Consider the following 144179-nt stretch of genomic DNA (forward strand, 5'->3'; position numbering starts at 1 on the left):
AAATATTTGGAGAACTTTTTAATGCACTTTTTTTGCCCTCGCCAATATTATTAATGATCAGTATAACTATAAGAGGAGTATATACTGTGATCAGCTCGTATTATCGGCGGGCCTTGTAACATCGCGGATTAATATCAATTTTATTTCGAAAATTGTCTTGTGGCATCTCGCCACAGTATCACAAACTATTAATTCAGACCCAAACACGCACTACACCAGACAGGTCAGCTGTTGTTGAATTCGTATTTACCTGCCGTAACCATTGGTAACAAACGAATTCGATATTCGTGAATGCGAATTTGGAATCGATTTCAGTCGACGTAGTGTAAACACCCACCAAACGAATTAATCTGCTGTCGTAATTCAAAATACAGCTTACGTCGATTACGACTGTTGCCCAATGTAAACGGGGTATTAACTTGTGTCTACTTTTCGGCGCAGTGGTAAAAGCGTAACAATTCCCACCGATTACGAGCTGATCAAACTATAGTGTGGACGTAAACATTAACGCCAAATGTAACACGTCAATGTTACGGCCACATTTTTTCAATCTCACTATTCGCCGTAGAAGTGATGGTGTAACAGGATTAGCTACCATAGCAATATGTTAAAACAATTTTTGAATATATCGCACTGCACTAGTACGTTTACGTGGTACCTCTGCATTGAACCATAGATGTCAAAAAACAGGTATAAAGATAGAATATTCATATCATGTTGATCATTCGCACCTGTAAGATTAGTATATTTGAAAACCGGTATTGTATTATTTTAATCAATGATTACAGACACAGGTGCTTGTAGTGTAGGGCGATGTATTCAAAAAATGTTTTAACCTATTGCTATGGTAGTTAATCCTGTTATATTACCACTTCTACGGCGAATATCTGCGTAAGTCTCATATCAGAAGTGGCATCAATTTGATGTCATACAATAAGCCCAATCGCCATTCTAACTTCCGGTTTTTGAGAGCAGTTTAGGACACTTTGACCTCTGACATATCGGGAAAATTGACGTAATTATTATTAATTTCTTATCATTGTCATAATAATTGATCATTTCAAATACTAAATAATTAATTTATTAAATACTAATATTTTTTATATTTGTTTTAATTATTGTAAAACATTAAACATTATATTTTGTACGTACAAAAACCCAATATTTCTGAATTTTCTGAAAGGTCAAAGGACAAAGTGTCCTAAAACTGCAAAAACTGTCCTACAATGCATTGCAAACTTCCGATGCCGATTAGGCTTAATATTAGGCAAACAAGATGTTGTATTGGAGTAACCCGCCCTACCCTAATATTGGGACCGACTTTTCAAAAACAAAACAAAACAAAAAAATAATAATAATAAAGGAAAAACCGCTATGCGGTGGTCGCTCTTCAAGTACATGTATATTATTATATTCAATGTATAGTACAGGAATCGAAACCCGTGTCCCCTCCCTCCCAGTTCACCCCGGTATGTGTCGGTGGCGGGGTGTGTGGTTACAATTGCAAGTGGCAAGTTATTTCTTCTTCAACTCGAAGTCAAAGGTCAATCCAGTGTCCTTGAAGGTTTCAGCCAATTTGTCATCAAATATTTTATTCTGCTCCTCTGATAGTCGTTCTTTCCATCCTCCTACGTGACCTGAAAGACAAAACAATGAAAATGAATGGTGACTATTCGCCGTAGAAGTGACATAATTAATCGGATTAACTACCATAGCAATAGATTAATACAATTTTGAATATATCGCCCTGCACTACAACGTTCACGCGGCACACCATCATCATCCCTATATCTTCGTCTTAAAAATTGCCGTGGTAGTACGATAAATCCTCACGTTTTTCAACAACTACGCATGGTGATTTTGAGCTATTTTGTTCGAGATAGGCCGTGCGACTCAGGCTATGCATACAATTTGAGATTTTGAGAGCCGGCCACACTGTTTCTATTCTATGTTTTACGATTTTCGCATGATCAGTATATGGCTGGCCGTAACCGCCACAACGTGGAGCTGCTACGCGCGTAGCTTACTTTTCGCTTCGCGGAGCTAAATTGACCAATCATGTTAGATCTTTTCATTACGCGGAGCCAGTTGATGCATCATCGTTCCAGAGAGAGAAAACTCTTGCCAAAATTAATGTTTACTATGTGGATTTTAAATGAATCGAATGTAAATAAACCACAAACAGTTGTACAGGATCAATACCATTGTTTGATTAGTGTATAGTCAATGTTATCTTGCATGCATGTGCCATGTGTGTTGCGTGTTTGTTTGTTTGTCTACTGTGTCAGGCCAGGATCACTGACACCCACGGTACTGATACTGTCATACTATCACGGTGATCATATTGTTGAATGTTGTTGACTTTAAAATAATCATGATGCAGTCATGTCTACAGTAGAATTCACCACGACCTTTGAAGGACTTAAACCACATTAAAAGCTATTAAACCAAGATAACACTCAATGAAAACAGCTCAACTATGTTACATCAGATCTTCTCTGGTTAAATACACACTGCACTGTGTCTGTTTTACCAGTGCAATGAACAATGAGCTGGTATTATAGTTTCAGTTGGGTGAATGATTATAAAGCGAACGCAAGGTAACAATACTGTCTGGGCTTTTGTTTACGAAATGAGACAATAGTCTGCTTATTGTTAACCAGCGTTCTTGAAAATGAGAAGCATAATGGTTTGCAGACTTAACACAGTTTAGAAATAATTTGTTCATATTTTTTGGTGTTATCTGTCGTTTACATATCCTTCCTAAAACACAAAAGTACCAATATTTCCAAACACCTAAATTAGCTAAAATTTAGGAAATGTTACAAAACTATATTTTCTAGAATTTCAGAGAATACTTTAAATATTGACTGGTTATTTTTTACACAGTGACGTCATATAGGCAATGGCATAAAACCTTCTAACATACACTAGGTCACGCGTCAATGGTGAGCGCACTGAGTATTGTGTATAGGAAAACGGGCAGTACCGTAACTACAGTATGTATGGCCTACTACTAGTATATAAAGTAAATCCGAACTGGTTTGCTGAAGGTCGAATTCCGCAGGCCACGCCGCGCAAGATGTACAAATCAGCTCCCGGCGATACACTGCAGATCGCAGAATTGTGTGCATGGTTTACCACCACTCTGCCTAGCTATATAGTTGTGTACAATACTGTATGAGTTTCTTGTGAGTGCATGTCCATCTTAATAATAAGTCGGTTCGTACTTTTCATAAATTACTTTTTGAATCATAACTATCGTGACCGAGGATATCTTGCAACTACGTGAAGCTCGTCTGGCAAATTCTTAATGACTAAATTCGCTTCACGTAATGAGTAAGTCGTACTTGATTGGTCAGTTTTACCTCCGAGTAATGAAAAACTCTAACATGATTGGTCAATTTGGCTCCACGGAACAAAAAGTCAGCTACGCGTAGCATCTCCACGTTGTGGCGGTTGCGGCCTACCATATCAGTATCCCATATGATATTTCTATTGTAAGAAAATTTTATTTGTTGTCACGTAAATCACAGGTTTCGTTTAAATGTACTAACTGGATATTAAATGTACTAATTGGTGAGGACCGGTATTTTGCTGTGGATATGTTTAACTGCAATTTTGATGTAAAACATTTGAAATCCGCTGTAAAAATTTTGATAATATTCAACTCTTTGAGAAAATTATTTTATAAAGGAATGCTGGTAAAACCAGGTGCAATACAATGTACATTATTGACACACTATCACGCTCTTTATCTTCGTCAATAATAGAATAATCGATTTCAATCGAATTGAATGCATGAGTTTGTAGTTGACTACTGAGCGACCTAAGCGATCGATTGCTAGCCAATCAGATAGAACTCCTTTTCTTGCGTTCAGTGAAATACCACTCGCCTGTCGCTCACTACCACTCGCCCGTCGCTCACCAACGGAGTATTAAATTTATATTTATCGTATAGGACGTCGACCGTGTGCGCGGTACCTATGCATTGTACCATAGATGTCAAAGAAAGGCTGATCACTCGCACCTTTAAGATAAGTATCTTTGAAAAGAGCGCTATTGTATTCAATCTATGTTTGCTGACATACACAGGTGATTAGTGCAATCTGCTTGTAGTGCAGGGCGATCTATTCAAAAATTGTATGCATCTACTGCTATTGTAGTTAATCCGATTATAACGTCACTTCTACGGCGAATTTCAGTGACTTATTGCTTCCTTCAGCGTTTTGACATACCTATGTGCCATTTTAGCCAGACCCAGACAGGGTCTAATTCTGCATAAAACCGGGCAACGTTATTTCTATAGATCTGCTGCGCATTCAAATTGCATTGTATTGCATCGTAATTTCATTTGTGTCTATGCTAATTATGTTTACACAACATGAACTCACATGTTTTTAAGCAAATTCGCCGATAATAGGTGATCAAAAGCGATCGGAATGGTACAAAAGTACAGATCGCATTCAGCTTACTTCATATGAGATGATCTTTGGAAAAATACGGCATAATTTGTCTTGGTGTTTGCGGAATGCCATGCAGTAAAATATTAATACGTTGCGGCAATTCATGATTGACAACTAACAATCGGCGTGTCCTTCGTATCCTCCACTGTCAATTTCTTATCCACTCAGTAATCCTCACAAAAGCTTTGTGTTGATTACGTAATGTGTGGAGGCAAATTGCAATCAGTACAATGAAATAATGAGTAGGGCGGGCTCCGAGGCGGGTTTCTTCTTCATCTTACGTAACAGTATTGTTCTCCAAAAAAACCCGGAAGCTTGTCGTTTGGAGCTCTAGCTGAAATACAGCAAGATAATGTAAGATAGTAAATGTAAACCTGTATTTTAGCTAGAGTATCTCGAGCTAGCCAGACCCAACTAAGAAATAATAGTAACGTCTCAACACAGGTGATATAGTTATTTACCTTTGTTCAGGTATGGTAGTATCCCAAAAGTCTTAGTACGCCTATTACCAGGGAATTTACTATGATATTGGGAATTGCCTGTCACACTTGATCGCACACAAGGTCGAAGGCAATTGGTCGGACCTCATCTGCTCAGAACATATCGACCCAGGTCAGCATACCGCCATATCCTTCCCGACATGCTTAGTAGCCAAGTCCGTAGAAGAGTGGATCCAAACACTATGTACACAAATATACATTTGGCCACATTTTATTATACGATTAATACGAATTTATTAAACATGGTAACAAATATTCTCTAGCAATTCGGTTATAGATGGAACTGGTAGGCATATTATAAATTCGGGATATTAAATATCTTCCTGACCAGCCAGATCTGCGCATGGTCAAAGACGAGTATCAGACCGACGCAAACTGGCTTAGTCTCCACATCAGCCAGTTTGGTTCCGCCCCTCCACTGGGAGCGTAACCTGTGTAGGAGACTCGGTCGGACCTGGTCGGACCTCATCTCACCCCATCGATTGTGTCCTATAATCCCCGACATTGCCCTTATGAAGTCACATCGCCCTGCTATTACCGCCCGGTTCTTCTTCTAGTCTGTCATATGTCTCACGCATGGCGTCAATTGTTGTAAGTGATGTGATTTTGTCGATCATTTCATCTCCTACATCCTTTCCTAGAAAATCTGCTACCAACTTTACCAGGCTTCGGTGATCCTGTTAATAATAATGTCCAAAGATTTCGTCAGCAAGACAACTTTAATACAAAGACATTTTGTGCACTGCCAAGTGCGTCAACTTTTGTAGCCTATAGCCCCGAGTTGTTCTGTGACGTTACCATGTGAATGCATCAGGTCAACAAAAACAACTCCCCATAATATCACGCAATACCCTTCTTGACCTCGCTATCGTTATTTTATAATACGCGTTAACGGCAGTAAAGTGCCAATTATAGGGATGGTCTATATATATAGAGGTTATCCGTGTTCTATAAGCTGCATATCCTATTAGTATCAGTGACTGCTATATACCTTGTTTGGAACTTTCAAAAGAAGTACAATAGCCCGCCAAAGTCATGCAGGTAACTCCGAGGTCGTGCATTGAATTGGTTTGAATGAGGAATACTACAGGAACCAGCGCCTTTTGTTAGAAGTCACACATGAGCAATGTAGACATGCCTATGTACGGGTGACCAACATTTGTACGCTCATTCATGATATCTCTCTGTAAAATGTGTTTTAATTGAGATCCGAGCTTTTATTTGGGTGAATTCATTTTTATGTGTGTTATTTTACAACTCACCTTTTTTACTTCTTCAAATTTCACGAATAGCAAGTTGTCCTTGTCCTGACACTTCGTCCAATATTCGTGAACGTGTCTGAACCAATCGCCACCGAGCACTATCAGAACAAGTAAATAAGTAAATTACGCGGTACGTAACTGTACCCGCCAGAAGCAGTGACGGAGCCACGGGGGAGCATGGGGAAAATATCCTACCCCAGTCAGAACTCTTGCCCTCTCCCTCCAGTTTCCCTCCAATAGGGTTTAGTGGGTTAGGGTTAGGGCCCAGTATCAACAAAAAACATCAAGATCTCAGGGCCAGCGGGTTAGGGTTAGAGTAACCTTAAGGGTGACGGGTTGTCACCATTTCATACTTTCAACTTTCGTTACTTTTTACCCCATAATTGCCCCCATTCTATCTTGTTTGTTATTGTTTTTGGAGCAACATTGTTTTTGTTGCAACCTTGAACAATAATTATCTTTGAGCAATTTTTATTGTATTTGAGCTAACTTTTAACTTACCAAAATTCTGCTTTTTATATAGACCACTTGGCATCTGACGTCATTGCCCGGCAGTATGCGCGCGCATTATGGCAATTTCAATTGTTCTTTGCCCTGCAGTGTGCGTACGCATCGTAGTCTGCTAAGGGCACGTGCATTTTAAATCGCCCGCCACATTTCACATAGTACAGGAAAGCCACTGAACAGTGTAGCGGCTCGTTCGAGCATATCGATAGACGAGTCCCTCGCCTTTGTTGATAAACAGTGATGTCAAGTGGTCTAGGTCACATATATTAACTCAAATATTTAGAGCCTTATTTACTGCCGTATTTAATGATGATCAAGTCTTTATCTAAGACTACTTGTACATCAATTCTTGCGCATGGTCTAAGTTGATTCATACATTTTGACTGCTTTAACGGTTTGACCATTTAACATTATATACAAAATGAGAATGAGAATGTGTTGTTAATATAATATATCAAAGAACTTACCTCCTTCGCCCGTGAAGTAGTCGACGAAATTGTTCCAGTCCCTCTTATCATCTGGCATAAGAGCATACATGAAGCTGTGCATACTACACAAGACGTCTTTGGGATTTCGCATGACGTAAATTATCTATGATAAAGATAGAGCAAAACAAAATGTTGAAGCTTTTTAAAAGCTTGAACAGTTTAAAAACTGTTATCCATAAAATAAAAAGTGCGAAACAAATGTATCTTTAAAGGGGCATTTCGTGATCCACAGCCTCATCCCCCACTTTTCCCAAAAAAGTTGAGATTTTTACACCACTGGATACCTCTGGCTACATAATGTTTATGTACCAAATATTTCTTGCAGATTAATTCGTTCAGCAAAAATATTGCCAAATTTGAATTACAACACATTGTCTATGAAGCAGTGTAATACACATAATCATGCATAACTCGCAAACGCAAAATCGGAATCAACTGAAATTTTAGAAATAAGCTTTTTTCGTGGATATCTACTGAAAAATGTCATTAAAAGAGGATGCTAGGATCACGAAATACTCCTTTAATCTGGTGGCTTAACTATTGGTGTTTTTTAATACAACTTGACTACAAAGTTACTGATTTGACTAAAAAGGATATAAAGCGTTGCTACCCTCGCGAAACCTGGAAGACTAAATAAGATTGTGAATTGTGTATGCTTGCAATTTGTTACGATCTACAAAGACCAAGGCCAAAACATCTTTCACTTAAGAACAAAAACAAGTACACTATGGGCAATGTATGTACGTAAGTAACATAACAAATGACAACAATAACAGATCTTGCTGCAATTAACAGATTCTTGTTCTTGATACAATGTTCTCTTGCAATCAAAGTTCCGGACGATGTATATATATATATCATGTTTCAAACTTTTCCGGTCAAGTCAGCTGCACTGGTGTCAGACGGTGTTTTATACATGCACCAGTCACTCATTTCTTTATTGGAAGCAGTTTCCTCGGTCTGTTCAACTTACATTAACAGAGTGACCTTTTATAAACCAGACTTCCGCTTAACAGAGGAAGACCAAACAAATCCCTTTTTGGGGTAAGATGTACACATTTGGTGTTCTCCAAATATCCTTCGTTCTGACTGATTAGTGGCACATTGGCTACACAAATAAATGATTGGTTTGCAAATACTCATCTTTGAGAATTAGTAGCTTAGCATTTGGAAAACTCTGCCAAGATTGCTGTTTTTCTCTAGCTTATAATAATTTTATTAAACAACAGAACCGGGAATACGCCCATGAATTCGATATACGCGTAGCTGCAAACTAAATTTATGCGGTTTCGTTAATTGGCTTTTTACACAATCGAAGTAATCGCACCTTTGCTTTCTTTTCCCAAATCTGTGGTGGCAAGAATCTGTGCATAAGATGTGATACCATCACTCGAGGAGACTCCCACTCTTCCATGTGCTTGTAACCAGGTTTTGTCTTAGGTACCTCTGAAGGACCTGCGCACATAGTAAACTCTAGACCTTGTTCCATCATGCATCGGTTGATCTTATCCATCTCGCCATTTGTCAATACTAAATACACTATTTCCATCAACCAATGAGTACCTGTACAAGTACAAGAGCAACGTGCCTCCAAGGTAATACAGATAACATATTTGAACTTTGAACTCTCTCCACGTTGGTGTCGACAGCATGCAGCAGACGACAGGTTTCCATTCTTTTTTTTTTTAATCAATAATTTGAGAATTGTAAATTTTCATGACCATATTTGGAACCAAAATCACCAAGTGCAAATTATCACTATCACATGATCACACCGGCGGGCAAATGTTAGTTGGCACATTAAAGCCATATTATAACATTTGCTGAGGAGGACGCCCTCACTGATTTTTTAAAATTATTTTTTTACACGATTATATTGTACTTTATTAAACCAATATACCCTGAAAAAATCAAGACTCTAGGTGCTGTAGTTTTGTCAAAATCCGAGATTTTGAATAAAACGCCGGAATCAACGTTTTATTATTACGATGGAATTATTAGTCGAACGCATACACGATGTTCATAACACACAGTACGTACACGGCGTGCGCGACGGTGATCTACACAACAAAGGGCCGTACCATAACATGACCGAAGGAGTGGTACGTATTGGCGACATATGCGCTGATAGTAAATTCAATTTTCTTTGCTCTGCCGTAGTTGTTCGGCTCAAAAATAAAAGGGATATATCTGACAGTAAAAACTAACATTTTATGGCAAAGAAATGCTAATCTATTTTGTATGAAAATGTTATAATATGGCTTTAACTTCAACTAACATTAATTAGTTGAACCCACTACGTGTGAGTTAGTTCTGTTGATTCTACGAATATTTTAGGGCTAAACCTGTACGGAGTTGCGCTAAATAAGTTTAGCTGAATGCTTTTAGTAGAGTTTTATTAGTTGGGGCAACTGTACTAATTTAGAAATAGTTAAACCAGAAGAAATTTGAGAATACCCCGAGTTAACAAAAACATCCTCAACTAAACCTTTATACTATATTCTTTAGTAGAGCATGTTCTTCAACCAAGAAATGTTTTCAGTGATGACTGCTTAATAAAAAACAATAATAAAATATATTTTTGAGCGCCTGACAACAAAAGCAAATTCACTACGCGCTTTACAGAGCAATATATATGAAAGCAAGAACACACAAATTATTTAAAAGTACAAACCAGCTGTACAAGAAAATATCATAATAAAAATCCCTTTAAAAAGGGATGCGTCTGGTCCAGAGAGATAGATAGATAGATAGATAGATTTATTATTATCTTTTCACTCATTACATGATACAAGAATAATACATAAGAATAATACATTATAAAGATATAAATAATAATACATAATATAATAACTATGGAAATGCATAATACAACGATGAGTGAAGGAATTACAGTAAAGGCCCAAAGGCCTGTAGCTCTGTAACCCCTTGATACAGGTATATGGCATTTATTTGACATGGCAGAGAAGATTGGGTGCGTTGTGGGCATGGAAACAGACTTGAAGAATCTTAAATTAAGTACAATAATTAAACTACAACTTAAAGGGGCATTTCGTGATCCACAGCCTCATCCCCCCACTTTTCCCAAAAGAGATTTTTACACCACTGGATACCTCTGGCTACATAATGTTTATGTACCAAATATTTCTTGCAGATTAATTCGTTTAGCAAAAATATCGCCAAATTTGAATTTCGTTCTGGTGCAGAACGAAATTACAACACATTGTCTATGGAGCAGTGTAATACACATAATCATGCATAACTCGCGAACGCAAAATCGGAATCAACTGAAATTTTGGAAATAAGCTTTTTTCGTGGATATCTACTGAAAAATGTCATAAAAAGAAGATGCTAGGATCACGAAATCCTCCTTTAAACGACAATTTAAAAAGGTGAGTCTTTAAGCACGTTATAAAGTTCTGCAGAGAAGAGATGCTGCGAATGTCTGCCGGCAGAGCATTCCAGATGGTAGGTGCAGCTACACTGAAGGATCTGCTGCCATATGTGACGGTTTTCAAGTGCAGACTTCACAAGTGAATAGTATCGCACTGTGGTTGCGGGCGTATGCGGAAAAGAGATAATCGCAACCAATTGCTTAGTGCCAGAAGTGGGTAAGTGTAATAGCTGCCCTGTGAACATTTGGCAATTTGCACACAGTCTATTGTACTCATCTACACATGGCACCTACACATAGCAGCTATTGCACTTACACACTTGTGGCACTGTGTAGTCTAAATGACAATCCACCTACCTGATTTTGGATAAGTTACAATAAAAACGTCATCTTCCCGAACTTCAAAGGTTTTCAATGCTTCCAGTGTAGAAGGGGGCGTCGTCCATGCTACATGTATTCCATCAAGTACCTGAAAGTCGTTCATCGAATACCTGTCTGCTCCTTCTTCAGCCATGTTGATTTACTAATTATAGACTCTTATCTAAGAAGAATCGAATATGTTGCGGTAAATTCGTCTTATACATAGATCTTATAGGCCTGTGCTTGCAATGTGATTTCAATTCAAACAATTTCACAAGCGGAACGCGCTGCCAGCAGCAGACACAATGCAGACCAGATCAGCACAATGCTAAATCTAACCGCTGCATACACCAAGCAAACTGTGGACTTTGATACTTAAGGCTGCGTTCACATAGAAGTATACTATTCGGGTGTCGTTTTGAACAGTGCACGCGTATAGCTTAAATCGAGCAAGGTAATTTCATAGTACCGGGTCACATGGCACTATTCGAAAAGGCCGTATAATAGTATACCTGCGTATAGTATAGTATAGTGGGAATCGTGCACGTTCGATTTTAGTGCAGCGTCCGGTGCAGCGTATACCTGGAGCGTATACCGTCCTAGTTTTAAAATTAAACCATATGTGGGTAAAAATTTTTAATGTCTAATTGTGTCTAATTCTGCACATTATGACACCTCATTGAATGCAATGTGACCTCAAGAAGTAAAGTTACAAGCATTAGACGAAGGTTCAGTTTTAAAAAGGGTAAACTGACCTATACTCGCCTGATCGAATAGCGTATAGCGAATACCGCATATCGTACGCAGTCTACTTCTATGTGATCGCAGCCTAAATGAGCACTCCGGCAATCATATCATTTTACCTTAGGCATGTTTGAAAAACAGTTATCAATCACGAATCACCGGGTTTCACTTAAAACAAACTCATATTCACCATAAAAACGAATAAAAATAGCCGGCTCTCAACACGCGATATTCAAAATTCCCGCGCCGAAATTGTCTGTGGTAATTGACGTCATGGTTATTTGTGCTCAATTGTAGTCAGATTTCATTGTGTTACTGGGTCGTCATTGCCACAGGCAATTTCGGTGCCCGGGGAATTTGAATATCGCGTGGCGAGAGCCGGTTGTTTTTATTCGTTTTAAAGTCAATATGAGTTTGTTTTAAATAAAACCACGTGATTCGTGCTTGATAATTATTTTTCTAACATTTTACAAAGTGACAGTCATGGAACTATATGTTTTTGAACATTCCCTCAAATAAATATCTGAGGAACTTTTTAATGCACTTTTAAAGACCAAGACGAAGTATTTTAGAAAAGGGGCTGTCTATATATCTATTTTAGCTTTTCCACCTTGCCTGTAGCCAAAACATTTTTATAAAATACTATATTAACAACGCACGTACATAATGCATTAAAGCCATAATATACGATCATACAATATGATTAATTATTACTTGTTTTATTACATCATTTTGAGTAAAGAATAACAAATTAAAAATTTGAAGGAAAGCGTACATTCTGACTTTCTGATAGCCACAAGTGTGTGACAAGCCCGGTGGTGGTAGCGTTATTCTGTGCTGTTCACATACCAAAACACTACAGTACGGTTCCCCATGTTTATAAAAAAGGGGACTAACTATTTACTTTGTGTCACCATTTGAAGAAAAAATGCAAACTCAGTTCCGTACTACATACAAGACCCACAATGCCCAAATACACAACAGAAACATTCTACGGCCATAGAGACCTTTCAAGTTTTTGAGTATAGGTCACACCAAAATCTGTAACAAATTCGAAAGAAGGAAAACATATCGCTAGCTTCGCTCGCGTTTTTTTTTTTTTTTTAAATCTATTTGTTTGCCAAAACCGGATGGTTTTACATAATACATGCATGTATAGCAAATGTCCAAAATATCCAAAACGCAAAATCTAGGTCAGTTGAACCCGTAGAACAGTTTGTTTAGCTTTGTTTTTTGCCCTCGTCAATAATGATCAATGATCAGTATAAATATAAGAATAAAGCGCGCTTCAGACTCCGAGTATTGTACGTACAATATTGTATGCAACATATCTACGTTATTTAATCTATTGCCATTCTATTTCCAGTAATGTTTAAGTTCTAACGAATGTTTGATGACGAAAAATCGATAATATGTTACATGTAATATCTAGTAGAAATATATTATCGATTTTACGTCAGCAAACATTCGTTAGAATTTAAACATTACTGGAAATAGAATGGCAATAGATTAAATAACGTAGATATGTTGCATACAATATTGTACGTACAATAAAAAGTCTGAATACTGCTTTAGAGTAGAGTGTCAACGTAAACATTAAAGAGGAAACGATCTCCAAACGTACGCATCATACGCCCGTTCATCTATTCCAAATCCCGTGAGTACGTGCGTACGATACGTGCGTTTGGAAATCGTGGCCTCTCTATTAACGCCATATGTAACCACGTGAATGTTACGTCCACATTTTTTTTTCAATCTAGCTATATCTGCGCAAATATCTTGAATATCAGACGTTGCATTAATTTGACGTCATACAATCAGGCAAACAAAATGTTGTGTTGGAGTAACCCGCACTACCCTAATGTTGGGTCCGACTTTTCAACAACAAAAACAACAAAAAAACTCCAAAAACTCCCGAAAAACCGCCATAAGTGCGATGGTCCTCTTCAACATTTACAAGAATTATATTCAATGTAGTACAGGAAGGGAATCGAGACCCATGCCCGGGCCCAGTTCACCCCGGTATGTGTGTGTGTATGTAGTGCCGGGTTTTTTTTATGTACAATGTATGTGGTTACAATTATTACAAGTGGCAAATTATTTCTTCTTCAACTCGAAGTCAAAGGTCAATCCAGTGTCCTTAAAAGTTTCAGTCAATTTGCCATCAAAGAATTTATTCTGGTCCTCGGATAGTCGTTCTTTCCATCCTCCTACGTGTCCTGCAAGACAAAACAATGAAAATGAATGGTGAATATTATTGTTTCCTTCATGTGGTGTCGTCAGCGTTTTGACATAGGCCCTACATGAGTACGCAAACATAGCCTATGTGCCATTTTTGCGAGCGTGTGAATAAGAATCAACACACGCAATTTCTTGAATGTTACGGGCTAGCTAGCATGCTGAGGAAACGAAAGAGAGGTCGCGCATATTATGTACCCTTTTTCTGGATTCCTTCCTACCATGCCTACTGGGCCTACCTACCATTGTTACTTCCACCGAGCCGGCCGCCTGGTAGTACCAGTGCATTTTAAGATACACAATCTCCCCGGCCCCCGAAGGGGCACTCAACTTTGGAGGTGACGCGTATGTAGGGCTGTTAAGACCCCTTTTTCAGCATCGCTGTCACCCAAAGACCCCATATTTTTTACGAACACATGCTCGCTCCGCGCTCTGTCACCCGAAGACCCCTATTTTTCCATTTGATCTGTCACCCAAAGACCCTTACAAGTTCAATTTGAACAGCAACTTTCATTTATCACTGATTTTGTTACTTATTTTGAAAAAATAAAGAAATTTGAAGCCATTTAGAACTAGAAATTCGATTTTCAAGGTTTTTGTGGCGCTGTTTTGGTTGTCACCCAAAGATTCCATTTAAAAAAAAGGTCATGTTCTCACCCAATGACCCCATATTTTTTACATTTTGCTCTCACCGAATGTCAAAAATCATGCTCTCACCCAATGACCCCATATTTTTTACATTTTGCTCTCACCGAATGTCAAAAATCATGCTCTCACCCAATGACCCCATATTTTTTACATGTTGCTCTCACCGAATGCCCCTTAGTGCGAAAGCGCCAGCCCTACACCTATATCCATTTCAAATTGAAGTGCCCCCCCCGGGCCCCGACCCCTCCTGTCGAAATATGCAAAATAGACAGAGAACTTTGTCTCGTCTGTTCAAATATGAACCTTTCGACAATATTCTGCCAATAGTATTTACTTTCATCGTATAGACCCGGGGTATAGATTTGTTCGAGCCGCGACTGTTCACACAGCCTTCTGTTACACTACCCGCCGATCAGGCTGATCCTTCTACCTTGGAAGAGACCAGAAAGGCCAAGGAATGAAAACCAAAAAAAACTGCTAGACCAGGTGTAATTAGTAAATTACCACAGAGTAACTGCAAGGCGGTGGTTAAGCCATGGTGGACATCATCCACAAAATCTGGGTAGAAGTTTTTAAAAAGCTTACACCTCCGGAGCAATGGGTTACTTAAAGGTGACCGCAGCCTCATGACCAATTATAGGGGAATCACACTGATAGCTACTGATGTCAGTTGCAGCTATGGTATATACAATAAGATCCTACTGAACAGAATTAATGACCATATTGTCCAATGATAAGAAATGGCCACGAATCGAGGAGGCTTTCCTCAGCTACCAACTTCCACTCACCATAACATTCATTGACTTTAAGAAAGCCTTTGATTCAATCAACAGGAAGGAGATTTTTCTGTTCTACTATAAGCCCAGAGAGTATCGAATAAGAAGCTGTACGTGTACTATATTCCAACTCACAAAGCGCTGTTATGGTAGACGGCTACATCTCGGATCCCTCCAATAACTATAATGGAGTAGGACTGAGTATTGCAGGGATATATTTTAGCTCTATTTCTCACAACGGAAGGCATTTACATGGCATATAATTATGCTTTTTAGAAAAACAGCATCTGTGGTGAAGTCCTGCAATCTCCATGGCAACAAAAGTCAGGCTTTTTCACACCACTAGCGTTAAAGTATTGCACTGGATGTGAGTCATGAGTGATATCTTCTGACATGGATAATAACTAAATAAGATCTATGTTTTTACTACATCATGTTACAGAATATACAGAATAATGCTGAACATCTAGAGCATTAACCATGCTTGTAATGAAAGGATCTATATCATCACCAACTCTGACAAGCCACGCCACGACAACTACGATTCCTGGGACCTAATAATCCTGAGGATGATGAACTCTTCAGAAGATATGCCTTCTACACCATATACCACGAAGATCTGGAAGGCAAAGAGCATCCCACCTATCTATTGTCTGAAGTACTTGCAGAATCTGTTGGGGAACTAAAACAACTTTACTGACATATGCCATTACGGCCTTGGTTTCAAATCTTAGTATTCGCCTGCTTCGTAGCCGAATGAAATCAAAATAATTATAGAATTGTCACTCATGTAACCCTAAACAAAACATTAAGCCCGTAACTGAGTATAGCTATAGTATTTCACAAACATAAAACGCCCATCTGAATGCCTGATAAGGATGATGATGAAGGCGCAGGCCAAAGTCCACGAATGGAAACTTCCGAATAGGCATGTAATTGTGTTGGATTTTTTCATTTCCAATCGTTTCATTATTAGCCCGGCCCAACCAAGAAATAATAGTGACTTCACCAGGTGATATAATTATTTACCTTTGTTCAGGTATGGTAGCATTCCGAAACACTTAGTACGCATGTTACCGCCCGGTTCTTCTTCTAGTCTGTCATATGTCTCATGCATGGCGTCAATTGTTGTAAGTGATGTGATTTTGTCGATTATTTCATCTCCTAGATCCTTTCCTAGAAAATCAGCTACCAACTTTACCAGGCCTCGGTGATCCTGTTAATGATAATAATTCGTAAATTTGTGAAAATATTTAGACATAGGGCCGACTATCTGTCTATAGATTTCGTCAGCAAGACAATTTGAATATAAAGACATTTTGTGCACTGTCAAGTGCGTCAACTTTTGTAGCATAGTCCGAGTTGTTTTGTGACGTTACCATGTGAATGCATCAGGTCAACAAAAACAACTTCCCATAATATCACGCGATACCCTTCTGGACTTCGCTATCGTTATTTTATAATACGTGATATCGATGTGATATCGAATGTTCACCCCATCAACGGCAGTAAAGTCCCGGAGTAAAGTGCCAATTATAGGGATGGTCTATAGGCCCGACTATCCTGTCCAAAGATTTCGTCAACCAGACGTCAAGTACGCCAATATTAAGTAGTAGCTAGTAGGTAGTCCTGAGTTCTGCTGTGACGTTCCCATGTACGCTTTTTAGGTCAACAAAAAGTTCGCAGTAATCGTGGTTATACTCAAGTAACTTGCAATGTGACTTTTTGGAAACTGACCATCGGGTCTAGAGTTCTGCAATTATGTCATATCTTATATAGGCCTACATGTACTGATGACCAACATTTTTACGCTCATGGGTGAATTCATTTTTAGGTGTGTTATTTTACAACTCACCCTTTTCACTTCTTCAAACTTCACGAATAGCAAGTTGTCCTTGTCCTGACACTTCGTCCAATATGCGTGAACGTGTCTGAACCAATCGCCACCGAGCACTATCAGAACAAGTAAATTAGTAAATTACACGGTACGTAACTGTACCCGCCAGAAGCAGTGACGGAGCGACGGGGAGCATGGGGTAAAATACCCTCCCCCAGTCAGAACTCTTGCTCTCCCCTTCCAGTTTCCCTCCAATAGGGTTAGTGGGTTAGGTTTACGGGCTGTCACCATTTCATATTTTCAACTTTCGTTACTTTTTACCCCATAATTTCCCTCATTCTTCAGGCCTTGCCCTCTGTCTATCTTGTTTGCTGTTGTTTTTGGAGCAACATTGTTTTTTGTAAGCATGCAGCGCAACCTTGAACAACATTATCTTTGAGCAATATTGTCTTTGAGCTAACTTGGAACTTACCAAAATTCTGTTTTTTATATTAACTCACATATTAACTCAGATATTTAGAGCGCTATTTACTGCCGTATAATTTGATGATATGGTGATCGAGTCTTTATCCCTGAGATTACTTGCGCGCATCAATTCTTGCGCATGCTCTAATTTGATTCATACATTAAAACTGCTTTAAAGGGCATTTCGTGATCCACAGCCTCATCCCCCACTTTTCTCAAAAAAAGTTGAGATTTTCATATCACTGGAAACCTCTGGCTACATAATGTTTATGTTCAAAATATTTCTTGCAGATTAATTCGTTTTGCAAAGATATCGTGAAATTTGAATTTCGTTCTGGTGCACCAGAACGAAATTACAACGCATTGTCTATGGAGTAGTGTAATACACATAATCATGCATAACTCGCAGACGCAAAATCGGAATCAACTGAAATTTTGGGAATAGGGTTTTTTCATGGATATGTACTGAAAAATGTCATAAAAAGAGGATGCTAGGATCACGAAACACTCCTTTAACAGTTTGACCATTTAACATTATATACATAACAATAATGAGAATGGGTTGTTAATATAATATAACAAAGAATTTACCTTCTTCGCCCATGAAGTACTCGACGTAATTGTTCCAGTCTCTCTTGTCATCTGGCATAAGAGCATACGCGAAGCTATACATACTACACAAGACGTCTTTGGGATTTCGCATGACGTAAATTATCTACGATGATACACAATACACATGATACAGATAGACCAAAACAAAACGTTGAATCTTTAAACTGTTATCTTTAAAGTACGAAACAAATGTATCTTTTGTTTGGTAGCTTAACTATCTTGGTGGTTTTTTTACTACAACTTGACTTTAAAGTTACTGATTTGACTAAAAAGAATATAAAGCGTTGCTACCCTCTAGCTTATAATAATTTTTATTAAACAACAAACCGGGAATACGCCCGTGAATTCGATATACGCGTAGCTGCAAACTAGATTTATGCGGTTTAGTTAATTGGGTTTTTACACAATCGAAGTAATCGCACCTTTGCTTTCTTTTCCCATATCTGTGGTGGCAAGAATCTGTGCATGAGATGTGACATCATCACTCGAGGAGACTCCCACTCTTCCATGTGCTTGTAACCAGGTTTTGTCTTAGGTACCTCTGAAGGACCTGCGCACATAGTAAACTCTAGACCTTGTTCCATCATGCAGCGGTTGATCTTAGCCATCTCACCATTTGTCAATATTAAATAGACTATTTCTATCAACCAATGAGTACCTATAAGTATATACAAGAGCAAGCATATCAATTTGTAAGCGCTCTTTAGCAAAGTCATAGTTCATTGAATTTACAACCGTATGACAAAACAGGCGAAAATAGTAACTTTTTGCACAAGATTTGCAATTTCAAAAGAATTGGCCATTGCTCATTCTAATAACGCTAGCATATGGACAATATAAGTGTGCATTTTCATTTATTGATATAAAATTTGAAAAATATTGTAAGGAACACTTGAGGTTTTGACTTTTAAAACCTATATTTTGGTCAAAAACTATGCTGGGATGTTGTTGTTTTCTACAGATTTACCACATTAGCCTTGCTATAGACATTGAATTGCGTTATCTGTTGACCTAATGAGAGAAAGTGTTTTAGGGGGAAGTGTTAGCTTTCGTTCGATATTTTAAAAAATCTGATTGGTTGAAGGGAACACTTGAGGTTTTGACTAAAACCAATCACCGAAGCCCATTTTCCAGCTAGTAGCTTCACAGCTCTTGCGATACTATGCACTCAACCGTGTAGTGTAATCAAAGACTGTGTAGAGACAATTCGCTGCTTGCTTTGAAGCTATTGGACGAAAATGTGTGCTCAGGTGTATCGAGGTGGAAACCCGGGGGTGGAAACTGTGCATAGATGGTTTATAAGAGAATCGTTTTTGTATAGAAACCTAACCTTTCCATATGTGCCTCAAGGTAATACAGATAACACATAGAGCTGGTTTGAACTCTCTCCACGTTGGTGTCGACAGCAGACGACAGGTTTCCATTCATTTTAAAAATCAATAATTTCATAATTGTAAATTTTCAGGACCATATTTGGAACCAAAATCACCAAGTGCAAATTATCACTATCACATGATCACACCGGCGGGCAAAAGTTAGTTGGCACATTAACTTCGACCATAGACTCTGAAGACACGACTAACATTAATTAGTTGAGCCCCAGAGGATGATTTAAGGAAGCCCCATCATGCACTGCAAACGTGTTATCACTAGAGTTTCAACTGCCACTTTACTTTTCAAATCCCATTGAATTCAGTGCAAAAGATGTTGTTTAAGAATTGTGCGTGTGTCATTATTACTTGGTCGATTTCAGAACAAAAGGGATGTATGCATAAAGGATAATTCACACCTTCTGTAGGTAACATAAAATATGAAATCGACTAGCATTTTGAATGCGTTTTTATTGTAAATATATCAGTCCAAATTAAAATTTAACCATGCCCGTAAATGCAATGTGCGAGCATGGTGTCATGTTCACTCACACAGCTGTGCTAACCGCAAGTCAACACAGTGGCGTGGTGGGAAGTGCTTAAATCATCCTCCACAATGTGTGAGTTTAGTTCTGTTGATTCAACGAATATTTTAGGGCTAAACCTGTACGGAGTCGCGCTAAATAAGTTTAGCTGAATACTTTTAGTAGCTTTTAGTCGAGTATTATTTGGTGGGGCAACTGTACTAATTTAGAAATGTTTTCAGTGATGACTGCTTCCTTCCTTTCTTCAAGTGCAGACTTCACAAGTGGGTAAGTGTAATAGCTGCCCTGTGAACATTTGGCGATTTGCACACAGTGTATTGTACTCATAGCTACTCATCTACAAATGGCAGCTACACATAGCAGCTATTATTGCACTTACACACTTCTGGCGCTGCGCAGTCGATAATGGCAAACCACCTACCTGATTTCGGATAAGTTACAATAAAAACGTCATCTTCCCGTACTTCAAAGGTTTTCATTGCTTCCAGTGTAGAAGGGGGCGTCGTCCATGCTACATGTACTCCATCAATCACCTGAAAGTCGCTCATCGAATCCCTGTCTGGCTTTTCTTCAGCCATGTTGATTTACTATAATTAGAGAGTTAAGACTCTTATCTAAGAAGAATCGAATATGTAGAGATTAAATTGTCTTATAAATCTTATAGGCCTGTGCTTGCAATGTGAATTCAAACAATTTCACAAGCGGAGCGCGCTGCCAGCAGCAGACACAATGCAGACTATATCAGCACAATGCTAAATCTAACCGCTGCATACACATCAAGCAATGGACTCCCATTTACTGAAGATAGCATTACTACTGAAGATAGCACATCAAGCAATGGACTCCCGGAGTTGACTTTAATACCACCTAAGTCCAGACAAGTGTACAAGTATACAGGAGTGTGATCTATTTGGGCAAGGTCACCTACCAACTGGCCAGTTGACCAGGCCAATGATTGTGGACCTTTAAAGGAACACTCCGGCAATCACATCATTATGCCTTAAAGTCAGCCTCTCATTCACGCGCGGATGGGAAATAGTGTTCACTTTATGTTTGATACGGTTTGTAGACTGAAATTTTGCGTAGAACACGTTCCCGTAGTCCCCTTTATTTAAAAATATGCCCAAAGTGCTTTTTTTTCGGGGGTGCCCCTACAATGGGGGTCAAAATTACTAAAAATGTATTCTAAGGTCAACGGTGGTGATTTTGGTGTCTAAATATATGTTTATAGGCATTTAGATAGTTTACGAAATCCAAAATGGCTTCCTTATGTTCCAAAATTCAAAATGGCGGCCAAAATGGAGAATTTTAGGCAAACTCGGGGCTTTTTCAGGCCGATGGTGGTGATTTGAGTGTCTATGAATATGTCGGTGGACATGAAAAAGTCATTTACATAGTTTATCAAAATCCAAAATGCCGAAAAAAACTTATTTGAACGGCGCTCTCGGGCCGATAGTCGTGATTTAGGTGTAGGTATATGTTTGCGGACATGAAACAGTCATTTTATATAGTTAATAAAAATCCAAAATGGCTGCACTATGCCCACAAATTCAAAATGGCGGTGAAAATGTCGAATATTAGTCAATCTCATTTGAACAGCAATCTCAGGCCGATGGTGGTGATTTTGTTGTCCATTTATATGTTTGCGACATGACAAAGTCATTCAGCTAGTTCACAAAATCTAAAATAGTTGCCCTATGGTCCAAAATTCAAAATGGCGGCTAAAATAATGAATTTTAGTAAAAAATATTGTTAGTTAGACCGATGGTAGCGATATTGGTGTCTAGGCATATATTTGTGACATAGACCCCTATAGTGCACATGACCAAGTCATTTAGATAGTTGATGAAATCATAAATGGCTGCCCTATGCTAAAAAATTCAAGTGGTGGCCAAAATAGCAAATTTTATATTGATTTTGCATAATCATATAGACACTTTGGGACTTAATTTTTTGTTTTAAATCTAAGGTCGCCGTGTCACAATATAATAACTTATAAATGGAACATAGATGCCCAAAATATTCAAAATGGCGCCATTAACCAAAAATGAATGTTAATACTAACTAACACTATCACATTTGATGTCCATTGATCTATTATGATTTTAAAAAGTGGTCCACAGACGATTGAAACGGTTGTATATCTCTAAACCTGGGTATTTGAAGCTTTGGCGGCCATAATATGAAACATCATATAATAATCATTATAACGCAATAGGTAACGTGATTAACCCTAGAACTATGTAAGGGGGTTGTACCACCCCCTAAGGTTTTTCATCCGCCATAAAAAAACGCGTATTTACACCCAAACGACTTAAGCTAATCGTAGATCCATCATGTTTGACTTTAATACCATATCTGAGGTGGCAAGAATCTGTGCATGAGATGTGACATCATCACTCGAGGCATACTGCAGTTACTGTCCGTTTTCCTATACAAAATACACAGTGCTCTTTCCCATTGACGCGTGACCTCTACAAATAGCCCTACGTTAAAAGTATGGGAATATGACTAGTTAACGTCGCTGTGTGAAAAATAACCGGCCAATATTAAAAGTACTCTTCTAAAGTTCTAGAAAATAGAGTTTTTAACATGTCCTAAATTTTAGCTAATTTAGATGTTTGGAAATATTCGTACTTTGGTGTTTTAGTTAATGTTATAGGTAATAGTACATTGCCTAGTTAACGTCGCTGTGTGAAAAATAACCGGCCAATATTAAAAGTACTCTTCTAAAATTCTAGACAATATAGTTTTGTAACATGTCCTAAATTTTTAGCTAATTTAGGTGTTTGGAGAGGGTCGTACTTTTGTGTTTTAGGAAGGATATGTAAACGACAGATAACACCAAAAATATGAAGAAATTATTTCCAAACCGTGTTAAGTCAACAATCATTATGTTGCTCATTTTCAAGAATGCTGGTTTACAAAAAGCACGCCATTGTCTCATTTCGTGAACAAAAGTACACATACCATTGTTTCCTTTCGTTTCCTTTATAATCGGTTACCCAACTGAAGCTATAATACGCAAACTTTATTGCGATATCGCACATGAAAACAGTCACATGTGCACAGCCAGAGAAGATCCGATTTAATCAGTTGAGCTGTTTCAATGAGTGTTATCTTGGTTTAATAGCTTTTAAGGGGGTTAAGTCCTGCAAAGGTCGAGATGAATTCTACTGTAGACATGACTGCATCATGGAGACTCCCACTCTTCCATGTGCTTGTAACCAGCTTTTGTCTTAGGTACCTCTGAAGGACCTGCACACACTGTGCTCACACCATTGACGCATGACCTCTACAAATAGTGTTAGAAGTATAGACGAATCCAACGAGCCAAGTCATGGTCAGGATTTGGTCGGCCATGACGGGTCCCCGCATGCACCACATTGGTGTAGTGACTGCCCATTTAGGTGTATTAAAGCCGCTTAAAATTCGATGTTAGATTCTTTTGTGTTGTACACTGTCATTATTCTTTTGTCTACGTGTAACACAGGTGATAGAATGCAGTTTAAAATACCTCCAAGGCCGCATCATTTCACATTTTAGGTGAGATGGAGCCGACGGGGACCCAACTTTGGCAGCCAAATGCGTGAAATTGGATTCGTCTATAGGCAAACCCAAAATGAAAAGTTGCAATGTTAACGATTCAATTGTGCCTGTTACACTGTGTGCTTTATTGATTGGCCCGTGGGGCTTGTGTGCAATACAACCATGGAGCTATTAAAGATGGAGAAGAAATAGATTACGTAACGCATTGAAACCTTGTGCCGATTTGAAATCTGACAAGCTATTCATCGAAAGGTACCTTTTGTTTGGGACAAAGGGCTTCCGCCATTAAATCGGTAAGCTGACCCGACAGTGTATTAACGCTTTACCTAGCAGGCTACTGTCAATAAGTGATCAAACGAAAGGCGCGTGAAAGCGACGTCTGGAACGAAAAGTGCCTTTTGTTACCATAACACACAAGGATGTGATTGAGTAGCCGTAAACACAAAAAGCACACATTAGCCGCTGAGTACAGTTCGTGATCACCCCACTGACTTCAGGTGCTTCATTTAAATAAATTGAATGCGCTTGCTGAATGATTACACATGAAGGCTTCCATGTCTACATGTCTATAGTACTGTATAATGGTAATAGCTATACGTATACATGTAACAAATAATAAGTATACCATCATCATCAGTCGGCTGCGGATCTTGGGCAAGCGAAATAATTTTGTTTGGCTGCAGCATCCCTTCAGTATCTCCCAGGAGGTGCTGGACATACTGTAAGTACAGTGTGCGCGGCCGTCCCGGTTTCCTCTTCCCATGTGGTGGAATATAAAGCGCATATTTCTTCCACAGGCTCGCCATCTTCAAAACGTAGTATATGGCCGAGAAATTTGAGTTGATGAATCTTGACTCTGGCAACCAGTGGAGTGGTATTGGTCAGGTTGTAGATGGTTTCATTTGGAATCCGATCCACACGCTTGATGTTTAACATGACTCTGTAGCAAGATGTTGCAAATGCATTGATCTTGTTTTCCATGTCCTTGGTAATTACCCATGACTCGCACCCGTACAGAAAGACAGTAACACACGTTGTCTGAAACAGCTTGATTTTTGTTTCGATTGGCAGGGACGGGCTTCTCCAAAGGCGTTCCAGTTTCCAGAAACCTGCCCAGGCTAGTGCTTTTCTTCTTTTTAGGTCTCCAACACTAGAGCCCATCTTGGAACCCAAATACTGGAAGTCTGTGACATGGTTGATGGTACTACCATAGACTTCAAGTGCTGGTTGGGCGTTACAGTTTGCAGTCATATATTCTGTCTTAGGTGCGCTGATGACGAGGCCTAGATCTGCTGCTGCAGTTGCAGTCCTAGTAAGCTGTGACTGGGCCCGGTCTATGGAAGATTCCAGCAGGGCAATATCATCAGCAAAATCCAGGTCATTCAGCATCCTGGCAGGATACCTGCTTGACCGACGTGGGTAGGTAACAATTCCAGCGTCAATTCCAGAAGTTGATTTCATCAGAAGGTAGTCTACCAGGATAATGAACAGGAATGGTGCCAACACATCACCCTGAAGCACTCCAGTTGTTACTAGGAAAGGCTCTCAAATACTGCCATCTACCATAACGGCACTATTGGAGTCTTTGTAGAGCACCTGGATGGCATTGACCACAACCTTTGGTATTCCATAATGCCGCAGCACTGAAAACATGACGGACCTGTTGATGGAGTCGAAGGCTTTTTTGAAGTCCACAAAAGTGACTGTTAAGGGAAGTTGATACTCCTTGAAGCCTTCCATGATCCTCCTCAAAATGTGTATTTGCTGAGCACAGCTGCGACCCGATCTTAAGCCAGCCTGGTTGCTTCTCAGTAAAGGATCAATGTGGGGTCGGATCCTGTTCAGAAGGATCTTGTTGTACCCTTTTGCGGCAATGGACATAAGCGAAATACCACGGTAGTTTGTCATGAGAGAGAGGTCACCTTTCTTTGGTAGAGGAATGATTACATTCGTAACCCATTGACGTGGCGGTGTCAGCGTTGACATGGTTGAGAATACTTCCATACAGAATTCGAGAATCATATCAATCATGCTATCCCCTCCTCCCTGAAGTGCTTCTGCAGTTATAGCACAGTCCAATCATGCTGCCTTGTTGTTCTTCATGACTGCTATTGCTTTGACAACTTCTTCACGAGTTGGGGGCTCAGTGATGATAGGAAGATCTTCAACAGCTGGTGCAGGAAGTTCTGAAGCTGCTGTGCCACTGTCGTTGTTAAGGAGTGAGCTAAAATATTCCTTCCATTCCTCAAGCATTTCATGGTCACTGGTTGGAGCTGATCCATCTCTCTTTTTGACTTTCTCCCCTTTCCTTGAGTTCTTTCCAGAAAGCGAGTGTATAGACCGGTATAGGCCTATATAAAAGTTGTTTCACAAATTGACATTTTATTTTATTTTAACAAGGAGAATGTCATAAACAGTGGCGTACTGAAGGGGGGGGGGTTCTGTAAGAGGTCTTGAGAAGGGATGAGGGAGGAAGAGGTGAAAGAGGGGATATGAAGAATGAGAGGGGGGCTGGAGGAAGAGAGAAAGAGAGGAAGAAATGAAGAGAAATAAATAAATAGAAGTAAATAAATAGAAAGGTAAGAAAAATGATAGGAATGAGAGGACAAAAAGTAAGAGGGGATGGAGAATGGAAGGGAGATAAGAAGAGGGAGTGATACTTCAAGGAAAGAATAAGTACAGAGAAAAGAAAAAGGAATGACAAAATGTAGGCCTTATAATAATTATTATAGAAACTAAACACAGCCCCCTCCCCACATAGGCCTAACGCTAACAGCACTATAGGCAGCCATTCGATGATGTCAATGCCTTTATGCGTTACGTATTTAAAACGCCCAGTCAGATGTATTTTACACCTGCCAAGCACAAGTCACCCAATTTCGAAAATTGGACGTTGAATTTACACTCTCATGAATATTGATTGGCAACATTTTCCAATATGTCAGCCCTCAAATCGGACACAATAGCACAATAGACCATTCAGTGCGTTGAATACAACGATGCGTTCCCATTGAAGATCGTTGAAAATGCAACTTTTGATTTTGGGGTTTGAGGCTTTGGAGGCGCATATCTTGGTCAATTCTTGTTCGTTTTTCACGAACAGGGTGTCAAATAAGAAAGCAAAGTCCGATTAACAAAATGTATATTTCAGAATAATCCAAAATTATCAAGTTATTGAACAGCAAGAATGAATATAACTGACGAGTTTCTTTTTCTGCCTGATGAATATACAATTATACATGTTGCGAGCGCAGCGAGCAGGAAAATTTGCATATTCAAGCGTTTCCGTACCATTTTCCTAAGCCTTTTTAGCGCGTTTTATTTAAATGGCGCCGCATGAATGTGAGCCAAAAATCGCTTGCCCCCCTCCCTCTTGGCTTGACAAAAATTGCCCCCCCCCCCGTTTTTGGCTCGTCAAAAATTTCTTGCCCCCTCCCAATTTTACCCTCCCCCAGGGCTCATAATTATTGCACAGCCCCTTACTAGAACTGCCACCATAAAACGTGAACAATGACATTAAAAACTTGTCAGAACACCCTCATCATCATGTAATGTTCCCCGTGTTCTAGCATGACTATACCAGTTGTAGCACGGGGCCGGGGAGTAGAAATAAAGCTTTATAGACCTATAGTAGTAGCAGAGCGGGGGCCCCGCCAGATGAGCCTGGCAGATGAGTAAATGGTAGCGGTTACACTGCAAAAGCAGTGTTTAGAAATTATTTTTATAAAATTATGTCTTACCTAACTTTGATCAAGACGCACCTACCTACAAAGTTCGAGGGCATAAATTATGTCTTACCTAGCTTAGATTAAGATGCACCTACCCCCTTAAATTTTGGTAGGGGTGTGCGGCACGGAGCACCGAACTTTGGGAACTAAGAACTGATTTTCGGGCAAAATAGGGGCTTGAAGAACTGAAATTTGGGCCAAATTATAGGCTGTTGAGCTAAAAATTTCTAAATTTTTTCCAAATTTGAGCTTAAAGAGCTACAATTGTCAAGAGTTTTGAGGCTCAACGAACTGGAGCAGATTCAAATGTGGGGCTTAAGGAACTGCCGGAGAGCCTGAAAAGGGGACCCTTGACCGCCGCACATACCCGTACCACCTTAACATGTGAGTGCCCCCCGGGACCTACCCACCAAGTTCGAGGGGCATGCGACCTGTTTCGAGAATAAGAGCGGACAGACAGATTCACAAACAGACTACCAGTAGCCTATTATTATTAAATTATGTCTTACCTTGTTAGTGTTTCATTTAAAAGATGACAGAGAACATGAGCAAATACACAAATATTGTCCTGATACTAGTTATAAGTAACAGATGACAGAGAACATGAGCAAATACGCAAAATATTGTCCTGATAGTTTAGTAAAAGATGACAGAGAACATAGCAAATACACAAATATTGTCCTGATAGTGATAGTTTAGTAAAAGATTGTCCTTATAGTGGCGGTTCTGGTATACTCATCATAATACTGGTGTAGTTGAAAAAGATGTGATCTCTGAACCCTTCTCCTAGCTCACAGTACGTCGGACTGAATGCCTGGTAAGCAATGCTTGGTAACCATGGTAACGCTGGCTAGTTAAAAGTTATTATTTCTTATGTCACAGAGCAGCAACTATGTTCCAATATCTGTGGTTCAAGTGAACTTTTTCATTTCTGCATACCTGGTAGCTGAAAAAGTTCCCTGACCTTCAGTGTTTTAAAATATTATTTTATTCAAAAATTACCTAAAATCTATACTAATAAAAATATTGAGCTCTGCGTGTACGTGTCACATCGTCATCCATCTTCGTGTTAAAAATTGCCGTGATAGTACAGCGAATCCTCTCGTTTTTTAACAGCTACGCATCGCGATTTTGTTCGAGATAGGCCGAGCGACTCAGGCTAAGCATACCATGACTATCATGAGATACCACAGCGTTTCTATATTCTACACATTATTACGATTTGTGCATGCTCTTACCCCATATGATGTTTCTATTACAAGGAAAACTAGTGGCAAATGGTGGTCATAGACCACAAACCTAGCTGGGGCTTGTTGGTGTTGTGGAGGTATCTGACCCCTGCAAAATGTTCCAAAAATATTTCCCTGGTCATGAGGTTTGTTGTCACCGAGTTTGAGTCCCGTGCTCCTTACAGATGTCCAGAAAATGCAATTCTAAGATTTGACCCCAGATGACCTTTGACCTGACCCCTGCAAAATGTTCCAAAAATTTTCCCCTGGTCATCAAGTTTGTTGTCACGCAATTCTAAGATTTGACCCCAGATGACCTTTGACCCCTTGCAAGATGTTCAATAATGTTCCCCTGGTCATCAGGTTTATTGTCACTGAGAGTGAGCCCTATACCTCTTACAGATGTCCAGATAACGCAACTCTAAGATTTAGCCCCGGATGACCTTTGACCTGACCCCTTCAAATTGTTCCACCGAGTTTGAGCTTTGAACCCCTTACAGATGTCCAGATAATGAAATTCTAAGATTTGACCTAAGATGACCTTTGACCTGACCCCTGCAAATGTATCAAAATTTTTCCTCAGGTCATGAAGTTGGTTGTCACCAAGTTTGAGCCCCATACCCCTTACAGATTTCCAGAAAATGCATTTATAAGATTTGACCTCTGCGTGACCTATGACCTGACCCCTGTAAAATTTTCCCCTGGTCATGAGATTTGTTGTCAATGAGTTTGAGCCACATATCCCTTACATATGTCCAGATAATGCAATTGTAAGATTTTACCTCTTTAATGACCTTTGACCCCAATTCTGTGTACAAGTTATAGGCACTGGGTACAGTTGATGCATATGTGCAAGTGACGTCATTGTGCTATGTAATTTGTGGTAGAAGAAGCATTTTGAAGGTATTTGGTTATATACCTGTAATGCCCCCTTAATGACCTTTGAACCCAATTCTGTTTACTCACTATGGGCACTGGGTATAGCCGATGCTTATGGTCAAGTGACGTCATTGTAGAATGTTAAATGTAGGAGAAGAAGAATTTTTAGCTGAAATCACATTTTTAGCCTATTTGACCCTTCTGTAACCTTTAACCTACTAAAAGTCAGGTGACGTGTATGGTCGTGGTCAATGATGGTTGTGATCAAGTTAGGTCAAAATCAGTCAAAGCATGTCTGAGCTAGAGCAAAAAATGTGCAATTTGTTGCCAGAAGAAAGAATGGATAGCATTACAGTACCTAGCTGGGGGTATAAACCCCCCAGCTAGGTAAAAATAGTTTTCCGGTAAAACCACTGAGTTTTGCTTCCAGTACACTCACTCGAAAAGTAGTACACTAATTAGCGGGGCCTTGCAGCTTGATGTGGATATCTTTTATTGCATTTTTAATGTAAAAATTTGAAATCCAATGTATAAATTGAGATATATTTAATTTTGAGAATGACAATTATACTTTATAGGTATTAAGAAACGCGTTTAGTTAAGTTAAGGGGTGGTGCAATAATTATGTGTACCCCGGGGTGAATTATAGGGGGGCAAAGATTTTTGGCAGGCCAAAAGGGGGGGGCAAGCATTTTTGGCAGGTCGAAAGGGGGGTCAAGTGATTTTGGCAGGTCGAAAGGGGGACAAGCAATATTTGGCACAGATATTTTGGGCACCGTTTCTATATTACGCCCTAAAAAGGCGTAGGAAAACGTTACAAACATATTCAAATATGCAAAATTTCCTGCTCCCTGCGCTCGCATTATATGTTAAGACAATTTAAGGTTATAAATTCGGGTTCCCCAAAATCTTGCATGTGTAAGGGGGGGGGCAAAGATTTTTGGCACATCAAAAGGGGGGCAAAGGTTTTTTGGCACGTCGAAAGGGAGGGCAAAGGTTTTTTGGCACGGCCAAGGGGGGGCAAGCGATTTTTGGCAGACCATTTTGAGAATTCACCCCCCGGGGGTACACATAATTATTGCACCACCCCTAACCATTTAGTTAAGTTCCAGGTGCACGTTCTATAACACAATGCATATGTAAACTTTCTTTATCTGTGTCAATAATAGAATATTGATTTCAACGTAGTATTAAGCTGTATGGAAAAAATATTTATAATACAGGTTGTTGACACTGTGCGTGTCTGTCTGTCCGGCAATGCGTTTCGCTGCACTTCGACGCATCGATCCGATATTTTGGATATAGATCGGGCCCAAACTTGGTAGGTGGAATCCTTGGTACGAGGGGAATATATGCCCAAAATAAAATTGAGGTCAACCGAGGTCAAAGGTCATTACGGAGGGGTCAAATTTCAAACTTTGTCCGATGGGATCGGGCTCAAACTTAGTGGGTGGATTCCTTGATACAAGGGGAATATATGCCCGAAATAAAATTGAGGTCAACCGAGGTCAAAGGTCATTACGGAGGGGTCAAATTTCAAACTTTGGCTCAAACTTAGTGAGTGGAATCCACTTTTTGGTGAAAGTAATAATAATGTAAAAAAGAGTACACCAAAAACGATAGAAGGAGCCATCGGTACGGGGCACCGATAGCGCTATGGGACCAGATTAGATGTTGTGCCTTATAGTTTGATCAGAGCGTAATCAGCGGGCCTTATAACATCGCGGATTAATATCAATATATATTTTATTTTGACAATTAGCCTATCTTGTGACATCTACTTTATTTAACATGCACAATATAGACCAGACTGGTCATCTGGGTCTACTGTTCAGAGTAGTGGTAAAAGCCTAACAATTCAGACAATTCCCGCCTATTCCTTAATCGTGAGCTGATCAAACTATAGTGTTATAGTTTTCTGAAGTTCAGCAGTTTTATGGGCATTGATCTTGTTCGTTTATTGAATTTCCTATTATTATTTTGTAAGAAAAAGTTTGTTTGCTAATAAAGAAATGTGACAAGAGAGACAGGAGTTTGTGTCTTTACATAATAAACATCTCAAAAAAAGTAACTCCCCACCCCTTAAATAATGGCCATTTTCAAAAGGGGGCTATTGTATTAGAAATCTGTAAAATGCGTTGGAAGCCGAATTTATTTCTGCGCATTTTGACACCTCATTTGATACGATAGCCCAGAAAACAATAAAACACCGGTCAATTTAATGTAGTGAGGTCCAGATCTGAAAGTTGCACTTACTACAAATTTTTACAATACAAAAACACTCAGATATCATTATACACAGATTTCCTTCCATTACACTGAATACAAAATTAATACAATTTACTGCAACTTTCAAATCTTGGGTTACATTGATTTAAATGTACGCTGTGACGTCAATATTTAGTCAATTGCTACAACTGAGGTGTCAAAATGTGCAGACATAAATTCTGCATCCAATGCATTTTACAGATTTGTAATACAATTACCCGTTGTTGAATAATGGTCATTATTTTAGGGGGTTAGTTTAATTTTTTTGAGATATTTATGAGTACAATGTGGTTCTCTTATCTTTCAGCGTACAAACATAATACATAAATAACTTCACAAAGTGACAGTCATGGAACTATTTTTAAACATATCCTCAATAGATATTTGAAGAATTTTTTTAATACACTTTTAATGACCAAGACGAAGTATTTTGGAACGGGACTGTTTATGGATATATCTAGCTTTTAACCTTGCCTAAAGCCAAAACATTTTAATAAAATATTACAGAGATTGCGATTTATAAACGTAGCCTCGAAAGTACGTGGATTCTATTCAAAATCCCGTCACGGGAGAGTGGATTTGAACAGATTCCACGTACTTTATTGAAGAGATTCATCAGGAATACAGATATCAGATTTCAAAGTTTTCATAGTACAAATTCCAATAAAAAACTCACGTTTTCCATACAGTTTCGGCAATCCTGTCTGTTGCCTTTCTCAATGGTATATGCCATTTGATCCCTTGTTGGATGGTATGACGTCATCGGAAGATGATGACGCCCTCAGGATCAATTGGTCATAGACGTGACTCAGTTGGAAGGCCCCCTCGTCGCTGTTCATTAGACTCTCTTTCATGCTTGGTCGTGATTTCCTCCGGATCCAGATGGACTCCCTTATCCATCTGGTGTTTCTTGTGTCGTCCGTCGCTAGAATTGTTGGATTGTCCCAGTTAATCAGATGGTTTTCTTTACTGGCATGTTCTGCAATTGAGGATTTCATTTCAATTGACTGCGAATCCTTCCTAGCCGCCCTGGTGTAATTTTGGGCCATCCTTTTTTCCGATTCAACTCTGTGCTCTTTCTTTCGAGTACCGAACCGGCGCCCCGTTTCGCCTACATACGTTTTAGGGCAATTATGACAAGGGATTTCATAAATGACGCCGGTTTTGTCGTCCATGTCTACCTTGTCCTTAGGATGTACTAAGAGCCGTCTTAAACTGGTATGTGGTTTAACAGAAGACGCGATGTTGTGGGTGCGTAAAATTCGCTGCACACGTTCAGTTACCCCCTCAATATACGGGAGCGTAACATTAGCCCTAGTTTTGTCCTCAATTGTCTTGCTAGCGGTCTTTTTCTTAGGTTGTTCTTTTTCCTTCTTAACCTTATCAATGGCCCAATTAGGGTAGCCACATGTGTTAAGGGCTTTCTTAATGTGGTCTTCTTCATTTTTCTTGTCCTCCTGTTCAGTTACAATTTTATCTTTTCTGTCCAACAAAGTTCTCACAACCCCTAGTTTATGATGTAAAGGGTGTGCGGAATTGAAATTCAGATACTGATCTGTGTGTGTCGCTTTTCTATAGACCAGAAGTTTGACACTACCATCCGGTTTACGCACTATGAGCGTGTCCAAAAATGGTATTGACCCGCTTTCCTCGGTTTCATAAGTGAATTTTAGGTTGCCCGTATCATCCACTTTATTCAGATGCTCAGTTAACTGGAGACAATCCAACAATTCTAGCGACGGACGACACAAGAAACACCAGATGGATAAGGAAGTCATCTGGATCCGGAGGAAATCACGACCAAGCATGAAAGAGAGTCTAATGAACAGCGACGAGGGGGCCTTCCAACTGAGTCACGTCTATGACCAATTGATCCTGAGGGCGTCATCATCTTCCGATGACGTCATACCATCCAACAAGGGATCAAATGGCATATACCATTGAGAAAGGCAACAGACAGGATTGCCGAAACTGTATGGAAAACGTGAGTTTTTTATTGGAATTTGTACTATGATAACTTTGAAATCAAAATTCCACGTACGTTTGGAAATCACAATCTCTCTATTATATTTTATACAACGCACGTAACATTGCATTAAAGCAATAATGTACGATCTTATAATATGATTAGTTATTTCTTCATTTCATTTGAGTATAGAATAACAAATTAAAGATTTGAAAGAAATCGTACATTATGGCTCTTTGATAGCCACAAGTGTGCGACAAGTCACACAGCGGTAGCGTTGTTCTGTGCTGTACACATACCAAAACACTACAGTACGGTTCCCCATGTTTATAAAAAGGGGACTAACAATTTACTTGTACTACATGCAAGACCCACAATGCCCAAATACACAACAAAAACATTCTACGGCATAGAGACCTTTCAAGTTTTTGAGTATGGGTCATGACACCAAAATCTGTAACAAATTCGTAAAAAGAAAAACATATCGCTAGTTTCGCTCGTGTTTTTTTTTCCAGTCGAAATCTATTTGTTTGCCAAAACCGGATGTTTTTACATAATACATGCACTAGCAAAAAATATCCAAAACGCAAAATCTAGGTCAGCTGAACCAGGCCCGTACGTGGATTTTTTACGCTTTTTTGGTCAAAAAGGTCCAAGTTTTCGAGGAAAAGTCCACTTTTTACCAAATCGCCCCCCCTGGAAAAAAAGGTCCACTTTTTCAAAATCAGCACCCCCCCCAAAAAAAATCCTGCGTACGGGCCTGAGCTGAACCCGTAGAACATTTTTTGCCATCGCCATAACCATTAGTCAATGGATCAGTATAACAATAAGAATAGGAGTATAGAGTATACACGTAGACATTAGAGAGAGGTTGCAATTTCAAAACGTACGTATCATACGCCCGTGCATCTATTCAAAATTACTCTCCTGTGACGGGATTTTGAATAGATTTACGGCATACGATACGTACGTTTGCAAATCGCAATCTCTCTATTAACGCCAAATGTAACACGTGAATGTTACGTCCACATTTGTTTTAAATCTAGCTATAGACGAGGCATTAATTTGACGTCATCAGGCAAACAAAATTGCAAGTGGCAAGTTAATTTCTTAATTGCAAGTGGCAAGTTATTTCTTCTTCAACTCGAAGTCAAAGGTCAATCCAGTGTCCTTAAAGGTTTCAGCCAATTTGTCATCAAAAATTTTATTCTGGTCCTCTGATAGTCGCTCTTTCCATCCTCCTACGTGTCCTGAAAGACAAAACAATGAAAATGAATGGTGAATATTTCAGTGACTTATCTCCCACTAGCTCTCCCACTAGCTCTCACTGATTGCTTCTTCCATGTGGTGTCGTCAGCGTTTTGACATACATTATTCGTAATCATGCCAAATGGTAGACGGCAACATCTCGGATCCCTTCCATGACTACTGGAGTATTGCAGGGAGATGTTTTAGCTCTATTCATGCTATTTCTCCCGACAGAAGGCATTTGTATGGCATAGCCTATTCTTTTTATAAATGTAGCATCTGTGGAGGAGTCCAGCAATCTCTTATGTTACAATGTTGCTTTGGCTGTGAGTTCTGGTTAAGCAGTCAAGTTAGCTCAATCGCCAAGGCGTTCGACTATGGTGCGAGAGGTTGCGGGTTCGAACCCTGGCGGTGCCTATTATGCTCTCGGAAAATTGAGTTAGCTTGAAATTGCCCTGGACAAGGAACTTACTGCTAATTGTCTCGTTGTAACCCGTACGAAACTCGGGGAGCTGATCCTGGTTGTGAAGGTTATTTGTGGAATGTCTAGGGTGTGCGCTCTTGAAGCAGCAAAGTCCCTGATTTGTTGTTAAATGGTTTATGGAATGATGTGGGGCCGTAGTGGTCAGCGACAACCTGTAAAGTGTGCTGAGGCTTGTGGATCAACGTCTAGGTGTTGTGCCTGTGCATAGCGCACTATAAATCATTGCGCTTTTTTCTTTCTTTTTTAATCTACGGACATGGAACATACCTCTTGCTACATCGTTAATACAGAACATGCAAAATTATGTTGAACATCTACGGTACTTAAATACCATCACCAACACTGAGCCTCTAATCAACTCTATCAAGTCACGACAACTACGATTCCTAGGACATATCCCGATGATGCAGGAAAATTAACTCTGGAGAAGATACCCAGTGGGTACAGATCAGGATTTCGACGTTGAATCAACGTTGATACAACGTCGAAGTTTCAACCTAACCCGACTTCAACCTGATTTCAACCTAGAGGTTAGTTGAAATCAGGTTGAAATTTCAACGTTGTTGAAATTTCAACCTGATTTCAACTAACCGCTAGGTTGAAATCAGGTTGAAATCAGGGTTGAAATCCATTTGCAAATACAACGTGATTTCAACTTGATTTCAACGTCAAAATTAATTTCGATGTCGAAATTTCAACGTGATTTCAACGCCAGGGGTGCCCACTGGGTAGGCTATCCTACACCCCATTGCATGGTAAACGACCTGTAACTAAGTATACCGTAGCTATAGTAAATAGTATTTCACAAACCTAAAACACCCATATTATATTATGATGACAAGGAAGCCCCATTCGCGCATAAGAAAGGCCCGAAGAAACAAAAGCACAGGCCCAAGTCCTTTTCAAAACACGAATGGAAACTTCCGAGAAGGCATATATTTAATAGCTTAGCCAACTTAACACGCAAGCTATTAATACGTCACATAATTGTGTTGCATTTTTTCCATTTTCAATCATTTCATTATTTTATACTAATGGCGCGTTATAGCCCCCAATCAAGAAATAATACTTATAATTATTTACCTTTGTTCAGGAATGGCAGCATTCCGAAAGCCTTAGTACGCATGTTACCGCCCTCTTCTTCTTCTAGTCTGTCATATGTCTCACGCATGGCGTCAATTGTTGTAAGTGATGTGATTTTGTCGATCATTTCATCTCCTATATCCTTTCCTAGAAAATCAGCTACTAGCTTTACGAGAGCTCGGTGGTCCTGTATCATGTGTATTAAAAGAGATTTAAGATTATGAAACTATCCACGTATCTGTCTAAAGATTTCTTCAGCAAGTCATCTTGCGAAGACATGTCCGTTGCCGCCTATACATTGTTAGAACACGGGGTATGGAATACACTGTTGTTTGATGACATGTAAAACCGAGTCATTTTAAAGAAAAGTTGAACAATGATGGCGCTATTTATCCAAAATCTTGTTTGCGTCTTTACAAGGGAAAGACATTTGTAAAATGGTGTTATAACATCAGCAAACAGACTAACAAGTGACAAGTAATGTAAAGTCTTATTATTTGGCTAATTTAAATTTAAAATATTTGTAAATAGCGCCCTCAATTTGCACACAAATCTACAGTTTATAGAATTAAAATTACCACAAAAAAGCTGAAAAAGCTGAATAATTTGATATAGAAACGAAAATCTATGTTTAAAATTGCTCCAAAATATATGTGTATACACATTTTAATAGTGTGATAGCTGGTGGTAATCGTATTATTCAGGTCTAGAATTGAACATTATAATGTTTTGTTGGAAAAATTAATAAATGATCACATCAAACAACCGTGAGTAAAACCTGGTTGGGTAAACTTTGCCCTACATTGGGTAAATATCCGCGGGTAAACATTTTTGGTAACACCACAGAATGTATATTCATACTTTATTGTTGATATCGAAACGACACCATCGGCGACGGGAAATAAAAATGTGGTAGGGTATTCTAAAGTTTGGCCTTATTTTTATGTGGCCGTGTGTTATTTTACAACTCACCTTTTTCACTTCTTCAAATTTCACGAATAGGAAGTTGTCTTTGCCCTGACACTTCGTCCAATACTCGTGAACGTGTCTGAACCAATCACCACCGGTCACTATCAAAATAAGAAACATTTTTAATATCATATCAATTTGTAAGCGCTCTTTTAGCAAATTCACAGTTAATTGAATTAAAACCGTAAGACAAAACAGGCGAAAATAGTAACTTTTTGCACAAGATTTGTAATTTAAAGAGAATTGCCATTGGTCATTCTAGTGACGTTAGTATATGGACAATATAAGTGTGCTTTTTCGTTTAATGACATAAAATTTGAAAAATATTGTAAGGAATACTTGAGGTTTTGACTTTTAAAACCTACATTTTGGTCAAAAAATGTGCTTGGATAGGAAGTTTTCAACAGATTTACCACATTCGCCTTGCTATAACATTAAATTGCGTTATCAGTTGACCTAGTGACGAAAAGGGTTTTTAAGGGGAAGTGTTAGCTTTCGTTTGATATAAAAACAAATTATGATTGGATGAAGGCAACACTTGAGGTTTCGACAAAAAACAATCAAAGAGGCCAATTTTTCAGCTATAAGCGCCACAGCTCTTTAGTGCTATGCATTCAACCGTGTAGTGTAATCAAAGACTGTAGTGGAGACTATCACTGCTTGCTTGAGAGCTCTTGGACAAAAATGTGTGCTCAGGTGTATCGAGGTGGAAACTGTGCGCATGGTGGTTTATAAGAGAATTGTTTTTGTATAGAAACCTTTCCATATGCACGTAGTACTTGTGCAAACAAGTAAGGGAGGAGGGAGGAGAATCGAACATTCAAAGCAATGGTCAAACCAATTACCCAAACCAACACTTATTCCTTTATTCCACGCACCAGAGCAGGAGTAGTTTGCCTGAACGCATAATCAACATAGGAGGGGGGCTTCAAAGCATCCGCCATGGAATTTTTTTAACAATTAATAAATTAGACCACTCTATCATCTAGCAGTAAAGTGTACGCCTGCGTCTGACAGTAGCTATAGCCCACAGATATGTAGATGTGGATGTCTTCAAACACGGGAACAAACCAAAAGTTCGATGACGTCCTATAAGCGAAAATGCTTTCGTGAGGAGGAAACCCCCTCCCTCCCTTTGACCGATATTTTAACTAGTTTTTTTACAAATGTAATCAGACGTTTTGGCCCCTAAAGAAAAGACTTTCGTAACGAATTCCGTTTACAGAACGTTCTCGAACTTTTGGTTTGTTCCCTGATATCATCAACCTGCTACGCTAATTGCCTAAGTCAATTTTGAGAATAAAGAACAAAATGTGGATTAAGCATGCATCAGTTAGGTAATCACCCTAATTATTGCGGATTATTCCCTTTTATTAGTGTAACGGGCATCAGAATGGTTTGTTTTAATAATAAGGGTAGGGTTTGAAATGTTAGTACTTAAGGTAATATCATTATTTACCATGTTTATTATTTTGTTCATTTTGATTGTGTCATTCTTAATTAATGCATATAGGTTTTTGGTTTCATATCAAATTATATTTCTACCGGTTGTATGCTGTAATTAATCGATCATAATCATCATCAAGTAATCTTATTTTCCATCGTAATCATTATTGTCTTTGAAACTGTTTTTAATAGATCATGGTTTATCTTTAATTTGAAAAGGTCAGTCACCTCTTTTGATCATGAACATGTAGGCATCCTTTGATTTTCAAGTTTAAGAGTTCTTCAAATATTTATGTCTTCATTGTTTATTGTCTTCCATTCATAGAAGTTTTAAGAGCACTTTAGCAATTGATTCCTTTTATATGAGTGTTGTATTGTTATCTGAATAAGTTAAGTGCTATGGTATTTATTGCCTCTTATCCAATTAACTTATCTTTTGGCTTAAGATGGTAGGTGGTCTACTTATGAATTATTCATGAGAAAGTTTTGTCTCTTTATCAGGTTATGTATTGTTAAGATTTGTCAAAGTAAATGCTTAGTTAAGGTTATCATTTATGCTGTTGTAGAGATGGTACTTAAGTTGGTTTTCAAGTGTTTTTCCCATATGAACTTGTCTCAGATAATTTTACTTCACTTCCATCCAAGATTCCAACTGATCAACATCAAATCTTCCATCCAAGCATTCAACTGATAAACATCAAATCTTCCATCTTAGCTTCCAACTGGTCAACATCAATTCAATCGCCATCATATTCATATATTTATAATATCGCATCCATCTTCATTGGTTCTATCATCATATATTAAAGCCGGAGTATTGTTTGTTTACCCAGGTTGGTCCGTGAGGAACACATGCTAATCCATGGAAAATCCATGGACCGTTCCAAGCTCATACAAATGCACAAGCCTAACATTGTATATGTATATCCACCAAGTTTCCATCGCATCTGTGTATTATTTATTTCTGTGTCTTGGACATTTTCCCTCACCGTTACATTAGTATCATTAGCATTTGTTCGTGTGCAAAGATTGGCGAATAAACATGCTTAAATGCATGCTTGAACCACATTTTTGTTCTTTGTTCTCAAAATTACAAAACATTACTTAGGCAATTAGCGTAGCAGGCTGTCGATATAGTTTTACCAACAAAGTTGATACAAATGTGCGTTTTCCTGTTCCTGGACCGCCATGAAGGAAAACTACAGAGAGTAGTAGTGGTGTAGTTATTTGGATTTTAAATAATTACTGTCGTTGTCAACATCATCAGCGCCTGTGCATCATTGAGTCCAAACCTCTTTATCTTATTTCTCATTAACATGTTTAACTCTTTCCACGCGAGAGTCGACTGTAGACGACAAGTTTCAAATTTTACTTTAAAAATTCAAACATTTCAGAAATGTCAATTTTCACGACCATATTTGGAATGAGCATTAAAAATCCATCAAAATGAGTACAAACAAGCCTAGTATTGGTTACGTGGTTCCTAAGATAGCTCTTTATATTTTGAGAAAATATCTCAAAACTTGAGACTTATTATGTTGATGCCTATGGCTAGCATGCAGAGCATTATACCAAATAACTTACTTCCTTCATCCAAGAAGAACTCGACAAAGTTGTTCCAGTCTCTCTTATCATCTGGCATAAGAGCATACATGAAGCTGTGCATACTACATAAGACGTCTTTGGGATTTCGCATGACGTAAATTATCTATGATGATAAAGACAGAGCAAAACAAGATGTTGAAGTACAAAAAACAAATGTATTTCAGTTTGATGACTCAATCTTGATGTTTCATGATGCAGTCATGTCTACAGTAGAATTCACCTCGACCTTTGCAGGACTTAAACCCCATTAAAAGCTATTAAAGCTAAGATAACACTCATTGAAACAGCTCAACTGATTAAATCGGATCTTCTCTGGTTGTGCACATGTGTCTGTTTTATATGTGCGGTATCGCAATGAGCTGGTATTATACAGCTTCAGTTGGGTAACCGATTATAAAGGAAACGCAAGGAAACAATGGTATGTGGACCTTTGTTCACGAAATGAGACAATGGTCTGCTTTTTGTTAACTAGCATTCTTGAAAATGAGCAACATAATGATTGTTGACTTAACACGGTTTGGAAATAATTTCTTCATATTTTTGGTGTTATCTGTCGTTTACATATCCTTCCTAAAACACAAAAGTTTCCAAACACCTAAATTAGCTAAAAATTTAGGACATGTTACAAAACTATATTTTCTAGAATTTCATAGAATACTTTAAATGTAGCTTGTACCGTTTTTTTGTGGCATCCTACAGAACTGAGCGGTCCGTTACCAATATAGCTCAAATCTCCATTCAATTAACACGGGGAGTTGGCTAGCTATGAGCTAGCTATGCCTTGCCCTCACTCATATTTTACGAAAGTGCGACTATTTCTGAACATCTAACCTAGCTGTAATTTTAGGTCATGTTAGAGAAATATATTTGCTAAAAGTTTGGAGAATACTTTAAATATTGGCCGGTTATTTTTCACACAGTGATGTTAACTAGGCAAATGCAATATACTTCTAACATACACTATTTGTAGAGGTCACGCGTGAGAGCACTGTGTATTGTGTATAGGAAAACGGACAGTAACTGCAGTATGTTTCACTACAAGCAATTCAGATTAAAGATTAGCATAATTTTTATAGTGTTAGCAAAAATTGGTCCATTATGCTAATTGGTAATTTTGATTTGCAGAATCGTGAAAGCTTCTTGAACTGGGGTACACCAAAGGTGTCTTTATCCGGTTGAAATGTAGATTTCAATGAACTCTGAGTTCACTTTGTATATTTCATTCACAACATGGAACTATATAAGCTGAACTACAACATCGAAGTAATCTATATAATACACGAGGATAACTCAACCCATAAAGTATCGAAACGATTATAGATGGTCAGATATATCGGGAACTGATATATAAAACTTATTTAATGTACGTATAATTATAAAGCGCAGCTTTCTCCTGCACATTTTGATACCTCTTTTGTTGCTCTGCGATATCATTTGGTTGAGTGGCTTCAAGTCTGATTTTGAAAGTTGCACTTAGCTCCTATTCAAGGAGAATGCGTTGTTCAGAGCATGTGACGACGAATCCAGGCAGTGATCGACAGTGATGGTGGGCACACCAAGTATTGAGATGTCATCAAAAAAAGTTCATGAGATAAGTGAGAGATAAAGGGTACCAAGTATTGAAGTTGGAAGTCGAAGGAGTAAAATAAAGTAAAGTTCATGGTAAAGTAAACAGAGCCCATCGGTGTCCTGTGTCTGGGGTGTGTGTGGGGGTGTGTGTGTATACACGACGAATGCATTTGGCTTGAATAGGAGCTAAGGGGTGGTGCAATAATTATGTGTACCCCTGGGGGTGAATTCTCAAAATGGTCTGCCAAAATCGCTTGCCCCCCTTTAGCCGTGCCAAAAATCTTTGCCCCCCCTTTCGACGTGCCAAAAAACTTTGCCCCCCTTTGACGTGCCAAAAATCTTTGCCCCCCCTACACATGCACGATTTTGGGGAACCCGAATTAAAAACATTAAATTGTCTTATCATATAATGCGAGCGCAGCGAGCAGGAAATTTTGCATATTTGAATGTGTTCCTAATGTTTTCCTACGCCTTTTTAGGGCGTAATATAGAAACGGTACCCAAAATATCTGTGCCAAAAATTGCTTGCCCCCCCTTTCGACCTGCCAAAAATCGCTTGACCCCCCCTTTTGACCTGCCAAAAATGCTTGCCCCCCCTTCTGGCCTGCCAAAAATCTTTGCCCCCCCCTATAATTCACCCCGGGGTACACATAATTATTGCACCACCCCTAAGTGCATCTTTCAAAATCCGACTTGAAGCCACTCAAGCGCCCATAACTCGACCAAATGATATCGTAGAGCAACTAAAGAGGTATCAAAATGCGCAGGAGAAAGCTGCACTTTATATACATTAAATAAGTGTTTTATATATATTTCAGTTCCCGATATATCTGACCATCTATAATCGTTTCGATACTTTCTGGGTTGAGTTTAGTTGGAAACTAGATAATACGATTGATGTACTAGAATAATATCACGTCAAACATGTCAAAGTTTCGCACCTTTGCTTTCTTTTCCCATATCTGAGGTGGCAAGAATCTGTGCATGAGATGTGACACCATCACTCGAGGAGACTCCCACTCTTCCATGTGCTTGTAACCAGGTTTTGTCTTAGGTACCTCTGAAGGACCTGCGCACATAGTAAACTCTAGACCTTGTTCCATCATGCAGCGGTTGATCTTATCCATCTCGCCATTTGTCAATACTAAATACACTATTTCCATCAACCAATGAGTACCTATAAAATTACAAGAGCAAACAAAAATGTCAAGATCATTTTGGGGTCATCCGGGGTCAAATCGCCAAAGATTATCACAGGTTCATGAAATTTGGTGGGAATGACCATCGGAGCGAGACAAAAAATGTCAAGGTTATTTTGGGGTCATTCGAGGTCAAATCCCCATAGATTGTTGCAGGTTTATTTATTTTGGTGGGATGATGACTACCGAAGCGAGACAAAAATGTCAAGGTCATTTTGGGGTCATCCGGGGACAAATCGCCACAGATTATCGCAGGTTCGTGAAATTTGATGGCAACGACTACCGAAGTGAGATTTTAAAAAATGACAAGGTTATTTTGGGGTCATTCGGGATCAAATCCCCATAGATTGTCGCCAGTTCATAAAATTTGGTGGGGTGGAAATATATAACAACATAGTCTAAAAAAATCACTATTAACTATGTTTTTTGTATAACTAATTGGTAGATTATACATAATTCGTGTAAAATTAAGTAATGTCAAAAATACCTATTTGTTTAAGAAGTTCCTGTTTTACTTCAAATTATGTAAAATATATACACAACGTATGTCATTATTCTAACATGTTGACGTCTGTATGTGGGTTTATGATCAAATTAACCATATTTTCGGTAATTTTAACCTAAAAGCGCCAATTTATTCCACTTTTGCACCATATTTCACCAGTTTAGCTTCAATATGCATTTTTGTTTTTCATTTGTACCATGAAATGTTTCCCAACCCCATCTGATTCTAAAATAAAGATGGATTCTTTGCCTTATTACACTTTTTTACTCACCCTGTATTTTGGTTGAACCATTTTATTTTGTACAAATTTGTATTGCGATATTACGATATCCGGCACACTGGCAATCATGTTTACATTGCCCGAAATATTAAACAGTTGATAAAAGTATCATAACAAGACCATTCTTTTCTATTTGATATAATATTGCGAACCAATTTCATAACCACCTATTCTTTCTATGGATACATCGACTGTAACTAAATAGAATCCGAAAATTGCCCGAATTATTAATTTTAATGTTTTACGGAATTTCAATTTTATAGCATAGCATGTATCAGAGAAATATCGCTTCCCTACAGTCTTTTAAATGATTCTTGCAATAATTCATAGAAGGATTGGTTTTGTGTTAAAATTATTGTTTTTAATGCATGAATTATGGCAATCATTAAAGGCTCGATGATCGATAACGCAAAATAACGAAACATTTTAATAAAACCTAAGAAAAGACAAGAATATTGTAAAAAAACACAAAAATTCACAACATTCTCTAAAATAACGGAAAATATCAGTAGATATTCTAAGGTAACACTGAATTTCAGGAGATATTCTAAAATAATTTGTTTTAAGGATACTTTGCGTTATCGATCAAGTGACATAGGGCCTCATTAATAAGAGTATATTGTGTACAGGGAAGGTCATGTTTCATGCCGTTTAATACCGTACAGGGAAACAAAGCAACTAACGTATCCAATAAATCGAGGGTTGACAAACAGAAGGCCTTAACTCACTTTTGGCCATTTTGAGATTTTGGTACCAAAATAATCAGTAATACCACAGATTCTTAAAATCATGAAGCCTTAACTCAATTCAACTTCCTATTGCATATATATAGCACAATAAATACTTGGTCACATCTTAATGCAAAATATTATTTTACTCATTTTTCTCAAGAAGGCACTTTTTGAGTTAAGGCCTTCTGTTTGTCAACCCTCGAAATTTAGTTTCTAATAGATTTAATTTAAAATTAAGCCCGCATAATTGTGCCATTTTACCATAGTTGACCACCAAAATACGGCGCTTACACGCTAAAAAGGAATATGCAAAAGACCATTGCTTTATTTTTCTTCTATTTTTATATTTTTAGAGATGTCCCCTAAGGAATAATTTAGGGTATGTGTCACACCACCCACCCACCCCTCCCACCACCGCACCACCACCGCCGCTTCCGCCGCCAATGCATGTAGATCATTCACAGACGAAAAGTCAACCCTCACTGTTGACTCGTGGTAAAACATAACTTGTGAGACAAGCAATATATTGAATGTTAGAATAAATATTTTAAACATTTTTTTAAATATTTTCAATAATATTGAATCATTCACCTACCTGATTTTGGATAAGTTACAATAAAAATATCATCTTCACGTACTTCAAAGGTTTTCATTGCTTCCAGTGTAGAAGGGGGCGTCACCCACGCTACATTTATTCCATCAACCACCTGAAAGTCGTTCATGGAACCCTTGTCTTGTCCTTCTAATGTACCAGCCATGTTGAATTTCCAATTCGATTCTTAATCTGGGAAGAATGTGCTTGTGAATGATTCCTTTTTCTTAATTTCACAAGCAGAGCTCGCTCCTAGCACCGTTAGCAGTCAGAGTTAGCAGTGGTACAATGTGAACTCGTAAAACCTTACAATGCAAATCACAGATATTGGAACATCTCTGTGTGCAAATGCTGCTACCGCCAAGCAAACAGAAACAGTTGCGGGTGAACTTTGATACTTAAACAGTTTACATAGATCTAAACTTAACAAATATCAACAAGTATATTTCTATTTATATTATCGATGTATTAATTTAGAAACAAAGTTTGATGATACTAGTGATAATAAAGTTAATTTCACAATGATTGATTATAAATCTATTTTTACACAACGCTAAAATATGCACTTGGGCAAAAGGGCATTGTCCGATATGCCTATACATTCTAAGTTCAAGATTATTATAATAAAGCATTGATAAGTCGTGGCATAAGAAATGCTAAATGAGTGCTTATTTTGTTGATATTGCAAAACCCATTGCCCAATATATAATACATGTTGAAATAAACCAGAATTATTATTTGAATATGCAAATTTGCGAATGCATGATTAAAGTTTGTTACTCGGCTTTTGTTTTTAATACTACGCGAGTCAAAAACGGTCCAACCAACGCTGATAAACCAAAAGGGTACGGTTTATAGCGTCCATAACCTATTTGACCACCCAAATGAGAACCCAGGATGCGAGCATTCACGCCAATTATAAAAATATTATAACCAGGCTTTGAGTTAATCAGCAATTGCGAGATAAGCTCCAACAGCAGCTTCGGGGGTTCGAACCCCGACCTCACCAAGATCAAGCAATTATCCCGCTTCAATCACGCAGTTGAATCTATTTTTCGCATCATGTTGCATCGCCGCACGTGCAGGGAAGAGACTGCCTTTCGCGCAACTTGCAAGTACGTTATCTCTTGGGCTAGTAGATTTTAATTACGGGTAAAAATCTTTGGACATATATTATATTAAGTGTGTAATAGAGCATTAAAAATAGCCATCCAACAAATCAAGTAAATAGTCATAATCACTCGGTGAAAAAGGCAGTTTTAAACTGAACTCGCCCAACCCGCTTGTGCATCAATCCATCTGTCGAATTCGCGAATCATGATCAATTCAATAATAACACCTCAGTCGTAAATATTCATGAGCAACTCATGCCAATTTTAATAGACGTATTGGTCAAATTGCAAAACGATTTTGGGGTAGTAGGTCCGGCAAGGCCCGCAGAGCTGGCATAGTATTTGCTCGCGGGCAACTCAACCCAAACCTCCACGTGGTGTCGGATGGGTAACGCAAACTTGGGCTCTGGGGAACAGGCTTGGATGCGAGGAAGTCAAGCTAGCGGAGGATCATGTAAAGTTTTGACCCCGTTCTAGCCCTTCCTCGGCTGACTCAGCCTGGTGTGGCTCTGAAGAGATACCGTTTTGTTTTTTACCACGTCTGCAAAGAAATAAATTTGGATTCATCGTACGAGTATACACATACAGCAAGAGACATACAACGTGGCATAAAGAAGATAGGAAATAACTAAGATGCAGTGAAGCATATAACGATTTGTGACTGAATGAAGATATACAGGTGCAATTTGACAAAGGACAGTCTGCCGCCTGGACAACCAATTCTTTAGAAATGCTTAGTCGCGCTAAAAGTCGATCGATACATGTAAAAATCAGCACAATGCAGAGATACACCTTTTTGCTATGAAATTAATTTTCTCGGTCAAATATAAAGCAATATTTTTTTTTCTTCAGTAATGTCAGTTAAAAACTTGGTGCTTGGATATACATTTTTTTAAATCCTGGTGTTAAAATTAAGCATCAAATTGTGTCTTTTAGTGTGATATTTTTGATTTTTATAGGCCTTGAATTCGCCTGCGAGCTTTTTACGGAATTCATGTTTTAGCGTCTCAAACTAACATAGTTTGCTAAAGAAAGATATTTCCCACCTCTGTAAAGCACATCGTGTGGGTCTATATGTTATAGTTTTGTCAGAATTTCCGTTTTGTTTTACCCTTTTTCCATTCATGCTCAGAAAATGTCAAACTAAGTAAAAGTAGGCAATGGTGAGTACTTTTATCTCGAGAGCAACCAGCAGAAATATAACGATTTGTGACTGAATGAAGATATACAGGTGCAATTTGACAAAGGACAGTCTGCCGCCTGGACAACCAATTCTTTAGAAATGCTTAGTCGGGCTAAAAGTCGATCGATACATGTAAAAATCAGCACAATGCAGAGATACAGCTTTTTGCTATGAAATTTATTTTCTCGGTCAAATATAAAGCAATATTTTTTTTCTTCAGTAATGTCAGTTAAAAACTTGGTGCTTGGATATACATTTTTTTAAATCCTGGTGTTAAAATTAAGCATCAAATTGTGTCTTTTAGTGTGATATTTTTGATTTTTATAGGCCTTGAATTCGCCTGCGAGCTTTTTACGGAATTCATGTTTTAGCGTCTCAAACTAACATAGTTTGCTAAAGAAAGATATTTCCCACCTCTGTAAAGCACATCGTGTGGGTCTATATGTTATAGTTTTGTCAGAATTTCCGTTTTTGTTTTACCCTTTTTCCATTCATGCTCAGAAAATGTCAAACTAAGTAAAAGTAGGCAATGGTGAGTACTTTTATCTCGAGAGCAACCAGCAGAAATAGTCGATATTTCCTTTGTTGTTATCCAGGTCAATTTTTCATTGAAAGCAAATTGCCCGACCAGCGATTAAATCCCCAATTGGGTGTTCTGGTTAAACATGATCAGTAGGAGCGCTATAGGTCTGGGAATTTCTTTGCTATATTGAAGTTCTGGCAACACTATAGCCATGCCGGTATTCCTATTAAACCCAGGGATATCGATCCACAATGCTAGTACTAGCCTTTAGATTTCACGTGTTGATTTAGAAATTTTTTCAGCCGACAGTGAAAGATGGTGAAATCAAAACGGAAATTCTGACAAAACTATAATATATAGCTCACGGTGATGTGCTTTAGAAAGTTGGGGAAAATCCTTCATTAGCGAACTATATTACTTTGAAAAGCTAAAAGGTTGATCCAAGAAAAAGCTCGCGGGCCGAGCTGAAGCCTATAAAAATCGAATATCTTACACTAAATGACTGAATTTCAGGCCTAAGTTTAACACCAGGATTTTAAAAAAAATCAGTATCAAGCATTATAGTTTTTCCAGCCATTTACTGAAAAAATGAAAATTATTGCTTTTCATTTGGCTGAGAAAAAACATTTTACACTGAAAAGGTGTAACTCAAAATTTTGCTCATTTCAACACCAATTTCGATCGTTTGTATTGCCTCATTAAATGACTGAGTGAGCCTTGCAGAACAAAAGAATCGGTTGTGCAGGTAGCTGACTGAGGAGTGAGTACTGGCGCAAATAACCACAGTAGTTGAAAGCACCATACAAACTACAAAAAACAAAAACCGGGGGAGTACTGATGGTAGAACTAGTTGGTCATGTGAGCCAAATATCAATGTACAAGAATATAAACCGCAAGTATTCAGTTGCGCCATCGATAAATCAATTCTCAATTTGTATCCATTTCATCGTGTTGTTGCTTGGTGGCGCCGACAGGTTTGTCTTATCAAGAAACACAACCAACAAGCTGTAAAGGATCTAATTTTATTATACAGTATAGTACAAAATATGCGATAGAAAACAACACGTCTTAATTCACACACAGATCCTGGAGAGTGTGTGTGATTCACATAGGCTGCATCACGATGATAAAACTAAATGATGGTTTTGGGTTTTTTTGGTGTTTTTTTTACAATAAATCATAATAAAAACCATTTCGCGAAAAAAGTTCCCTGAACACATTATGTATCACCTGCATTTCAAATAAGACGAGCTGTAAATCTCAAGAATTTTCAAATCATAACCCCGTGATCATAATACAAGTTTAGAAAAGAGTGATATAATTCTTATTTCAAACAAAGATTAACCTAAAACATAATTACAAATTAATATAAAAACATCTCTCAAGTTCATTGTAAAATTGTGATTGTAACCCAGTGGGCACAAGGTAGGATTTCTGTGTGTGTTAGCTGCAACGTTGAAATCAAGCCCGGGAAATCAAGTTGAAATCTCGACGTTGATACAACGTTGTATCAACTACTTATTCCATGTACTTACCGCAACCAACAAGTTTTGATACTATTTTAGCAACGATATAAGCCAAAGCGATTAATAATAGCATTATCAGTGCATGTTTGCTATTTATACAGCGAAGGCATTTTCATACAGAAACATTATGCTTAAACATGTTAAATTAATTGTTCTTCACCAAGCTACATTTCCACGACCGTTCATTTTTCCTTCAATTCAAACTCTAGAGTGAAGTCAGTATCTTTGAACGTCTCGGCAAGTGCGTCATCAAACAGTTTGCTCTGCTCATCGGTCAGTCGCGCTTTCCAACCTCCAACGTGACCTAAAATATATAATAAACATTCATTTTCTTTGAGTGGTTTGTGAACATACAATGAATATAGTGCGTGCTCGTTGCTAAGATTATGTTGATTAATTTTACACATTGATCAAGTATGCAAAAGTTTGAGCAAAATCGGAACACATATGCATGGATTCATCTGCACCGTTTGACATATTAAATAGATCATAAAATACCATATTAATATACAGACTTGAAATTTAGTATGGAATATTTTTTTTGCACTGGTCTGGAAGGGGTCTGCATAAACCGCACGGGACAAATATTTATTGGGGTGTGTCGGGAGATGGTGTAAAGTAATTTTTGACAATGCTTTCCATTAGTTTAAGTTATGGTTCTCATGATGTAGTGAATTAGCCTAAAATGGCGGATTTATGTAGACTGAATTTGATTTTTGTGGGGGTTAAAATACCTGAATTTGAGCAACATTATTCTAATATTATCAAATTTATTGAGGTTTGAGGTGATATTTACTGAACCTAAATACCAGTAAGTGTTCGTCAGAACTGAAATGCACTTGTAATCTACCAGTTTTGAAAGTGGGAGGTGCTTTAAAAATATGGCTCTGAAAAGTGGTACGCACTCAGAAATTTTGAATGGCCCCCTGGGGCCAAATGTTATAAACTTACTGTACACAAAGAAAGAGCGTGAGTTCATTGGGCAACCAAGAATCCGCGCAGTTGATTTGTACCTTAAGTTTATAACACTTGACCTCAAGGAAGCCATTCAAACGTTCAGAGTATGTTCCACTTTTAAAAGCCATATTTTGAGCTCCTCCCATGTTCCAAAAATTGATACATTGCAAGTGTATTTCAGCTGTGATGAATGCCAATTACTGACGAAGTTTAGGAAATATCACCCCCAAACCCCTATAAATTTGATAACAACAGAACAATGTTGCATAAAGTCCGAAATTGTGTCCCCCACAAAGCTCAAATTCAGCCTCCCTAAATCCGCCATTTTAGGCAGATTCGCTACATAATGAGAACCATAATGTAAACTCATGGAAAGCACATTTTCTATCAAACAATTATTTAACACCATCTCCCGACACACCCCAATTAATATTTAGCCCGTGCAGTTTATGCAAACCCCTTCCAGACCAGTCTTGATACTTTTCGAAAAATATTCCATATTAAATGTCAAGTCTGTAGAATCTGGAATACTCTATGGATTTAAAGAAATGGTTTAACAGGCATTCAAGCATCTATGTAATAGAAAAAAATATGGACGATTCTACTGTTGTACATCAAATATGAAAAGTATTTTGCGGTTCCCCAAGGATCAATTTTAGGTCCTGTATTAATCATATCACACGCTAATGACGAACTCATTTCAATAAAAGTGGGTATTAACATGCCAAAACAATGGTCCCCGCGTTTGTTACACTCAAGTTCTTTTTTCTTCCGTGATTGTTTACCTTTATTCAGGAACGGCAGCATTCCGAAAGCCTTAGTACGGATGTTGCCGCCTGGTTCTTCTTCTAGTTTGTCGTAGGTCTCATGCATAGCGTCAATTGTTGTGAGTGATGTAATCTTATCTATAACCTCTTCTGTCAGATCTTTACCTAAAAATTCAGCCACTTGCTTTACGATACCCCGGTGGTTCTGAAAGCGAAGAAGGAATATCCCAAAATGAAAGTTACCACCGGATATTCCAGTAACATAATTCTGTAGAAATGTTATCCGAGTGGTAAGGCGCTACTACCATTATTTCGTTGTATTTAAGCTATTTGTGCTAAAAGCTGAGCAAAAAAAAGTTTAGGTAAGAATTATTAATGCTGATTGAATCAGTAATATTTCTTTTTACAACAAAAACAAAAGTCGTTATACCGTAAAACCTCGTCTACGAGCATATAGAGTGCTTTTGATGAAAGCTAAATTAATCCAGGCGCCCTCCGTCTACAAAATTATAACGTTATGGAGCGTGAGCAAATAAATTCAGATACAAGCGTATACAAACAAGTATTATTGAAATTGTATTGTATTGGCATGTTTACGGTTGCTTCGTATTAAATTAGCTTCATCAAAAACTCTCTATATGCTTGTACCCGAGGTTTTACGGTATTATACTTAAGAACGAATATTAAATCATGCATGATCGAATCATGCAAGTAATTGTTGTGCCAGTGGCGTAGCATGAGTCATCCCTTGGGGCACCGACCATGATGGCGGCCAACGGGCCTGATGGCGGCACAAACCAAATTCAAATCGATTGATGGGCATGTTCCCCCTCCCTATGACGCTACGCCACTGTGCTATGTAGAACATACTGAGGCATACGTGCAAAAATAATACATGAACCATGAATATTGTTCAACTATATAATATAAGTAAATAAAGTGACATTATTGTGCATATTCGGTATAGGGGCACGTTGGCGCAGCGGTACAGGCTCTGCCTTGTAATCGGTGGGTTGCGAGTTCGAGCCCTGGCGGTGCCATCGTGTTGTGCTCTTGGGCAAGGCGCTTTACCTTACTTGCCTCTCTCTACCCAGGGGTGAAATGGGGGAGCTGTTGTGAATATTGTCCATTGAGCGCCACCCAAAGGTATGAGTATGCCTTGGGCATTGTATGGCAGCTGACATAATTCTAACGACAGCGGAAGGCGGAATAAATGTAAAAGCGCTTTGGTACATGTTCACATGTGAAAGGCGCTGTATAAATACCAACATTTTTTTTTAAATTTATTTATTTATAGAGTCTGAAAACACATATATACCTTTTTGAGTTCTTCAAACTTGACAATGAAGACGTTGTCCATATCTTTACACTGTGTCCAAAACTCGTGAACGTGTGTGAACCAGTCACCGCCAATCACTGTAAGGTAACAGTCAGTAAAGGGTTATTATTACATGTATCCAGCAAAATACAAAAATGTTCTTAACACGTTTATTCAAAACGTTTTAATAACATTAATGTCGGGTTATATAAAGATCATGAATACGTTTTCAAAACGTTATTGTAAAATATTTTCGGCAAACATTTTTGCAAAATATTTTGACAACAGTTAAATAACGTTCTGTTAGAATGTTTTGCATCACGTTTTCAAAAATGTTTTAGGGATGTTTTTAAAACGTTTTTATACCCTTTATATAACCCGACATGACATTTTCTGTAACACGTTGTATGTTTGCTGGGTAAAAACAGCACAACAGGCAAATGAAGATCATGAACAAAATATATTGCCCATTAAGGGATCTGGAATGAGCGTTTTGAGCTTTCCGACAGTATTTTTGTGGGACATGAGAGCACATCAAACATATCGAATTGCATTCTGAATACGAAGAATGTCTTTCTGATATCAAATAATTTTCATTTTTTGAAATTCACAATATAATACAAATTTTATGACAAATTATTAAAATTTGATATTTTTTCACATTTTGATATAACAGTCCTCGCAGTAAATTTTCTTATGGTGTTTTGGGGAAAAAAATCCATAGCTTCAATACGAAAGGTCAAAATTTTCAATTGATCGTCGGCTTTTCATCCCTGCTACATACACTTTAAGTATAAATCATCAGATTTATAAAGTACTTCGTTAAATATCAAAAATATAAATTTTTAATCATTTGCCATAAAATGTGTATTACATTGCGAATTCCATAAAAACAAAATTATTTGATATCAGAAGGACATTCTTCGTATTCAGAACGCAATTCGATATGTCTGATGTGCTCTAATGTCCCACAATAAATACTGTCCAAACATACCCCACCCCTTAATATTATCCAACTATAGTTGTTTTCCTCCTTTTTTCTTCGACTTAAAAATTTTAGCTATGACCGCTACGTCGTCTTCCTCGTTTTCTTCTTCTTTTCCTCATGCTATTTTGTTTCAAAATCTTCTTCCTCTGGATAATAATAATAAATTCGTCACTGGGCGGGAAAAACCTCATATGTACGTTTTGCCCTTGAACGTGGATGAAGCAAACCATTCAATATAGAGTCTAAACCTACAAGGCTTTATCCATGTTCAAGGACCAAAAGTAAATATGAGGTGTTTCCTGCATATACTTTTGGCCCTTGAACATGGATGAACCAACCTTGTCAATATCATAGTCTACACCTACAAGGCTTTATCCATGTTCAGAGACCAAAAGTACATCTATGAGGTTTTTCCCGCCCAGTGACGTAATGTACCTACTTTCTTTGGATATGAAGGCTTTGACGAAATCATTCCATTGTCTATGCTCTTCTGGCATAAGAGTATAAAAGAAGTGGTACATACTGCATAGTACATCTTTGGGGTTTCGAGCCACATAAATAACCTGCAATCATAGTGATAAAAAAAATCCTACAAATAAACACATACTGCAGTTACTGTCCGTTTTCCTATACATAATACACAGTGCTCTTTCCCATTGACGCGTGACCTCTACAAATAGCCTACGTTAAAAGAATGGGGATATGCCTAGTTAACGTCGCTGTGTGAAAAATAACCGGCCAATATTAAAAGTACTCTTCTAAAGTTCTAGAAAATATAGTTTTGTAACATGTCCTAAATGTTTATCTAATTTAGATGTTTGGAAATATTCGTACTTTGGTGTTTTAGTTAATGTTATAGGTAATGGTACATTGCCTAGTTAACGTCGCTGTGTGAAAAATAACCGGCCAATATTAAAAGTACTCTTCTAAAATTCTAGACAATATAGTTTTGTAACATTTCCTAAATTTTTAGCTAATTTAGATGTTTGGAAATATTCGTACTTTGGTGTTTTAGGAATGATATGTAAACGACAGATAACACCAGAAAATATGAAGAAATTATTTCCAAACCGTGTTAAGTCTGCAAACCACCATGTTTCTCATTTTCAAGAACGCTGGTTAACAATAAGCAGAGTTTTGTCTCATTTCGTAAACAAAAGCCCACACAGAATTGTTCTCTAGCGCTCGCTTTATAATCAATCACCCAACTGAAACTATAATCCCAGCCATTGCTCCATTGTACGTGTAAAAGCAGAAACATATGATGTGTGTATTTAACCAGAGAAGATATGATTTAATCAGTTGAGCTGCTTTCAATGAGTGTTATCTTGGTTTAATAGCTTTTAATGGGGTTTAAGTCCTGCAAAGGTCGAATTGAATTCTACTGTAGACATGACTGCATCATGAAACAAAAAAAACACCCAATATTCTTACATTCCAATTACGGTATCCCATCTCATGCCAAAATTGTTGCTGCAACGTTGCGCGTCAAAGTTTTGACGAGCTATGATAATATGGTGACAATAGGGATAATATGGTAGACCTACCCACAATATAGGCAATTACTACCACATGTTTCGCTACGAGGTAATAATCAATTTTACCGATGCACAGCAACCACAGCAATGTTAAACTTATTTACCTGTGCTGAGAAATGGACGACTCCGATTCCATATTGTTCAACGGGTCAGGTCATCGCTACACAGTTGTTGTCACACTGTGAGTTGTTGTGATGGTGGCATGACCCGACCCGGAAGCCAATGAGAGTCGCCGTTTCTCAAGGCCCCGGGAGCACGTTGTGTTGAATAATTCACTGTTGGATTTCAATCGAACGAGAGACCATCACATTTTCCCACCCACCACTCCCAATGAGGGCATGTTGCTTGTGAAGAATATTTAAACATAAGTATTGCATAATGTAATAAAGTTCATGTAACCTTTGAAATTGAAGCTAAAATATTAAATGAATGAAGAGATGGAAATACTAGCAAGAAAAGGTTTAAATATATAGTCGTGACCAGTCATTTGCATTTATTCAGCATGTTCATCTCGAATCTGTAGGCTTACATTCCAGGTTCATTCAATACATTATAGTCCTTGAGAAAAAGAAAGCTTTCACACATTTTCAAATAGAAATAGATAAAATTATGTTACAATATAATTATGTTTCGCTTTATATAGTAGTGTTTGAAAAAAGGAAAGCGTTCACAGCGTTTTAAGGAATATTGTGTGTATACATGTAGAAATATCTTTTTCGTTATCATGTTTATGGGATAAAGACCTCCCCATAATCGGTGAGAGATTGGGGGTTTGAGTTATCTTTTATTGAATTAATACCCATGTATAACTAGAATTTCGCATTTATCTTTGATCCAGTGTAACTTCCAGGTAACATAGCCTACATTGTACACCTGTTGAAGAATCTCCCTTCATTCATTCATTCATTCATTCATTCATTCATTCATTCATTCATTCTTTCATTCATTCATTCATTAATACCTTTGTCTTCTTTTCCCATATCTGAGGTGGTAAAAATCTGTGCATGAGATGTGACATCATCACTCGAGGAGACTCCCACTCTTCCATGTGCTTGTAACCAGGTTTTGTCTTAGGTACCTCTGAAGGACCTGCGCACATAGTAAATTCTAGACCTTGTTCCATCATGTAGCGGTTGATCTTATCCATGTCGCCATTTGTCATTACTAAATAGACTATTTCCATCAACCAATGAGTACCTATCAAACCAAACGCACAACTCAAACTATTACAAGTAAAAGACTACGCGACTAGAAGCTTTTATTAGAGTAATAGCGGGAGCTCCGCGCTTCGCGTTTGAGATTTACGAATTAGGCAATTCTAAAGTCTGAAGTGAGATAATAATTTAAATGAAATTTGCTAAATCCAGCGGGAATAACGCTTTTAACGACTTTACTAATGCGCACGGAGCTTTGAGACAAACTATTAAATTAAGATTAAGCCGATTTTCCGAGAATTTTGCGAGAATACTGGCGTTGATTTCCTGTTAATATTATGGTATATTTTCGCGTTTCACCGTTATTTTCCCTTCTGTAAAACTACATTCATATTTAAAGCCTCAACTTAATACACGATTTCAGTCCATTTTAATTTGGTTATTCTTTGCCAAATATTTATAAAAATATCATTAGTAATAATTGTCACAAAAGTTTATGAGGTAAAATGAAATTAGCAACAGGGGCCAGGGATGACGTTGATTCCACCTTGCTCTGTTGTCCTAAAAATACAATGAATTTGGCTGACGAATCCTATTAGGTGTAAGTTAGACATGTGTAAACATTGCAAATATGCCCAAAAAAATCAGGTTTGACAAAACTTGGCCAACTAAATTTGAATAGATCGTCACACCGGGATCGTACATATACGCTGGCGAAGTTACGTAATTAATCGGATGAATTACCTTAGCAATAGGTGAAAACAATTTTGAACATATCGCGCTGCACTACAAGCAGATTACACTCATCACCTGTGTATGTCTGCAATCATAGATTGAATACAATACTGGTCTTTTCAAATATACTAATCTTACAGGTGCAAATAATCAGCATGATATGGTTCAATGAAGAGGTACCGCGTGAACGTATCAGTGCAGCGCGGTATATTCAAAAATTGTTTTCACCTATTGCTATGGTAGTTAATCCGATTATTACGTAACTTCGCCAGCGTCATGGCTTTAATAACAGTGATGATGTAACAGGATTAGCTACATGTATTATAGCAATAGGTGAATGCAATATTCAACAACAAAAAACCTGCACTACAAGCAGGTTGCACTCATTAGCTGTGATGTCTGCAATCGATCACTGATTGAATACAATACCGCTCTTCTCAAAGATACTACTAATCTTACAGGTGCGATCAGCATGTTATGGTTCAATGCAAAGGTACCACGTGAACGTACTAGTGCAATCCTATGGTAATTAATCCGGTTACGTAATTACTACGGCGAATACCTTTTTTGTACGAGTAAATAATGAAAACTAAGGGACACAATTTTAATGTATACCTTCATACAGAGTTGGGTGAGGGAATTTGTTTTACTCAGTGGGGCAATGGAAGTACGATGGGGCTTAAAAAATCGTCTCACAATTCTCGCTATTCGCAATAAGGGCGCCGCCAGCGGTTTGCGATGTAATTGTGATGTATCATGGGAAAAGGTCGACATCAAGTTTGCGCAATACGAATATTTCACCAATGCTAATAATACTTAATAATGTGATTTGAACACGTGCACAATTAATTTTTTCTATCGATTTGTCGTGTAATACCGTTATATTGACAAACTCAAAAATATTGTCACGTGTTCCTTGTAATAGCATGGTAATATTCTCTATTGCACGGACTTGATGTCGACCTTTCCCATGATACATCACGATTTTCCCATGATACATCACGATTACATCACAAACCGCTGGCGGCGCCCTTATTGCGAATAGCGAGAATTGAGCAAAATATTTTTTTCAAAAAATTCCACCCCCCCCCCCCTGGAAATCAAATTTGTGCGCCCCTACCCTAAACTTGAATAGAATATGCACAAAGGAAAGCGTTTCATGCTAATGGTAGACCATTTGAACTTTTTTCTATTCACAGCATAACAATGATTTCGCTCTCTTTTCAGTGGCGTAGCCAGGGGGCCAAGGGGAAGCTCTTGCCCCCCGTATGAGGCCTTTTTTTTGTAATTTTTAGCTCATATTTGACCATTTTCGTCAACGTATGCCCCCTTGGAAATGTGCCTTGCCTCCTCCCCCCTCATAAAAAGTTCGGGATATGCTACTGCTCTTTTTTGTATTTCTTAAAGCCTTAATGTACGATTTCTATTCCGTCAAATTTAAATTTTGTTATTCTTTATTCAAAATGTTGAAATAACATTAGTAATAACTGACGGGAAGGGTTGCTGTCCATTTTAAGTAGTAACAAGGTAATAAGAAACGCCACTGGTTATTTTGGCCATTTAACATGCAGTTCTATGGGAGGACATAGGCCTATTATCATAATTTTTAAATTATGATAGGCCTAATATGTCGAACTTTGCTCTGTTGACCTACAAAGACAACAAATTTGGCCGATTTCATTTAGGTGCAAGTTGGGACATGTGTAAACATTACATGCAAAAAACTCAGGTTTGAAAAAAACTATAAACCAAGTTCATATTATAACTATATAAGATCGTACATTATGGCTTTACTGTTACATGATATTACTCAAGAGTCACAATCCCCTCCCCCCACCCCATCCCCTGGGCGTGTGCGAGGTCTTTCTGGGGTGGGGATCATCCCACAAAGACCTCTACGCCACAACAAAGGTCAAAAGATCAGTATAATAGGCCCTACGTCAAATGTAAAGCCCTAAAATCCGGGCCGAAAATCAAAGATATAGGAAGATAAAGCCATGAAAGCTGAATAGTAAACAGTATGGTATTTTGAAGTTGAACCTACCTGATTTCGGAAACGTTACAATGAATACATCGTCTTCCCGTACTTGGAAGGTTTTCAACGCTTCCAATGTAGAAGGGGGCGTCACCCACGATACATGAATACCATCAATGATGTTGTAATCATTCATTTTACCCTTGTCTTGTCCTTCCAATGTACCCGCCATGTTGAAACCACTATTAAATGAACTAAAACCAAATGTTCCTGTATCGCTCGGTGGAAAATACACACAACTACTTAGTATCAAGTTGTGAACTTTCACACACTAGGAAACTGGCATAATATCATGTAATATTGAAACACACGGGTACGGGTCGATGCTCGAGTATTTTCGTTCAGTTTCACCTTTTATACAGAAACAACAACTGCATGCATGCAGTTTAAGTTGACCTTGCAAGTTCATGCATTTAAAGAAATTATATACTTGCATAGTATTTAAATACCATTTACCTTGAACTAATATAAACTCAGCCGGTGGCAGTGGTGTAAACGAACTTTCGATGAAAAAATAGTGGGGTTCAAAAGAAATTTATATCTAAAATTTCCTTTAAAAGGAACAGGGGCGCCCAAGCGTAATTTGTGATGTGATGTACTAGTTTGTAATGTTCTTCTTTGACACAATAAACATTAGCAGTAACCATTGAAAGATTATAAAATGCAAGGTATATCTATATAGGAAGGGTGTAAAATGGATTGCAAGTGAAGAACTAGACTATGCCATAGTCGAATTTTGATAAATATATATGTTATTATTAATCATGATGAGCGCATCCTGTTGGAACTCAAAATAATACTGATGTGTTTTTATTTAATCATCTTTATTAACCAAAAGAAGGAAAACATATAACCCCAAGATCAACTGAGATCCAAACCGATCTCAGGCAAGGGTAAGCACAATTACAAACAGCAAATTATACTATAGTAAAATGGTCATAAAGAATTTATATAAGGGCTGTGCAATAATTATGAGCCCCGGGGTAAAATTTCAAACGGCTCGCCAAAATCGCTTACCCCCCCCCTCGGCCTGCCAAAAATCTTTGCTCCCCCCTTACAGATGCCAAATTCTTGGGATCCCAATTTGCAAACCTTAAATGGTCTATATACATGTTGCGAGCGCAGTGAGCAGGAAAATTGGCATATTTAAGCGTTTCCGTACCGCTTTCCTAAGCCTTTTTAGAGCGTTTTATTTAAAAGGCGCCCCAAGAATGTGTGCCAAAAATCACTTGCCCCCCCTCCCTCGGCTTGCCAAAAATGTCTTGCCCCCTCTCCTTTCAGCTCGCCAAATATTTCTTGCCCCCTCCCCCAATTTAACCCACCCCAGGGATTATAATTATTGCACAGCCCCTAATAAAATTAGTGACAGTAAAAGGAAAGTATACTTATGTTATTGAATGCAACATATCTTGCATAATGACTCACTTTATTAATACTGAACAATTCTGATTTTGGAATCTACCAGTTGATTGATCGCGAAAGCCCGAACAGAGGGAGTACGGTGACTGAAAAGATCAGATGTGAAAATCTATCAATTGCACACAAATTAATACAAATCAAAACGGGCAAGTGGACTACGGAGAAGCCTAGTGAAGAACCACCTTAATGAATAGAAGTTAATAAGTGCTGTGCAATAAGTGAGCTGGGTGGGCGGTAAATTTCCAAAGATCGTCGGCTTTTCCTCCCAGCTACATACACTTTAAGTACATATCATTAGATTCATAAAGTTTTCTTCGAGGACTGTTAGATATCAAAAAATATCAATTTTTAATAATTTGACATAATATATCATCATCATCATCATCATCATAAATGTTTTTCGTCAGCAGTTTGACATAGCGCCATCAATAAAGTTAGTCTATAATGTGCTATATCAAGGGTAGATAACAACACACATTGCGCCATAAATAATCTCCTATTAGGGGTAGATAGCAACACACATTGCGCCATAAATAATCTCCGATTAGGGGTAGATAGCAACACACATTGCAACATTAATAATGTGCCCTCAGGGGTAGATAGCAACTCAAATTGTACCATAAATATTGTGCTATCAGAGGTAGATAGCAACACACATTGCAATATACATATTGTGCTATCAGGGGTAGATAGCAACACACATTGTACCATAAATAATGTGCTATCAGGGGTAGATAGCAATACACATTGCACCATAAATAATGTGCTATCAGGGGTAGATAGCAACACACATGGCAACATACATATTGTGCTATCAGGGGTAGATAGCAACACACATTGCAACTACATATTGTGCTATCAGGGGTAGATAGCAGCACACATTGTACCATAAATAATGTGCTATCAAGGGTAGATAGCAAAACACATTGCACCATAAATAACGTGCTATCAGGGGTAGATAGCAACACACACTGCACCATAAATAATGTGCTATCAGGGGTAGATAGCAACACACATTGCAACATACATATTGTGCTATCAGTGGTAGATAGCAACACACATTGCAACATACATATTGTGCTATCAGGTGTAGATAGCAAAACACATTGTACCATAAATAATGTGCTATCAGGGGTAGATAGCAACATACATTGCAACTTAAATATTGTGTTATCAGGGGTAGATAGCAGCACACATTGCAACATACATATTGTGCTATCAGGGGTAGAAAGCAACACACATTGTACCATAAATATTGTGCTATCAGGGGTAGATAGCAACACACTTAGCAACATAAATATTGTGCCCTCAGGGGTAGAAAGCAACTCATATTGTACCATACATATTGTGCTATCAGGGGTAGATAGCAGCACACATTGCAACATAAATATTGTGCCCTCAGGGGTAGATAGCAACACACATTGTACCATAAATAACGTGCTATCAGGGGTAGATAGCAACATACATTGCATCATAAATAATCTGCTATTAGGGGTAGATAGCAATACACATTGTACCATAAATATTGTGCTATCAGGGGTAGATAGCAACATACATTGCATCATAAATAATGTGCTATCACTGAGGGGTAGATAGCAACACACATTACATCATACATATTGTGCTGTCAGGGGTAGATAGCAACACACATTGCATCATACATACTGTGCTGTCAGGGTAGATAGCAACACACGTTGCACCATACATACTGTGCTATCAGGGGTAAATAGTAACACACATTGCACCATAAATAAACTCCTATCAGGGGTAGATAGCAACACACATTGCACCATAAATAATCTCCTATCAGGGGTAGATAGCAACACACATTGCACCATAAATAATGTGCTATCAGGGTAGATAGTAACACACATTGCACCATAAATAATCTGCTATTAGGGTAGATAGCAACATACATTGCATCATTCATTTTATATGTGCTATCAGGGGTAGATAGCAACACACACTGCAACATACATATTGTGCTATCAGGGGTAGATAGCAACACACATTGTACCATAAGTAATGTGCTATCAGGTGTAGATAGCAAAACACATTGTACCATAAATAATGTGCTATCAGGGGTAGATAGCAACATACATTGCAACTTAAATATTGTGTTATCAGGGGTAGATAGCAGCACACATTGCAACATACATATTGTGCTATCAGGGGTAGAAAGCAACACACATTGTACCATAAATATTGTGCTATCAGGGGTAGATAGCAACACACTTAGCAACATAAATATTGTGCCCTCAGGGGTAGAAAGCAACTCATATTGTACCATACATATTGTGCTATCAGGGGTAGATAGCAGCACACATTGCAACATAAATATTGTGCCCTCAGGGGTAGATAGCAACACACATTGTACCATAAATAATGTGCTATCAGGGGTAGATAGCAACATACATTGCATCATAAATAATCTGCTATTAGGGGTTGCCACATTGTACCATAAATAATCGCCTATTAGGGTAGATAGCAACATACATTGCATCATAAATAATGTGCTATCACTGAGGGGTAGATAGCAACACACATTACATCATACATATTGTGCTGTCAGGGTAGATAGCAACACACATTGCATCATACATACTGTGCTGTCAGGGTAGATAGCAACACACGTTGCACCATCATACTGGCTAAATAGTAACACACATTGCACCATAAATAAACTCCTATCAGGGGTAGATAGCAACACACATTGCACCATAAATAATCTCCTATCAGGGGTAGATAGCAACACACATTGCACCATAAATAATGTGCTATCAGGGGTAGATAGTAACACACATTGCACCATAAATAATCTGCTATTAGGGGTAGATAGCAACATACATTGCATCATTCATTTTATATGTGCTATCAGGGGTAGATAGCAACACACACTGCAACATACATATTGTGCTATCAGGGGTAGATAGCAACACACATTGTACCATAAGTAATGTGCTATCAGGTGTAGATAGCAAAACACATTGTACCATAAATAATGTGCTATCAGGGGTAGATAGCAACACACATTGCAACATACATATTGTGCTATCAGGGGTAGATAGCAGCACACATTGTACCATAAGTAATGTGCTATCAGGTGTAGATAGCAAAACACATTGTACCATAAATAATGTGCTATCAGGGGTAGATAGCAACACACATTGCAACATAAATAATGTGCCCTCATGGGTAGATAGCAACACACTTGCAACATACATATTGTGCTATGGGTATATAGCAACACACATTGCAACATACATATTGTGCTATCAGTGGTAGATAGCAGCACACATTGCAACATACATATTGTGCTATTAGGGGTAGATAGCAGCACACATTGCAACATACATATTGTGCTATCAGGGGTAGATAGCAATACACATTGTACCATAAATATTGTGCTATCAGGGGTAGATAGCAATACACTTAGCAACATAAATATTGTGCCCTCCGGGGTAGAAAGCAACTCACATTGTACCATACATATTGTGCTATCAGGGTAGATAGCAACACAAATTGCAACATACATATTGTGCTATCAGGGGTAGATAGCAACACACATTGCAACATACATATTGTGCTATCAGGGGTAGATAGCAGCACACATTGCAACATACATATTGTGCTATCAGGGGTAGATAGCAACACACATTGTACCATAAATAATGTGCTATCAGGGGTAGATAGCAATACACATTGTACCATAAATATTGTGCTATCAGGGGTAGATAGCAGCACACATTGTACCATAAATAATGTGCTATCAGGGGTAGATAGCAATACACATTGTACCATACATATTGTGCTATCAGGGGTAGATAGCAGCACACATTGTACCATAAATGATGTGCTATCAGGGGTAGATAGCAAAACACATTGTACCATAAATAACGTGCTATCAGGGGTAGATAGCAACACACTTTGCACCATAAATAATGTGCTATCAGGGGTAGATAGCAACACCATACATATATTGTGCTATCAGCGGTAGATAGCAGCACACATTGTACCATACATATTGTACTATCAAGGGTAGATAGTAACACATATTGCACCATAAATAATCTCCTATCAGGGTAGATAGCAACACACATTGCCCCATAAATAATCTCCTATCAGGGGTAGATAGCAACAAATATTGCACCATAAATAATGTGCTATCAGTGGTAGATAGCAACACACATTGCACCATACATAATGTGCTATCAGGGATAGATAGCAGCACACATTGTACCATACATACTGTGCTATCAGGGGTAGATAGTAACACACGTTGCACCATAAATAATCTCCTATTAGGGGTAGATAGCAACATACATTGCATCATACATATGTGCTGTCAGGGTAGATAGCAACACACATTACACCATTAATAATGTGCTATCAGGGGTAGATAGCAACACACATTGCACCATACATATTGTGCTGGCAGGGGTAGATAGCAACACAAATTGCAACATACATATTGTGCTATCAGGGGTAGATAGCAACACACATTGCATCATAAATAATGTGCTATCAGGGTAGATAGCAACACACATTGCACCATAAATAACGTGCTATCAGGGGTAGATAGCAACACATTGCACCATAAATAACGTGCTATCAGGGGTAGATAGCAACACATTGCACCATACATATTGTGCTGTCAGGAGTAGATAGCAACTTATAATGTAAGTTTTGACAGAAGAACCAAATTCATTTTAACATGTTAAAATATGTCATAGCGTCCTCTGTTGAATTGTACAGTATATTATCAACAAGAAGAGTCCTTAAAAAGGACAGGCGTCCATACAGGTTGTATAAGGATGGCCAATAAAGGACATGATGTTGAAGAACTTCGTGATATTTAACCCAGAGGTCAAAGGTCATGGGTCGTTGAACATCTTTTAAATATACATCTTTATTGCTGTCTTCTTACGACACAATAAATCATTGGAAATAAATAAGCCCTACTTATATAAATAATCCATAAGAATGCAAGGCTATAATTATTCTAAATAGAATAGTTCAACTTCTGCCATTTTGCTCGATCACACGCGCAGCATAAATCAAATGCGTGCGTGGAACATGAGACAGAACTATATTATTAGTAGGAGACATTTCGGATACTGAATATGAGGGTCGGGTTACATACAATCATCTCCCTCCCTGTTAGTGCTCTCTTGAAAAATTGTCGAATGGGTATTTAAATATTCACACACGGTCCGCTATTCATTTTTCTACGTCATAATTGGTTGACGTACAATTTTTTTTGACGTACAGTACATTCGGTGTACACGATTATCCAGCTAAATGTATGTGGTTTTGTTTGCAGATTTCCTTTACATTTTTATCCACAACAATGCTGGATTTAAGCTGTCAACAAGTCAGCAGTTGCTGACAGGGCCCCTTGCTATATATTGGCTTTCGGGCCCCTATACGTGATGCGTTAAAAAACACTAAAACTTAAAGAAGAAAAAAAAATTGCCGCCAAGGCAGCGAAAAAAAATCGCCGCCGAAGGCGAAATAAAAAAAATCTGCCTGACCCATATTATGCATGGTAATATCTAAGGCTAATGAAATGAAATGATTAGTTCCCGTCACATTTTTTTCAGTGAAATATGAGGTCATGATTTCATTATTCATTATTTTGGAAAATGTCATTATTGTCAAAACTTTCATTTATATGCTATTACCTAGCTATATTGTTGATGAAAGACCATCTCAAAACAGGTATTAATGCTTAGATCATCATTACAGACATTGTGCAACAGATTGAGAAAAGATTTGAATTTGTTTTTATTAAAATGAAAAGAAATTTGCAATTTTTGTAATCACTAGAAACATGATGAAAAATGCTTGAATTTCCATTCACCACATCCTCTAAACAACTAAGAAAAGCTGCTGATTATGATCAGCAGAGGATGTCAGACATTTTGAGAGTTTCAATTTTGATTATTTCCATATATTTTCAGATAATTGCCTTTTTTATGAAAATAATGAAAGTTTTGGTCAAATTGAAAAGGTGATGCGGGCGGGTGACGGGAAACTAATAATTTCATTACATAGGCCTAATGGTGTGTCCTAAGTAAGCCAACCGGCCTTTCAGCAATTGCTAGAAATCAAAACAAACAAACCCGCTACCTGTCGGATATTACATCAAGGCCATTTTGCAGGGATAATAAGCCCAATCGGCATTGGAAGTTTGCAATGCATTGTGGGACAGTTTTGCAGTTTTAGGACACTTTGTCCTTTGACCTATCGGGAAAATTGCTGTAATTATTAATAATTTATTTATTATTGTCATAATGTTATCATTAAAAATATTTAAATAATTAATTCATTTAATAATAATGTTTTTTAAGTTTGTTTTTATTCTAGTAACAAGTTTTAAATTATATTTTGTACGCACAAAACCCGAATTTTCCAGATAGGTCAAAGGGCAAAGTGTCCTAAAAAAACCGGAAGTTACAATAGCGATTTGGCTTATTGGCTTAATATGTTATATTTTGATATTTAGCGCGTTATCTATCATTTTATTTGATGGTCAATCAGAGCAGTGTACGCCAAAATACAAGTGTTTCTAAAATGCTATTAGACCAAAGATTCATTTTAATACTAATTTATTGCACATACTTGGGAAGCCTGGTTACCTTTTTGAAATATATAGCCGAGTGGGAGAGTTTTCAATGCAATATTTTGTGTATAAAAACTGAAGCATCCTATGTAGAAAAGAATATATGAATATTAACTGTACATCATAATTCATGATTCGTGAAACCAAATCGTGGTACAGTTGATGTGGTTTAGAAGACAGAGTTATTTGAATTTGATATATAGTCCACATTGAGTGAACATGAAGACTGAAAAGATGGTCATAATCTATGTAAAAATTACATAGAACCAAAGAATACTGTTTCGTTTTTATTGTAATCTATTATCTAATCTTGTATATAGTTTATGAAATCCCCGATGATCGCTGCACTGGCTTACATTGCTAATAGGCGTAGGCCTATGATATTGGTACTACCCTTTGCTCCACCTCTCCGCCGGCTCTTACTTTGCCCATCGAAATACTCGGTAGAAATTAGGAGTTCCAAATCAGTGTATTTCCGACGATATCGTCAAAAAATGTCGAATTAGTCTCAAACGTGAGACTAATTTGGCAGTTTTTTGATGATTTTGTCGGAAATATACTGATTTGGAACTCCTAATTTCAATATGTTAATGGGAAAAATATGGCCTTCCACCTGATACCAAAATCTGCATTTTGATGGGGTAAAGTGGGGGGATGCGGTTGTCAATTAGGTTTCCCACCTTTAATAGTTTGTCTCAAAGCCGTTCCCAAGTTGAAACCCTAATGCGGAATGCGTTTTTCAAGTTTCATTGTGGTCTTTTATTGAGATTTAGGCTATTTTCACGTGTGTGGATGTCAGACGTGAGATTTGTGTGTGTTGGGTTTGAAAAAAAAACCAGGGGAACATTTTTTTATCAATCTAGCGGGAATAACGCGCAAAAAGTGGGCGATTTTATTAATGCGCGCAGGGGCTTTAAGAAAAAGTATTAAATTAAGGTGGCAACATCTCAACAAATATAAGGATGAGGTGATAGTGTTGAGTCATTAGTCATGCCCCCATCAATATAATTATAATGATTATATGCAAAATATATTTGTGTAATATCATATAACGAGTGCATCGACCTCATCCATTGACGTCACAGCCCCTCCCACAACCAACTGAGCATCGAAGCTTCATTGTGGCGTAAGGGGGATTCTTGCTATCGATCAGTTTTCTGCTATGTGGGATCGATATATCGATAATGTGCTGATATGAACATTTGGTTACTCAACATATATTAAAATTAATGCTGTTGACTGACTCTACATAGTTGCTTGTTTGTTTGTTTATTTATTTATTTATTTATTTATTTATTTATTTATTTATTTATTTATTTATTTATTTATTTATTTATTTATTTATTTATTTATTTACTTATTTACTTATTTCGCTGTTATATACTTACTTACTTATTTATTTATTTATTTATTTATTTATTTATTTATTTATTTATTTATTTATTTATTTATTTATTTATTTATTTATTTATTTACTTACTTACTTCTTTCTTTCTTTATTATTTATCTATTTATTTATGCACTTACTTATTTCTTTCTTTAATAATTTATTTATTTGTTTATAATAATGTATATACATAGCATTTATTTATGTTGCATACAGCATTCAAATCCCATATTTCAGTGTTGCAATATTACCCCCATAGCCTATTGTTGAAGTATATTTTGTTGTTGACATTCAATACAGACTTACATATTATCCACTTACTAGGCGACGAAAAAAGAAAACCCTGCCTGTTCTACGGGCCCGACCGACACAGATTTTGAACAAATTGGGAAAAAAAATTCCTGTACAAATGAATACCGACCCAGATTTCGACAATTTCAGGAACATTTTTTTTTTTGTATTTTCCCAACGACAGATTTTGGTGATTTTTTGGGTCATTTCCAAATGTTCGTATTTTTTCAATATCCCGCCAATGCTTGGTCCCCATCATGGCCGGATATTTGTAAATAATCATGCTTTGTTGATTTGTGTCCATTATGATAATAATGATACATTTAGTTTAATCTTCTGTGTCTCAGTTGGTTTAGGGCGCGGCGTCGTGCTAGTATTACGCAGGTCGCCGGTTCGAATCCGGCTATAGATGCCGACTGGGTTTTTCTTCAACGTTTATGTGCGCTGGCTGCTCAGATTAAAATGTGTTCCTCCTATCAACCCAGCGAATTCAGTATAATAATTTTTAAGCACTCTCTTGTTTGTTTGTTTTGGTGGGTTTCTTTGAAATCAAAATAAATCCACCACCATCAATGCCAACATCAACATTTTTATTACTACTATTTTTTATTTGGTGTATTTTTGTTATGAATGATGAATAAAATGTTTTCGACGGGGTTTTCGAATCCCTTAATTTTTGTAATTTTTAGATACGGTGAAGTGCAAAGATTATAAGTATAAAATAAACAATATATGTTTAATAATTTCAAATCTAACGCAGTTAAATTATATAATAATGTATTCTTCATGACAGCTTGTCCCATTACGCGACCAGAAAATGCATGAAGTCATCGTTATATTTTCAGTTACATGGTACTTTAGTAAATGGCTTACATATAATTTTGCATTAATTCTCTTTGCCTTTTAGTTCACTCTGTGTGTGCTGGGCATGCAGTGAGTACTGTATAAACGAAGTGCACTACAATAATATAATAATAATCCCTCTCCAGTTCCAGTTAGTTTCCATATACCAGCATTAAATGATCGATAAAAAGCGAAAGGACTTGCAATGGAAAATCTATAATCCATTTTAACATGACGCTACCGAGGACGACGCTCAGCCGGATGTTTAACTCATCTCATTCTAAAACTGGAAATATTATCTAATGTTGCTTATCTTCGTCTTTCGGAAGTATTGTGATTATCAAGGAAAGTAACACATCACACTGGAATTTAACACACTTGTTGGAATATACCTACTTTGAAAGGGAAATATTATATAGGTGGCAGACGCTGTTTTGGGTGTGATAGCCCATGATCTAGGATCAATTGTGTCCGTGGTAGCATTCATTAACTTACGGGTAAACAACATGGCGTAACTTCAACACAGGTGAGTCAGATATTATTAGTATTAAATAGGGTGGGGTACACTTCAGTACAACTTTTTCTGAACAGCAACAATTGGTTTAATTTCCACATATTCAACTTAGATTAATTCTTGGTATGTATTTTTAAGTTTGAGATGAGTTTGTAGGACTGTCAGTACACGTTTTAAAAAATACAACTTCTTTAAACTTAGTATATTGATCGATAATTGGTCGCCGATATGTTTGTCTCGCAGTGTTACACCATCGAGATCAAAATCTCGATGGTTACACCATTTATACCAGCGAGGTTACACATAAGTGGCATGCAATGTTGCCTTCTTTTTCCTGTTTATTGGAGATGAAGCTATTATAGTATTATTAAGCAGACTTTGAATTTATACTAAATATTGAGATTTTATTACGTCCCTATACTACTACAACCTTCATGAATGCTTTGTTTGTTTACTTCTTTTGTTTGCGTATTCTCAAGTCACCCACTGAGCTAATACCTTTTGTTATTACCAGGGACTATGATTGTACATTGCAAAGTATTCTAGCTAGAATACTTCATGATTAATCCATGCGTACAAAATAAGCTTTCGTGGTTGCCCAAATCAACAAAGTTGTTCCACGCACAACATACACAACATATTAAAATACGAAGTACAAGTTTAATCACGGGAGTTATCAATTTACATAAAATCTTATGTAAAGATAAACACATTTGTAAGCCCAATTAAAAGTATACACTTAACACTATTTGAAATAAGCTTTAGTGGTTGCTCAAATCAACAAAGTTGTTCCACATACATGACATACAACATACGCAATATAATATATTATTATTAAAATACGAAGTACAAGTTATCACGGGAGTTATCAATTTACATAATATCTTTATGAAAAGAGAAACACATTTGTAAGCCAGATTAAAAGTATATACTCTTTGAAGTTTGAATATTGCAAAGTCATAGCTTTTATCAAATCAAGTGTTGCAGCAATAATGTTAAACCATGGAAACAGATCAGATTTACTATTTTCATGCATGGTTAAACTAAATTGAAATGATTCTCTGGAGTTGAAAATAATTGGTTTAATAAGGAGGTGACAAGTTATTCAATCTTGTATGTTAAAGGTCTGTGGTTAAACAGAACAATGATACTGTTGTCAACTAAGTTGACGCCTATAACGGGGTACTATGAGTGTGTCCTAGCACACATTTATACGCATGATTTTGGATAGTTTGCAAACGTTTATTACATACAATGCACTGCAATTTGCCCAAACAACATTACAATTAGAAAACATCTTCAAAATGTCTTAAGATTTTTTTTTCATCATGGAATTATGCCTTTCATCATGGAATTATGTCACGGTTATGCATTCTGCATGCAGACTAGTGCCTATTGGGCTATTCCAGAAAATAAGTACATAACTTTTCAATCAAAGAAATGTCTGGATTTCCAGGTTAGCTTCCTGAAAACTTACTGGTTAGCTTACTGGAAAAAGCTTGGAAATCTTAATAAAACAAAAATCACGGAAATTTCCAAATGAGCTCTCAAATTGAGGATTTCTGATTTTGAACTATTTTTCTGCCAGATTTTTTTGACTTTGGACACTTTAAAAGTTTGGATTTCCAAAAGTCACGAATGGACAAAAAGTCCGGATATCCGAACTCTTCTACATGTACTATAAGGGGTGTGCATCAATTTTCTGAAAATAGCCCATTGAGACAAAAATAACTTGTTGAAATACTTGAACATGCTGATGAATAAAGGTGGTAATTGGAAGCCCTGCAGAGCTAGAGAGGGAGAAGTTTGAACAAATTCGATATTGTATGCCTACTTTTGGCCTCTAGTTCTGTTTTTAGCACATGTTGATACATGTGTATTGGCTTTTCGCTTAAGAGCAATGATTATTACTTATTTATACTATATCAAGTAGTATCACCTTAATAACAACGTGAAGTGACACGTGAAATTACACGCGATGTGGTCATGTCTAGAGTTAATATATCTCGTATAAAACATTGTTTTCTAAATGTTAATATTGATATCTTTTTCGGTATTTATTGTTTTACAAAGTCACTAAATAAGATTGTTTATTCTTGTCTTCTTTACCAGTGCAGTCTATCATAAGAAATACATACACCTGTTTGAAAACATGATCCATAGGAATTAAACATTAAAGCTGTATTCTGAATAGAATAATTCTGCTCCAACCCCCCCCCACACACACACCCTACACTATTTCTCGTGCATCCCACGCTGTGCAATTTCCCACTGCAATAGATATGCTTTGCATTTCCTAATTTGTCTTTGCTTACTTTGCTATAAATGTTACAACAATTGCTTTAAAGAAAATTTGATCCAAACGGTTTAATACTCAGCACATAACATCAAAGCTCCCATTGGGCGCCCATTCCTTTTTAAAGGAATTGTTATTAAAATTACAGGTATAGACAATGTCTCTAGTTATTTTATGTAGGGTCTAGTACAGTACATGCACACTTCCTACCCGAGCTTCCGACTGAGAAATATCACTAGTTAAGGCTATAATGCAAGTAATATATATAATTTGCAAAAAGTTCTACAATTCTAATGAAAATATTGAATAAAATTGTATTCATGACTATAGACAGTTCCGTGCTACAGTACCGTAGCACTCTTCTCAGATTGAATTACCAATTCTGCTCCTCGCTCTGTATACGAGCATGACAATGAAGTATGCAACTGTCATTATATGTTTACATAATTTTTACCCAATATTTGATTTGTAATAAAGGAACTTTTGCAAATTACATAACAATCCTGATTAACTTATATTATTTACGCGTATTATTATGTTTACATAATTTTTACCCAATATTTGATTTGTATTATAAAGGAACTTTTGCAAATTATATAACAATCCTGATTAACTTATACTATTTACGCGTATTCAAGTTTTAGTTTGAAAAAGTTTTGGAACATTTATCAATTTGGGGCGAAATTCGGCACTTGGGTTCATTCGGCACTTGGGTTCATTTCTGTTCTACGATATACTGTTAATATGTTGAGCATGATGTTTATTTATAAATGTTGATCTACTGAACATTGCTCATCAGGACTGTTATTGAAATGTCAGTGAGTGAATAATCTACTACACGTAGTATTGATAATTGTTGAGTATTAAGGGGGTACTACACCCCAGCCAAATTTTGTGCCTATTTTTGCATTTTTCTCAAAAATTATAGGGCATTGGCAACAAGTAAGATATGTATATTATAGGGGCAAGAACTACAACTACTGCACTGGAAATTTTATTTCAGCACAGACAACAGTTGTGGAGTTACAGTCAAAAATGAGGGAAAACCAATATTTGATCAATAAATCAATAATTACTTGCCTTGAGATGCTGAATTTTCAGTGCAGTAGTTGTAGTTCTTGCCCCTATAATATACATATCTTACTTGTCACCAATGCGCTATAAATTTTGAGAAAAATGCAAAAATAGGCACAAAATTGGCCAGGGGTGTAGTACCCCCTTAAGGGATCTAAAATGAGCGTTTATTGCGTTTCGACAGTATTTTTTGTGGCACATGAGAGCACCTCAGACCTATCGAATTGTATTCTGAATACGAAGCATGTCCTTCTGATATCAAATAATTTTCATTTTTTGAAAATCACAATATAATACAAATTTTATGACAAATTATAAAATTTGATATTTTTCGAATTTTTGATATATAACAGTCCTCGAAGTAAATTATATAAATCTAATGATATATTCTTAAAGTGTATGTAGCAGGGAGGAAAAAGCCGACGGTCAATTGAAAATTTTGACCTTTCATATTGAAGATATAGATTTTTTTCCCACAAAAACCTATTTTGTTTTGGTGTTTTGGGACAAAACTTCCAAGTGCTCGATCGTCAGCTTTTCAACCCACCTACATACACTTTAAGTATAAATCATCAGATTTATAAAGTTTACTTCAAGTACTGTTAAATATCAAAAATATCAATTTTAATGATTTGCCATAAAATGTGTATTAAATTGCGAATTTCAAAAATTCAAAATTATTTGATATCAGAATGACATTCTTCGTATTCAGAATGCAATTCGATATGTCTGATGTGCTCCAATGTCCCAAAATAAATACTGTCCAAACGTTCATACCCAGCCCTTAACTAAGCACATACCAAAAAGTAATTACCCCGCCCCTTAATGAAAGGCCATTACTCCAAAATGGGTTGTCTTATGCCAAATTTGGGATATACATTTTTAAAAGCAGAATTTATTTATGCGCTTTATGACACCTCATTTGTTGCAATGGCCCCAATTATGATGTCACAGCGTACATTTAAACATGACAGTAACTTATGATTTGAAAGTTGCCGCAAAATCCTATTGGCCTGTTTTCAGTGTCCAATGCTGTCCATGGAAGGAAGGAAATGTTTTCGGCTCTCCTTGTATTCCTTTTGTTTCCTGAATTTGGAGGAAGTCAAAACGTGTGATAATCAATACAACTTGTCATTATTCACACCAGTGGTCATTGTTTACTTAAATCACTTATTGAAACATGACCGGGCCGGACAAGTTCAATATTTGACCATCACAGGAAGTTGAAGACCAAGGGTAACACCTTTCAATCACCTGACAACACTAGGATCCACGATATGCTCATCTATCAGGGCTCAATTCTTTAACCCCAATACATTTGCACATTCATTGAATGACCTTTATTTTATTTGAGTACAAAAACTCATACTCTGCAACATGGGGTCAAATTTTACACTCGGATTGTTTAATTGAGGTTATTGAACTATGCCACTGGGATGAGGCTATTATGGTCCATAGTACAACTTGCAATAGGCCATTTAGGACCTTGTTTTCGGACAAAATATTGAAATCTTCATGTTGCAATGACATTAAATGAATTATGACCACTGATATGAATAATGACAATTTGTTAATTTGAGTAGGGCCTATCGCACAGTTTTAATATCCTTCAAATGTATTACAAAAAACTGATTCATTACAACGATAGTTCATTTACAAATTACATTTACAAGCACTTACCGCGATTAATGATACAATGCGTTGCCATACGGTAATACGAGGGTCATTCAAAAAGTTCTACATTCATCACATCTCTGTTATCTCAGTTCGGGGGCACTGATAATTCACGGACGTCTCTGATATCAAATACTCTTGAAGCGTCATGTCACATAACAGTATCATATTTCAGAGACGTCTCATAAATCACATACTCCCTAGTTTCAAAACCCATTCGCAAACGATATTAATAATTTTGGTGAACGTGCCAGCGCAGTGGGAATAATTTTGTGTGCAGGCCCTTATCAGGGTTGTAGCTAGCTGCTAGCCCAAGTTGAGCATGTTGAGTGCTGCTAATTTTACTATCCAATTCATGAATTGGATAGTAAAATTGGGATTTTGTTACTTCAAAACATTTGATTTTGGCCATTGCCCCGGGCCATTCGCTTCTTGCACGGTTCCGCCATTATGCACTATGTGCGGGAGAGCCTCGAACTGGCAGCATACATGAATGGGAATTGAACTAGTCATAACGTTCTGTGTAAGGTTACATAATTCTTCCTTTCATGTATGCTGCCAGTTCGAGGCTCTCCCGCACATAGTGCATAATGGCGGAACCGTGCAAGTAGCGAATTGCAATCTAAGTGTGTTCTGGGAGGGACCATTTGTCAGAATTTGCACAGATAGATATAATTTTTGCACAGGTAGATATTTGCTAAACATAGGAAAGCTTATTCTATACACCCAGCTTCGTTCCGATGTGCTGCATCGAGTGCCCAGCTGTCAACAAAGCTCGACGTATGTGATATCACAGACCCCCGTATGTGAAATCACTGACCCCGTCTTTGAAATCAGAGACGTCCGTTTATTACGAGTGCCCCCGAACTGATCTTGTAAACGTGCCAGGAAATTGAAATTACCCATGATTATAGGCCTACATTTGTACTCTCAATCTAGGCTACAAAATAAAAGTTATTTGATGAAAATGTGATTTTTGGTTGGTAATGCAAAATAAGGATCTATTTAAAAAAAAGATGAATATGCACGGTACACCTTCTGTATCTGTCAGAGTCTCCTTCATCAGGTAACATCACCAACCTATACTTAACGAGCACCTTTGACCTTGCACAGATCTATAATATTATTTTATTATACTTGTTTTTAAATAGATCCTTATTTTGCATATTATATCGCAAGCCGACATATATATATTATGCATACGTTTGTGTATGCATTGTCTCTGTTGTGAGTCAGTATGGAAAATAATGATTTCAAATATTAATGGTTCACTATTGTCGTCATACTCTAACCAGAAATGATAATTGATGAGTTTTAAAATCCAATTTCACATGTTTGCACACACGGATATTATCATCATAATGTTTCACCGAGCGCTTTGAATAATAAATTGCTTAAATTAATTGCAATTACATAAGGTACATTGTAATTTGTAAGCTTTCAGAGGGTTCAGCAAAAGACACGGTTCTCAAACACGCATTGTATCATTATTCGCGTTAAGTGCAATATGTAAATGAACTATTGTTGTAATGAATCAGTAAAGTATAGATATTTTTATAACAAAAGCAATAACGCTTTCATCACGATATTATTGGCGAAGATGATAATAAATTAAAAATGAAAAAAAATGTAGTATCATGAAATTATGGGCCACCAATTTAAAGGTGCATGTTTTGATATAAAATTGGATCGGTTGAGCCCATATTTATTGGTCGAACTATGAGTTTAAAAATATTGGACGAGGCGTAGTCGAGTCCAATATTTTACAACTCATAGCGACACCAATAAATATTGGGCGTAACGCATCCAATTTTATCATTATTATGTGTTGGATCCAATATTTTCACACACTTGGATTCATCAAAACATAATAATGAGTTGTATTGTTTCAGGGATTTTTTTGATATGAGAATCAAAAACAGGTATAACAATAATGCATCACATACTTCCGGCGGTGTTTCCCAGCAAACACAAAAATGTTTTTAAAACGTTATAAACGTGTTATAAATGCGTTTTGGTTTTGGTTAAAACATTTTAATATCGGGTTATTATATAGGTCACGAAAACATTTTTAATACGTTCTTTGTACAACAACATTTTAATAATTTAAAAGAAATCTGGTCCTTTTATCTTTAGTGTAAAGCTCATTTTTTGTGGTCACTAAATTTGAAATAATTATAATCTTGGGTGAAATTTCAAAGTTGGTAAAACCATATGGTCCATACCATTTTGGATTTATGCAAATGAGGAACTGTTCTATAAGCTTGGATTTTCCAGGAATTTTGACGGTGTCTTGTTTGAGCTTTTGGAAGATGGAAGCATGTGAAATGGATTCGGTTGCAATTAGTGGTGGGTGATTTCATAATTTGACTGGGATATTGGGTGTTGTCGCCTTGGCAGAAGATATTCATGAGTTGGGATCATGTGAAATAGAAGCATGTGGAATGGATTCTATTGCAATTACAAATGTAGTGGTGGGCGATTTCATAATTTGACTAGGGTTGGGTGTTGTCGCCTTGGCGTAAGATATTCATGAGTTGGGATTAAAATACGAACAAAATTGTTATTTATATACGCCCGTCTGAGGACGAGTGCCAAGTTTCACAGTATGGGATGCAGAGATAGCCAGAGAGAGTGATAAATTTCTAAAATCAAACAAATCAATTTCATTTCAATTTCATTTTTTAATAACACACCTACATCATGCATTATTATCGTAAATAAATGATTATATCAGAACATTAGTTACTTCATGAAGTATCAGACAAACACGTGTCTCGCTCTATAAATAATAGTTACATATAGCACATAATTAATAACATTACACCCAAGTTAATATTTACACATGCAACAAAAATTAACTTTCACACTGCATAGCATTTATAAGTTAAGATGACATCACCTATGCGATTGCCTTCGTCAGTCAATGGTGTTGCGCAGACATAATCTTGAGACGCTTGTCGGAGCAACACCATTAGCTGACGAAGGTAGTAGATCAAGCGAGAGTTCTCTTGGCGAACCAAATTAATTAAGCGTTTCAGCTTTGTTTTGTTTCATTCAATTCCAGGCATGATGGATTTGATTGAATTCCCAAAATAAAGACGAGTACCAGAAGTACATTATGGAAAATGAGCTCTATTTTATTGGAAAAATAGATTTAATTAAATTTTATCATCTATATGCCAGAACTGACAGCTTTAAATCCACAGTTTTCAATGGATATCGTGTCTATTTTGACAATTTACCTTGATTCTCATGGCAATAATCAACTCTTGATGAGCAGATCTGGGAGGTATAACTTGAAAAAACACTTAAATGAAATCAGCTGGCAAACTCTAATTCTGTGTTGTAGTTTTTTTACTGACCACTTTTATGGGCGCAATAATTTTTGATGTAAACCAGAGAAAAACTCCGAACACTGCTCATTATCCATAAGTAACATGCAGGCTTGAGCCCTGTTTATCAGGGACCGTCTGTGTAACTCAGTGGTTATAGCATGGTTAAAGCGTTCGCCTCGCAAGCCAAAGGTCTGTGGTTCAAGTCCCGCACAGTTAGGTACATTGTATATGTCCGGAGTTTTTCATCTAGTTTGTCTGCCTATGAATGTTATGTTTCCATTGTTATATATTTCATGTTTAATTGTGCTAGTTCGATATGCGTGGTTCTTCTTTCCCTATGTTTTATAGTTTTTCGTGCTCAGCATACAATGTGCATCAATTATTGATGCACATTGTAAGCTCTTTCTTATACTCCAACCAACACTAATTAATTGAGTACCATATGTGTTCAATACATTCTAAGAATTTCAGCATTACATTTGTTACATACTTAGGTTTAACATGTTTAATGAGCTTGTTTCATATGGTACCCAGCGGTTGGGTCAATGCGCATACCGTAAAACCTCATCTACAAGCATATGGAGTGCTTCTGATACATTAATCCAGGCGCCATTATGGAGTTTGAGCAAATAAATTACGAATCCAAGCATATACAGACAAGTATTATTTTAAGACCAATCTATTGTATTGACACATTTACGCTTGTTTCGAATTAATTTAGCTTTCATAAAAACACTATATGCTTGTAGACGAAGTTTTACGGTACATATAACTAAAAGTGTCACATTGGTGTGTGATTTGACCCAACCACTGGTGGGTAAAAATGTTTTACCCAACCGGTTAGTTTTCCCAGTGTTTTAACAGTGTAGGATTGGACTACTCAATTTAATGTTGCATAGAACTCTCGACATAAGTAAATCGTGAGTTATGACATTTTTTACTTTTAGTATTTTTTTATTTTGATATTACCCATACTGACTCGAGTATAGTCCCACCTCATCTTTAGGTGAACAATTTTCAAAATTGGGGAGTGGGACTATACTCGAATTTCAATTTATTTTTTTACAATTTTTGAAATTTTTTGTAAACTTTACTCGAAGGTAGGACTATACTCGCGTCAGTACGGTATTTTATTTTTCTTGAAATGTAATGACATATGGACATTTACGTGTACCTTTATTTGAATCGGTCAATGTCCGTCTATTATTGCATATCCAATAACCTTGATGAAATCAGCCGGAATATCAATGACCGCGGGATTGACCGGTCTGAACTTTGGATATGAGTGACACATCGATTATCGGAAATATTATACCATAATCTTCTGCCTCTTTTGTTCTTCCTCATCAAACACTATAAAATGTTTTATTTGTGTTTGGGTTAATTCTACCTTTTCTAACCTTGTGCGAATAATGTCAAAACCTTTTGTGTTTGCTGGGTCGCAGGGTTCTTTGAAAGTCAGAATATATATACATGTTATTCGAACCTGATATGTAATGTTACGTAACCATGGTAACGTACATTATCCAATCATATTTTTGAAACGGGTACCCGTGCCTTTTACGTACAATGAATTAGAAAAAAAAAGGATTTTGTTGAACAATATAAATTTTAATTGATGTATTGAATGGTGTGCAGTTGGAACTTTTTTTTATTTATTTATTTTGCTTTATCTATTTATTATTATTATTGGGTTTTTTTTTGTTTATTTGTTTGTTTTTTGTTGTTTTTTTTTTTCATTTTAAATAAGTCAGGGTTGGGCCTACTTTTAGGGTTGGTCGGGTTTCTCTGGGGCAGCGCATGCCAACATTAAAGCGTTACTATACAATTTCTGTCAAATTTTAATTTGGTTATTCTTTACTCGATATTATAAGATTATAAGAACCCCCCCCCGGGACTACACCTCTGGCCAATTTTGTGCCTATTTGTGCATTTTTCTCAAAAATTATAGCGCATTGGTGACAAGTAAGATATGTATATATGGGCAAGGACTACAACTACTGCACTGGAAATTTTATTTGAGCATAGACGACAGTTGTGGAGTTACAGTCAAAAATGAGGGAAACCAATATTTGATCAATAAATCCATAACTACTTGCTTTGAGTTGCTGAATTTTCAGTGCAGTAGTTGTATTCCTTGCCCCTATAATATACATATCTCACTTGTCACCAATGCGCTATAATTTTTGAGAAAAATGCACAAATAGGCACAAAATTGGCCAGAGGTGTAGTCCCGGGGGGGGGGTCTTCCTGGTTGAAGGTATACGGGGATGTGCCACGGTTTTGGGGTACCTTTTCAGCGATTTTGTATATCGATGGGTGGGTTTTCAGTGCCCTTAAAGCGCCCAATTATGGCAAATTTGGGTGCTTTGTGGGTGTTTTTTCTTGAAAATTGGTATACTGATGGGTAGCAAAAACAGCAAAAAGTAGGTATAGAGAAAGTCAGCATCCGAAAGTCTGCGTGGCACACCCCGTACAAATTTTTTGAAGACCCCGGGGTGTAGTACCCTTAAGTCAAACTAATGAGGCAAAATGAAAGAAAACTCAGTTACTATGTCAGCCGCGTATAACTGTTGTGTTCTGTGGGGGATTTAAAGGATATATAACGAGTAATTTCTGTAGTTTAGCGGATGCTATTTTGGACTATAATTTTGACTAATTAAACTGATAGACTACCGGTCAGCAGTTCAACCAAAGACCAAATATACGTCCCAGGTTAATTTCAATGAAAGCAGTTCCGAGAATCAAATTGATATTATGGGAAAACATGTCTTAATTAATACTAGTCTTGATTGATCGGCTTAATTGCTTTTCAAAGATATGATCAAAACATTCTTTTCCTTACTTCACAACAACGTAGTAAACAACAATGCTTTTATAAACCACCAAGTTCATTTTAAATATATTCTTGCATGCTCCTTTCTTGGTTGAGCACTTTACTGGATGATTTACCTTACTTGGATTTATTTAATTAATTAGCATTTATGCACATTAGCTTATTAATTATGCAATTATGCAAATTAGAGGGCGGCTAGGCAATATAATATACATTACAACATATTAGAAAATTTTGAAAAAAAAATGGAATTTTGTTCATTTTTTCGAAATTTTCTACTTAACCTTCTATTTCACTATTTTATTCCCAAATGATCCCTTTTTAAATTTTGTAATACCCAGTGACTCTCCTTTGAGCAACATGTTATACCGATACATGCCCCTACTTCCTGTCGTTGGTAGGCCAGTGGCGGCGCCACGGGGGCATGAGGGGAAATTCCCCAGTCAGAACTCTTGCCCCTGTTGCACCTCCCCCAGTAAAAGCCCCAAATTACGAAGGTTTCACCTTTTTGGATTTGCTAAAGTTGAGTGTCCTGGGAAATGTTGCTCACCAAAGAATAGTCCAATCGTGTGAAAACCAGAATTTCGAGGAAATTATTGATGGTGACAGGTCTCATATTATTGAACACATCTTACATTATGCAGGCTAGTGGTAAATGAGCTGTGTGATTTAAAACAAGGTATATGATGGTAATTGTATTGAGCGATTACCGGCACTATACATCATTTACATCCTAATGTGGCAGCTGTATAGTCACAGCTAGTGTGATTGTATTTCCCTCTTGTGTATACTTTTCATTTCATGGATCAATTCGGTCTATACTTTCGCGTAAAAAATCCTTTTATATTTTGGCACTGAGTTAGGAATGAAATAAAAACTGAGTCGGCGGTTGACCGTCCGATTGTTCCGTCCGGTTTTGTTTAGAACAATAGAAACCGGACGGAACCGGTAGTCAACCACCGGTCGAGTTTCGATTTCCTCCCTTATGTAAAAGCATGGAAGTAAGGCTTTCATGGTAAAGGTGATCATATTTATGAATGAATTTAGAGTGTATACACTGATCCGACTTCGCCATTGCTGCGGTGTCCCCAATGTAAAACTGCGGTGTCCCATTCCATCCATTATTTAATGTGCAGGCTATACAGAATTGTACCCGGGAGTTGTAAACAACAGTGATTTTCAATACACAATCATGAGTATTGAAATACGAATTAAATCTCCCGCTCATTTGTGTTTCCGTCAATAGAGGGCCAAATACAGTAAACGCTTCTCGGATTTGTGTATAAGTATATGGGCCTGTCATTTTGTAGTGTTGTTTTGGCATAAGACTAATAAGGAAATTTACCAATGTAAAGAAGAAAGTGAAAGAAAGGAAAGATAAATGGAAATATAAACAGAAGGGAATATAAAATGGTAGAAAGAAAGAAAGAAAGAAAGAAAGAAAGAAAAAGAAAGAAAGAAAGAAAGAAAGAAAGAAAGAAAGAAAGAAAGAAAGAAAGAAAGAAAGAAAGAAAGAAAGAAAGAAAGAGAAAGTACAATAAATAGAAAGAAGGTCCAACATGTCAAAAACTTATCAAAACACGTGCAGCTGCACTTGAGTGAAAATAGTTACAAATGTAAATGTCAAAATCAAGTGCGCGCTATGCTTGTGATACATTGTAGATATACGGGATCCTTGAAAAAAGCATGCTTTTTAGGTTTCACACGATAATTACATACTTTAATGTCAAAATGATTAATGAAAGACAAGTCATGGACAATTTATGCACCAACCATGATTACAGAGAAAAAGAAATTTATATAATTTTCAAATAATAGCTTGTATCGGTATAATAAACCCCCTAATTGAGATAATATATATAATTTCATAATGACGATGGTCCGATATGGGAATGAGTTGAGCTGGTTGAAAATGTCGTTCAATTTAGCATTTTCCCATGGATTTTTACATGTTTTTCCAATTAATTCATCATTTTTATTTATTTCACTTAACTACAATAATATTCACACATTTGATGTATACATTAACCACTGTTTACAGTAACTATATTTATATTAAATTACACTGTTACAAAATGATTTTAAACTAAAGTTCAGTGGTATAATTTTTTTGTATACGTCTTCAAAACCTGAAATTGGATTTCATCGTCAAACAATCCTGAAGAATTAATTACGGTATACATTGTATACTATACAAAGCTAAATTCTGAAATAGAATAATTTGCTCCACCGCCCACCCCCACCATGATGTAGGCTACCATTGCCTAACAATAGTAACCAAATTGATAAATTAAGCTTTATTCCTCAAGTTTTATTTGAAACCAATCCTCTTGGTTTAAAGAAGACACTTTTATCCAAACATGCCAAATGGTTACATTTCAACACATCACATGTCAAAGTTCACATTGGGCGCCCATTCCTTTTTAAAGGGATTTTTATTTTACCATGACGACAAAATTGACGTTTACTTTCAACAATAAAAAAAAAAAAACTTGGGGTCATAGCACAGATCACATACGTCTTTTTCTTTTTCATCTGCACAAGAATCTATACATTGTACGATAACTAAAGTGCTATCTAATAACAGCTATCAAAAGTGACACTTTTGTAATCAAAACAATGTTGAAAAAATAAATCAATAAATTTGTTTAAAATTGCCTTCATTGTTTTCATTGCCATTTTAACCAATTTTGTTTATTTTTAAATTTTCTTTTCACTCTTATAACTACATTTATAAATTTAAACTGGGGTGGTTTTGAAGGCTTTTCATTTACAATGGCTGTGATATACCGGTAATATTATCAACCTTGCGAATAGAATCATGACCGTTTTTGTGCGTGCATGTGTGCGTCATAATATCACCCTCAAGTTTGTTTGCACAGTATAATTATTTCTTAATCATTGGAGTGGCAGATAGTAATATAGATAACTTTTATTATTACAAAGTACATGTTTATCCACAATAACACTGTTATTAATGCACATCCAATTAATCCGTGACCCGCCCTTTTGATCAGTGATGTTTGTGTGTTATTTTTTACAACTCTACTTTTTTTTACTTCTTCAAATTTCACGTTCTTGTTTGCACAGTATAGAATACGTGATTTCTTAATTATTGGCGTGGTCGAAAGAGGATAACTTTTATTATTTATACAAAGTACATGTATAACCATGTATATTATAACAGACCATTCCATTATACTGCATCCACAATAATACTGCTACTAAATACACACCCAGTTATCCGTGACCTGCCTTTTGAGTTAGTGTCACGTCGGTACTATTTCCATAGGCTTATGTCCTTGGTGGTATTTGGCCAAGAAATACAGGTATTTCCCATCCGATTTTATAATTATTCCACACACAAAACATATATAATACCATTACCAGTATTCCAGGAAATTATCAATGCAAAATTATTATGAAATAATATCTTCATCTATGGCGTTGTCTTTTTTTAAACAGTTCTTGTTTTTCACTTATAGGAAGTTGTCCTTGTCCTGACACTTCTTCCAATTAATAGCCTACTCGTGGTTGAGTCTGAACCAATCACACCCGGTCACTATTACAGTACATGTATAAGGCCGTATAAAATTAATGTTTTGGTTCTCGTCCAGAGGATTTTCATGAATTGATGAGGGAGGGAGGTTTTTTTTTTTTTTTTTTTTTTTCAATGTAAAATTAGCATTGTCAGTAGTTTTCGGTCTTCTCCAACAGTGCTCGAGGAAACGATGAGGCCCTTTTTTTTTTTTTTTCAAATGTGAGATTCTGAGGGATAAACCCCCTAGAGTACCAAAAAAAGACTTGGAAGTGATGCTTGTTCTCTAATAAACTTATTTATATGTATGAAGATTTCATAAATCATTCCAAAGTCTAAAAAAATGAAAAATCTAAAAAAAAAAAAAAAATCTGACAAATCCCAGAAATTGAGGAGGGAGGGACGAGAACCAAAATATTAATTTTACACAGCCTAAATACCCATATCCCTAATGTATCATAGAAAAATCACAGATTTAAACATTAACCTTATAATATACGTACTTGGCCTTTTCAATACAATCGGATAAAAAACTCAATTACCCAGCTGTGAACGAACCAGTCTTTAAACAATGAAACTGTTACATGTAGCGTTATAAGCAATCTTTGTATTAGCGTGCTTTTTCCACATCCTGGAATGCCACACGAGAATTATACTGGTACGTGTAGGTGAATTCGTTCTGATTTGTTAATGCCTTTGTAAATGTTACTAAAGTGTGTATATATTTATATATATTTGTATATTATATATTTTTATAACCAATTATCAAAAACATAAAAATATCATATTTATGAGCAAACTCATATCTTATACTCAATATTTTGACTACCTAGACTTTAACTAAGTCTTTGAATATTGTGACTGCATGTCATGCAGTGCTGTGCAATTGTAAGAAAACATGCGAAATTGTATGTGTTTGGCCCATTTTACATCAAATTAGGGAAAATTGCAAAGATTAACATAAAATATTAAATTCATGAGCAAACTCGTATCTTATTATACTCACAATGTTGAATACTTTGACTTGTGACTTTGAGCTTGTGACTGTCTGTAACTGTACGAAAACATGCATTTCATACAAAATTGCATGTTTTGGTCCATTATCCCTGAAATTGCAAAAATATTTAGAATTTGACCTCAATTGTCAATCAGAACTAAAGGATTAAGATTTAGCTAAGTTTCATTTGGCAAAACACAATAATATTCTTTCAATTCAAAAGAATAGCACTGCTGTATTTTTGTGAAATCGGGATTAGTAAGCCGATATACGCTATATTTGATATCACTTGTGTCGTCATCCCACATTATCATCAATCATTATAGATGAAAACAGTTACGTTTCTCACGTGACAGGACATAAATATCGCCTTTTCACCATCAATCATTGCCTCGTGTTGCACATTTTACAGGACATTTTTAACATGCATTATTACGGATAACAACGTTTGCACAGTATTTTTTGTGGCACACGAGAGCAGTGATCAGATATATCGAATTGCATTCTGAATACGAGGAATCCTTCTGATATCAAATAATTTTGACTTTTTGAAATTGGCGATATAATACACATTTTTATATGGTAAATTATTAGAAATTGATATTTTTTTTATTTTTTTTATTTAACAGTCCTCGAAGTAGGGTTATAAATCTAATTATATGAACTTAAAGAAATGTGTATCTTCAATATACGAAAGGTCAAAATTTTCAAATGATCGTCGGCTTTTCCTCCTATATAGTACCTAGCGTAAGATAATTGGTATATTTGTGATTATATAACGACAATAATTCCAGGTCACGAAGTATTTGTATAGATCTCGGTTTCTTGGAAATGTGAACGAATTATTGTCGTTATGGATCACAAATATACCAATTATCTAGATGACATTTATACCATTTAGATTCCTTGTTGGAAACTCGTTGATGGTATTATCCAAAATATGAGCTAAATTTGACGAAAAATCGCAGAGCTGTATGCGTGTGTGTTTTAGTCAATCCAATCAATAACTGTATTCGTTGTAGTTATCCATCAAAATTTGACGACGACGACGACGACGACGACGACGACAACAACAACAACAACAACAACAACAACAATAATAATAACACTAATAATAATAATAATAATATAATAATAATAATAATAACACTAATAATAATAATAATAATAATAATAATAATAATAATAATTTGGATAGCCAGCACGCTTTGCCCCGCAGGGCTACAAAGAACCACTGACCGCGAAATTTGTATCATGAACTAACAAGTTTACCCCGCAGGGCTACAAAGAACCACTAACACATTAAAACACATTACAATGTCGCGTCTATACGGAAAAAAACTCCCAATTACTTTCGAACATTAATTCATTCACTCTACGAAATGCTTTTCTGAAAACACTGCCAACTAAGAAAACCGACAAGTAAATATGACTTTGTATATACATCTTAAGAAACTATCATAAATGGGACCAAGTTTTAAAAAGGGTGAAAACCACATAGGAAAGATTTTTTAAAACTTTGGCCCCTTTTACGTTTTGAAACGGTTTTATTTTTGGCAGATAGAATTTACTAATAACGAATATGTTAAAGCCTTAATGTACGATTTCCGTCAAATTTTAATTTTGTTATTCTTTATTCAAAATGTTGAAATAATATTAGTAATAACTGCTGGGAAGGGTTGCTGTCCATTTTAAGTTGAAATAATATGGTAAAGTGAAAGAAACTCCACTGGTTATTTTGACCATTTTAACATGCAGTTCTATGGGAGGACATATCATAATTTTTTAAATTATGATAATATGTCGAACTTTGCTCTGCTGACCTACAAAGACAACACATTTGGTCGATTCCATTTACATGTATAAGTGCAAGTAGGGACATGTGTAAACATTACAAATAATGACCAAAAAATAACGATAATGACAGAAATGGCCAGTACATTTTAATGCTTATAGGTCAAGCTATCCATCCATCAATTAATCACAAAACGTATAAAAATCAATTCTGGTGAATCAATGATAGAGAAAATGAGCACTAATTGACGAAATGCTTTTTACGTGGACATGCAGATAATGGAAAACGTAATATGACTCAAGTTTTACGCTTCTAATGTGTCACTATATGGGGTCAATGTACATTGTTTTGTTTGTTTGTTTTTGTGTTTGTAAAGGGCCCCAACAACATATCCAAAAAGAAGAAAAATTGAAATAAGGACAAAATAATGCCAATTTACATAAAACAAAAATGGTCGCAGGGCTCAAATTTGGGTAAAAAGTGAATCTGGGTAAAAATCATAACAGTATTCCCCTCATTATTAGAAAAAGGTATGGTTTGACTTATCTCCGATAGGGTCACATTGTGAAATGTTTGGGTCTACATGGTAAAGAACTAAAAAAACTGTCCCGATATTGAGTCTTACAAAAAATAAAATACTCATTACTCCTTTTTATCACCACCACCACCAATGATCAGTAGATGTACATCTCCATTCACTAATCGTGAGAAGCAATACGAATACGTCCTATTATTATTGGCCTTTTCCACAGATGGTTTGACTAACCATATGTTTACAAATAAACACATCAAAAAAAGAAAGTGCCCACTTGATTGGGCGATAATGACCTTGAACACATTTGATTAAAAGCAATCAAACCAGTAGCGTAGCGGAGGGGGCAGAGGGGGCACGTGCCCTTGGCGCCACCCTTAAGGGGCGCCGAATTGACCAATTCAGCATCGATTATGCGCCCAAAGTCACAATTTCGCGCGCTTCGCGCGCATTTCAGCACAATATCATTGGAAAGATCAATTTTAGACCGATATTCAACTTCGTTATAACCAAATTTAATTGGGGGAGGGGCGTCACTATGTATCTTTAGCTCTGGGCGCCACAACCCCTAGCTACGCCACAGAATCAAACTGAATATAATTCACGAGATGGCTACATGTATGTACTTTGTTGGTTTGCTGCAGAATGATAACACACTTTTGTAACACTGCGTTACTTTTGTAACAATGCGTTTTGTAGTCACTGCGTTGTCTTTTTTAAAGACATTTCTTGTTTCAGTTAGGAGAATATTGTGCCTGGTCACTGACCAGGCTCTTATTGGAAGTTGAAACAAAAATGGTCAATATCCATTATTGTACCCTTATGTCACACAAAAACGGTGCATCTTTCCATAATTTCCCATCTTTTTACGCACAGCACGTGTGATATCATGTGGCAGTTAACACACTCATCATCATGTTCATATGGATTGTATTGGTTTTAATAGATTGATTGTGCTCAGTGAATATGACGACTCAATCAAGTGGGCAGGTTTTCTCATTTTACATGTACCCCCTGTTGCTGCTGCTCATTGAAAGAAATGTGGATTGATAAGCGCACATCGTCATCATCCCTATATCTTCGTGTCACAAATTGCCGTGATAGTACGGCGAATCCTCTCGTTTTTCAATAGCTACGCATGGCGATTTTGTTCGAGATAGGCCGAGCGACTCAGGCTAAGCATAGTACGACTATCATATGAGATACCACCAAGTTCTATTATACACATTATTACGATTTGCGCATGCTCTAGTATCCCATATGGCGTTGCTATTACAAGGAAATTCGATTTGTTTTCAGGTAAAACCCAGGTTTTGTTTTTAATACACTAACTTGAAATTAAATACACTAATTAGCAGCCATTGCTGTTTGTTCTGGATACATTTTACTGCATTTTTGGCGTAACGATTTTTAAATCGTAAGTTAAAATTGTGATATATTTAATTTTGAGAATTACAATTATATAAATGAACACATTTAAGATCCAGGTGCTTGTATAATAGAATATTCGATCACACGTGTATATCACAATGCATATATGTCAACTTTCTTTATCTATGTCAATAATAGAATATTGATTTCACCAACGGAGTATGGAGCTGTATGAAAAAAATATTTATAATATATAGGGTGTTGACACTGTGAAGCGTTCATCATTCATTCATTGTATCTACTTGTTTGTTGGTGTGTTCAGGAAAGTTGAGAAAGTCAACTCGCAGTCAAACCACAATATATCACAGTTTACCCACAATACTCGCATATCAAACCATAATATATCACAGTATATCCAAAATACTCATCAAACCACAATATATCACAGTATATCCAAAATACTTATTATCAAACCACAATATCACAGTATATCCAAAATACTGGCATATCAAACCACAATATATCACAGTATACTTAAAATACTCGCAGTCAAACCACAATATATCACAGTATACCCAAAATACTCGCAGTCGCACCACAATATATCACAGTATACCCAAAATACTCGCATATCAAACCACAATATATCACAGTATACCCAAAATACTCGCATATCAAACCATAATATATCACAGTATACCCAAAATACTCGCATATCAAACCACAATATATCATAGTATACCCAAAATACTCACATATCAAACCACAATATATCACAGTATACCCAAAATACTCACATATCAAACCACAATATATCACAGTATACCCAAAATACTCGCAGTCAAACCACAATATATCACAGTATACCCAAAATACTCACACATCAAACCACAATATATCACAGTATATCCAAAATACTCATTATCAAACCACAATATCACAGTATATCCAAAATACTGGCATATCAAACCACAATATATCACAGTATACCCAAAATACTCGCAGTCAAACCACAATATATCACAGTATACCCAAAATACTCGCAGTCAAACCACAATATATCACAGTATACCCAAAATATTCGCATATCAAACCACAATATATAGTTTATATATCACAGTATACCCAAAATACTCGCAGACAAACCACAAAAAAGCTCAAACCACAATAAATCACATGAGTATACCCAAAATCACAGTATACCCAAAAACCATTCAATCTGGGCACAATGTTGCGCAAGCTTAATTCAAGTTGGAGTACACGCATAATTTTATGTATTTTGAAAAAGTACTTTACACGTATTAAAGTCAGGTTTAAGGGCTTTTGTGTAAAAGTCAGTTTACAAGCTTTTTAGATCTTATATCATGCACAATGTATATTTCCAAGCATCTTCATATAAAGTGACTCCTTAAGCGCACCATTAGCGCACCGTGATTAGCCTAGATGAGAGTAATCATTCACTAGGCTATCTATGAACGCACTTTGCTGAATATTAGTAACCACCATGACACAGCAAAATCAGGTTTAAATAAAACAAAAAAAGTCAAAAATCAAAGTCAAAAATCAAAATAGATCATCAGATCCCAAAACATATGAGTTATATACATCATACTGACATCACAAAGCGCAAACACCACCTCTGCATAGTCGCCACTATTCATTTGTCTTAATTTATATCTTAATTAATACTGTTATGACTGTACTTTCGTGACGTAATGTCAAATTTTGTTCCTGGAAGAGGGAGGGAAAAGCTACCTGACACTAACTCGAATTGACATGCGTTCCTTGAAACCTTTTAGTAGGCTTGTGTTTCAATATCGGTTCTTATATTAAAACAAGAACTGTCTTTAAAAAAGACAATGCCATTATATGAAGATCGTATGTCATATTTACCAGGTCCAATAGGGTTTATTGTTCAATACTATACATGTATGAATTATGCAAATAGCATAAGCCATAAAACTTTATAAAATATCAACTATATATATGACGATTGTTAGGCCGTATAAAATTAATGTTTTGGTTCTCGTCCAGAGGATTTTCATGAATTGATGAGGGAGGGAGGTGTTTTTTTTTGTTTTTTTTTTTTCAATGTAAAGTGAGAATTGTTTTTTTTTTTTGTTTTTTTAAAAGAGTGATAGAGGAAACGATGAGGCCTTTTTTTTTTTTCAAATGTGAGATTCTGAGGGATAAACCCCTAGAGTACCACAAAAGACTTGGAAGTGATGCTTGTTCTCTAATAAACTTATTTATATGTATGAAGATTTCATAAATCATTCCAAAGTCTAAAAAATTGAAAAATCTAAAAAAAAAAAAATCTGACAAATCCCAGAAATTGAGGAGGAGGGACGAGAACCAAAATATTAATTTTACACGGCCTTAATTTGACGTAAACCCCTGTGATTTATTAATTACTTAAGTTCACAAATGTATAAACACCAAAAAATGGTGACTAATTAAGCCGGGTTAACCCCTATTGGTTTAGGATATGGATTGTCTTCAAACTTACATACAATGTCAAAATCGTCATTTTTATGCTGACGAAAATATTTTCCCTACATCATGAACAGTATTGTATAACAACAACAGCCCAAGCTGTAACAGCCGCACATTTAATTTTTATATTGCCGACAATTCGATGGTTTTGACGACAACAGTCACTTTTTGCCAACAAAATTAAAAGTGGGGCGGTCCTGGGTACCCACGTGAATGCGTGCTAGAACATCTCCCCACCTTTGACTTGCCAAAAATATCTTTCCCCCTTTTGACCTGCCAAATATTACCACTGCCCCCCTATGTCCTGCAAAAAATGCTTCCCCATCTTTTTGCACCTCGGGACAGATTATTATTACACAGCTTAAAGGGCATGACATATATGTATAAATTAGGGTATAAATGTCAACCCATGTGCATACGAATAATTATTATTTAGCTAATGTGAAGATGAGGACATCACGATGATTTTAAATAGGACAATTATTATAAACTCCAATAACCACCATCTGCGCTCTTGTACTTATTAACATGTATGCAGCACTTAATTCGACAATGGACTATTCCAGTTGAAATCCTCACACCCTCTATGGAAGGCATGACCTTAATCTTCCACACAGGGAGTGTGAATTCCAAATGGGGTAACCAGAATGGGTGACTCCATTTGAAATCTACCCCCCCCCCCCCCCTGTGTGGGAGATGATGATCACGTATTCTATAGGGGGTGTATGGATTTCAACTGGAATAGCCCAATAAAGCTCGATAATCACGACAGCTGTTAATAAAAATAAAATTGAATTAAAAAAACGCATTATAGTTTAGATTTTTTTTCACTAAAAGCAATCGAATAGATGGCGTGATTTGGTCATCTTACTCGCGTGATTGTCGATGATCTAACATTCTAAAGCATAAATGCTCCTGCATTGCAACTGTAGGTCTACTAGGCCTACAAACAGTGTTAGCCACTCTGAAACTTGCAAATCCGCGGCGCGTGTATCGTTAGCGATGAGGTCCATAACATCACGTTTTATTCATTCGCTAACGATACTCACGCGCACACCTTAGGATTGTGAGTGACCACTCAGCATTATTGTGTTGTCACGCTGTGAATCTAATAATAGCATATCATAATTTTACAAGTGCAAGAACATGATATTAACAGCTCTCTGCGCATGAATAAAAGAAATAAAAAATATCATATCCACACATCTTTATCTAAATGTCATGTCTATTAATTTTTTTTTATCATCAGATCATGTAAGCATTATCATGATAATAGAGTGTTTTTATTGTGAGCCTTTATTTAGCGTATACTGCAGTAATTGATATTGCAGTAATTGTTTCCGTATACAGCCACGCTCAAATACAGGTCCTGACGTTAAAGATGGTTTCGTATTGGTCCATTGTCATGATAATAAGCATCATACAGGTCCTGACGTTAAAGTTAGTTTCGTATTGGTCCATTGTCGTGATAATAAGCATCGTACAGGTCCTGACGTTAAAGTTAGTTTCGTATTGGTCCATTGTCATGATAATAAGCATCATACAGGTCCTGACGTTAAAGTTAGTTTCGTATTGGTCCATTGTCATGATAATAAGCATCATACAGGTCCTGACGTTAAAGTTAGTTTCGTATTGGTCCATTGTCATGATAATAAGCATCATACAGGTCCTGACGTTAAAGTTAGTTTCGTATTGGTCCATTGTCATGATAATAAGCATCGTACAGGTCCTGACGTTAAAGTTAGTTTCGTATTGGTCCATTGTCATGATAATAAGCATCGTACAGGTCCTGACGTTAAAGTTAGTTTCGTATTGGTCCATTGTCATGATAATAAGCATCATACAGGTCCTGACGTTAAAGTTAGTTTCGTATTGGTCCATTGTCATGATAATAAGCATCGTACAGGTCCTGACGTTAAAGTTAGTTTCGTATTGGTCCATTGTCATGATAATAAGCATCGTACAGGTCCTGACGTTAAAGTTAGTTTCGTATTGGTCCATTGTCATGATAATAAGCATCATACAGGTCCTGACGTTAAAGTTAGTTTCGTATTGGTCCATTGTCATGATAATAAGCATCGTACAGGTCCTGACGTTAAAGTTAGTTTCGTATTGGTCCATTGTCATGATAATAAGCATCATACAGGTCCTGACGTTAAAGTTAGTCTCGTATTGGTCCATTGTCATGATAATAAGCATCATACAGGTCCTGACGTTAAAGTTAGTTTCGTATTGGTCCATTGTCGTGATAATAAGCATCGTACAGGTCCTGACGTTAAAGTTAGTTTCGTATTGGTCCATTGTCGTGATAATAAGCATCGTACAGGTCCTGACGTTAAAGTTAGTTGTATGGGCGGAGCCATAGGCGGAGAGCCATACTTTAATTTTGTTTTGCAATATTTGTTCGCACGTTTAAGGGTTTATCTAGCGACTGTGTAGATTGAAAGTTGCAGGGTATATAGTATGTAATCGAATGAAGAAGTAGATAGATTTTCTATAATAATATGTGTTCAGGAGAGGAGATATTAAACAAAAACAAAAACACCCAAGTCCGTCAAATGCACGAATAAGAATACGTGTATAGTATAGGCCTATCCACCATTGGGGAATTGCCGCAGCTGATTAGAGTCGTTCATTTCGTGCGGTACATGATTAGAGTCGTTCATTTCGTGCGGTAAATAGCGGGCAATGGGTGTATTTTTGTTTGCTTTTGTGCTGCTTTTGGAAACACTCGCGTTCGCTATAAAGTCGTTAATTTGTTTGCACAGACCTAGTCTCCTACACAACCAATTTGTGTCGGGCGATCCAAACAAACATCGTGATAGCCACATACAGTCTGGCCCGAGGCACAGACTATCAAGTGTTTGTTTACCAGTGACCTTCAATAAAATCGATACTGTAGTACAAACATGCTATATACAGGGTGTCCCTGAAAGAACTGTATCGTCAGAATCTTAATTGTTTGGGTATTTTAACGTCACAACTAAACAAAACTAAATACTTGGTGTGGTTGAGCAATAAATCAGCTATCACATACTTTTTGAATTTTGACAAAAAGACGAAATATTAAGATTAGAAATTTAATAACATGGCATAATCACTGCGCATCATAATTTTTACTTCATTTACTGTATAAAACATACATCTTTTGACTCATTATGACACCAGATTTTTTTTCTTTTTGAGAAACAAAATCCTTCCAAACTTTTACATAGAGCCAAAATTTACAAGATTAAATTTTTTATTTTGGCATAACAATTTAGGGAATTTTGTTTTTGTTTGTTAACGTTTGTTTTAATACGCAATCACTCAGGCACACCCTCTCCAACGAAAAATGAAAACTTTAATCTCAACATTTAATTTTGAGCATGGAGAAAGGAAATCATAATTTCCCTCCTGTTTCTCCCCATTTTCCCCTTCTGTTTTTCTTCTCTTTTTTTTTTTTTTTGCTTTTCACCTTTCCACATTTTTTCTTCTCAGACAACCCTTGTTTACCAAAAGTAATAAATTTTATTTAATTAATGACGACACAGCATTCTGTCATCCCTGTCTAGCCCTGCTCCAAAGGTTTGACCTGGTTGTTAAACCGGCGCAGGCCAGATGTCAGAACTGCAAATCAAATGCAGCAAGGTAGAGGTTGTAATATCGTGCACATAACTACATATACCTTGCTGTGTATAGTGAACAGAGCACGTGTATTTTGCTCACTGGCAATTGATACAAACAGAAGGTATCAATAAATGGGACAGTATGAATGGATAATTTTCGAAGTTTATGTTGTGATGAAGTTTGGAAGTCAACATGTGCGATGATGCCGAGTATTAGGGAACAAACCAAAAGATCAATGACGTCCTATGAACGAGTTTCGTTTAGGGGTGAGGGGGTAAACATACTCGATTACGTTTGTACAAAACCATCGGTCTGAAGAATGTGTCATTATTATTATTATGTCAAAATTTTCAACATTTCATTATTACGTTTCTGGCAGGGAGGGAGGGGTCGGCTGAGAAATGAAACTAGTTACGTTTATAGGACGTCATCGATCTTTTGGTTTGTTCCTTATAGGGTCTACAGGGGTTTTAACAACATGGTGTATCGCCTAAACTTGGTCAGTTGTATTTGTAGTTGATGTTCTTACAGAGGGCAATAGATTTCGGGGTCATCCAAGGTCACCCAGGGTTCATCTGAGGTCAAATGACTAAAAACTGTCATATGGGCACGAAACTTGGTGGGTATAGTCAACACTTAAGAGTAAAATTTTTGGAAGGTCATTTCGGGGTCATCCGAGGTCACCAGGGGCATCTGAGGTCAAATTACTAAAACTGTTATATGGGCACGAAACTTGGTGGGTATAGTCAACATTTAGAGTCAAATTATTGGAAGGTCATTTCGGTGTCTTCCGAGGTCACCCAGGGGTCATCTGATGTCAAATTACTAAAAACCGACATAACAGCATGAAATTTGGTGAGTACAGTCAACATTAAGAGTCAAATGTTTGGAAGGTCATTTTGGGGGTAACCCAAGGTCACTTAGGGGTCATCTGAGGTCAAATGACTAAAATCTGTCGTATGGGCATGAAACTTGGTGGGTACAGTCAACAACTGTCTATACATACAAAAACTTCCAACACACGGCTCGGGTTGTTTTGGTAAAGCAATACCAACACCTGTTGTGAACTCTACACCACGAGGGGATATCCCATATCCCAACCCGTGCTCTGGGCATCTTGTAAAACATAAACATTACACAGCTGTGCGGCCTATTACATTTCCATATTATTTCCTTCTTTAATCACCCCACACTCCCCATCCACCATCCAGGCTTCGCCCATACAGGGTTCTGAAAAGAAACTCACATCTAAACACAACCACTACCATACCATCACCCAACAACCTTACACACCAACCGCGTATGCCGAAAACCGCGCAACCCGAGAACCGCTCTAGTTTCGTATTGGTCCATTGTCATGATAATAAGCATCATACAGGTCCTGACGTTAAAGTAAGTTTCGTATTGGTCCATTGTCATGATAATAAGCATCATACAGGTCCTGACGTTAAAGTTAGTTTCGTATTGGTCCATTGTCGTGATAATAAGCATCGTACAGGTCCTGACGTTAAAGTTAGTTTCGTATTGGTCCATTGTCATGATAATAAGCATCATACAGGTCCTGACGTTAAAGTTAGTTTCGTATTGGTCCATTGTCATGATAAAAAGCATCGTATAGGTCTTGACGTTAAAGTTAGTTTCGTATTGGTACATTGTCATGATAATAAGCATCATACAGGTGTTGACGTTAAAGTTAGTTTCGTATTGGTCCATTGTCATGATAATAAGCATCATACAGGTCCTGACGTTAAAGTTAGTTTCGTATTGGTCCATTGTCATGATAATAAGCATCATACAGGTCCTGACGTTAAAGTTAGTTTCGTATTGGTCCATTGTCATGATAATAAGCATCATACAGGTCCTGACGTTAAAGTTAGTTTCGTATTGGTCCATTGTCATGATAATAAGCATCATACAGGTCCTGACGTTAAAGTTAGTTTCGTATTGGTCCATTGTCATGATAATAAGCATCGTACAGGTCCTGACGTTAAAGTTAGTTTCGTATTGGTCCATTGTCATGATAATAAGCATCATACAGGTCCTGACGTTAAAGTTAGTTTCGTATTGGTCAATTGTCATGATAATAAGCATCATACAGGTCCTGACGTTAAAGTTAGTTTCGTATTGGTCCATTGTCGTGATAATAAGCATCATACAGGTCCTGACGTTAAAGTTAGTTTCGTATTGGTCCATTGTCGTGATAATAAGCATCATACAGGTCCTGGCGTTAAAGCTACTTTCGTATTGGTCCATTGTCGTGATAATAAGCATCATACAGGTCCTGATGTTAAAGTTAGTTTCGTATTGGTCCATTGTCATGATAATAAGCATCATACAGGTCCTGACGTTAAAGTTAGTTTCGTATTGGTCCATTGTCATGATAATAAGCATCATACAGGTCCTGACGTTAAAGTTAGTTTCGTATTGGGCTCTTCCAGAAAATAAGTGCACACCCCTATAGAGGAGTAACTTTTCAATCAAAGAAATGTCCGGATTTCCAAGTCTGCTTTCTGAAAACGACTGGAATTCCAGTTGCCAATGTCACTTGAAAAAGCTTGGAAATCCAATTAAATGAAGGAAGAATCACGGAAATGTTTAAAATGAGCTCTCAAATTGAGGAATTTCTGATTTTGAACTACTTTTCTGCCGGATTTTTTTTGCCTTTGGACACTTTAAAAGTCTGGATTTCCTACAGTCACGAATGGACAAAAAGTGCGGAAATCCGAACTCCTCTATAGGGGGTGTGCATCTATTTTCTGGAATAGCCCGTTGGTCCATTGTCGTGATAATAAGCATCATACAGGTCCTGACGTTAAAGTTAGTTTCGTATTGGTCCATTGGCATGAGTATCCAGACACGGGCAACTTTATTTCAACGTTTTTTACTAATATCCAACTGCAATTTAACTAAAAACCTGGAAATCAGATCATTTTAGTACAAGCCTGCTCTAAATGAGGTAAAATACATAATGTGAAAAAAAATCTGACTACCTACCTTAAACAACTTTAAATAAAATCACGATCAAAATAGTGTGGAACCAATAATAAAATGAACTACTTCATGATACTAAGTGATGTTTATTTTAGAAAATAAACTCTTTTATTATGGGTCATAGAAACGAAATTGCAATGGAACATTATCGAGTATACAAATACTATGATTTCTGTAGTTTTGCTTCGAAATGGGTTAACTATACGTGGAGTAGAGAAATTTGATCGATGGTAAATTTGCAGCCACTAGCCGAGCGCGGGGAAAATGTTATACGTGATGTATATTATGGGGACAGTGCATGCATGTTATCAATCTTGACCATGATATAGATTTTAACTTTGTTTTATTTTACTGGGAAAATATTAAAAAGAAATCGACGACATCAATCATGCATGCATTTTTTTGATGTATTTAAATGTCACGGGATGCCATGCGATGGAATTACGAACATTCATGAACATGATGAATGATATCAATTTATGCCGTCAAATAAGACATATGAGAAACTGTAGGCTTGGCAAAATCCGGGGGGGGGGGGACACTTCAATTTGAAATGGATATAGGTGTAGGGCTGACACTTTCGCACTAAGGGGCATTCGGTGAGAGCAAAATGTAGAAAATATGGGGTCATTGGGTGAGAGCATGGTTTTTGGCATTCGGTGAGAGCAAAATGTAAAAAATATGGGGTCATTGGGTGAGAACATGACCTTTTTTTAAATGGAATCTTTGGGTGAGAACCGACACAGCGCCACAGAAACCTCGAAAAGCGAATTTCTAGTTTAAATGGCTTCAAATTTCTTTGGTTTTTCAAAATAAGTAACAAAATCAGTGATAAATGAAAGTTGCTGTTCAAATTGAACTTGTTAGGGTCTTTGGGTGGCAGATCAAATGGAAAAATAAGGGGTCTTCGGGTGACAGAGCATGTGTTCGTAAAAAAATATGGGGTCTTTGGGTGACAGCGATGCTGAAAAAGGGGTCTTAACAGCCCTACATACGCGTCACCTCCAAAGTTGGAGTGCCCCCCGGGCAAAATACCGTTTACTTCATCGTCTAGAAGATTATCTAGTCAAAACTGCTCCACTGTGAATTCCGCTACAATGAATTTTAAAAAAACCTGAGCACTACCTGCCGATCTAACATTGCCTCTGATTGGTCAATTACATGATATCTTCACTTTAATCACCAATCAGAATGGAGCTTTGCTAATAATTCATCCCAATTTTTTGCGTGGTAAAATTATTCTAACAATGTTGCTGATTGGGCCAATTGATAATGAAAATTTCTTTTTGGCCAATCGGCAGGTAGTTCTCATGGGGTTAACAATGAATGAAGTTCACGTTGATGTCGAAGTAAATTTAGAACGGCATTTTGCAAATTCTCGACTGTGGAGTCCCTCATACTACTAATACTGGTACTAAATTTACTATGACGCATACATGTAGCATCAGATATTCATCCTGTTTTAGTGAACGCTCCCATTTTTTAGTGAAGCGCGGGTGTCCAGCTAGTACTACTAATACTGGTACTACATTGTACTATGACGCATAGCCATGTTGACGCGCACCCCCAACACCCCCCCCCCCTCATCAAACACACCCCCACATACCAGCCTAAGCACCGGAGAAAAACGCGATTTGGGAAGCCAAAAAACGTATCACGGTTTTCCAAAAAACGCGAAAAAGCGAGATTTTCCGAGAAAAAAAACGCAAAAAAATATTATTTATTTTTAAAAATTATAAACCATAAAAGTTCTGAGGTTTTTATTCAAAGCTGGATAAAGTTGTACATTTTAAATACTGTTGCTTCTATTGAACAGCCAGGAACATATTGAATTAACATGCATTGCTAGCTGTTCAATAGAAGCAAAAGCAGTTAAAATGTTAAAACTTCATCCAGCTTTGGATAAAAATCTCAGAACTTTTAGATTTTGTTTTGTTTTGTGTTTTTTTAATAGTAGTTTTTCTCTGATTCCAACCTTGAATAAAGGGAAAGATAGGGTCTATAACTTACAAAAAAAGTACCGGAGAGTACCAGCCCATCTACACACACACGCCACCACACCGCCCCTCCACGGAACAAGTGTCATACCCCCCCCTGCCCCCCCCCACACACACACACCCACCCTCACCCCGGCCTACACCTTACATACATGTACAGCCGATGAAATGTTCATATATTACGTCACCTTAGGTTATATGGGTTAGTTTTAGGTAAACCCAGTGGCGTAAATTTCTTTTTGACATTGGGGTGGGGGATGGAGTTGGAAAACATTTCTTGAAGTATAATCAATGCAGCACCTTTTGGCGACAGAATATTTATGGTACAATTGCGCGCGAAAATTTGCCCTTTTTGGGCTAAAATGGGCCAATATGAGGTTAATTTGGTCAGACACCCATTAGCAGGCAGTGATTGTATGGACCATCCCCCCTGGCAAAATATTGGGGGTGGGGGATAAATCCCCCCGGGATCTACGCCTATGGGTAAACCTTAGCCTTTATATTACCTGAGGTTATGTTTTGGATGCAAAACATCGCCTCAGGTGATGCCGGAAGGTGATGAGAGTTAATATCACCTGAAATGATGTTTTGGATGAGATACAAGTATGCCTATATAATACCAAGTGCCTATCTCTTGTCCATGTAGAAAATTCTATTTCTGTGGGCTGGTGAACAAACACGATACTGTAAAGTGCCCAAGTATTATAGTCAAATTATGACAAATAATAGTTTAGGCTACGTCACGTTCACACTTATAGGAATAGAAATGTTGCCGATTTCACCTTCCCTTTCTCATTTGTCCTCGAATTACAATGGCTTTCCATATCTTATGATATCTTTCCGTCCTTCATCCAATGTATAGGATGTTTCATCCTTTTTATAGTTTGATTTGGGCGTTGAAAAATTACCCGATAATATATCGACAGCCTACTACGATAATTGCCTTAGTCATGTTTTGTAATTTTGAGAACAAAGTACAAAATATTGTTCAAGGATGCATTTTTACATATTTATTCACCAATCGTTGCACAAGAACAAATGTTAATTTATCATTTGTTCTTGTGCAACGATTAGTGATATTAATAAAAAATTAAAGGGAATAATCCGAAATAATTAGGGTGTTACGTAACTGATGTATACTTGAACCACATTTTGTACTTTGTTCTCAAATTTAAAAAAAAATGACTTATGCAATTATCTTATTAGGGTGACGATATACAACACAGACTAGACCAGTGTGGCCTTTAAATTCCTTGGGGGTAAAGATTTTACATGTTCAGTGGCATATTAGGGTCACTATAGGGGTTGAAATGTTCTTTGAGAGGGTTGGTTTAAGGGTGGTCTTAACCCTGGATTTATTGAAATTGTTGGGCCTCATAACTGCTAAATTGTTGGTCGAAAGAATATAAAAGTATACATTTTTAGAACGGCAACGACTTGATGAATTCATCTGTGAGGTCCAATTTGGGCCAAAAAACCGTTTTTTGGGATTTTCTCCAAAAATGAGCATTTTGGCCCACATTTGACCTTGCAGATGAATTCATCAAGTCTTTGCCATTCTAAAATGTATACTTTTATATTCTTTAGACCAACAAACCAGGAAGCTGTCCCATGACAGTGCATTTTGCTGTTGTGTCAGTTGGACAACTGCTTGGTTACTGACATGTGTTTTGAGTAGAGTATTAAAGTAATCCTGTGTGTAATTTTGGTTCATTTTGATTGACAGTATTTTAAGATATGACCTTGTGATTCACAAGTTGTAAAAAATTATAAGTTTCTTTTTGAGCTAAGTTTATATTCATTTCTGACATAATTACTATAGCCAATTAGCTTTTATTTGAATGATTTCACAACCTTTTTTTTTGTAGCCATGCATGTTCATCAGACATGTCAGACAAGACGTGACACTTAATATAATAGCCCTGATTCATCAGTTACATTTTATTCATGCATGCTTCTATTTATGAACCTGTTGAATCTATACGAGTATATTCAGTCATATTAGTTTTGAATTAAGTAAACAGTACCGTTACTTCACAGTACACCTTATAAACATCTCAAAAAAAGTAACTAACCCCCCTTAAATAATGACCATTATTAAAAAACGGGTGATTATATTACAAATCTGTAAAATGCGTTGGAAGCAGAATTCATTTCTGCACATTTTGACACCTCATTTGTAGTAATTGACTAAATATTGACGTCACAGCGTACATTTAAATCAATGTAACCCAAAATTTGAAAGTTGCAGTAAATTCTATTGATTTTGCATTCAGTGTAATGGAAAGAAATCTGTGTAATGATATCTGAGTGTTTTTGTATTATGTAAAACTTTGTATGTAAGTGCAACTTTCAAATCTGGACCTCACTACATTAAATTGACCGGTGTTTTATTGTTTTCTGGGCTATCGTATCAAATGAGGTGTCAAAATGCGCAAAAATAAATTCTGCTTCCAACGCATGTTACAGATTTTTAATACAATAGCCCCATTTTGAATAATGGCCATTACTTAAGGGGGGTTAGTTACTTTTTTTGAGATGTTTATATAGATGTGTCCTTGTTTATCAAGTTTGGTCTGGCTGGCAGGTAACAATAGATATTTTGAAGCCAATTTCAAAATGAACTGAACCGAACTTTATATCACATACACTAATTCAAATGAACCGAAAGGATCTTGGCTGGATTTCAAAACTACAACTTAAGTTTTCCTGCTAACATGCTCTTAATAATTGAGTATACAACTCTGACGCATTTGTTTATATTTTTTCTATATTTCAGATCTGGTCTATATTAGCGATGGCAGTAGGGGCCTACACAGTCAGTATGTCAATGGTGGGTATACATCAATCGAGAATATAACAACGTACGTTGAAATGCAGCCCGCGCAGAAAATCTACAAAAAAGGCATATATTTTCAAATGTGTAGACACAATTTGAATTGAATCGACTTTACGCGTCTGTGGTGTTCATTGCAGTTTTTACACACGCTCCGGATAATACTGAACAGTAACTGGTGATTTGTACTATGTGATGATGAACATTGTATTGATACCATTGTCTTTGAACATCGTCTTTGATACCCCATCGTCTGGATGCCTTATAATTCCTTCAAGATCTTACGAGATTTGGTAATCAAGATTAGAATGGGCGATGTGAATGACACACCAGAAATCATCATCTCAGACCAGAATCAGAAGACCATTACCGTCCAGCCATCTGGAGAAGATGGCAACACCAATGGTACAGAACTCCTCTCTCCTCTGCGGTGCAATGGATACGGTACAGGACATTCCATTCCATCCACGGATCACCCACCACATCAGAACTCCCTTCCACCGAATGCTACCAAGAGACAAGGTAGCAACGGGAGCGCTCATTTCATCAGCAGAGATGGTGATCACAACAAACCTCTTGACACCACTGTTAATTTCAACTTTGATCCCTCCAAAGACACTGATGATAAGAAAGAAGACTTGTCTTCAAAGAAAAATAAACGATTTCCTAGAATTTCTCTTCGTGCTGCCTTCAGTCATCGAGATAAGAAAAGAAAATGTTTGGATGTGACGAAGAAATTCATCTCTTCCCCTTTTGGAGTGTTATGTTTGATTTTAGCGTATTTGTCATTAGGAGCTTGTGTTTTTATGTGGATGGAACGTGCAGAAGAGTCAAAAAGGAGAACTGATTTAATAGGAAGGCGATATGATCTTACAAAACGATTAGTGAATTGTACAGAAATGAATCTAGATCCCACAGAGTGCCTTGTGACAACTGTGAAAAAGTGGGAGCAGGAATTAGTGCTTAATTTTCCTGTGCTTTATATTCATCTTGGGGATGATAACTCTACTACACCTAGAATATGGAATTGGCCCAATGCGTTCTATGGATGTTTCTCTGTGATAACCACGATTGGTAAGTTTTGTTGTATTACGTTATTAGTAATAACTATCATCAGTAGATAGCATCTGATTCTAACAATGCTATCATCAGTAGATATCATCTGATTCTCACAATGCTATCATCAGTAGATAGCATCTGATTCTAACAATGCTATCATCAGTAGATAGCATCTGATTCTAACAATGCTATCGTCAATAATAGCATCTGATTCTAACAATGCTATCATCAGTAGATAGCATCTGATTCTAACAATGCTATCATCAGTAGATAGCATCTGATTCTAACAATGCTATCATCAGTAGATAGCATCTGATTCTAACAATGCTATCATCAGTAGATAGCATCTGATTCTAACAATGCTATCATCAGTAGATAGCATCTGATTCTAACAATGCTATCGTCAATAATAGCATCTGATTCTAACAATGCTATCATCAGTAGATAGCATCTGATTCTAACAATGCTATCATCAGTAGATAGCATCTGATTCTAACAATGCTATCATCAGTAGATATCATCTGATTCTAACAATGCTATCATCAGTAGATAGCATCTGATCCTAACAATGCTATCATCAGTAGATAGCATCTGATTCTAAAACAATGCTATCATCAGTAGATATCATCTGATTCTAACAATGCTATCATCAGTAGATAGCATCAGATTTTAACATGTGTTCATCAGTAGATAGCATCTGATTCTAACAATGCTATCATCAGTAGATATCATCTGATTCTAAAACAATGCTCACATCATCAGTAGATATCATCTGATTCTAACAATGCTATCATCAGTAGATATCATCTGATTCTCACAATGCTATCATCAGTAGATATCATCTGATTCTAACAATGCTATCATCAGTAGATAGCATCTGATTCTAACAATGCTATCATCAGTAGATATCATCTGATTCTAACAATGCTATCAGCAGTAGATATCATCTGATTCTAACAATGTTATCATCAGTAGATATCATCTGATTCTAACAATGCTATCATCAGTAGATATCATCTGATTCTAACAATGCTATCATCAGTAGATAGCATCTGATTCTAACAATGCTATCAGCAGTAGATATCATCTGATTCTAACAATGTTATCATCAGTAGATATCATCTGATTCTAACAATGCTATCATTAGTAGATATCATCTGATTCTAACAATGCTATCATCAGTAGATAGCATCTGATCCTAACAATGATATCATCAGTAGATAGCATCCGATTCTAACAATGCTATCATCAGTAGATATCATCTGATTCTCTAACAATGCTATCATCAGTAGATAGCATCATATTCTAACAATGCTATCATCAGTAGATAGCATCTGATTCTAACAATGCTATCATCAGTAGATAGCATATGATTCTAACAAATATGCTATCGTCAATAAATAGCATCTGATTCTAACAATGCTATAATTAGTACATACATAGTATCTAATTATAGCTATCATCCCAGCAAACACAAAAACGTTTTAAAAACATTTTAAATAAGTTATATTTTGGCTTTTGGTTTAGGTAAAAACATTTTAATAACATTAAAATGTCGGGTTATATAAAGGTCATGATAACGTTTTAAAACGTTTTGTATGAAAACACACTACAACAATATTTTTAAATGTTTTTAAAAAATGTTATTGTAAACTATTTTTGCAAACATTTTTGCCAAATATTGTGTCAATACTTGAATAACATTATGTTAAAATATTTGAACCCAGCAAACACAGAAATGTTCTTAAAATGTTTTTTCAAAACCTTTTAATAACATTTAAATGTCGGGTTATATAAAGGTCATGAAAACGTTTTTAAAATGTTATTGAAAATATTTTGGGCAAACATTTTTCGCAAAATATTTTTTCAACCTCAAAATAACATTCTGTTTAGAATGTTTTGTATCAAGTTTTCAAGAATGTTTTTGGAATGTTATTAAAACATGTTTATACCCTATATATAACCCGACATTTAAACGTTTTCTGTAAAACATTTTTGTTTGCTGAGCAGTAGATTATCAAAAAATGTTTTTTAAGGTTATGAAAACGTTGTATACTCTTAATATACCCTTTATATAACCCGACATTTAAACGTTTTCTGACAACCTTTTATAACCTTTTGCGAGTGATGTCGAAAACGTTTTGTGTTTGCTGGGATTAGGGGTGGTGCAATAATTATACCCCTGTGGTGATGAATTCTCAAAATGGTTCAAGTTCCAAAAATCGCCCCACCCTTTTGGCCATGCCAAAAAATCTTCGCCCTCTCCCCTTTCGACGTGCCAAAATACCATTGCCCACCACGCCCTTTGACGAAACAAAAAAAAAATTCAATCGGGACATTGGTAAACATTACAAATTAAATTAGGAATTAGTCACATTTACAAAAAACATTTACATGTTCTTTTTACATGAGTGCTTGAAAGGGATGACATTTTATGTTATACGTAAGTTTTAAAGAATTTGATTTTCCAAATATATCAGGTCCCCTGTCTTTAATAAGTTATAGTAATATTAAAGTTATTACTGCTACTAACAACAATAAAAATAAGTTATAGTAATATTAAAGTTATTACTGCTACTAACAACAATAATAACGAAATTACGCACGAAATGTAAAAAATAGCCCCAATAATTGACATTACATAATTCTATTTCTATAAAAGTGCGTTTTACCTGGAAAAGCGGAAAATGGTAAACTTACACTACTCTTGACTTGACTAAATCAACAAAATATCAACTCCCATTTTCGATTCGACATAATATTTGCTTCTAATCCCATACAAGGTTATAGTGAAAATATTTCATATTATGACAATAATAAGTATGGAATCCCGTAGAATGATGAATAGATTTATATTTTGAAATAAATAATACTTCCAAACATTAAATTAAATCCACAGTGGATTTGACAATTATTGTTAATTTTATTTTAACGTATTTTCACCCATTTTATATCCAATAATGGTACGTCACAAAATGCAAACATTGATAGGTGTTATTCAAGAAACACGTTTACAGAAAAAAACCCATCGTAGTATCTAATACAGTATCTGCTATTGTTAATGACACTGTGTAAAAACCGCTTGGGTAAGGTTTTTTTTTTACAAAATTACAATTCTACCAAACAGTTGGGTACCATAATTATGAATTACCCTCATGGGGTGGGTAAGGAATTTTACCCAATATTGGATAAAAATTTTACCCAACATGTTGGGTAAAATTTATCCGATGTTGGGTAAAATTTACCCGATGTTGGGTAAAGAAACTTATCCAACCGGGTTTTTACCCAATGTTCTAACAGTGTATTGGAAGATAGAGTTTATTTCCAGAATTGGTTATATCCAATGCCTGTTTTGTGTAAAAACCTGTTTGGCGTTTTCCTGGAGTTCTATTATTGTCGATATAAATAATCGCAAATTTTAAATACCATGATATGACCCATGGTCAAAGACAGGTCAAGTGCATCTTTTTGTTCCCAAAACCAGCTAATCCAAAGCAAGGTCTCCTCTTTTTGAACTTTCAATTGGAGAATTCTGCAGGAATAAATTATAACAAAATAATTTTGAAATAGAAAGAAAATCATATAATTTGTCCATTATAAATGCTGAAATACTATTCGAACATGCACAATTAAAAATTAACACAATGCAGGCATCCATTGGATCATTGTGCTGTGTATATGAAATTTAACACAGGACAACTATATAGGATATAATGCATTTTGAAAAATACCAAGGAAAATGAACACAGTGCAGTTATAACCAGTTTTGGAAATAAACTCATCATATATATACGTTGTGGGCACACTGATATAATAACACCTGTTAACACGTAAAAAGGACGTATCGTGTTATTAATACATTTATATAGGTACTACATTTTGACTTGTGAGAGCAGTGTTTTTATTAAAAGAGAGAAAGTGCTATCGAACAAAAACCTATCAAGCAAGTCAACTTGACATTTTAATTTAAGTTATTTTACCTTTCGTGATGTTCATTGCTCTATAGTAAGTGACGTTACCCAAACATTTTAATGTAAATTGCTTGAAACGTTATACTTGTGATTGAGTTGTGTTAGCGATTTCAATGTATAATAGAAATAACCGGGCTGGCATATTAGTAGCATAGACTTACAGTCAGTGATTATACAGCAAATTAAAATTTACAATGGCAGTATCACGAGGTCTGTTTTTTTTTGGTTTTTTTGTTTTTTTACAAAATGTACACTGATGGCCATACTCATAACATAACATGACCACAGGATATAATATGACATAATAACATAAGATAACATATAACCTTCATTATACAAACCTGATTAAAGGATCTGGAATGAGCCTTTTGAGCGTTTCGACAGTATTTTTGTGGGACATGAGAGCACATCAGACATATCGAATTGCATTCTGAATACGAAGCATGTCTTTCTGATATCAAATAATTTTCATTTTTGAAATTCACGATATAATACAAATTTTATGACAAATTTTTGATATAGGCCTATAACAGTCCTCGAAGTAAATTATATAAATCTAATGATATATATATTCTTAAAGTGTATGTAGCAGGGAGGAAAAGCCGACGATCAATTGAAAATTTTGATTTTAGGGGTGGCAAAAGAATGATTTGCCATAAAATGTGTATTAAATTGCGAATTTCAAAAAATCAAAATTATTTGATATCAGAAGGACATTCTTCGTATTCAGAATGCAATTCGATATGTCTGGTGTGCTCTAATGTCCCAAAATAAATACTGTCCAAACGTTCATACCCCAGCCCTTAATTCAATAACAAAATCTGAGAATTTTAAGTATATAGGGTGTTTTTGAAAGATTTGTACCAAATTTAGGTTCATGTGCTTACTCGTGGTTATATCCAAGTTGAACTCAAAAACCATGTAAACAAGAAGTATAGGATTTTACTATATACTGTCCATTTTAAATTATGCATTTTAGGGATAAATACATAAACCTCCGTAAAGCCCCATCTGGCCGGTTCTCCACAGAAGAACTGACAATACACCTGTTACTTTGATGACAGACAGAACAGAATTTACATGGATAAATTTTAACCTTGACTAATTCCCCAAGGAATTTGAACCAAAAGTGGGGTTTTCACTTTAAAGTGGATCCCGCCAGAGCAGTTCTTTTGGGGTGAACCAAACCTGCCTATCAAATCTTTGAATTTGACAGTTGCTAATTGACGCAATAACATTAAAACGTCAATTAGCACCTGTCGAATTCAGAGATAACCGTGTCACTGATTAATTTGATAACCAGGCAGGTTTGCCCAGAAGAACTGCTCTAGCGGGGCTTCCTCTTTAAGATTACATTCAAGTAACTATGGTAACTGTCACATCTTAATTTTCTATTATTCTTTGCAGGATATGGTACCATAGCGCCCATCACTAAATTTGGACGAATGTTCGTAATTGTTTATGCCATTGTGGGTATACCACTGATGTTGCTATTAGTCGCCGATATAGGTAGGTTTCCCGATATCCACAACGTCACTTTAGTAAAAGGGAAATTGTTTCTTCTTCATCAGCATGTCCCTTGGCAGGAAAAACCTTACATATGCAATTTCACTTTGACCTACTTGGCAAATATAGGGAACATTAAAAAAATGTCAAATTTGACGGTCTTTTCAATTTGCATGGGACAAGAGACACACTTAACCAATCCAGGGTTGTCGCTATACTATGACAAAACTGTTATGACAAAACTGTTAGCCCCGCTGTTATTAGCCTAGGTTAGACTGCATGTTTTGTCACCGTTAATACTTATTTGCCAAATATGTCACATTGAATATGCACAAAAGTATATTCCAGGGACGATTGCTGGAGTGGAAACTCTTTTGTGCGTTACAAGTTCCTCAAGGAATTATTTTGGCACTGGTTTGACTCACACCACCCTACGCCATGCCTAATTTCGCCTAGCCCAATTTCCCTAAAACAAATTTTCAAAAAGTCTGGCACTGACTCGAATGCATACAACGCACATTGCATAACTGCTACTGAACATTTGATGAACTACTACATGTATTTAATGTCAGAAGAGCGATAGACCACCCCACACACCGACATCGCCTGGTTAATAATTACATTGTACAGCAGAGACACTAAAATGAATACACAGGATCGATACACGTGAATGTGTTACGCACGATTTGATATTCAGACGATAAATCTTTGAATACCGGGATAGAAAATGATGAATATCTCCCGTATTTTTTTTTATTCTAAAGAAGCCATATTTTTTTCCTTGCACTTGAACATATGTGTTGAAAGGATACGATAGTCGTTAGCTTGCGTATAAAGAAGCGTGCGTATTGAGCTCAAAAACTGACAAAAATTCTGATTTTATATGTGCCGAACTATTATCGCAGCGTAGGCTAGCTGCACTCACTCGTGGAGGCAGTCTAAAAGCAGATGACCTCATGGCGTATACATGCTCACTCACACACAGAGAGGTCAAGTCGGATGTCCCTCGGCTCATTATGCGTCTCAAAACTATTAAACAGGTCGGAACAAAATGGCCATGCGTGGCTGTGGATTCAACCTACCATGGCGATTTCTGCCATGAAGATATCGGGGCGATGACGCTGTGCCCAAAAGAGGTAGCCATTTTGAAACTTATAGGCCTACCCTTACAGTTATACCCTGGGACTATTGTGCTCTGTGACATATAGTATTAAAATAATATTAATTATGATAATCAAAGACAGAAACCGCACTTTTATCTCAGTGTCAAACATTAATGTGCAAGCCTAGCTGTATTTTACACATGTACGATTATGTGTTTTCAGCATCAAGATTGTGTGTTTTCAGCCTTAAGTTCCAATCATCTAATGAACACAATCACATCATGCACTAGACTGCGGCTAAACGAGCGCCGAAGCACACAATTTGATCATCGCTCCCCCAAAGTTTACCTCAGATATCAAAGGATATGACACACTATATACCATTAAAGCAAAACATCAATCTTATAGCGAGGAGCGACGATGAAAAATAAAATCAGATTATTTACAGTCCCGGTTTACAGTCTTAGAAACACTTTAAAAACTCGATGGCGTTCAGCGGTGTGGGTTTGACTAAAATATCGCAATTATGCAAATGGCATGCCTGATATCATTCCTTCGTCACGCACAGTTAACTTGCAGACCAGAACCAGACAAAATCAATGACAGTTTACAATTTACATGTTAGCTGTGTTGCCAAAACCATGAATATGGAAGCCATTATATCTCCCTCAACCAGATATTTTGAATTGTATTCTCCCCAGGTGTTCTCCACTTCCAGTTATTTTGATTGAAAAAGGTCTTGTCATCTCTTGAAACGTCCCACAAAAGTGTAAAAAATTTGACAGTTTTTGAAAGAACACATTGATAACTTTTATGTACTGGTATAACTATTCTAAAAACCGTGACCAGAATTTCCCTTGTGTACTTTTGTTACATCAACTGGTATTTTTTTTTATTTGTAAAATAATCGACTTTAAAACAAAATATTTCGCTGCTCGTTGATTATTGATATGTTAGATTTTCCTTAATTATAAGCTTATGTGGCTTAAAGGAAAGAGACGTTGAAGCAGTAGTACCTTTCCTTTCCTGTTAAAGATTCTTTATTTTTGAAAATAGCCCTTCAAGTGGACTGTCCCTTATCAACTGGCACTGATGGATTGGTGGCTCTGAAAAGAGCCGGTCAGATTAGCTAATATAAAATTAATTAGATTGTCTTTAACTTAACTAAGCTTATGTGGCTCAAAGAGACGTTGCAATAAAATGCCTTTTCCTGTTGAAGATTCTTTAGTTTTAGAAATTATACCTTCAAGCGGACTGTCCCTTACCAGTTGGCACTGATAGATTGGTGACTCTGAAAAGAGCTGGTCAGATTAGCATTTCCTTCAAAACTAAGTCGGGTCCAAAAAAATATATAAAGAACTTCTCGTTTCATTTTTCATTTTCCTACAGGCGGACAACTGGCAAGACTTGTTAAAATTATCATCATAGCCATTAGAAAAAGACGAGAACGCGCCGAATTTTGCAACCAGAGCCCGAAAAAAGATGGGAGTGCCCAGAAAGAATCACCACCTACAGTGTCTATACAAGAGCCAGACGATCAGGAGTCTCCTAGTGCTAGAATTCGGCGGGAAACTTTTGAACTAAAAGGACAGGTGAACCAAGGGTTGGACATGGAGGAGGAAGACATATATGATAACCACGCGAAAGTAGCGCATTTGAACGGTGTCAATCTACATTTGGAGGTTGCTGGTACGCATCACGATAGTGATAGTAGTTACAGTAGCTGCGATAATGGATCGATCAATGGTTCGATTGCTAGACGGAGAAAAAGGAAAACATATTTTAAAAAGAAAACCCCTATGCAAAGTTCTAGTGCCGATGTAAGCACCAAGCCAGGCGGTGTTGGTGTAAATAATTGTGACTGTCGTCAGGATCAGTCTTGTAAAGACTGTATTGGTAGGGATCAAGGTCACCATGGGATTACAATACAGATTGATTGCGATGAATCGGTTGATAATTGTGATAATAACACAAGTGAGAAGAGCAACGGTGATGAAAAGACTTTGAATGGAATTGAATCAGAACATCGCAGTCCCCCTACTTATTCGCAGCTATACGATGCCGTCAAATTAAGCGATAATGAGCGTGAACATTCTGATCACAACAACGAGCTTCCACCGACGTCCGCTGAGCATCAAATCAAGGACTATGATTCCATATCGCAGTGCTGCGATCATTACCACGGTGACAATACACCCGGAGTCACGCTAGACGTACCAAAATTCCGATCCACGTTAGTCTCCTCTCCTGAGGATCAGTCGTCCGCCAATGATGAGGGTATCGCTAGCAGCATCGGGTCATCCGTTCACACTACGGCGTCCACTGCCCCAACTGAAATATACAAATCGGATTTAGAAGGAAGTCCTTGCCAAAAAAGATCAAATAAGAACAAAACTGTAGATCCACAGCTTCCGATGATCCGTATAGATGAAGCATCAGACTCTTCATCTAGCCGCGGCCGAAGTCCATCCGCAAGTCCCCAGATTTCGCGACGACGTCGTCATCATCATCATCGGTCACGTGACAGACGTCTTTCGCAAATTAGTTCCGTTTCCATAAATTTAGCGTGCTTAGAGCCGCGCGATATCGATATACCGTCGGAGTATAGTGATCGAGCAGCTTCCTATAGGAAAAGACAAAGAAGAAGAGGAGTTAAATTTGGTGCAGCGCTTGGTTCGTTTTCATCTGTATCTGAGAATGACATTGCAGTGTTCAGCATTCCGCTGTGGGTAGCCCTGTTGCTGCTCTTCATCTATCTATTTATTGGTGCCTTTTGCTACTCGGCAATGGAAGATTGGGCATTCATAGACAGTTTTTACTATGCATTTATATCGTTAAGCACAATTGGATTCGGAGACCTTTATTTTGTCCCGGAAAGATTTGAAGGATCTTTGATCTTCAATTTTATATATTGCTTTATCGGTTTAAGTTTTGTTTCCATGGTCTGGGGATTGAGTTCTCGTGAATTCACGTTATTTGCGAGAAAATTAGCGAAAAAGTTAGGTTATTATAAAAGTCGGCGGTGGAGACAATCAGTTAGAGGTTGGACGTCTCGTATAAGACAAAGATCTCTGAAAAGATGGTCTAGCCGCAGAAGAAATGCCGTGAAGGTGCCTCAAGAAACAGATAATGGACAAGAGTCAGACATCTCTCCTCATTCCAGCAGCGATGAAGCTCCTGCTCCTGCTCCTCATCTTTCTCCTCATTCTGCTGGACATGCTGAAAGTTGAGTATCAAGTTAGTCATATACGTGCCTATCACAAAATGCATCAAGTCATACAGGGTGGCACAAAATGACAAATATACGGTGGCCATTCATGTGCCATTAGTAACTTGTGCATACTGAGGCTTTAATAATATAATTGCTAAAATGGCCTGTACCGTACCGGCATGACCGGTGCTAATCATGTTGAGTGCATTGACCAAAGGATGCATCAACTAATGAATCTCTCTATAGTTTCCTTTCATGACGGACTTTGGCACTTTCCAGGATATTACTATCTTGATAAACTGAAATCGCATTTTTATATAAGAGTGGTGACTACACTTTTATATATTTTGGAAAGTATAAAGAGTTTTTCTGGAAACCACTCAACACACAGGAGAGAGCATCTATGTCTATGTCATACGCTTGCGAAGTTACGTAATAATCGGATTAACTACCATAGCAATAGGTGAAAACAATTTTTGAATATATCGCGCTGCACTGATACGTTCACGCGGTACATCTGCATTGAACCATATCATGCTGATCATTTGCACCTGTAAGATTAGTATCTTTGAAAAGACCAGTTTTGTATTCAATCTATGATTGCAGACATACACAGGTGATGAGTGTAACCTGCTTGTAGTGCAGCGCGATATGTTCAAAATTGTTTTCACCTATTGCTATGATAATTAATCCGATTAATTACGTAACTTCGCCAGCGTATATCGACTGCTAAGTGCCAGAAGTGATTGATTGCAATAGCTGCCATCTGTAGCTGGCATGTAGATGAGTACAATATACTGTGTGTAAATTACCAAATGTTCACAGGGCAGCTACTGCTCGTACCCACTTCTGGCACTGAGCAATCAATAAGTTAAAATGTCGTTTGGTCTTTTATTATGTACATAATTTGATCCATGTAATCATTTTATATATTTTTGGCTAATTTTGCATTTATATGTGCCTTTTTACTGGTATACTAACAGTCACTTTATTAAAAGTATGAGAACTACCTGCCGATTGGTCAGAAAGAGGTTTTCATTATCAGTTGGACCAATCAGCAACATTGTTAGAATAATTTCACCACACAAAACATTGGGGTGAATTATTTCCAAAGCTCCATTTTGATTGGTGATTAAAGTGAAGATATCATGTAATTGACCAATCAGAGGCATTGTTAGATCGGCAGGTAGTGCTCAGGGGGTTAATTATATTATTATGTATCCACGATTTAACAACTAATAATCACCAAGATGGGTTCGAGGAAGAAAACCAAAGTGTTGCTCTCACTCTCAGTATGTTTTTTAGAAATTAAAATAAATGGCTTTTTTAGTAAGTAATAGCGATTTTTGTTGTACAATGTACGATTTCTTGCCTTACCATTTCAACATGCCGATAAATACGAATAATTTTGTCGTGGCCACTGGCTATACTATAAAGAGACTATATACTATTAAAAATAATAACAACCTGGTCTCTCTCTAATATTCAGTCTATATCGCACTGAATAACATTTGATATTCATTAAATATCGCACTGAAAACGTTATAAATAGCGCCCTCAATTCCGGGCCGCAGTTGGTGCAATGTTACATTAAGGTTACTGTTGGTCAATGTTACATTAAGGTTACTGTTGGTCTACGTTACATTAAGGTTACTAGCTCTGTTACTCTTGCTTTTTTCCCCTGCGGTATCCTTGTACTGGTGTCCCAGTCGTCCTGTGGGAGTCGCCGGCCTCCGGCCCTGCGACCATGATGTTTGTGTTGATACTGGGCCCAGTTTCTAAATTATATGTTATCAAATATTAACGTTTTATTAACGTTTTTAAACCTCATAGCTGAACTTCATAGTTTAGCTATCGTGCGGGAACCGCTCAGGCTAGTCCAACAGAGTGCGCTATTTATGCTGATATCGAATGTCATTCAGTACGATATAGACTGAATATTAGAGAGACCAGGTTGACTAATAAACATTATGGTATGTTGTTTTACCATACGAATGCGTATGAGAATATAAAGTGCCGTATATATACTTTTTATTTGGAATTATATTTCATCCAAATAGATGTGCTCTAAGTTGTATATTGATCATTTGTAGCAGAAATAGTCTTCTAATACAAAACTAACCTAATGTATATTAATATATTATGCTAATATGATCATGTCATTTTTGGACAATTTTTTATCATTTCCAATGAAATTTTTTATAATCAGTGAATCAATCAAACTGCCTAATATATGCGAGATTTGCTGCAATATTTTTTACCAAAAATGTTTTTAATCTTTTGGACAATTTTACTGGTGTTTAAAACTGATATGATTGGACTATTCCGGTTGAAATCAATACATCCCTATGGAATACACGATATTACTAGTAAATCTCCCACAGAAGTGTAGGCCTATATATTTCAAATGGAGTCACCCATGCAGGTAACCTACTCAAATTTGGTACACTCACTGGAGCGCTTTCACCGGTTTAACCGGCGTCATCAGCGGATGTTATTGCTCTGAAGATCTGCTGTTGCTTGTGATGTTGAGATACCTCTGATGACGTCACATTTATAGATGACGTCAAACAAGAAGATGTTGTGACACCCCCTTGATTCTGGAGAGTCAGGAGGTTGTCCTAGACATGACCAAGGTCTAATCCTAGGGTACGGTTCAGTCTGGGTCTTATAGTTCTAATATTATTGCTTCCAAGACCCTACCACCGAAGCGCTCCGGAGAGCATGCGAGTGTACCAAATTTGAATAACGTAGAAGTTTTCCGCTACGTATGATCATTTCATGAATATACATCATTATGATGTAAAGTGTTTTTACAGATAGGGCCTATGTGTTTATATCTGCTTTTGAGAGTCTAACCAAATTACAATAATATATTAACTCCGGAAAAAAAAAAATAAGAGTATATATATTTCATTCCCAATATTGTGTGGATTATTTTGATGAACTTCCAGCACGTAACCAAAGAGATATTGTTGTAAATATCACAATTATTGAAATGTGTGTTGGGAATTACTCTTTATGTTTGTTTGTTTTTATTTTTAATAATCGTGTTTTTAATTTATTTTTCGTTTCACTGAGATAGAGATAGTGCGAAAAACAGTGGTGGCACCACGGGGGCGTAGCACGTGAAGAGGCACTGCCCTTGCCCCCCCCCCCTCCCCGTTAAAGCAAAAACTACACATTTTCAGGTTCCTTCCCTGGAATTCACTTCCCCATCCGTTTTCATAAATTTCGATGTCGATTATGCCTTTACACTGTAAAAAATATTTTACTCAACACTGAGTAAAAAGGTCACAGCTCAACAGTTGAGTAAAAAATTACTCAACATTGAGCTCATATAGGTCACAACTCAATGTTGAGTAATTTTTTACTCAACTGTGACCTGTTTTTTACTCAGTGTTGAGTAAAATATTTTTTACAGTGTAGTGGAGAGCCGTTAATCGCGAAGCTATAGGAAAATAAGCAGCCCAAGCCCAAATGTGCCGCCAATGGAAATAAGAGGACAATTTAACCCAGGAGAGCGAGAGAGATAGCATGGATGGGAGCCTGAGGGGAGAGAGAGAACAGGAGGGAGAGGGGTGGGAGATAAAGGAGAGAGAGAGAAAGTGGGGCAAAAAGGGGGAGTGCGAGGGAGAGAGAGAGAGAAAGAATTTGAGGCGAATTTTTACGTAAAAGCAAGTTTGAAATCTTTTCATTAATTTTATAAGCGGTGGTTATAAAGATGCGATTTTTACAGTATTTTAGCTCCCTCAAAATTGTGCAGTTTCTTAAAATTTGGATTTTTTTTCTCGTTATTGTCATGCAAAGATTACGTTGGATTTGTGTATTAAAGGAATTGAGACTCATGAATTGTTTTTAAATTGCGTCGTTTTTATAGCCATAGAGTGGTGTTGTTACAGTATATAATTTGACTTTGTTAAAATCTCCCGGGATAAAATCTTATCTTAAGGGCTGGGGTATGAACGTTTGGACAGTATTTATGGTGGGACATTAGAGCACATCAGACATATCGAATTGCATTCTGAATACGAAGAATGTCATTCTGATATCAAATAATTTTGATTTTTTGAAATTCGCAATTTAATACACATTTTATGGCAAATCATTAAAAATTGATATTTTTGATATTTAACAGTACTTGAAGTTAACTTTATAAATCTGATGATTTATACTTAAAGTGTATGTAGGTGGGATGAAAAGCCGACGATCAATTGAAAAGTTTGACCTTTCGTATTGAAGATATGGATTTTTTCCCCAAAAACACCAAAAAAATTAGGTCTTTTTGGGGAAAAAATCCATATCTTCAATATGAAAGGTCAAATTTTTCAATTGACCGTCGGCTTTTCCTCCCTGCTACATACACTTTAAGAATATGTCATTATATTTATATAATTTAATTCGAGGACTGTTATATATCAAAAAAATTGAAAAATATCAAATTTTTATAATTTGTCATAAAATTTGTATTATATTGTGATTTTCAAAAATGAAAATTATTTGATATCAGAAAGACATGCTTCGTATTCAGAATGCAATTCGATAGGTCTGAAGTGCTCGCATGTCCCACAAAAAATACTGTCGAAACGCAATAAACGCTCATTTAAGATCCCTTAAACATATCTTCAATAAATTATAGGCAACATAAAACAGAATGACCTGCCTGAAAATACAGTAAGCGTATTTACAGTGGGTTTTGCGTATAAATTTATGCAAACGCCTCCGCCGTGTTTTGATTTGATTTGAGTTTATTTATGCATACCATTCAATTCACAGAGATCACATTATAAAAACATAGAATATAAAAAAAGACAATAAAATTACATTTAAAATTACAATATACAATACAATTGCAGATATGCATAGGATAACCCTTTAAGCCCTAAAAGGGCTTATTTCCAAAGGGGTACTTTAAACACATTAACATTAAAAATATCAAAAAAAATAAATAGATACCATCAACAGCCGCGGATCCAGAGAGAGCAAAATACGGGGGGCGCAAAATACACAAGATTGCTAGAGGGCGACTATTATAACCATATGGCCGCGAAGCGGTCATGGCGTTGCGTATGCGCGACGCAGGGGGGTGTCTGAGGGGGGATGTGCCCGCTCAGAAGTGAGAAACTTTTGCAAAATGAAGACCTAATTGAAGCCATTTGGTGGACCATTTTGACACTATTATTGTGTAAAATTTGAGTTTGAAAGAGCGGAAAATTTGTGAAATGACCATGACGGCCCATTCCCCATTCGTTATAAAGTTAACATAAAGTTCCGGATATCTAAAGCATAAAGAAAAGGGCAACTTTTATATCCCTCATTAATATATTCTCGTTCATTAATTGGTTAAACGAGTATCATGTGACCAAAAATAGTTTTGCTATTTTGCAAACTTGTTAAAAAGCCGATTGAGGAGGGAACGGGGTACTATTCAAAGTACTATCTCCCGGGAAATAGTTTTACTATCTCCCTCTGAGCGCGTCCCGGAGCGCGTATGACCTCATAACCGCGTCGCAGTTCCTAGTGGTCAGTGCAACTCGCCACATACACGGGATATCAGTACCGGTTCCGGGGTATTAATGTGTAGCAATTCGGTTTGTCTTGCGAAGCACACAAGCAGCACAGAAGTGCAGCTAAAATACGGCGGTTTAATGGCATAAATCTGAGTTACAACAGGATCAATATCTTATATTGATGGTGAAATAACAAAGAACATGGTTACTCGTTTCACGGCTAGTCCAGTCAAAGTGGGTTTTGACTCACCACTAATTGCAACAGAATTTTTGTCACTCCTATGAATGTCAGAGATGTCCCTGAACAGCATACAAAAGTATACTAAAATATACTTGGTGGAAAGGTAGTTTTGGCGGGAAAAGGTCATACAGGGGTCAAATTTCAAAATTACTCCAATCATTTTGAAAACTAAACCAAATTATTCCTCTAGTCATAAGGATTCAGAAAAAATATAGTTTGTCATACCTGTGATATACGGTTCTTGGGTTATAGCCGAAAAGGTCAAAGGTCAAACGTTGGGTTCAACAGAGGTCAAAAAACTAAAAATTGTCTGATTTAAACCAAAATGGTCTCAAATTGTTCGGCTTGCAAACATAATTCATTTAAAGAATATTTGCACTGTTTAGGTTGTTTAATTAAATGCGTAACATCGAAAACTAGGTCGGGGTCAATAGAGTTCAATGGTCAGTGACCTCTTTTACCCTGCTACCTAGGTAACGAAGCATCCAAGATGTGGCAAACTATTCTTATTTTGGAGTGTTTTTAAAGGACGAACACATTGTGACCATTTTTAAGGAGATCTGAACATTTTTTTGAAGTTGACCCATGTGGAGCCCAAAATTTGACCTTTGACCTTATTGCTTATAACTTGAGAATGGTACATCACAGATATGACAAACTATACTTTTTCTGAATCCTTAAGACTAGAGGAATGCTATGGTATAGTTTTTAAAAAGATTAAAGCAATTTTGAAATTTGACCCCTGTATAATCTTTTCCCGCCAAAAACCACCTTTCCACCAAGTATATTTTAGTATATTTTTGGTATGATGTTCAGGGGACATCTCTAAAATGTATAAAAGTGAAAAAAATTCTGTTGCAATTAGTGGTGAGTGACACCACTAATTTGTTTAGATTGACTGGACTAGGCGGTATTGTAGAGGTTACAACAGCTTACAACGTTTTCACGGTAAGCTTTAGTCACTCAACTGTGTGTGTGCTTTGTGCATTCAATCAAAACAAAGCAAGGCCAGCGTAGCCTTGACTAGGCCTAGGCCTAGCCTACATTTATGCCTAGGCCTATGCCTTGTGTTTAATGAACAAAGAATATATTAATGAAGGATATAAAACAAATATTTACTGCTCTAAATTCGGGATCTGGTGGAATCTATTGGTCCCCTCGGTGAACTGGAGACCGTGAGCCTACTATTTTCCCTCGACCTGGCGGCCTCGGGAAAATAGTAGGCTCACGGTCTCCAGTTCACCTCGGGGACAATAGATTCCACCAGATCCCTCATGAGCAGTAAATATTTGTATACTATACGCAGGGGTGTCTGAGGGGGATGTTCCCCCCTCATAAGTTGGAAAATTTTGCAAAATGAAGGTCCAATTGAAGCCATTTGGAGGACGATTTTGACACTATTATTGTGTAAAATTTGAGTTTGAAAGAGCGGAAAATTTGTGAAATGACCATGACGGCCCATTCCCCATTCGTTATAAAGTTAACATAAAGTTCCGGATATCTAAAGCATAAAGAAAAGGGCAACTTCTATACGCAGGGGGTGTCTGAGGGGGATGTTCCCCCCCTCATAAGTTGGAAAATTTTGCAAAATGAAGGTCCAATTGAAGCCATTTGGAGGACGATTTTGACACTATTATTGTGTAAAATTTGAGTTTGAAAGAGCGGAAAATTTGTGAAATGACCATGACGGCCCATTCCCCATATTCGTCATAAAGTTAACATAAAGTTCCGAGTATCTTAAGCACTATTATTGTGTAAAATTTTAGTTAGACAAAGTTCGGAAATGAAGGCCCAATCGAAGCGTGTCTTGGACCATTATAGGCCTAATCATTAAGTTATTAGTCTACTTAAAACAATATAAAGTGTGCGGGTGTCCAAAACAAAAGCGAAAACGCCAGTTGTTTACGCATAGGCCTATATACGTAGAGGGCAGGCCCGTAGCCAGGGGGTGCACCCCCCAAAAAAACCGCCAAAGGCCCCAAACATTACTCGTTGACTGCCGATAAAACGCCCAATAAAGACTTAGTCACCGGATCGCGCCGGCCAGTTAAAGTACATGCCCTATCACACCACTCCACACCATACATAAATTCTCCCAGTCACATTTCCCAAATATGAAATTAAAAAAAGTCAAATGTGACCGTCCACCACGAATGAGCCGTAAATGTCCTCAATTGTATTCTGAGTTACAGTGTAAAATGGGCATGAAGGTCGTATTCATAGGTACCTCAATTTGGTGCTACGTGTACCTCATTTAATGAGATACACGTAGCACCAAATTGAAATACCTATGAATATGACCTTCATGCCCATTTTACACTGTAACTCAGAATACAATTGAGGACATTTACGGCTCATTCGTGGTGGACGGTCACAAATTTTAATTTACTTCTTTTAAAGTTTGGCAGAGGCGGGGTTCGAACTCACGGCGCAACGCTTAGTACTCTATGAGCCTAGCGCCTTAGACCACTCGACCACTTGTCTTGTTGTTATTCATTTGAAACTTATTTAAAAATATAATCGCTACCACGTGACAAGCAAAGACAGAAAACGTATTATATTTTGGAATTTTATCATTAATGTGTATTATAATAGAGCTACCATTATTTATATTGTTGAATTCTCAAGCGCATCATTTCGAATTGGGGTTTTATTCCTAAAGCCCGATACTGACTCCACCTGTACATTTTAATTTCATCGCGGGATGCTGAGATGTTTGAAAAGCATCGCAGCATCGCATACCGCTGCGAAGTGGAGTCAGGATCGGGCTTAATTCGAACCACCAGCATCCATGGTTCGATGTAGAGAGTCTTTCCTATTCAGAGGAAATATTGCAATTACACACCTTATTGCCTTTTAACAATAACCAATGACACTAGCACGTAATTCCCTGTCAAGCACCAATCTTTAATCCTATTGTTGAAGAGGATAATAAGCTTATACTTATGTATAGCATTCGTAAAAAAGCTTAAGTCTTTGTTTGCTTTGGTTAAGTCCTGTTCAAGTGGTGGATTAACCAACAATTAACAATGAGAGTACATTCCTGAACCTCGTTCAGTTGGCGATGATTTGAAGTGACCGCCAATTATGACCATTTGATATTTAATAGGGGCCTACCAGCAATGTGGAAAAAAAAAGAAATAATGTAGTGCCAAAATAATGTACCCTTTTACGGAAGGAGCAAAGTTTAACAAGTTACAACTCCGCTTCTGCAGTACGAATGTCAGCGGCGAATGTCAGGTTATTATTTCCCAGTCTTGAAAAAAAATTGCAGGCAGAGGTGGGAATCGATCTCGGTACCTCCCGGTTAAAAAGCACTGTGCAAAACCACTAAGCCAACTAAATATCTGTCGTGAGATGCTTGACATTAATCTTTGATATTGCTGAATGGAACAAATCGCGGAATTAAATCAGTAATAAAAGAAGTAGATTCTTATTTAGCGGCCAAATTGGATAAAAGGGAAATATTTGTCCCTGCTCTAAAGAAAATATAGGTTAGAAAATTATCAAATAAATTTAAATTAAAAATTGAGACTTTATATTTATTTATTTCACAAGGCGGCATTTTCACAGACAAACACTGTATACGCTAAAAACTCGACCCTCATTACTAGATGATGGCATAGCTCAGTGTTAGAGCATCAGACTGGTAATGTCAATATCGCTGGTTCGAATCCGCCTGCCAGCAATGGTTATTATGATTTTAATGCTACGCTACAATTTGTTCAATTTTTTTTCATTTATTTATTTATTCATTCATTCATTCATTCATTCATTCATTCATTCATTCATTCATTCATTCATTCATTCATTCATTCATTCATTTATTTATTTAAATAATTTGATATATTTGAAAGGGTATTTGAGCAATTTGAAATTTTTACCCCGTATAATCCTATGGGGTCATTTGGAACCCACCCCTCCCAAATTGCCAAAACCTATGAGTTTAAATCATACATAATGATCAGTACGTCAATCATGAGTGAACACCGGTTGGTTACTGCATTTATTTGGGAATGGGTAGGCACTGCAGCTTGATTCACCATCCACAACATGATAATGTGTGCACATGCTACATTATATACACTTGTAGGCCTATGTTGTTGTTGGTGTATAAGTAATGGGCCTTGCAATTGAAATGCCTCAAGCTTTTAATCCGATATGCAGATTATCTATTTGTTTTCATGAATTGGAAGACATTCTTTGATGTATTACTGAGCTCAATGATCTGAAATTACTGGAGTGTGAGGTCAGCATAGTATTTTATTAACAGAAAGTATAGAGGCCCTGCATGAAATTATCGATTGGCTCCAAACAAAGGATTTGAGCCGGTGTCCTTCACCGTAGTTATGGCGGAGTGCAGTCCATTCAATCAAATGTTGCCATCAACCTATTTGATTGCAATCATGCTTGTTGAATGCATTTGAGTAGTCCGCCATATTTACGGGATGATATGTCACATGCAAGGCCTCTATTCTCCAAATTCATTTCCTAATGTATGTGAGAATGATACAATAATGACATGATGAACATAGTCATTGATGCATCAGTTTTAAAATAGACTAGGCGGTTACCATATTTGGCGGTTCTCGGCTGGGCGCGATTACCAGGCTGATGGGGACATGTCCATATGACAGTTTTTACTAATTTGACCTCAGATGACCCCTGGCGAGCCCAAAATGACCTTCCAAAAATTTGGCTCTAAATGTTGACTGTACCCACCAAGTTTCATGCCCATACGACAGTTTTTAGTAATTTGACCTCAGATGACCCCTGGGTGACCTTGGATGACCCCAAAATGATCTAAACTTATAACTCTAAATGTTGACTGTACCCACCAAGTTTCATGCCTATATATGAGTTTTTACTAATTTGACCTCAGATGACCCGTGGTGACCTTGGATGACCCCAAAATGACCTTCAAAAAATGTTGTTTTAAATGTTGACTGTACCTACCAAGTTTCATGCCCATACGACACTTTTTAGTAATTTGACCTCAGATGACCCCTGGGAGCGGACCCCGGTGTCAGATGACTTTAAAACGAACATAAACATCTTCTTGACAGGACAGAACTACACCCACCCACCGAGTTTGAGCCCCGTACGATCTAGTTTCATGCCCATATGACAGTTTTTAGTCATTTTACCTCAAATGACCCCTGGGAGGGGGCCCGGGGTCGGATGACTTAACGAACATGAACATCTTCTTGCCAGGACAGAACTACACCCACCCACCGAGTTTGAGTCCCGTAGGACCTAGTTTCATGCCCATATGGCAGTTTTTAGTCATTTGACCTCAAATGACCCCTTGGAGGGGGCCCCGGGGTCGGATGACTTAACGAACATAAACTTCTTCTTGCCAGGACAGAACTACACCCACCCATCGAGTTTGAGCCCCGTACGACCTACGACGGCCTCACATTAGCAGTCACAGACAAAACCTAAATCTACAGAATATATCCATTACTCGTCTCGAAAGAGCTCAAAATAAATAACTTAGAATTTTCTTCATGTCCTTTATACGGAAGTAACTAAGGGCCACGTGAGTTCGCTTTGTAACGCAAGAAGTCAGGATCTTGTGATCACAAATCCCGACTTCTTGTGTTCCTGACTTAGCCAGTTTGAAATAAAGAGATAGTAAAAATATCAAAATAAAGAAATAGTTAAGACAACTCAGGATCTCAAGAACTCATGAAATCTGTTCAATTTTCACGGCGTTAGTAGTTTAATTGTAAGTCCATCCACTTTAGTTATCTCGAGATCCTATTTTCTTGACTTAAAGTCAACAACTCGTGAACTCAAGCCACGCTTGAGTTCCTGACTTCAAGTCAGGAACACAGGATCACGAGATCCTGACTTCATGACTTTAAAGTCAGGAACTCGTGAACTCAAGCGCCGCTTGAGTTCTTGTGTTCCTGAGTTCAAAGTCAGGAAGTCAGGAACTCAAGCGCCGCTTGTGTTCACGACTTCCTGACTTTGAACTCAGGAACACAAGAACTCAAGCGCCGCTTGTGTTCACGACTTCCTGACTTTGAACTCAGGAACACAAGAACTCAAGCGCCGCTTGTGTTCACGACTTCCTGACTTTGAACTCAGGAAGTCACGAACACAAGAACTCAAGCACGGCTTGTGTTCGCGACTTCCTGACTTTAGCATGTGTGTTGCTAGGCGCCATCATTTGATATTATAATGCATGCATTTAGGCTCTCTCTCAAAGTCAGAAAGTCGTGAACACTAGCGGCGCTTGAGTTCTTGTGTTCCTGAGTTCAAAGTCAGGAAGTCGTGAACACAAGCGGCGCTTGAGTTCTTGTGTTCCTGAGTTGAAAGTCAGGAAGTCGTGAACACAAGCGGCGCTTGAGTTCGTGTTCCTGAGTTCAAAGTTAGGAAGTCGTGAACTCAAGCGGCGCTTGAGTTCTTGTGTTCCTGAGTTCAAAGTCAGGAAGTCAGGAACTCAAGAACACAAGCGCGGCTTGAGTTCACGAGTTCCTGACTTTAAAGTCATGAAGTCAGGATCTCGTGATCCTGTGTTCCTGACTTGAAGTCAGGAAGTAAGGAACTCAAGCGTGGCTTGAGTTCACGAGTTCCTGACTTTAAGTCAAGAAAATAGGATCTCGAGATAACTAGCGTGGATGGGCTTACAATTAAAATACCAACGCCGTAAAAATTGAACAGATTTCATGAGTTCTTGAGATCCTGAGTTGTCTTAACTATTTCTTTATTTTGATATCTTTACTTTCTCTTTATTTCAAACTGGCTAAGTCAGGAAGACAAGAAGTCGGGATTTGTGATCACAAGATCCTGACTTCTTGTGTTACAAAGCAACACGCATGGCCCTTAGTTACTTCCGTACCTTTAACATGTTTCCATAGTTAACCATCGTTAGCCATGGATATCTATGCTGTAGAACTGACCGGTGACTAAGTCCGATTTATTGGGACGTTTATCGACCATCAACGAGTAATGAGTCCCATTTTTTGACTCAAAAAGCCCGATTTCCGAGCGTAGCGAGCGAAAAAATAGAGGTTATTTTATGCCTTTTTGACCCAAAAAGTCCCATTTGCGAGCGTACCGATCGAAAAAATAGGGTTTTTATGCCCCCAGTCCAAAAAGGTCTGAATTTTGAAAAAAAAGGTCCACTTTTTCAAAATCAGCACCCCCCCAAATTAAATCCTGGCTACGGGCCTGGTAGAGGGTGTCTGAGGGGGAAAATGTTGCAAAATGAAGGTTTACTTGTTGAAGCCATTTGGTGCATCATTTTTACACCATTTATATCATTGCTTTAAACAAAAAAGGGCCCGAACTCAATTTGCACAATTTTAAATGTTACACTGGTCCAGAGCTTTATATCAGCGGGCTCGCAGTATTAATATGATTTTCACATGCTTTTGGGCCGAGGACCTGCCTTCAAGCAATGCCTAAAATAATCACAGAACCTACACCTATTAGGCCTTCGATCGACCCGACTGTGCAGTTTTTTAGGCACGGGCCTACTTAATTACGCCCAATTTAATCTTTCTCTTCTCTTTTTCTCCTTGTCTCTTTCTCTCCTTTCCCCGTTTCCCGTTTTTACGGGGGGCGTGCGCCCCCAATTTCCTATTTTTGCTATTTTTACGGGGGGCGCACGCCCCCTCCGCCCCCTCTGGATCCACACCTGATCAAAAATTATTATTGCACAAATATTAATCATAAAGCCAATATGTGTACATCCATATCAAAACGATGCACCCGCCGGCCGCCACATGTGTTCCACCTCACAAAACAGCCAGGAATGAACACCAGACCCACCCCCAAAGCAGAGGCCACATCAAATCATCCCCCAGTCACACGATTTAGTAATACAGAAAACATTCACCAACTATGTGACTCCGGGATAACCCGAAGCGACCCCCAACCCGGAGACGAGTCCGGCACCCATTGCCATCATGTGAAATGAGACACATTGCAGCAGCCGACAAGCGCACCGGCCCGACATGGATGCACACATATTGCAGACGTGTATGAAAAGGCAAGTCCACCATGATTTAATGGGGTTCAATGCCAGACCCCAACCCAACCACCACAACAAGCCCACCCAAAAAGCACACCAACCCCCACCCCCTCCCCAGGTACATAGGGGAATTGCCTTTCCAGAATTTCACGTCTACAAAGTAAGATTTTGCATAAGATACTCTTTAACAGCCTTCTTAAAGTTGACCCTATCAGTTATCTCCTTGATTGACTTAGGGAGATCAGCCCAATCATGAATGCTAGTGTCGCAGGTGTCGGTCGGGAATGTAATATACCATCCATATAGTCTCGTTCCAACCGGTTTGTGCTCCTTCGTCATTGTATGTTTAGCGGCTGGGAACTAGACTTGTATTAAGAACTACTCCGGGGAACTACTGCACTGTCTCATGGTGCCCAAAACTTGATCTATACGGTATAATTACTATAAACACGCCATGTCTGTTTTCTCAGTATGATACAAGACGCAACGACCAATTGGAAGCCGGATTTGAGACACGTCTTATTTAAACATGACATGCTGGATGTTGGTGCCAATTTCTGGTTGTGCGCCCCTAATTTAGGCTCATTTGCATATTTGATAGATCGATACAAGTTCGATTGATTGGCCACTCGTGAATTGGAGCAAGCTGTATTTACCTGGATCTCTTACTAAGTTTTAACCTACAAATTGCCTACAAATAGCTACAAATACTGAACCCTGAGACTTTGTGTTGCTGTTTCTACATTAAATGAAAGATGAAAGATACATGCATCGTCCAGTTGAGTAATTTGGCAGTATGAGAAGGAGTTAAAACGAGAGGTGAATTTTAGTTTACCGGTAATTACATAGGCTTGCTCGGTAGAGAAATAATACGTCAAAAAGGCTCTACATTCAAGTTAAAACTTACGAAGAAAATGAGAAATTCACAATGAAGGAATTGCCAAAGCGTGCTGGTTACTTATAAATGAGCTAAGGACATCTTCTAGAGACTAAATATCATCTTATTTGCGTCGAAATAAGGCGCTTTGGTCCTCAAATACCCCGATAAAGTGGATAAGCTTAAATTGTTTTTGATGGAAAAAAAAGTTTTCATGAACTGACAGCCACATGTGTACATGGGTCACGCTCGATTTTCCCTAGAGTTATAGAGGGCGCTGTTGTGGTGTTGTGCGGCCCAGACGGTGTTGGACAAGAAGGAAATACAAGACCTGTACCTAGTCAACTACAGCAAGATTTATCATAAACAATCTTGAATCTACAAAAATGTCTGGCAGCAAAGATGGTAGCGGAAGCGATGTATATGGGGCTGTTGGTGGTGAATTGCTACAAGAAGATAGGCCAGCAGAGCAACTCACAGAAAGGAAGAGAAATGGTAAAGAAACCAGGCTGGCCGACTATGGACGGTTGAGGGTGCCGTGGGATACCCACAGCGAGATAAGTCATCATGAAAAGGTGGAAAGGTGGCGTAGTAGTATGACTTACGGCCATGACGACTCGAAACCTACTAGCCCTACTCTAAGACCAAGAGACTTCATTGCAAGAGACTCCGATCGTGCCTCACAATGTTCAGCATCAAAGTCAATAAGGAGCCATGCATCTAGTCGTGCATCTAGCCGTGCATCAAGTAGATATTCAGAAAGAGCAAGGGCATTGACCAAAGAAATAGAGTTGACCGCAAAGGCCACCGTCTTGAAGAAAAGGCATGAAATGGAGGAAAATATGAGAGAATTACAAAGGAAATTAGAAGATGAAGCATATAAACAAGAGCAGATGCAAATACAGGTAGAGTTAGAAGCAGCAAGAGCTGTTACAAAGTTATATGAAGATAATTACTACTCAGAAAGAGATAGTGTCTCGGATAATGATACCGATACCGGTAGTATGACGGCTGGAAGCATCGCCCAAGCAATAATAAGAGCAGCAGAGGTACAAACAGCACATAGTTCTAGGCAACCAGTTTCTGAACAAAAGATTCAACCAGTGAAAGTTTCGCATCAACAATCAGTGATAATTCCATCGCAAGAACTAGAGACATTTGCGCAGCAACAAATGGTGAAAACTCCCCCACAACAATTAATGAAAAACCCATCAGAACTACAACCAGTGAAAAACTCACTACAACAAGAAGAGGTAATAAGACCACCACCTAAACAACAACAAAATGGTAAAGACCAGAGCGTAGCGGGCCTGGTAGAACAACAATCACCACAGGACCAGACTCACAACATGTTGAATCTGGTACAGCATTTGCCACCGCAAGACAAGATTAATAGCGATGTGGATGCGATACAACAATGGCCACAGCAGGACCAGATTCATAGCAACATGGATATGGTGAAACAAAGACCACCGCAGAACAAGATTCATAGCGATGTGGATGCGGTACAACAATTGCCACCGCAGGACCAGATTCATAGTAATATGGTAAAACAATGGCCGCCGCAGGACCAGACTCACAGTAGATTGAATCCGGTACACCAATGGCCACCGCAGGACCAGACTCACAGTAGATTGAATCCGGTACATCAATGGCCACCGCAGGACCAGATTCATAGCAATATGGTAAAACAATGGCCGCCGCAGGACCAGATTCATAGTAACATGGATATGGTGAAACAATGGCCGCCGCAGGACCAGACTCACAGTAGATTGAATCCGGTATATCAATGGCCACCGCAGGACCAGATTCATAGCAATATGGTAAACCAATGGCCACCGCAGGACCCGACTCACAGTATATTGAATCCGGTACATCAATGGCCACCGCAGAACCAAATTCATAGCAATATGGTAAAACAACAGCCACCGCAGAACCAGATCCACAGTAGGTTGAATCCGGTACATCAGTGGCTACCGCAGGACCACACTCACAGCAGGTCAAATCCGGTACAACAAGGGCAACCGCATGATCGGAGCACAATACATCTGGTAGAACAATGTCAACCGCAGGACCAGACACAAAGCATAGCGAACCCGGTGCAAATACAGCCACCGCAGGAAACAGGTTATGGCCCAATGAATCCAGTACAACAAAAGCTACCGCAGTATCCAAGTCAACTTACCGGTAGTGAAGATTACAAGAATCAAGTCATAAATAGAAACACAAGTACTGTGGACCAGAATCCATGGTTAGACCCCACACCTCAAGTCTCAGCCAACAGAATGAGTAGAGTGAATGACAATGTGGAAATAGAAGAAGATGATATAGGTGGAAGAGATAGAGAGGTAAAATGTGATGATAAGAAGCCACCGGTGTCATCTGAAAACCAAATGTTAAGTACCTTGGCATCAGCAATTCTGAAGCAAAGTAAACATGCATCATTACCTCAGAGAAAGATGAAGTCATATGATGGTGACCCCCTAGAATATTGTAGCTTTATTGAGTCATTCAGGTATTGCATAGAAGCAAAAACTGATAATGAGATGGATAAGTTGTATTTCTTAGACCAACACACCAGTGGTGAACCCAATCATGTGGTGAAAGGATACCTGAGCAAGGGCCCAAAAGGGTTTGAAGAAGCAATGAAGCATTTGAAGAAGAAGTTTGGGGATAAGTTTGTGATAGCGGAAGCCTTTAAGAAAAAGGCTAGAGGTTGGCTGGAGGTAAAGCGTGATGATGCAAAGGCGTGGTCAAGTTATGCAATATTCTTGGGTGAATATTTAAATACCATGAAGAATTTGGAATGTCTAAATGAGATAGATCATTCAGCTACAGTCAAGGTGCTGCTTGAGAAGATTCCTTATCCTATTAGACATCAATGGAGAATTAAAGTAGATACCATACAGGAAGTGGAAGGTCGCATGGCAGGGTTTCAAGATTACGTATCATTTGTGGACAGGCAGATGAGAATTGTGTCTAATCCTGTCTATGGGAATATTCAAGGTACTACCAAGGAGAGTAAAATTCCACCATTCAAAGCCAACAAAAGAAGGTTAAACTTCTCCACACATGCCACTGAGGATAGTAAACAATCAAGTGGTAATGATGCAAAGGAATCACCCCGAAATGGTGTTATGACTGTGATAACAAATCACACAACACATCAGATTGCAAAGGACTCCTCAAGAAACCATATGAAGAGAGAATTGCAGTGATAAAAGGAAAGGCCTCTGCTTTGCATGCTTGAAGAAGGGTGTTCATCGGGCAAAAGATTGCAAGCAAAAACTGAAGTGTAGAACATGTATGAAAATGCATCCTACGATCTTACACAGAGAAAGGAAGCCAGATAACGCTGCTGATGCCTCCATGGCGTGTGGCCTTACGGGGGCCGGCGCAAGCTCTTTGCTGTCGGTGGTGCCAGTCACAGTGTATTCTCCGGACTCCGGAAGACAAGTTAATACCTATGCACTGCTAGACAGCAAGAGTACAGCAGTATTCTGTACAAAGAGCCTCCAATACAGACTGTCCGCCACAGGAGCAAAGACAAGGATTCGTGTGCAGACCATTAATGGTACTAAGTGCATAGACACTAAGAAGATAGCCAACTTGATTGTCTCAGACATTGGTGGTGAAAATCGCATAGAACTACCTGACACATATATTCAGGATACCATACCTGTAACCAAAGATGACATCATAACAGGCAAAGATGCATTAAAGGCATGGCCATACTTACAAGAGATTAATATACCAGAGATGAAACCTAACGAGAAGGTAGAACTTTTGATAGGAAATAATGTCCCAAAGGCCATGGAACCAACGAGAGTAATTCAAGCCCAAGACAATGGGCCGTTTGCTTGTAAGACACAACTTGGGTGGGAAGTCCATGGTTTGACTACACAGACAGACAAAGTATCTGTGCACAGGATTAAGGTAGAGGAAAACATTCAGCAGCAACTGATAGACCTCTATAACCAAGACTTCACAGAGAGATCGGTAGATGACACCCCTCAACGATCACGTGATGATCGAAGATTTCTCGATATTGTACAAACGTCCATAAACCACACCAAGGGCCATTATGAGATGCTGCTACCTCTCCGGGACAAGCAAATGATCTTTCCCAACAACAGAGTCATGGCTGCCAATAGACTGGAACACCTGAAAAGGAGATTTCAGAAAGATGCGCAATTCAAAGCTGAATACGTCAAAGCCATGAATGAAACAATTGAGAATGGCTATGCAGAAGCAGTCCCAAATGACGACACACACACAGATGGTAGAAGGTGGTTTATCCCACATCATGGAGTTCGTCATCCAAAGAAACTCAAAATCAGAGTTGTGTTTGACTGCGCTGCAACATTCAGAGGAACCTCGCTAAATAAGCAACTGCTTCAAGGCCCAGACATGACAAACTCCCTTGTGGGTGTTCTATTGCGTTTTAGACAAGAGCAAGTAGCAGTGATGGCAGACGTGCAAGGGATGTTTAATCAGGTGAAGGTGTCGGAAGAATGCAGAGACCTCCTACGTTTCCTCTGGTGGCCCAACGGAGATACGTCAAAGGCGATGAAAGAGTATCGTATGACTACGCACCTCTTTGGAGCGGTTTCATCACCAGCCTGCTCAAACTATGCCTTGAGAAGAACAGCTATAGACAACACTTGTTCTAAACCAGTGACAGAGACTATAAATAGAAACTTTTATGTTGATGATTGCTTAAAGTCTCTGACCTCAGATGAAGAAGCCATCACCTTAGTTGAGGATCTCACCTCAGTGCTGAGCAAAGGTGGTTTTAAGCTCACTAAGTGGGTGTCCAACAGCTCCCAAGTAATGAAAGTGATACCTGAAGAGGAGAGAGCAAGCGGAACCAAGTCCCTTGATCTCCATGTGCAAGGTAATACGCCTCCTGAGAGAGCTCTGGGAGTTCTTTGGTCACCTGAAACAGATATGTTCAGCTTCAAAATAGAAGTGAAAGACCACAACATGACTAGAAGAGGGATACTATCAACAGTGAGTTCCCTATATGATCCACTCGGATTAGTGGCTCCCGCCATCTTGCCTGCACGGCTATTACTGCAAGATTTGTGCAAATTGCAACTTAGCTGGGATGATGAAATCCCTCAAGAATACCAAAGACAATGGAAGGACTGGATATCCGAGCTGCCAAAGTTAGAAAACTTTTCCATCGCCAGATGTTTCAAGCCTACAGGCTTTGAGAGTCCAAAGACAACGCAACTTCATCACTTTGCAGATGCCAGTACGGTTGGCTATGGAGCAGTATCATACTTGCGTATGGTAAACAGTTCTGACGAAGTACACAGTCAGCTTCTCATGTCCAAGTCCAGAGTTGCACCACTCAAAAGGGTCACCATTCCTAGGATGGAGCTTACGGCAGCAACAGTTGCAGTAAGAATGGATAACATGCTGCGTAAAGAGCTGGAGCTTCCCATAGACCAGTCTGTGTTTTGGACAGACAGTACTACGGTACTTGGATACATTAGCAGTGAAGCTTCCAGATTCCAAACATTCGTGGCAAACCGGGTTGAGCTCATCAGAGAAGCAACAGATCCTTCTCAATGGCATTATGTTAAAAGCGAAAGCAATCCTGCTGACGAATGTTCACGTGGCCTGAAAGTACAGAAATTTCTAGATAACACTAGATGGATCCACGGACCAGAGTTCTTGCAGGAGCCAGAAGACAAGTGGCCTGAAATGCCAAGACAAAGAAGCATCGACATAGATGATCCTGAAGTGAAGAAGCGAGTTATAAGCCATGCAACAGTGACAAACGATTCAGCAATCGACAAACTTCTCACATACTACAGTTCATGGTATCGTCTAAGAAGAGCAGTGGCATGGATTCTACGAATCAAGAAACATTTTCGCTACAAAGTTAGACAGAAGAAATCAGAACATGTCAGTACAACACTGCAACAGAGTGGTGAAGACCACACAGACAAAGACGATGACAAATATGGAAGTCAAGTACGAGGCACCAAACTTTTGAATGCAAAGGACATACGAGATGCAGAAACAGCAGTGGTGAAATATGAACAGTCCAAGGCTTTCCCAGAAGAGATCAAGATCCTGGAAAGACAGTCACTGGACCCTGCATCAGAAAATGGAAAGCATGATAAGTCACATGTGCAAAGATCAAGCTCTATCAAAAAGTTGTGCCCATTTCTTTCGGAAGGAGTGTTACGTGTCGGTGGACGCTTGTCAAAGGCAGCTTTACCAGAGGACACAAGATACCCTATGATACTCCCAAAGTCATCACCTGTCACAGAGTTAATCCTGAGAGAAATACATGAAATGACAGGCCACAGTGGTCGTAACTACATGCTTCACATCCTGCGTAAGAAGTTCTGGATTGTAAATGCCAATAGCTGCACAAGAAAGATAGTAAACAAATGCGTATCCTGCAGAAAGTACAGCAGAAAAGCTGAAGTGCAACGCATGGCAGATCTACCCAAAGATCGTGTCACACCAGACCAGCCACCCTTCACAAATGTTGGAATGGACTTCTTCGGACCATTTTATGTGAGAGTAGGTAGATCATCTGTAAAACGATATGGAACCATATTCACATGTCTAACAACACGAGCCGTTCACATAGAGAAGGCTGAATCAATGGACACATCGGCATGCATCAATGCAATCAGGCGGTTTATCGCTCGACGAGGGCAGGTGAAGTCCATCAGGTCAGATAACGGCACAAATATGGTGGGTGCTGAAAACGAACTGCGACAAGAAATCCAGAAACTCAATCAAGCACAGATTCACAGTACTCTACTCCAGAAGAGCATAAACTGGATCTTCAACCCCCCTGCAGCATCACACCATGGTGGTATATGGGAGAGGATGATTCGATCAATTAGAAAGGTACTGAACTCCGTCTTGCAAGAACAAGTTCTGACAGATGACAATTTACACACATTGTTTTGTGAGGTGGAAGGGATCTTAAACAGCAGACCCATTACAAGATCATCAGATGACATTGATGACTTAGAAGCTCTCACACCCAACCACTTATTGCTTCTGAAGGGGCAACCTATCTGGCCCCCCAACCTCTCAGAAGATACTGATCAATATCTAAGGCGCCGATGGAAGCAGGTACAATATTTGGCCAATATCTTCTGGCGTCGATGGATAAGACAATACTTACCTCAGCTACAAGAAAGGCAAAAGTGGCTATCCCCGCAGCGCAATGTCCAAGTTGGAGACATTGTCCTTGTAGTTGACGACACCCTACCCAGAAATACATGGAGGATGGGAAAAGTTATGGAAACTCTACCCGACAAGAGTGGATATGTCCGCCAAGTCAAGGTAAAGACTCAGGTGTCCACTATTCTGAGACCAATTAGCAAGATATGTCTGCTACTTGAAGCTGAAAACCCTGCAAAAACACCTGAACAAGCTCCAGGAACAGAAGAAACCGAGAATCAGCAAGACATGACACCTGATAAACATGATCAGAAAGCGGATTCCAGTAATGCGACTGCGACTAACCTGCGTCACAAGGGAACCAGAACCAGACCGCGTATCAAGCCTAGAGAACGTCTGGATCTATAATACATGTACATGCAGTACATATCGCTGCAGCATGCCAGGACTAATTTTGCCAGAAACAGACTACCTGTATGACATTGTGTATACATACCATTATAATGTAGTGAAATTTCACATGGAAGGACCTACCATATGTTAAAAGTGGATTTCAACTTGGATAACCACTAGAACCAGCGCAAGACACCAGAACCATTGTCAGCTATTATGAACTATTCTGAGCAACCTTATATTACAAAATATGGTGTACATGTAATTACAAAGTACCACCATTAATTGTGGCAAAAACATTTACTGAGTGTGATGATGAAAGAAGAAGATGAAATAGATGAAAGGAACTGTGCATGCAAAATATAGCCAGCATGGCATAGTTCAAAGGCGAGCTTGGGGCGCCATACCCTCAGGATTCTGGGCAAATTGTCAAGTGATTTGTCCATGGGAAGGAAATGTCCCAAAAATGCTTAAGTTGCCACATACTATACACAAGCTGTATAGAATTGACTGAACATTTAAAAGGCTGAATGTTGCTCAAGCTGTGATATGGGGATCTGAATTGAATGCTACCAAGTAGGCCAAATTCTACCTGAGGAGCTGTAAAATCTGTTAAAAATGGATGAATTGAGTACAGAAGGACACATAAGGACAGCTGAATTAAATCTGTAAATGACGAGACTGTTTATCAGCTTTTATTACGGTTTCACGGATGTGGAACTGGCCTGCGCAGCATGTGATACACAGGTGTAATCTGTGTTGGAACTTGGAACCTGTGTATAATTTGTGGACAATTTACAAGCCAGGATCATGCTTTATTATCTGGTATGGAGGATTCAAGACACTATTGGCATCTGTAACTAGTTGGGTGATTCTTGAATTTAAACTTTGCAGCTGTGCACCTGTAAATAACTGAAAATGGAACAAACATTTCTATGGCACATTAATTTGTGGAAATTTCCCCAGTGTGTGTATCCCATGTTTGTGCACAGGGAACCCTTAATACCATAGTCTGTGATAACACCATTGGAGCCATCAATGTGTAGTGTGATAGCGCTGTCTGTGGTTAAATAGAAAACCACCCGACTCAACTTGGTCATCTAGCTGTACCATTTAAATATCTTCAGGCATGTCAGAAGTTAGGAGCTGATTCTACCATTGCCGTTGTGTTTCTTCACTCTTCAGGCATGTCAGATGATAGGAGCTGATCTACCATTGCCAAAGCCAAGGGAGTAAACCGTGCTCTTGGGACCATCTCCTTGAATGATTTGGACTGTTTCAGAAAGACAATACATAAATAATTTGATTCACATGCTTGTTTTGTTGCAAATGCCAAAATCTAGTTTATTCCAATTTTTTGGATTAGGGATATTTGGAGTTAAATTGCCAAAAGTTAGTTGTAACAAAATTAAGCAGGCATGTGTTTGATACATTGAGCAAATTCCAAGTTAATTAGTAACTTATCATCTTGTGTTGAAAAGTAACAACACATTCTTGTAAACTCGCATGACAATTAGGTTAGGTTGTAAATTTGCACAATTCAAAAATGTTCATTCTTTCCAAGTCAGTAGACTGCTGGTTTTGTGCCTTTTACTTCACTAAAAGAAATAAATTGTGCTTAGCATATCATGTCATGCAGAGTTATTGTACAGTGTTCTGTACTATGGAACCTTTAATCACATCTAAGACTTCATTAGAAGAAGAACTATGAGCCATAACATGTTATGTGATAGTTTTGCTAAAGTTGAATATATTCATGAAAGCTTTCCCTTATTGCATGTACCAGTTCATTTTGGCTTGTTGGAAAAATGGGATTCCAAATTTGCCAGATTTTTCTGGTCTTCGTTTTGGTCCAAATGTTTTTGTTTAAATTGGTCCTTGCTGTAGGTATATGTTACTTGGGTGTGCATTCATGTATATATACACATTCTGTTTTATTGTTATTTATGATGAGCTAAAGAAAGTTTATTTGTGAACGCTTTTAAGCGTTAAATTGTATTCAAGTGCTTGCAAAAGAGCTGTGACCATAAAGTAAGGGTCAATTTTGATATAAATTTGCAATCCTTTGGCTTGATTGCACCCTTTTGGACAAGTACATTGTAATAACACAATTTTAGTCAATCATCTTGTGTTTCAAATTCAGATTTATTTGACAAACTCATCAGGCTGTTACATGGTAAAGTCTGTGAACTTTGGGTTTTGAGTAGTGATCCCAGGTATGTTTGGAGATGTGTCAAGGAAAGTTGGCACCCAATTGCTTGCAATTTTATTAGGAATTGCCATGTTCACACTAATGGCAATTGAGGGCCGGGATGTTGGTGCCAATTTCTGGTTGTGCGCCTCTAATTTAGGCTCATTTGCATATTTGATAGATCGATACAAGTTCGATTGATTGGCCACTCGTGAATTGGAGCAAGCTGTATTTACCTGGATCTCTTACTAAGTTTTAACCTACAAATTGCCTACAAATAGCTACAAATACTGAACCCTGAGACTTTGTGTTGCTGTTTCTACATTAAATGAAAGATGAAAGATACATGCATCGTCCAGTTGAGTAATTTGGCAGTATGAGAAGGAGTTAAAACGAGAGGTGAATTTTAGTTTACCGGTAATTACATAGGCTTGCTCGGTAGAGAAATAATACGTCAAAAAGGCTCTACACTGGAAGACATGCCTCAATCGAGTACCGTCCTGTCTTAGCTTATGTCTTCAGCCAAGACGTATTTCTAGTTTTGTATTGTAGATGAAGACATATCTATTTGTAAGATGCACTTACCGAGACACAATTTTATGTAACAGCCCTTTTGACAGCTTCTTCACTTTTTTTTGAAAAATAAATCTGTTATGATTTGCTATAGCATGTTTGTTCGAGAAATGCAAGTAGGTGGAACTAGTTATAATCATGATGATTCGCGTGTCTCTTTTGGCCGGGTGTAGGCCCCCTACCAGTAGTTGCAGTCCATTACAAACTAAAGATCTAAAAAAAACACCTTCAATAATGGCCATTATTCAAAAAGGAGCCATTGTATTACATATCTGTAAAATGCGTTGGAAGCCGAATTTATTTCTGCGCATTTTGACACCTCATTTGATACGATAGCCCAGAAAACAATAAAACACCGGTCAATGTAGTGAGGTCCAGATTTGAAAGTTGCACTTACCTACAATACAAAAACACTCAGATATCATAACACAGATTTCCATCCATTATACTGAATACTACTAAAGTCAATACAATTTACTGCAACTTTCAAATCTTGGGTTACATTGATTTTAATGTACGATGTGACGTCAATATTGTGTCAATTGCTACAAATGAAGTGTCAAAATGTGCAGAAATATATTCTGCTTCCAACGCATTTTACAGATTTGTAATACAATTGCCCGTTTTTGAATAATGGTCATTATTTAAGGGGGTTTAGTTACTTTTTTTGAGATGTTTATTATGGCATATCCTACTTTTGACGTCGATATTGGTTTAATCGAGAGTAGAGCCTGCTTTTTTGCATGTATAACCGGGGGGGGGGTTGAAGAACTTCGCTCACTAGCGAGATGAACAAAAAATCGCACACTTTAGTAAAAAATAAATCCCACTAAACTCTGTGTAAAGGTATATACATTAGAATTGGAAATAAACAAATTTTGTCGCCAAACACGCCAAAAAAAAGTCCGCTCAACTCCCCAACCAAAACTCAAATGCCCATCCCCTAAAACATCTTATGGTGGACCCCTTAAGCTGTACGGATCGATTTGCCGTAATGGCCTTCGTTGGCTGGACTTCAAGTAACTACCCTCACTCATTTCCTTCAGTGTTCTTTCCTTGTATATTGAGCTCAATATTGACAAAAAATTATAGTTTTGTCACAGATTGCATCTAAACTGAGTCTTGTTCCAAAGTATAAAGCCGGTCAATAGTGATGTTTGTGTTTGTTGTTGGGTCATCCGTATCAGTTATACAGTAGGCCGACTCAGTGGTCATATTGATTAAATTCCCCTTCGGAACTCCCAATGGAATTGGTTATAAAAGAACCTATAGCGATTTTATGTTTGTTTTTAAAAAATCGAGCAATATTACATTGTCGACAATCTAAGCTAATCTAATCGTAACTGACAACTAGAGCGGATCAAGAACGATTTTCAGATTGGTGTCCCGATTCTCGTGCATTTCAGGGACGTTGTACATTAAAGGTGCGTGGTCCAATATTTCGTTCTGTTTTCCCCAGCCAAAGGGCTGGCTATAAGAGTCGAAGTGCGGCTTTGTGGACATACTCGCCACATATGGTGGAGTGAATCCCACCATATGTGGCGAGTTCGGGTTGATGCCACAGGGGAAAGAATTAGCTCAAATGACTCAGCTTACTCGCTTCGGAAGTTCAGATCTCAAGAGCTCGTTTTATTCGTGCATGTTCGTCCACAAAACAAGAAGTAAGGACTACCTCCATCCCTTCTTAGCACCGCTCTGGAAGGGAGGGGCGTAAGGCCGTATGATCCATTCTCCACAATATCAACATGATCAACGAAAGAATATTATATCAGGCCAAAGAAAAGTCTGTCTCAGACACCCGCGAGCATATTATGAATTCCAATTTAGCGCTCATCATTCATGTTACTGTAAATCCAAGTGTTTATGGTTTCTGTAACACTTTTTAGATACTACTGGGCGTTAAATTGTATGCGTTGTCGTTATGTGTGCTAGAGATGTGCGTTTTTGCATCCCGTAGATGCGCATGATCGGTGTTTTTCGTAATAAGTCCTCCTGAAAAGGTATATTGACGACAGATCTCAATTTGTTGTTATGTTTCATATATAGAAGGTAATGGGGTCACGCAGCCTGCACAAGAACACATCAAACATAATTTAACCTTAAATATAAAGGTATTAACATTTAGCCTCCTCCATAACGACTCCAGATGAGTGCTTAATTAGACCCATTAAGATAATAACTATATCGTTTTAAGACCAGAGGATGATTTAAGGAAGCCCCATCATGCACTGCACAAGTGTTATCACTAGAGTTTCAACTGCCACTTTACTTTTCAAATCCCATTGAACTCTGTGCAAAAGATGTTGTTTTAGAATTGTGCGTGTGTCATTATTACTTAGTCGATTTCAGAACAAAAGTGATGTGTGTTTAAAGGATAATTCACACCTTCTGTAGATAACATAAAATGTGAAATCGACCAGCATCTTCACAGCGTTTTTGATGTAAATTAACTGTACAAATTCAAATTAAACCATGCACGTGCAGTACGTCTACATGCAGTGGGGGAGTAGTGGTGTCATGTTCGCTCACACAGCTATGCTAACCGCAAGTAACATAGTGGAATGTTGGGAAGTGCTTAAATCATCCTCTGTTTTAAGACCGAGAGTATACATGATATACTAAAAATAAAATAACAAGCTCTATTATTCCAATATTATAACATTACGAATATGCATTATAAGATATTTTTTTACATTGATGCCAAATTATTCAGAGACAGGGAATCTTATGAGGCTATAATTAATGCTCTGCGTGCTATCCATGCGCCTCAATGGAAAAAGTTCAAGTTTTGAAATATTTTCTCATAATATCAAGAGCTATCTTAATAACTACTGAATCAATACTAGGCTTGTTTGTACTTATTTTAATGCATTTTTCATGCTGATTCCAAATATGGTCATGAAAATTTACATTTCTAAAATTTTAAATTTCTAAAATTTTTTGAAACTTGTCGTCTGCAGTCGACACCCGCGTGAAGAGAGTTAAGGTAATAAGTCCCATTAAGTTCCTACATTTATTTCTGTATAAGAAAAGAACAAGCAATGATCGTCATGATTTAACATGAAAATGCACTGCAAAAAAATATTGAGTAAAAAGGTCACAAGTCAACAGTTGAGTACAAGTTTTGAGTAAAATATTACTCAATATTGAGCTCATATAGGTCACAACTCAACAAATGAGTAAAAATTACTCAACTTGAGCTCAATGTTGAGTAATTTTTTACACATTTGTTGAGTTGTGACCTATATGAGCTCAATATTGAGTAATATTTTACTCAACTGTTGAGTTGTGACCTTTTTACTCAATGTTGAGTAAAATATTTTTCGCAGTGTAGACACTATAAAGTATCAACTATGTGAATCGTCGTGTCAAATTAACCCGTTGCTTTCCGCTGATTTGCACTCCCTTTGAATAAAAAAACAACAACAACCCAGAAACGCAAGAGCTTTTAACTGAGACAAATCCGGTAAAAAAACAATCTTTCGAAGTACGACCGATTACAATCTACAAGGGGCTTCTGTTTGCATTTGTTTGTCCATTCGTTTATTTTTTGTTTCTTCTAAATCCCCACTTATCATTGCACGTGCACGTTTCAAGTGCACGTGCAATGCTTATGCTATCAGTAAAACTAAAAACATTTTTGTTATTATTGCAATACTTATGCCATGAAAATCACGTTTTTGGTCCCATACCGGCAATTACTCCAAATTACACTTAACCCAAATCTGTGTATAACATAATCGACACTTCATATTGTTCAACTAATGAATCACTATAATTATAATTATTAGTGAAACGTTTTATTTTTTCTACTCCTGATGAGAATGCCTCATTACCCATGTGTCTGTCATGAAGATTCCGGCAATTATGATGAAATGAAATTATGATGAAATGCAGTTTAAATATCACCGCCAAGGCCACATCATTTCACATTTTAGGTGGAATAGACCTAAGGGGGACCCAGCAATGGCTGCCATTGAGGTGTATATGCGTGAAAATGGATTCATCTATACACTTCTTAATAATGTTCAACATGAGATATAATAAACTATTGAATCATGCCGCGATTACACTAAGGCCGTATAAAATTAATATTTTGGTTCTCGTCCAAAGGATTTTCATGAATTGATGAGGGAGGGAGGTGCTTTTTTTTGTTGTTTTTTTTTTTTCAGTGTAAAATCAGCATTGTCTGTAGTTTTCGGTCTTTTCCAACAGTGCTCGAGGAAACGATGAGGCACTTTTTTTTTCAAATGTGAGATTTTGAGGTATAAACCCACTAGAGTACCACAAAAAGACTTGGAAGTGGTCCTTGTTCTCTAATAAACTTGTTTATATTTACGAAAAATTCATAAATCATTCCAAAGTCTAAAATAATTGAAAAATCTATTTTAAAAAAATCTGACAAATCCCAGAAATTGAGGAGGGAGGGGACGAGAACCAAAACATTAATTTTATACGGCCTAATCACTATATTGTGTTATAATTATCGTGTGAAACGCCTTATTTTTTCTACTCCTGATGAGAATACCTCATTACCATGATAACTCCCGTTC

At 37.5% G+C, this 144179-nt stretch overlaps 7 protein-coding genes across 7 annotated transcripts; 2 read left to right on the plus strand and 5 right to left on the minus strand.

Moving 5' to 3' along the window:
- Window positions 1-7176: 7176 nt before the first annotated feature.
- LOC140171018 (sulfotransferase 1C3-like) lies at window positions 7177-11231 on the minus strand. Its single transcript, XM_072194201.1, has 3 exons — window positions 10975-11231; window positions 8551-8786; window positions 7177-7326 (listed from the first exon to the last, which is right to left on the minus strand). The coding sequence occupies exons 1-3, from the start codon at window positions 11129-11131 to the stop codon at window positions 7177-7179; spliced, it is 543 nt and encodes a 180-aa protein (XP_072050302.1). The 5' UTR covers window positions 11132-11231.
- A 2069-nt stretch (window positions 11232-13300) lies between these two features.
- On the minus strand, window positions 13301-28334 carry LOC140171798 (sulfotransferase 1C2-like). Its single transcript, XM_072195131.1, has 7 exons — window positions 27999-28334; window positions 20634-20799; window positions 18720-18955; window positions 18277-18400; window positions 17239-17336; window positions 16413-16599; window positions 13301-13940 (listed from the first exon to the last, which is right to left on the minus strand). The coding sequence occupies exons 2-7, from the start codon at window positions 20788-20790 to the stop codon at window positions 13819-13821; spliced, it is 924 nt and encodes a 307-aa protein (XP_072051232.1). The 5' UTR covers window positions 20791-20799; window positions 27999-28334; the 3' UTR covers window positions 13301-13818.
- A 4247-nt stretch (window positions 28335-32581) lies between these two features.
- LOC140171019 (uncharacterized) lies at window positions 32582-33643 on the minus strand. The gene has a single exon (XM_072194202.1). The coding sequence runs from the start codon at window positions 33641-33643 to the stop codon at window positions 32582-32584; it is 1062 nt and encodes a 353-aa protein (XP_072050303.1).
- Window positions 33644-34639: 996 nt separating this feature from the next.
- Window positions 34640-46138, minus strand: LOC140171799 (sulfotransferase 1E1-like). The gene is made up of 6 exons (XM_072195132.1): window positions 45546-46138; window positions 43177-43412; window positions 40646-40769; window positions 37619-37716; window positions 36647-36833; window positions 34640-35081 (listed from the first exon to the last, which is right to left on the minus strand). The coding sequence occupies exons 1-6, from the start codon at window positions 45706-45708 to the stop codon at window positions 34960-34962; spliced, it is 930 nt and encodes a 309-aa protein (XP_072051233.1). The 5' UTR covers window positions 45709-46138; the 3' UTR covers window positions 34640-34959.
- A 3230-nt stretch (window positions 46139-49368) lies between these two features.
- On the minus strand, window positions 49369-59793 carry LOC140171801 (sulfotransferase 1C2-like). Its single transcript, XM_072195133.1, has 6 exons — window positions 59388-59793; window positions 56416-56651; window positions 54356-54479; window positions 52929-53026; window positions 51629-51815; window positions 49369-50190 (listed from the first exon to the last, which is right to left on the minus strand). The coding sequence occupies exons 1-6, from the start codon at window positions 59548-59550 to the stop codon at window positions 50069-50071; spliced, it is 930 nt and encodes a 309-aa protein (XP_072051234.1). The 5' UTR covers window positions 59551-59793; the 3' UTR covers window positions 49369-50068.
- Window positions 59794-70026: 10233 nt separating this feature from the next.
- On the plus strand, window positions 70027-116466 carry LOC140171802 (uncharacterized). The gene is made up of 4 exons (XM_072195134.1): window positions 70027-70469; window positions 103781-104911; window positions 110275-110376; window positions 112866-116466. Exons 2-4 carry the CDS (start codon window positions 104095-104097, stop codon window positions 114704-114706), a joined length of 2760 nt encoding a protein of 919 aa, XP_072051235.1. The 5' UTR covers window positions 70027-70469; window positions 103781-104094; the 3' UTR covers window positions 114707-116466.
- A 16148-nt stretch (window positions 116467-132614) lies between these two features.
- LOC140171020 (uncharacterized) lies at window positions 132615-136877 on the plus strand. Its single transcript, XM_072194203.1, has one exon. The coding sequence runs from the start codon at window positions 132615-132617 to the stop codon at window positions 136875-136877; it is 4263 nt and encodes a 1420-aa protein (XP_072050304.1).
- Window positions 136878-144179: the final 7302 nt, after the last annotated feature.

This window comes from Amphiura filiformis, chromosome 15, assembly GCF_039555335.1.
Source record: "Amphiura filiformis chromosome 15, Afil_fr2py, whole genome shotgun sequence".
NCBI classification, from domain to species: Eukaryota; Metazoa; Echinodermata; class Ophiuroidea; order Amphilepidida; family Amphiuridae; genus Amphiura; species Amphiura filiformis.

What these genes read in the sequence shown, in the direction of transcription:
- LOC140171799 (XM_072195132.1), bottom strand. Translation starts at nt 45,708, where the DNA reads ATGGCTGGTACATTAGAAGGACAAGACAAGGGTTCCATGAACGACTTT. An exon ending in TATGGGAAAAGAAAGCAAAG is followed by an intron (nt 40,770 to 43,176) that starts GTGCGAAACTTT and finishes TTATCATCATAG; the next exon opens with ATAATTTACGTCATGCGAAA. An exon ending in GCTGCCATTCCTGAACAAAG is followed by an intron (nt 35,082 to 36,646) that starts GTAAATAATTAT and finishes TTTGTCTTTCAG; the next exon opens with GACACGTAGGAGGATGGAAA.
- LOC140171802 (XM_072195134.1), top strand. Translation starts at nt 104,095, where the DNA reads ATGCCTTATAATTCCTTCAAGATCTTACGAGATTTGGTAATCAAGATT. An exon ending in CTCTGTGATAACCACGATTG is followed by an intron (nt 104,912 to 110,274) that starts GTAAGTTTTGTT and finishes TATTCTTTGCAG; the next exon opens with GATATGGTACCATAGCGCCC. An exon ending in GCTATTAGTCGCCGATATAG is followed by an intron (nt 110,377 to 112,865) that starts GTAGGTTTCCCG and finishes ATTTTCCTACAG; the next exon opens with GCGGACAACTGGCAAGACTT.
- LOC140171020 (XM_072194203.1), top strand. Translation starts at nt 132,615, where the DNA reads ATGCATCCTACGATCTTACACAGAGAAAGGAAGCCAGATAACGCTGCT.
- LOC140171018 (XM_072194201.1), bottom strand. Translation starts at nt 11,131, where the DNA reads ATGGCTGAAGAAGGAGCAGACAGGTATTCGATGAACGACTTTCAGGTA. An exon ending in TGTAACTTATCCAAAATCAG is followed by an intron (nt 8,787 to 10,974) that starts GTAGGTGGATTG and finishes GTACTTGTACAG; the next exon opens with GTACTCATTGGTTGATGGAA. An exon ending in TTTGGGAAAAGAAAGCAAAG is followed by an intron (nt 7,327 to 8,550) that starts GTGCGATTACTT and finishes TCTTTATCATAG; the next exon opens with ATAATTTACGTCATGCGAAA.
- LOC140171019 (XM_072194202.1), bottom strand. Translation starts at nt 33,643, where the DNA reads ATGACTTCCTTATCCATCTGGTGTTTCTTGTGTCGTCCGTCGCTAGAA.
- LOC140171801 (XM_072195133.1), bottom strand. Translation starts at nt 59,550, where the DNA reads ATGGCGGGTACATTGGAAGGACAAGACAAGGGTAAAATGAATGATTAC. An exon ending in TGTAACGTTTCCGAAATCAG is followed by an intron (nt 56,652 to 59,387) that starts GTAGGTTCAACT and finishes TTGGTTTGATAG; the next exon opens with GTACTCATTGGTTGATGGAA. An exon ending in GCTGCCGTTCCTGAATAAAG is followed by an intron (nt 50,191 to 51,628) that starts GTAAACAATCAC and finishes TATATATTTTAG; the next exon opens with GTCACGTTGGAGGTTGGAAA.
- LOC140171798 (XM_072195131.1), bottom strand. Translation starts at nt 20,790, where the DNA reads ATGGCTGAAGAAAAGCCAGACAGGGATTCGATGAGCGACTTTCAGGTG. An exon ending in GTACTTCATGGGCGAAGAAG is followed by an intron (nt 17,337 to 18,276) that starts GTAAATTCTTTG and finishes TTGTTCTGATAG; the next exon opens with TGCTCGGTGGCGATTGGTTC. An exon ending in AGTTTGAAGAAGTGAAAAGG is followed by an intron (nt 16,600 to 17,238) that starts GTGAGTTGTAAA and finishes TATCATTAACAG; the next exon opens with GATCACCGAGGCCTGGTAAA.